Source organism: Neovison vison, chromosome 6, assembly GCF_020171115.1.
Source record: "Neovison vison isolate M4711 chromosome 6, ASM_NN_V1, whole genome shotgun sequence".
NCBI lineage: Eukaryota > Metazoa > Chordata > Mammalia > Carnivora > Mustelidae > Neogale > Neogale vison.
The window spans coordinates 10,328,620-10,472,173 of NC_058096.1; the positions used below are offsets into that span (position 1 = coordinate 10,328,620).

At 47.4% G+C, this 143,554-nt stretch overlaps 2 protein-coding genes across 3 annotated transcripts; both read left to right on the forward strand.

Moving 5' to 3' along the window:
- The first annotated feature begins 580 nt into the window (after positions 1–580).
- On the forward strand, positions 581–94,506 carry RCAN1 (regulator of calcineurin 1). 2 transcript variants are annotated; one of them, XM_044250974.1, is made up of 4 exons: positions 581–838; positions 86,639–86,812; positions 89,424–89,583; positions 92,728–94,506. In XM_044250974.1, exons 1-4 carry the CDS (start codon positions 596–598, stop codon positions 92,898–92,900), a joined length of 750 nt encoding a protein of 249 aa, XP_044106909.1. In that variant the 5' UTR covers positions 581–595; the 3' UTR covers positions 92,901–94,506. The 2 variants fall into 2 exon arrangements, with proteins under 2 accessions (XP_044106909.1, XP_044106910.1); XM_044250975.1 differs by lacking the exon at positions 581–838 and adding an exon at positions 83,720–83,965.
- Positions 94,507–136,740: 42,234 nt separating this feature from the next.
- KCNE1 (potassium voltage-gated channel subfamily E regulatory subunit 1) lies at positions 136,741–137,133 on the forward strand. The gene has a single exon (XM_044254950.1). The coding sequence runs from the start codon at positions 136,741–136,743 to the stop codon at positions 137,131–137,133; it is 393 nt and encodes a 130-aa protein (XP_044110885.1).
- The last annotated feature ends 6,421 nt before the right edge of the window (positions 137,134–143,554 follow it).

Genomic DNA, 143,554 nt, shown 5'->3' on the forward strand with positions numbered 1-143,554 from the left:
CGACTATATGATAATATACGGTAAGCACCTAACCACTTGCCAATGGCCACAGAGCCATAGCCGAAACTGGATCTCCCTTGAATCCCCCAAAGTTGGCCTATGTGCCTCAAAGCGTCACTGCAGGGGAACCAGAGCAGCTCTGCCTCTGCAGCTATCATCCGGGCGCCCAAGACACTGCCTGGTGCCATTCAGCTGACACCAGCTGTCGGAAAAGCGGAACTTGCTGAAGGGGCCTTTGCCCCTAACCAGCATGGCCACCCTCGGGCTTCGGACTGAGGGCGGCAGAATGAGAATCACGTGAGGAGAATTCCGTTCTTTTATTGGCTTTCTCTCCTGGAGGGGCGGGATACAATGGCCCAGCGGGGGCCGCCTTAAAGGGCCCGCCGCTAAGTCCTCCAGAGCTCCACCCCCGGGGTTGGGCGGGGCCGGCGTGCGAAGGCCGCGTCCGGGGGAGCCGTGGTGACCGCCGCCGGCTGTGACGGCAGCCGGAGGGGTTTAACCGCGGAGTCGGCGGGCGGGAGAGCGCGAAGAGCGCGCGCTCGAGCCCGCCTCAGCCGACGGGGGCGCACGGGGACGCGCGGGCTCCGGCGCGGGGATGGAGGACGCTGTGGCCGGGCCCCGGCTCCGGGCGGCGGCCGAAGCGGCCGAATCGCGAGCGCAGCCGGGGGTGACGCTGCGGCCCTTCGCGCCGTTCTCGGGGGCGGCCGAGGCCGACGAGGGCGGCGGCGACTGGAGCTTCATCGACTGCGAGATGGAGGAGGTGGACCTGCAGGACCTGCCCAGCGCCACCATCGCCTGCCACCTGGACCCGCGCGTGTTCGTGGACGGCCTGTGCCGGGTGAGGGCCGGGCCGGGCGGGCCGTCCGGGGGAGGGCGGACACTTGTTGCCCGGAGGAGGCGGCGCGGGTCGCGGCGCTCAGGTCCCGGCCGGCTCGGGGCAGCCTCTCCAGCCGGGCCGCTGGCGGGGCCGAGAGGCGACCCCCGGCCGCCCTGCCAGGGTCAGCTCCTGGCCGGGCGGGGGCGGGGGCGCGCTCCCCGAGGGTCCTGGGTCCCAGAGCACCTGCCGGGCCGCGCGCACACCGGGCGCAGGGTCTCTCAGCGCCTCGCCTTAGACCGGGGCTGGTCACCGCCTCGTGGGGACGCCCGTGACCCCGGGTGTGTCTACTCGGTGGGGATAGTAAGGTGGGGGACATGAAGTAAGGGACAGTCAGGGATGAACTGGCACCTGGAGTGGTCCTGAGCTCACACTGCCACCCTGGGGCAAGTACCGTCGCTCTGCACTTATTCCTTTGGGGAAGGGGCTCCCCCTCATTCATAGGGAGCAGGAAACAGACGTGGAGCGGCGACGTGATTCACTGCTCATAAATAGGACAACGTCTCTGCATTCCCAATCTGCACTATTGGAAGAAAAGCCAATGTTTGGGTGAGAATCTTCGGTTGCTCATTATCCTGTGGCTGGCCAGTTTTGGTGGAATGGTGTTGGGCGGAAGGGACCCATTCTCTAGGCCTTCAGAATAGGAATCTCGCCCCAGAATGGGTAACATGCCACCGTCAGGACACTCAGTATGTGCAGAGCTGGGTTTTTTGGGTTTTGTTGTTTTTGTTTTTGGGGTTTTTTTGTTGTTGTTTTTTGGGATTTTTTTTTTTTTTTTGCTTTTTTGTTTTTTAATTCTACCCAGTTTAGAAACTTAGGAGGCTGAGGGGGCAGGTATGAGTAATCGACGGTGGTGGCGGGGAGGAGGCATTTATTTCAAATCTGCAATTAGTGTGCAGAATAAAATTTGGAAAACGTAGGCATTGCAGAATAAAGCCTGTCGTTGAGAGATATGCCTCATGAGGAGAGCAGCTGTCAAAAAAAGTGATGCTTTCCATGCTTGGCTCTGAGTCTGCCTATACTGGCAATGAACTTGTAGCTGAAGGCTGCTGCCAAGAGGAACACCACTGTGGAACAGAGAATGGCCTGCTCGCGTCCCATTTATTGGTAATTTCTGTGCCCATCCACTTTCAGAAAGGATTTACATCGGCTGTAGGCTTAGGGGAGCTCCGTGCATGCTTTCTAAAGCAACAGTTGTCATAAATGCAGGGTCTCGCTCATCTTTTTCTAAAACCTTTTTCTCTTCTCAAGGCCAAGGTCTAGCCAGCATATCAAGTCTCTTTCCTAGGGGTCTGAGGCTGTCTTTTTAATGGAGCAGGTCAGGTCGTGTAAGGTTGTGCTTATTTACTTGGGTGTCTAGCGATTCCTAGCTTTATGGTCTTTCCAGAAAGTGCAGGGAACATTCCTGAAATTGCTTTGTATGAAATTTTGTCCACTTTGCTAACTGTTCATTTTAAGAAATGGTTGAGACTCTGCTTGGGCCAGGCACTGTTCTAGGCTCTGAGGGACAGCAGTGAATGGAATCACGACCCTCCCTCCAGGGCTGGCCTTTCTGTTGTGGGGCAACAGACTGTCAACGAGTATTAAACATGTCAGGAGATCATCGTGCTATAGGAAAAAAGTAAGATGGAGGTGATGGGGGAGGAGGACCTGGAGGTCTGGGAGGGGAGGGAGATTGTTTTACGTCAGATGATCAGGGAAGAGCTTTCTGACAAGGTTTTGGTTTGAGGAGAGACCGAGGGCTTAGCATTCAGTCTTTTATTTATTTTTTTTGCTGTGTACTGAATGCTTCTTACGTCCCAGGTACTGGTTTAGGCCCATGGGGAAGAGCGGTGAACACGGTGAACTTCCTGCTTATGTTCTAGTGGTTGAAGTGGGGGCACGTCAGATAACTGAGAAAAATAAGTGAACAAGGTAATTTCGGATTAGAGGAGACAAGTACAGTAGAGAACATAATGTAGGATAATATGCTAGAGAGTGACCAAGGAGAGGACAGGGGCTGAGTCCTACCAGTCCTAACAGGGACACCGTGGTGGTTCGAATTGGGGATGAACTGGGGCAGGACTAAGGGAGACAGCTGGGGTGGGGACGGGTGTTGGATGGAGGGGAGGAGGCCACACTGCCAAGTCCAAGACCCAGGAGAGCAGCTGGTGGCCGGGCCGGAGCTGCGGGAGTGAAGGGGTGTGGGATCAGGATGCTACAGCTGGGAGTGGCAGGGAGGAAATACCCCACTCACCCTGGCTTTCTGGTCTCATTGGTGGAAACCAGCTGGCAGCCAGGAGGCCAAGGAGCCCCAGTAGTTGCAGTCCATAGGTGGGGTCAGCCTTCCAGAGCCCAGAGAAGGGTATAGAGAGGGTCAGTTTAGGCAAAGAGGACATGCAGAGAGGGGTCAGCACGGGGCCGCTGTAGAGTGAGTGGCCCCGGAAGGTCCCTAGGCTCAGCTTGCACTTGGCTGGCAGAAAGAAGCTCCTTGCGTGGATTTGTGTGGCCGGCATCCAGGCAGAGGGCGCAGAAGGGAACAGCAAAGCCAGAAGTTCTAGGGAGATGGTGAACTGACTGTATTCAGAGGGTGTGAAGGGCGCCTCTTGGCCAAGTGAGAGATGGTAGGGGGGTGGCTGAGGTTAGACACAGCTGGGGAATGGTTCCATGGGGGGCCTTGGTGGCCCTGAGAGGGATTGGGATGTTACTCTAACAGCTAGCAGAGGTGGAGAATGTCTCTTGGGGACGGAGGGTGGGTGATCAAGAGAGGAAGCAAGGAGACCCCTTTGTTAGCTCTTGCCCTTTGTTGTCCAGGGGAGCTATGAAGGTGTTTGAATTTGGGTGGGGGCATTGTCTGGAGCTTGTGGGGGGGGCAGGGGGGCTTTGTGCAGTGTTGCTCGCACATCCCTAAGCTCCCCCTAAGGTAATCGGTGAAGACACAACATTCACTGGGCTGAAGGAGGCCCAGGCCCTGAAAGCAAAGAGCTCCGCCATCAGGGACGGGGAGAGGAGAAATCACTGTGTGGGGCTTATGGTGAGCCTTCCAGTAGAAGGAATGTCTCCTGTAGCTAAAATCACCCCTCTAGGTGGGAAAGTGTGGCTTCTAGCAGCCTTATTATTTTCGAGGCCCTTCTCCCTCAAGCGGCCCGATCCCTCCTTTGGATAGTGAAATGAACATATCCTTCTGCTTCTGGTCAGTGTCGCCTTTCCCGAGTGGGCAGACGGCTCCCTGCGTCTCCCTCCTCTGAGGTCCCTGTGCTGGGGGGCTGGCCATGCCCTCTCCTGAACCAGTCCCTCGGAGGGTCACCTGGAGGAGTGCCGATTAGCCTGGTAGGGCCGCTAGAACCACATACCATAGACTGGGGGGCGAATTAGGAATGGACGCATGTTTCTCACCGCTCTGGAAGCCAGTGTGGTCAGCGATGGTCCTCTCCCGGGCTGCGGACCTCTCACTCTGTCCTGCTTCGGTAGAAGGGATGGGGAAGCTGGGGTCGGGGGGGCCTCTCCCCCGTCATGACCTGAATACCCCCTAAAGGCCTTCCCCCCTCATACCATTACCTTCAGGGGTTAGGATGTCAACCTGTGAATTTGGGGGGAACACAAACATCCAGACCATGCAGAGGGTATGAAGGAAAAAGACTGTGCCAACTTCTTTCCCAGTGCTCCTCCTACTCTCTAACCATAGTCCTGATAGAAATTGATCTAAACCACCAATTCGTTTGGGAATTTATGTCAGAAGCCGTTTTCTAACCATAACACTTAGGTCTGATAGGTAAAGTTTGTCATTGTTAGCCCGGTCATCGTCAGGGCTGTAAAAAATTTACAATAAATGTGTTCATTAAATGCTTATCTAAAAAACACCTGAAACTGTACCATCAGCTTCAAGCAATATTACTAGAGAGTTCACACCATTATAAATGAATGAAAAGTTTTTAAAAGATTATTTTCGAGGAGCGCCTGGGTGGCTCAGTGGGTTAAGCATCTGCTTTTGGCTCAGGTCGAGATCCCAGAGTCCTGGGGTCGAGCCCCGCATCAGGCTGTCTGCTCAGCAGGGAGCCTGCCTCCCCCCTCTCTCTCTGCCTGCCTCTCTGCCTACTTGTGATCTCTCTCTGTCAAATAAATAAATAAAATATTCTTTTTAAAAAAGATTACTTTCAAGCACGGGTGGCTCAGTCAATTAAGTGTCTGACTCTTGATTTTGGCTCAGGTCATGATCTCAGGGTCCCGAGACAGAGTACTGGGTCACGTTCCATGCTGGGCGTGGAGCCTGCTTAAGATTCTTTCCCTCTTGGGGCAACTGGGTGGCTCAGTGGGTTAAGCCTCTGCCTTCAGCTCGGGTCATGATCACAGGGTCCTGGGATCGAGCCCCACATTGGGCTCTCTGCTCAGCAGGGAGCCTGCTTCTCCCTCTCTCTGTCTGCCTCTCTGCCTACTTGTGATCTCTCTCTCTCTCTCTCTCTCTGTGTCAAATAAATAAAAATATTCTCTCCCTCTCCCTCTGCCCTTCCCACCTCTCTCTCTCCCTCTCTGAAAAAAAAAAAGAAAAAAAGAAAAGATTATTTTCTCCTGTACAAATATTAACTAGCGTATCCCATTACTGTTCTCTTTTTGCAAGACTTTTTTTTTTTTTTTTTTTCCTGAGAAAGCAAAATAGGGCTTTGAACCAGTGACCACATGTGCTTGGGCTTGTTGGCCATGGTCGTTGGTTCCCTAGAAGAATGCTTATTCAGTCCTTATCAAGCTAAGCAGACATTTGGTTCTCATGTAATATGCTGTGAGTTTGCAGACAGCCAGAACGGTTGCATAGGGTAATAGACGCGAATGCTGCTTTTCTGTTTTTTTGTTGAATGCCGCTTTTCTTGTTGTCGGAAACACGAATGCATATTTAGCTGACGGAGCTTTGCCCGAAGGCTAAGTCAGAAAATATGAATCATCAGGACATTTACTCTTCTCTAGTGAATAAACTCACCTTCCTTAAGACAAATGCCCACTTCGGACCTGTGACATAGACATGCTTTTCTTTCAGTAGCAGAAATATTCTGAGAGCCATAAAAGGAGTTTGAGCAGCGGCTTTGAATTCGTTGTATCCGAGAAGACCCCAAGCCCGGTCGCACCGTAGCTGTCCGGGAGAGTCCCACGGGAGACTTAAAATCATCCGGACCCCGGGCCACCCTGACCAACTGCAGTCTTGGGCTGGGAACCGCCTGGAAAGAGTTGTCTGAAAAGCTCCCCGAGGTGACTCTAATTGAGAGTCGAGGTTGAGGACCCTTGTGCTACCTGGGAGGGGTTTTCACCTGACCAGAGCCCTGGTTGTGCCGGGAAAATATTGAATAATTGGTCCTTGGGCTCCATTTTGAGCCAGATCTGTGCCTTGGTTTCCTCGAGTCTAAAATAGTGTCAGGCTCCTGGTCCGGTGCCTCCCTCCTCTGAGTGGTGTTTGACCTTGTAGTTGGAAGGCTGGATGATTGGCTGTCAGCCTTGGAGCCCGCGCCTCTGGGAGGTGACACAGGAGATAAGGGCGTGGACTTTAACACGGGGTTGCGTCCCGGGGCCGTCGTCCACAGCCTCTTCAGCAGCTGCTCAGTCTGTATGTAGCCAAACGGCAGGTCCCGGACGGGCCCTCCCCGGGCTTGTGCGTTGGTAGCCAAGACACCATCCAGTAGTAACTGATGACTGAGATGTTTCTGAGGTCCAGGCGAGCAAGGCCGGTATGCACTGCGGGGTCTCACAAGGCTGTAGGTACTTGGCGGTGTTTCTGCCTGTTCCTGTTCCAAGTCAGTCTGTGGCCGCGGGTTGGATAATGTGACATTCCAGCAGATCGGTAACAATCGGGGTCGACATTGGTATAAAATCCGGGCGCTTTCAGGCCTTTTCTCCATTCGCTCTCGCATCCTAGGTATTTTATGCCTAAAATTGCCCCTGCAGCCCCCTGAAGAGTAGAGAGGCAGGAAACCAATATGGGATGGTTTAATGTATTTGGAAGTGTCCAGAATGTCGCATGTTCAAAAAACAAAAAACTAAACACCTGTGTGTTATATATGTGCAAAGTTTATTTGACAATTTATCTACAATTTCCCTAATTTTAGAATTTCTGACTCTTACATAAATCAAATGAGTCTTTATATCCCTGAGGTTCCTTTGATCCCTCCCCATCACTCCGCACGCGAGCGAGCATGTGGCTTCCTTTTAACTCCATCCTGCACGATCCCGGCATCGCTCACAGCGTTTTTCCTTTCCTCTGCAGCAGTCATTTGAAATGTCATTGCCCCAAGACATTACATCAGGGAACAAAAAACAAATCTGCTTTGTGATAGAACAGACAGCTAGAGAAGAGGCTGGGAGACGCCGACTCCTGGGTTCAGATTTCAGGCTGTATCTTCCACGCTTCCCTTTTAAAAAGTGTAGTCAGATGGTCAAGTCCACGGTCCACATCTGTGTCGTTTGAGGGGGCCCGTTGGCCCTGGTTTGAGACGGCAGGACTCCTGGGAAGTATCAGGCGCTGGCACTCAGCAGTGTGGGGGGGGGGGCGGGGGAAGGTGGCAGTGGCAGAGAGAGACCCCCTGGGCGAGCACGTTCTATGCACCATTGTCAGGACCCACGTCAAGGGCTGTGGGGGACTGCCAGTCCTTGGAAAGACAATTCAGTGGTGAGGGAGAATTTTTTTTTCTTTCGTAAATACTACTAATCACCACTCAAAAACGTGGGGACACGGACAGTGAATGACGGTGTTGTGTTCTCTGAGCCTGGACAGGCTCTTCCTCCGCAAGAGGAAGTAAAAATAGCTCTTCCACCCTCGTGGGGCAAAACAGATATGCTTTTTAAAGACATAACATTGGGAAAATATTAATTACCTTGACTCCGAGGTTGATGTTGGGAAAGGGTTGGCTTCGCATGTAGATGTCAGTCAGTATCGAAGCCCTTTGCTGTATTTGATTTGGTTGGCACTGAGTGTTTTATTTTTAACCTCAGAAGATTTAATTGGGGTTCATCGGCTCACGTGGCTCGTCCAAGTGTAACAGCTAAGGTGTGGATCTTCAGCACACCCGTCCCGCACACATCTACACTGTGAGGCTGAGGAAGTTTTTTGTTCCCTGTGCCTTAGTTTCCCTGCCTGTCAAGTGGGGGTGGTGATAGCACGTACATATTACGATGCGCATAAAGTGCTTCTCACTGACTAGGACAGAGTAAACACACGACATCGTTAGTGTACTAGTTATCCCCTGCTGAGCCCCAAACTAACTCAAAGTTTAGTAGTTTATTATTTTCTGTGTTATGTTAGTCACCATACAGTACATCATCAGTTTCTGATGTAGTGTTCGTGGTTCATCGTTTGTGTATGACGCCCAGCGCTCCTGCAATCCGTGCCCTCCTCCATACCCACCCCTCCCCCTCCCCTCTGAAATCACCAGTTTGTTTCCTGGAGTCCACAGTCTCTCATGGTTCATCTCCCGCTCTGATTTCCCTCCCTTCATTTTTCCCTTCCTTCTCCTAATGTCCTCCATGCTATTCCTTATGTAATAGGTAAGTGAAACCATATGATCATTGACTTTCTCTCTTTGACTTATTTCACACAGCATAATCTCCTCCAGTCCCATCCATGTTGATACAAAAGCTTAGTAGTTTAAAGCATCTGAGGATCAGGAATGCAGGGATGGCTGAGCCCAGCGCCTCTCTCCTGCCCTCCTCAGTCAAGCATGGGCTGCAGCCCCATCCGAGGGCTGGCTGGAGGAGCCTGTGCCTCCAGGCTCACTCACAGGGTTGCGGGGGAGGCAGGAGGACTGCATTTCTGCGGGGCTGTGGGGCTGAGGTCCTGCCCCGCGGGGTGGCCACTGGCTGGAGGTTTCCCAGCTGCCGGGACCTCTCTGTAGGGCAACTCTTGACCTGGCCGCTGGCTTCCCTCCGCACAAGTGAGGAAGGATGTGTGAGAGGCGTGGGATGCACAGGCTTTGGGGACCGTGATCTCGGAGGGAGATCCTAACCCCTTGGGCTCCGTTCAGGAAAAGTGAGGCATCCAGGCTGACCTCACGCAAGGGGTGGGGGGCATACATGACAACAGGACCCCGGGAGGTGGTCCCCGGGGCCATCCCAGGCTGCTGGCCACAGGAGCTATGTATTAGTCCATTTTTTTCTTTATAAACTTTTTTGACTTCCTGGGGCAGCTAACAGAAGTGTTCATTAAGGTACCTTATTTTCGAATCTGATTTTTTTTTTAGCTTAAACCCTAGAGAGGTTTTATCCCCCACAGTTTTAGACCGTACCCCTAAACGTCCACTGCCTGCCTCATTGATAGATAGGGTTAGTGAGTTTCTAAAGTACAAAAAGCTGTCAACTACTACATTTCTGAAGGAAGAGCTTGGGAAACTAGATCCATTTACTTTGGGAAGAGCCGGTATTTTTCCTTTTGATACTAATTTCAGCAGGTGTGGTATGAAACTCCCACGAGAGGGCCTGGTCAACGCCACAGAATAAGAATTTGAGGTTGACCTGAATTCCGATTTAAGAGATGAAAATGTTAACTTAATTCAGAGTGCCGAGTCTGGATTTTTTTTTTACTCAGTGTAACATAACTTGTTTTCCTTCCCCCCCCCCTTGATATTTCTTATTCAACTTTCTGCTCTATGTTAAAGACAATAAAGTAGTTCCCAGTCATTAATGTGAAGTGCCTTATATGGGATCTTTTTCTTTTCATCCTCTTACGAGGACTCTATGCAATAGGTACTCTTACGGTCCCCATTCCACAGATGTGGAAGCGGAGGCCAGCAGAGGCAAAGGAGCCTGCCCCAGGCCACAGAGCCAGGAGGCGCCGGTCCTGGGATTCAGACCACGTTTTAACCAGTTCCGGAGCCTGCGCGGTCATCGTCTTGCCGTGTGCAGTAATGCCCATGAATTTTTCATATCTTTCACATCTTACTGAAACCCCAGGGCAGCTCTGTGAAGAAAGTATTTTTATCCACAGGAAACTGAGGTTCAGATGAGCTACAGCTCTATTCTCGCAGCCATTTATTTATGCTTAGCGGATGTAGCTGAGTGCTGGCGGTACCTGGGGGACAGCCCTGGCCAGATTCTGGGGCTCGGGCAGAAGGCAGGGCCGGGGCATAGGTGCCGGCTAGCCCTGAACTGGAATCCTGACTCCATCGCTTCACTCACTCACCCATTCGTCCATTCATTCACTCACTCACTCATTCATTCATTCATCCATCCATTCATTCCTTCTGTCATTCATTCAACAAATATTTACTGCGTGCCTTTTCTGAACGCTGTGCTGGTTGAAGGACCAGTCGCGAGATACCTGGGTGAGTCTGTCACACCCTTCCTAGCACCCCCAGCCTCCTGGGTTGCAGAAGGAAGACAGATGCCCCTCCCCCATGGTTGTGGTGAAGTCAGCACAAGGGGGCTCGCGGTGAGTGACACCATCCCTCCCTTCCTGAGGCTCACGAGCTAGCAGCAAAGACACGAAATTGCATTTTTAAGTTGTGTTTGTTATGGTAAATATAACCAGGGAGCTTGGGAGATCCAGAGAATACCACGCATCCTTGGGCCAGTTACTCAGCCAGATCTCCGTTGCTTCGTCTCCAAAGCGAGCAGGTTGATTTGGATCACGGGCTCTCACAACCACAGGGCTCTGCACTGTTCCGTCAGGGAACATGGTCCATTCGCCCCTTGCTCCCGGGCATCTCCCACGCGTTAAATCAGACTTTCCCGAGTTAGAAGTTGCTCCAGAAGAGAATTTCTCTAGCGTGAATCCAGTTCTGTTCCACCCGACTTTCCAGCCTTCCACCTGTAGGGCAGACAGAACTTGACCTCTGCCCGTCCTGGGTTTTCAGCTGTGGCTCTCTAACAAAAAGATTAACACGAGAAAAACAGACAGCTATTAAAGTGCAGGGTGCACATCACAAGGGAGGAACCTCAGCGAGACCAAGGTTCAGTCTCAATAATCAGCGAGATTATAAATCCTCTTGAACAAAGAACAGCACGTTTGTAGAGGAAGGACAGGGCAGAGAAAAGCCGTCTCGGGCTTCCAAGTGCAGGAAGGTAAATATGTGGGAGGAAGATAGTGGAGTAAGATTGCAGATTCCTCTGGTGCCCGTTCTCTAGGCTGATAGGAGTTGGGAGTCCTCTGCAGCAAAAGGAGAATTTATTTCCTGCCTTTAGGCAGAAAAAGGGGAGAAGATAGCTTTCTCTGCCTTGTGCTTTTAATTGCCTTCAGCTCAAAATAACTTTTATGTCAAAGAGGGGTATTTTGGGGTGACATTCTGGTTCCTTCACACCCGTACTCCTGCCTCCTATCCTGTACCGGTCAGTGGGAGGCCTGTCTGCTAGTTTGGAGCTGGAGAGGAGGCACATGTGTAATTTCTGGAAATTTCTGTAGAGCTGATCTGAAAAGAAACCTGTGTCAGAGAGCGTTTTACTGACTACAACATCGATTCTGTCCCGTGAGTATTCGAGGGTTTGCCAAAGGTAGCCTCCCAAGGCCAGAACACTCCTATGAAATGTTTCTTAAAAAGTCTCTTATATACTGGGGACTTTTCCAAATCCCCTAATGCCTGTTACTTATTGATAAGGCAACAGTATGTCCCATTTGCATGTCTGATTTATGCCTGCCATCCTGGGAAAGTTATAGTAATACCCACTGTGACCCTGAAGTTTGGATGATAAATTATATAATCAGTAATTCATACAATTAATGATTATCCCCCTATTTATTTAGTACCACTTGTGCCAAATATTTTATTTTACCCTCATTTAATCCTTCTTACAGCCTTCTAAGAGAAATGCCATATGTGCTTATTTTATGTCCCCATGGCGTATGTCCCCATGGCAACAGGGCATCTGACTGTGGGCACAGAACCAGGGCACGAAGGGCCCTGAGGCACACACCTTGCATTTCTCCAAGGAGGAATCAAGGCCCAGAGAGGGGATGATGTGTCTCTGGATATCGGCTTACGCTAGGTCTCCCTACCCACTGCCCGCTGGTTTTTTATACTGCTCATCTAATTGTCTGCAAAATAATGTCCTCCCCACCCCTCCTAGAAGAACCCAGCGCCTGCAAATAATGAGGAGGACAACGAGAGTCAAGTCAGCCAGGACAGGCAAAACTGTCCCAGTGTCATCATTAGGGGGCTATCACAGCGAGAGGCAGAGAGAGCTTTGCTCCAGCGCTGATCCCACGCTGTTCAAAATACCAGCTGGCCACCAGGGGGCAGTAACCTCGCGTACGTTCTGTGGTGGAGCCTGTTGACTTAGGCTTTAATTCAGGCACAGAAAGTGCATTTTCAGCAGGAAGAAGTCACGCCTGTGCTGCCAAAAAAACTATTTAAAGATAAGTTCGTAGTCGAAACTTTCAGGTGGAAATACACCTCCTCCCTATCCCATAGAAGAAGGAGGTTGTGGGAGAACGATCTGAGGAGCCCCTGCCTTGCTGCTGAGCGACGCCACCACCTTCAGAACAGGAAACACACAGGGATGTGTTCACCCGCAGCAAGGGTCTTCCCGCTCCAACCACGCCTGGTCCCAGTCTGTGACTTCCTCTGCCCCATGCTCTGATTTGCAGTTTATTGGAACTATGACTCAGATTGCTGGCATAAAGAAATACAAAAGGAACTCAGTCAGATGAAAAAAACACTATTTCAGAGATAATGGGGGTTTCCTGAGCTGGTTACTACATAGACTGCTTGCTATTTATTTATTGATTTATTTATTTTTTTAAGAGAGAGAGAGAGAGAGAGAATCTTAAGCAGGCTCCAAGCATAGTGCAAAGCCTGAAGCGGGGTTTGATCTCAGGACCCTGAGATCATGACCAGAGCCAAAATCAAGAGTCCGACACTTAGCTGACTGAGCCACCCAGGTGCCCCTACATAGACCCCTTATAATAGGTAAAGCAGTTAGGTCCCCAGACCTGCATGGTGGGAAGTGTCACACGTGAGACCCTGTCCTAGAATGATTCCAGAATTATCTACTACTCAGGCCATGTGGTGACAATGTTCTGCGCTGGAGTGGGGGTTCTCCGGAATTCCCGTGGGTCTTGGCTGTACCCACAAGCTTGTGCCCTAAACTGCAGATCTTGGACGGTGATGGAGACCACCTCACTTCTGGTCAGCAGTATATAGACCCCTTTGCGACCCCTAAAGACAGACCACCCATCAGAAAAATCTGCTTGGTTACCTACAGTCGATGAACGGCCCGGAAGCCCCTTGTGGGTGTCTGACAACAGCATCAGGGTCAGTGTGTATCTGCATCTTTCTGTCTAGCAGAGCGAAATCTAAGGTGTAGCCTTCCGGCTTCTCTGCCTATTCATCCCAAAAGAATATTTCCAGAACGTTTTCATTTTTCAAGTCGATTCTGCATCTGTGTATTTCTTTGAAGTGGTCAGTAAATTTGCAGACCCAACACTTGCACCCTGATTTGCTCTGTTTTGTCGAATGTTTATTCTTGATGTACACTGGGAAATACCGTTAATCAACAGGATACCTCGGAACCTCCCCGTTTTGAATACGCCAGTTCTGTAGAGCAAGCTGGGAAAAGTGACCTGGTCCTTAGCATGGCGAGTCTGCCCTAGACTGTGGCGTGAGCGAGGTAGGGGGAGGGGGTGGCAGGTGGGGAGCCTGTCTGCTGGGGGACGACTCCCTGCCCTTGCCCACCCGAGAGGGCTGTTGCACAGGGGGCAGAATGGAACATTCTGTGCTGCGTGAACAGCCTGGAATGAAGCTGTACCAGCGCCGCCCTTCCTCCCACACCCCCACCTCCCCCTACCACCCCTCCCCCTGCTGTGGCAGAGATTCGGGGTTTCTTCCTCAATCTGTTGAAAGGAGCGCAAGGTGGTGCGTTCACTTTCCCGGATGCTATTGAGGATCAAACACAGCATGGCAGTATCTGGGATAGCATCTGATGGCAGGAGAGACTCCAAAATATGTGTGTGGTCTTTATCAAGGACCCCGTTTTAACAGCAGTGAATGTATCATTAGATGATGTTGTATATTGGGTTGCCATTTAATTTTTGTTTGTTCACTTATTTCCTTTTCATTTATTTCCTTTTCCTCCTTCCCCTTCTCCCCCGGATAGCCTGAGGGGCCTCTTGGCAGAATCATCTACGGGCAGGTTCCCCTGCTGCTTATCATTCATCTTACTTCTATGGCTCAGCCGAGAGTGGGAATGTGCCTGTCCTCCCCGGAAGTGACTGCCCTCTTCTATGGACAGATACCTCCCTTGCTTTGGCCCCGTGCATGGTAAAAGGTATTATGACATTGAAGTTAGGAGGGCGAGTCCCCAAAACCACGTCAGCCAGAATTTACAGCCCAGCTCTCTGAGCAATCACTGTGTGACCTTGGGCGAGTAGTTTTCTGTGCTTTGGTGTGTTTTTAAACTGGTAATTAAAGTACCCATCTCATAGGGTTGTAAACATAGGGGATAAGGGCAGGCCGCCCCAAAATGTGCCACTTTGTCATGCTGGTTATTTTAAATACAAGTTACATAAGAGCCAGCCTGTGCAGGAAGGACATTCCTACCCTCCTCTGTCCCCCTGAGAGCAGGAAATAAGCCTCCCTGCGGAAGGTACCCTCCCTGTACAAGGAGGTGAAGAGACAGCCTTATCGCCAGAAATAAATTCAGGCCCAAGAGAGCTATATAAATAACCTTGTTACTTTTTACTCGCTTACTGCCCTAGCCCAAATTCCGATTAGAATTCCTTACTAATTGAAGCCCCCAAAGTTAAGTCTTCTTTGTCCTGTCAGTTCCTTATGGATTTATTGTCTCTTTGTCTAAAAAGCATAAAAACTGTCTGCCTTGGTCATTTCTTTTTTTTTTTTTTTTTATTTCATTTGTTTATTTGACAGACAGAGACCACAAGTAGGCAGAGCGGCAGGCAGAGAGAGAGAGGAGGAAGCAGGCTCCCCGTGGAGCAGAGAGCCCGATGTGGGGTTGGATCCCAAGGCCCTGGCATCATGACCCGAGCCAAAGGCAGAGGCTCCAACCCACTGAGCCACCTAGGCGCCCCATGCCTTCGTCATTTCTTTGGTCACTTTCATCACTGGGCCTCTGTGCACACATAATAAAACCTCATGGTTTTTTAAATTTTTTTCTCCTGTTAATCTATCTCACATCAGCTCAATTTTTACTCCAGCTGGAAGACCTTAAAAGGTAGAGGAATAACTTTTCCTTCCCTAAATTAAGATGAGAAGAGAGCATGTAAGTTGTTAACCTTCAAAATAAAACTGTCAGTATTATATGTCACTGTACTTCAATTTAAAAAATAAACAATGGTCTCTAGGTCACTAAAAATAAATAAAGCAAAAGAAAGCTATTAGTTATTTTACCAGCAAAAATGGGTTTATACAGAAATAACAGAATTGCAATCCCAGACAAGCAAAGGATGGCAAAACTACAGGCAAGTCTGGTGAATAAAGCAGAGGAATGCTCTTTTATAGAAGAAAGGGGGAGTTGAGAGGGTTGTGTAAACAAAAAACTCCATTGGCTTGAGCTGGGAGTTCAAGTGTAGTGGCTTCTCATTGGCTAGGCTGTGACCATCTCTCATTGGCTGAGCTGTTGCTGGGAGAGGAGAAAACCCTTCTTCCTCCTGTGGGGTGATAAATTAGTATCCTGGTATCTCTCTCCCTGCAATTGACAAGAGGTAGGGTGTTAGCTCCCCCTACTTTTCGCTTCCCATCTTAGGGTTTCCTTTATTAATTTCCACAAAATAAATGGCTAACAATAATGCCAGGCTCCAATAACTGTTTGATACTTATTAGCAATCTCATTAAAATTATTAAAATGCAAATATTAAAGTGTCTGTTGCTCACTGCTATTTATCCTGTGCCTACGACAGTGCCTGTCACATAGCGGACACTTGATAAATACTAAGTGCAGCAGTGGAAGTAAAACACATGCAAATGAAAGTATTGCTCTTTTAAGTCCATTAAATATTAAGCCTTATTTTCCCAGGAGTTTCCCACACATGTGAGCACATGTATGAAATTAACAGACTGAGGTGTGGCTAAACATAGCAAGATGTGTCATACCAGAATACTAAAATGGCTTGTCATCACTTTTAAATGCTGAGATAAAGCATGTTTTCACAGGAAATGAGCTCTGCTACAAAGCTGAAAACAAACCTAAGAAACTATAAACACTTGGTAAAAATAAATCGCAAATAAGACAATGGATGTAAAAACCATTAACTCTAAAGCATAAAATTATTAATGCTAATGATAAGAAATTTTAGGCTTCCTGGCACAATTAAAAAAAAATCTGTAATTGAAAAATAAACAGCATGTTTGCTGGGGAGGCTTTACCTCTCTCTTGCCCTCGATCTCTTCTTCCTTCTTCCCCTCTTCTCCTTCCCTCTGTACCTTCTCTTTCATTGTTCCTAGAATGCCTTTGAGGAGACACAAAAACATCTTTTCAGAAATTCCTTGTCATCTGCTAGGTGTCCATTTACTGCACCAGCCAGCCTCCAGCACCCTTGGTAGAAGGTGTCTGCTCATTCCTTGCCAAATCTTGTCCCTAAGAAGGCAAAATCAGCTTGTGATCTTATCTCTGAAGGCTGCCCTGGTTTCCATTAGATCGTGCCAGGAAAGATGACCTTCTGCGATGAAATGCATGCTGTCTGCTTAGTACTCAGTGACCTGCTGTGCTTTTAATTAAATGAACCAGTCTTTAAAAACTTGATCGTTATCCCCACAGCAGCATGTCACCCACCAGTCTGCCCCCAGTTCCAGTAATTCCAGATGATTACATCATAGGGCAGCACCAGTGGGGACCCAGGGTTGGGCTTTAGCACTGTAGGATCTGGCTTCTTAGAGCCAGTTCTCTGGTCTAGGATAACTCACCCCTTATCCTTCTAGCCAGAGAGCACAGCTGTTATAAGCTAGCTTTAGCAAAGAGTTTACATACCATTGTGTTAGGTCCACAGTGTGCTGGTGGAACGGTATTTAATGGCATTAAGGAGAACTTTCTGAAGAGCACAACTCATAATAAGTACATTTGCCGAGTGCCAACCATGGGTTATTACATTTATCTAGATTGCTCTTTGCTTTGAAGAGTAATTCATTCTAAAAGTAATATTTGGGAGATGCCTGGGTGGCTCAGTCAGTTGGGCGTCTGCCTTCGGCTCAGTCATGATCTCAGGGTCCTAGAATCAAGCTGGTGTCCGGCTCCCTGCTCAGCAGGGAGTCTGCTTCTCCCCCTCCCTCCGCCTCTCCCCCAGCTCATACTTTCTCTCTCTCTCTCTCATAAATAAATAAAATCTTTTAGAATAAATAAATGTAACATTTCATTGTAAAATGAATAAAAGTGTTTACTAAAAATTCCCCATCCTATTCTCTCAACCTGTTTCTTAGAAATAGCTTCTTTGAGTTTTATGTGTACTGTTTCATGCATGTTCTATGCATGTGATAAACATGTATGTGGTGTATATAAAGAGATAAATGCAACTAAATATATGCCATACATATATATTTCTGTAGTATAATACCATACACACTCTTTAGCCACTTATCCCTTTAAAATATTTTGGACATCTTTCCAATAACTCTGTGCATTCCTTTTGATGACTACACAGAATTTCATTATAAAAATGTAATATTTAACCGGCAGTTTCTTCTAATAGACATTTAGGTTGTTTTCTAGTTTTTTTTTTTCACCATTATAAGCATTATTGCCAGCAGCTCCTTATACATATATCTTTGTTGACTTCTGTACACACGTACGGGAGTTACATTTCTAGAAGTAGGATTTCTGAATTAGATGGAATAGTGAGTGTACATATTGATAGATACTGCCTATTTGCTCTCCAAAATGTTTATACAAATATATATTACCCCCTGCATAAAACTTCCTCTTTCCCCACATTCTCACCAACAAAGGGCATTACAAATCCTTTTGGATCATTGCCAAGATCATTCAGAGACAAAAAATAGTACCTCTTTGTTTGAATTTGTTTTTCCTTGATTTGGAACAAGGCCGACCATCTTTTATGGTTATTGATCATTTGTTGATTTTTTTGGTTTGTTTTTTGTTTTGTGGCTGTTGTTCCTGTAAATTGATGGTTTATAGCTCTTGCTCCTTTTCTGGTACATTTCTGGACTGAGGAATCTAAGAATTTTTTGTGTATTAAAGGAATTGGTATTTTATTACATATATTCTCCCAGTTTGCCATTTGACTTTATGTGGTTTTATCCCATAGGAATTTTTACTCTTTTTATTTGCAGTAAAGATGTAAAATTTTACCTTTTGGTCTTCCGGGTTTGTCTCATGTCTATAGAGTCCTTTCCTTAACCAAGATGTATAGATGTATAGAATGTTTTTTTTTTTCTTCTAGGACTTTTATGTCTTATTTTTGATGTTTGCTTTTAATTCATTGGGTAAATTTTGGTATAAGTAGTAAGGTAGGTCTCTGGTTGTCTTTTTTGCATGTTACCTCTGAGTTCCAAATCCTAAAGATTCAAAATACACTCAGGTGGCCAAATATACTGGATTCAGGGCTCTGCTCTGGATCTTTCTGTCCATTTCGAAACCAGTTTTGTGCTACTGTACCGACTGTGGCCTTACGTGGTAACCTTATTTAACAGTCCACGCGTATATTCTCCTCCATTCTTCTTTTCAGTATTTATTTTCCTGGCCAATTTCATTTGCTTATTCTTCTCCGTAACCTTTAGAAGCACTCACTCTGTCACATTTAAACAGTCTCTATCCCCTGCAAATAACAACCTAAGAAATGAATCAGCCAAACCTGTTGGTGTTTTGTGGGATTGCTTTGGGTTTATAGTTACTTAGGGAATATTGGCATTTTTGAATATTATGTTTCGATAATGTTCTACTTATTTGGGCCATCTTTATGCCACCAGTATATACCACTGTCTTCATATAGATCCTATCATTTCTGGTTTGTATTCATGTTTTAGATTCTTGGGTATACATATTTTTTATGTCAACTTAAGAAATGCGTTAAGATATGAGCTCACTTTTCCTATTATACTGACTTTCACTTTCATATAAAGAAAATTCTTGTTTCTATGTATTAACTTTGCAACCACCCACCGTGCTAAAGCTTCTTAAAGTTTCTAAGAGGGGTTCAGTTGGTTCTTTTGCATTTTCCAGGTATAAAATCATCTCATCTGTAAATAGTGATGGTTTGCTGTCTTTTCTACAACACTTGTGTTTTATTCCCTTACCCACATGGTGCTTGAACAGAAATTATATGGTGCCAGATGGCATCCTTATCTTGTATCCAACTTCTAAGGGGAACATACTCTTTTTTTTTTTTACCATTTTTTACCATTTTTACCTTGGTGTGGCGGTATGGTATTTTAACTTATCTGCACGTATCTTTAAAAATACCTTCCTGTTCTAGACCTGGTTGCACACAGAAAACATACCCAGCGCTCTTGCTGAAGTAAATTCTAACCTCTCACTCAGTTCTTCTTTTCAAGAAGTGACCTGAAGGATGGTCTCTGAACCGTATGTCTCCGCCCAGTCTTGACCCTGCCCAAGGGAACTTGGCATTGATGGGAAGGTTCTTTAATCTGTGTGGCTAAGTACGGCCACCACTGAGCATTTGAAATGTGGTGGAGATGACCAAGGACGGAACGTTTCATTTGTTTTCACTTTAATTACCGTAAATGGTCACATGTTATGGAGTGCTTACAATGTGGCTGGTGCTACCGAGGAAGGGGATTTCTTATTTTAAGTTGGAGTCACTTTAATTGAAAAAGCTACATGTGGCTAATGGCCACAGAGTCAGGCAGCATCGTTCTGTGTTCATATCATGCAAGATACTCTAGAACTCTAGAAACTACCCAGTGGGCCCTCGGTGTGCTTGGAGAGGTTGAGATTGGCCCCAAATCCCAGGCAAGTTCACGACTAACCTTCAGTGAGATGCCCAGCTCCTTGTTCTCGGGCTTGTCCCCCAATCCCTCACCCTCCCCCTCGCTCCTCACTTCCTGTTTCCCTCCTTGAAGGGACAACCATGTCTAGGTATGCAGACCAAAAAGCAGTTAGTAAGTATACCTTGGCCCCCCTGATGTTGTCCCCTGGTGGGTTGACCTTGGGGCCTGTGCTGTTGGTGAGTTTCAGCTGAGCTTCCTTGCTCTGCTCCTCCAGGGGAACGGGGCGTGCAGCTGGCCTGGAGCCTGTCCCCTGACCATCCAGGGCCTGTCCCGTGGCCTCTGCAGGTAGGGCTGGGCACTCTGTTCCGGCCTCCTGGGGAAGTGCATTTTCTAGTCTTTTTCCTACAAGATGGTGGACATCCGCTCCTCCAGCAAGACGGCAGCGTTGCTCCTTCCCCCATGACTCATCTATACCTGAAGGGATCGCCTGTCCGGTGAGCTGGAGAGCTGGAGAAGAGTACAAAGAAAGAACAGCCGGGGTGCCAGGGTGGCTCAGTCAGTTAAATGTCTGACTCTTGATTTCAGCTCAGGTCATGATCTCAGGGTTGTGGGATCGAGCCCCATGTGGGGCTCTGTGCTCAGCAGGGAGTCTGCTTGAGATTTTTCTCCCTCTGCCCCGCCTCCCACTTGCTCACAGGTGTTCTCTCTCTCTCTCTTAAAAAAAAAAAAAAAAAAAAGCAGAACCTCCAGAAAGGCCCTGGACCTGGGCCTCCAGCATAGGGTTGGGTGTCCCCATAGTGAAGAAACCATGGCAGTGTTCACGAGTCACTTGGAACGTCCCGACTTCAGCCAATCCTGTCCCTCTTACCCTGGGGCTTTCCTGGGCAGTCCCTTGGGGCCACAGCTGGCCTTCTCCTTGACTTTCCCTTACTGCCAGCCAGTCATCCCCGTGAAACAGGAGTGACCTAGTCCAGAGAACGCTGTGCTCTTTCTGGGCCAGCAGAAGACCCTGCACTCCCATCTGGAGTCACTGGTCAGAGTGGCCGCTGCCTCCTCAGCCGCTCACTCGCAGCGTGACTGTGGGCAACTCGCTCACCCTCTCTGTGCTCGCCCTTTCTGGGCCTCGGCTTGCTGGCCTGGAAGATGGAAATGGCCACCTCGTGGGTAGGGCTGCAGCAAAGACAAAGACGACCTGAGTCCGTAGCTGGAAAGTGCTCTGAGGGCCTGGGTCCCCAGGAGGCCCCCCAAGTGTTAGCTCTCCACACAGGTGAGCACTCTGCCTGCTCCGAGGGCAGGTGACCCCAGGCCCCATCCAGCCCCGCCCCTCAGTGAGCGCTCTCCAGGCAGCCATACTGGGGTGCGTACTGGGGTGTGGGGCCTGGGTATGTGCATATGGCTGCACCGGGACCCCCCAGGGAGTCCTCTTGCTGGGCTGGATCACGTGTGTGTCTCGGCTTGGCAGAGTGACAGCTGACTTCTGCCAGCCAGGTCCCAGGGCCCTTGGGGAAGCTTGTCCAGCACACATGACCCCCCAGGAGCTGTCAAGACACCAGTTTACAGGCGCATCCGGTCCAGGCCACAGGTTGGTTTGGGGAGTGATGCCTTCCCAGCGGCCTGGGGTGGGGCACGCCTGCCTGAGTTGGGGAGTCAGCTCTCAGGTTGGAAGAGGACCCGCCTCTGGGGAAGGAGCAAACCCCAGCATTTCCATCTCTGTGCAGGGGTTTCCGTGGTGGCCAAGACGCCCGGGCCCACCTGCAGAGTCTAGCCTTCGGGACCCATTCCCCAGACCCTGGCATTTCTAATGAATAGACGGGCTGTGTCCACCCCTAGCAGAGTTGATAGTTTGCTAAAAGGTCAGACTCAGCTTGATCAGAGCACGGAATTACTAGGATTCTATTCTTTCTGCCCAGTCGCTGCTTTCCTTTTTTATCCCCACGGGCAAGAGCCTTGGAGTACTTCCTTAGAGCTTAGAAACTCGGTAATTCTCCTCCCCCACCCGTGACCCTCTTTTGCGACTACCCAGTGCATCCAGGGAAGGGACAGTGGCTGTGGGGACCTTCCCCGGCCTCTCACTCAGCACCTCCTATGTGCCGGTCCCCACAGCACGGGATCACCTGTGTGCACTCAAGGAAGTGCTGAGTGTTTGGGCTGTGCAGGCACATTGTACCTTCTTAGAATCATGGGTGCGTTTAGTCCTCGCGCAGGCTCTGTGAGTGAAAAGCTGCTATCCTTTCCCTTTTATGGATTGAGTCACCGAGGCACTCCAAGGTGAAGTCACCGTCACCGGCTCCATGTTGCAGAGCTGAGGTGGGGGAGGTGCGGGTGGGGGAGCCCCAGCTGTTCTATCCCAGAGCCCAAGTCCTTAACCGCTGCCCAGTGCTGCCTCTGCAGCACCTTTCAGTCTGATGCCAGCATCCTTGTGAGGTACACACTGTTGCACTGTCATTCCATGAAGCCTGGAGAGGTCCTGTCTAGGGGCCCAGAGCTGGCCTGGGCCCCTACACAGGGTCCCCCCAGGGCAGCCCCCCAGGTCTTGGCTCTGAGCACTGCTGTTCCCCGTGCACCCAGCTGCCCATCCATCCCTCTTTGCCGTCGGAGCCCCTGGACTCTGCCTTGGCCGGGAGGACACCCATCATCGTGGCAACCATTGGCAACCAACAGACTCGAAGCTCCTCCTCAGGAAACAGTCTCTGCAATGTCGTTCTCTCTTCCCACATGCTTATTTCCTGGTCCTGTTTCTTCTGGACAGTTCATATTCTTTACCTGATGCAGTGATTGGACTGTTTATTTTAGGTAGGTCTAGTTTCCTAAGGGCCAGGGCAGAAGTTCCTCTAATCTTACCAATAAATATATAACATTTTGGTACCTTTTTGGTGTTGCAGTAATTCTGAAATCATCAATCACCTATCGTGCCGAACAAGAGCATAAGAATGCAGATGTCCCCACCACCCACCCTCCAGCCCCAGAACAGAAAACAAGTGTAAACCAGTGGTTCTTTTCCTACAGGTCATAGAATTATAAGTCTGCCTGGGGCGGTGGTCACCCAGGGCATAAGCCACTCTTGTATCTGTACGTCTGCTCCTTGAAGGTGGACTGTACCTGGTTCGCCTTGTATCCCGATCTGAGACCTGGTATGCAATGACCTTCTGTCAGGGTCTGTCCAGGGAATGGCAGTGAGCAGCTCACATGTATTTGGTGGGAAGGGAAACCCAGGCACCCAGAACCTAGTCCAGAACCTTCATGAAAACAATGCCCACTGCAGTTTTCTAATGTTTTCTAGACATATTACTAAACCTGGTTGCTGTTCTGGAATCTGTGTGTATCCTTTGTCTGTGCTTACCTCGGCAGCTGGAGGGCTCCTAGCCCCACCACATAACCCATGGGGACTCAGCGCCTCGGTCCCTGGGAGGCTCAGTGTCCTCACTTAGAAAACGGGCATGGTTGTTGCATTTCAGGCTGCCTCATGCTCCCTCCCCGGCCTAAGAGAGAGACGAGTGCACTCATCATACAGGAGCCCTTCCCATTCTTAGGACGTGCAAAAGATAGCAGACATGCTCGCTTGGTTAGTATCCCTTTGGAACATCTCTAAGGGAAGCTCAGGACTCAGGATGGCACCTCAGCCCGTGTCATAAGCCAAATCTTTCTCATAACTATTCATTTATTTTAGAACTGGTGACGAGGCAGTTAGAGGGTCAGCCGAGGGATGGTGAGCTTCACATGTGTGAAACTAGGTGGGGCCGTGGCTGGCAGTTACGGGCAAGCTTGTGCTTGATGGGTTGGGAGCTCATTGGTATTGTCAGAAGACACGGAACTGCCCGTATCTGAGCATTTTCCATGTAAAGACATCGGTGCTTCACTGTTAAGCCTCTGTCCGTGACTGGGTTTCCCATTTAAGACCATCTCCGTAACGAAAGCAATATTGAGGGCATCCTATGAAGTCCTAGTGTATACAAACGGGGGTCCGGTTTTAGTGTCATCTTCATGAGGGAGGATTTGGCTCGTTTTGGAGTGAGGGCCACCAGCGTTTCTCTGAGGGCGCCCAGTGTTGGCTCATAGCCGTGCTCATGGGTCTTCCGTGTCTGGGCCCCATCCTCTGTGTCTCTGTGTTCCCATTCACACCCCATTCTCACGTTCTCCTGGAGCTCCAGGGAAGTCAAGCCATTGAGGCTTTCCTGTAACTGTGGATCGACGTCTCCGTATTAATCACTAGAGTATATACAAGTTATATAGAAAAATCTGGTCAGGGACAGATGGCCTCAGCAACAAAACAAGTTTTGTTTTGTGATGTTTTCATGAAATCAGAAAACACAAGTAAGAGATGACAGGCTTCTGTTCCCTTTTTAAGGCCGCTTATAGCAACGTAGGCCCTTGATAAATGGTTCACTTCTTAGAGACCTTGAATCCTGATGTGGAACAATGACAGGCACCTGGATGGCCCCAGAAAGGTGGCTTGAGCAGGAAAGGGGGTCAGGGATTTGTGTGGGTGCGTGAGGAGCCAAATTGTCCCATTTTCTTGACTTGCTTCCTAATCCTCATGCTGGGAAAACCAGATGTCCCCTTTCCTTGAACTTAATCACCTCCTCACCAGTGTTTGATTCTGTCAAGGATTTAGCAGATCTTTTCTGAGCCAATCAGAGGACAGTGTCGGCAGGTGTGTGTGTGGGTTCGGGGGTCCTCCTGAAATCCGAAAGCAGGGCTGACCGACTGCAGGAGTGGACCCAGCAGGAGAGCCCCGCCACCCAGGAGTGCGGGGAGGTTGGGCTCCGCTAAGCAGAACTTCTCCCCAGAAGGCAAGTTTAGATGCTCATGGTGAATTGGGGTAGTGTCTTAGGTTTTCTGGCTCCCCATCATTTTTCTTCTGTCCATCTAAACCCAAACAGGGGAAGATTTGGTGGAGAGGGTGGGATCTGAAACCCTAGCGGGGTGTAGTGGTGGGGAGCACTTCTTCATTACCCCTGATGGCACTTGCACTTGGCAGCTGGAACCCGGGTCCTGCTGTGGTTTGCTGTGTGACTGTTTGCTGTAATGCAGGGATCGGGGAGCGTGGGGGTGGGGGATCTGGTGTGATGGCTCATTCTGTGCACAAGTGTAAAGTAATAGCCATTTTGATATCAACCTGATAATCATGAGCTCTGGCTTATGGGAATCTTGAATCTTTTAGATACATCAATTAATCAAATTGGAATTCAGTGGCAGTTTAAAACACTGCAGCTCTGTTTAGTCTTGCAACAGCGGTGTTTGATGCCCAGCATTGAGTACCATCCCCTATTCACACCCTCCTCCAGGGTTTCATGCGGCTCTGGAGTTTGCAGGGTCCCTGCAGTAGCTGGCCAGCCCACCTCCCCTGCCTGCGTGTTCCATGAGGTCCCAGCCCAGGCCTTTCTGCTTGCTCTTCCCTCCTCCTGGCATAGCTTCTGCCCAGAAGGTCACAGGTGACTTCCTCACCTCCTTTGGGCTGACATCACCTTCCCAGGGAGATGGTCCATGGCCTTCTTGGTCCAGTTGTACCCCCTCCTCTGTACTTTCTGTCCCACGCGCTACCCTGTTGTCCCCCTGGGCACTTCTCACCACAGGACCCACTGCTTTTATTCATTAATTCTCCTCCATCTCCTCCTCCCAGACTGTGACTGCACACAGGCTGTGGTTGGTGTCCTTTTTGTTCCCAGAGCTGTGCCTGGTACCCAGGGGTGCCCCCCCAAAACATTTATCACATGAAGGAATGAATCCTTCCCAAAAAAGACTCGTGCTGGCGGTGGCTGGGGAGGGTTCTGGAGGTGAGGGCTGAACCCAGGTTCTCACTTGATTCCATGCTTTTCACGAGGAAATAGCTTTTATGGGTCCTGGCAGGTTTCTTTTCTGAACACTGTACAGGCATCACCTGGACGCAGATCCTAAAGGTACCGCTTGATAGGTTGTGACTAAAAAATCCTTACCATTGCCCCCCAGGTCAAGACGGAGAATGTTATTGTGCCCAGAATTTTCTAGGCCATCTGCCTCCAGTCGTTCGATGCTTTGATTGGCTGGATACACTTTATCTTTCAACAAGGGCAGAGTTTCACTTCTCCGTGAGGTTCCTGGCTTCTCAAGGGTATGAAGCATGTCTTCTCGTCTTGTGACCTTCCTTTGGTGGCCTTGCCCTCAGGGACCATCACGCATGTGAGATTAGCCCTTAGCCAGAATGGGATGTTGGCTAAAATACAGAGTCCTGGACCAGCGGAACCCCATGGGTTCTGGGCTGCTGACCAGGGCTGGGATGGAGGAGCCTCATGAAGGTGGGGTGATGGGCCAGAAGAAGGTGGACAAGTACCGGTTGAAGCGACGTGATTTAGGAAGGGGATTGAGAGCATTTTTTCTTTGGTTTCTGGTTCTTCTTCCCTTTCCGGTCAGAGTGCTGACATTCATACCCTCTGAGGTGTGCACATTAGACATTCTTTTCCTTGTTTACTTGTTTCTCCATCAAATATTTATTGAACTCTCCTGGCAATGTACATAGACCCAGGAGAAAACACAGCAGTGTCTCTGCCCTCCTGGAATGTACCTTTTCCTGGGAGAGACAGATATTTGTTAAGTATATTAGTTACAGTTTGTGATTCCTATCACAAATAAAGCAAACGGGAGCGTGATAGACACTAACAGGAGGCACCCAGTGGGACCTTGGTTGAAAGCCTTGTGTTGGCAAAATTTACTCCTGCTTGGAGGAAGTCAGTCTGTTGTTCTACTCAGGCCTTCAGCTAATTGGATAAAGCTCACCACATTAGCAAGAGCAACTTAAATGTTCATCTCATCCAAAAACAACCTCACAGAGGCAATAACGTTTGACCACATGTCTGGGCACCATGACCCAGTCAAGTGGACACATAAAATTAACCATCCCACACCGCTAATAATAGTTATCTCCGTTGTTGTTTCTGTCCTATGGTATGAATATAGCACAGTTTATTTACTTTTCTATCGTTGATACCATTTGGATACTTTCCTGGTGGGGATATTGTAATAATGCCCCTATAACATTCTCCTACTTGTCTTTCAACATACACACGCTCACATCTCCCTGATTGTGGTACAGTGTTCTCTTTTGTAACTCTAGCTTGCTTTACATTATTTTTGTCTTAGAATTTTATATCTACGTTTGTGAGAGACATAGGTCGATAAGTTTTCTTTCTTATAAAATCCTTGTCAGGCTGTAGGATCAAAGTTATGCTAAAATCATAAAACACATGGGAAGAGTTCCCCTTTTGTGTCTATGGATGAGTTTATATAAAATTGATGTCATTTCTTACTTAAATGTTTGGAAGATTCCACTGATCTGTGAGGGCCTGGAGTCTTATTCTGAGAAGGTTTTTAAGTTAGAGATTCAGTTTCTTTTATAGACATAGACTCACTTGATTTCCTCTTGTCAGTTTTGTGAAGTAGCAGTTTTCTAGGAATGTTTCATATTATTTGAAATGTCAAATATATTGTTGTAAAAATTTTTATTGCATTTGATAGGCTTTTAAATATCTGCAGGACCTATGGTGATGTCTCCTTTTTCAACTCTAACAATGACAACTGGTGCTTTCTTTCCCTTATCTTCATCTGTCTTGTCAGAGGTTTATTGAATCTATTAGGGTTTTTAAAGAGTCAACACTTGACTTAATTTTTTTTCTATTGTAGATTAATTTTCTCTTTCAATATTTTCTACTCTTTTTCCCCTCTTCTGCTTTCTTTGACTTATATTTTGTTCTGTTTTCTTGCTTTTTGAGATTAATATGAAATCATTGATTTTTAGTCTTCTCCAATGTATGCCTTCCTATAAGGCTATAAATTTCCCTCTAGTGGGGTGCCTGGGTGGCTCAGTGGGTTAAAGCTTCTGCCTTTGGCTCAGGTCATGATCCTAGGGTCCTGGGATCGAGCCCCACATCGAGCCCCACGTTGGGCTCTTGCTCAGCGGGGAGCCTGCTTCCTCCTCTCTCTCTCTGCCTGCCTCTCTGCCTGCTTGTGATCTCTGTCTGTCAAATAAATTAAAAAAATCTTTTAAAAAAAAATTTCCCTCTACCTATGGCTTTTGGCTTTTGTTGCATCTTACAAGTTTGGCATGTCATATCTTTATTACTTTTTACTTCCAGATATATTCTGATGCCCATTGTAATTTCTTCTTTGGCCTATGGATTATTTGTAAGTGCATTGCTTTGTTTACAAATATTTGGGGATATTCTAATATTTGTTATGTCATTGATTCCCAGCATAGTTCCACTATGTAATCAGAAAGCACTCTGTGTCAGTTCCTTGACATTTTTTTCAGAGTTGCTTCATGACTCCACAATGGGCCAGTTTCATGTATATTGGAAAGGAATGTTTGGGGTTTTTGTTTGTTTGTTTTTGTTTTTTTACAATTTTATTTTTAAGTAACCTCAACACCCAATGTGGGGCTTCAACTCATAACTCCGAGACCAAGAGGCACACACTCTACCAATGGAGCTACCCAGGAGCCTGGAGAAGAATGTATATTTTGTAGCTTGTTAGATGCACTAAACAACAACTTATAGTCAGTTTGGGTTAACTTTGTCATTTGCGTTGTTCATATCATCTCTTGCCTTATTGTGTTTTGGATTCATCATGTTAAGAGAAGTATACTAAAATATCCAACTATGATTGGGATGTTTTTCTCCTTTCTTTCTACTTTTGCATACTTACTCTCTCCTCACCCCCCCATACATTTGTGAGTGTATGTATGTATGTATGTATATATGTATATACGCACGCGCGCACACACACACACACAGCCACATATGTGCCTTCTTTTGATTTTTTTTTAAAGATTGTATTTATTTATTTGACAGAGAGAGATCACAGTAGGCAGAGAGGCAGGCAGAGAGAGGGGAAGGGAAGCAGGCCCCCTGCTGAGCAGAGAGCCCGATGCGGGACTCGATACCAGGACCCCGAGATCATGACCCGAGCCGAAGGCAGCAGCTTAACCCACTGAGCCACCCAGGCGCCCCCTTTTGATTTATTTTTAAAATTATTTCATTGTTTCATTATTTCTTTCCCTCCCCTAATTTGTCTATTATACATTCCTTTACAGTTCTTTTAGTGTTCTCTTTGTGTTTGTTCTAGAGATTACAATATGCATCCTGGACTTATTAAGGTCTGATATGAATTAGAAAGTGGAAATAATATCTTAACATGGGATGCTTCTGTAGCTAATATATTTTTCTGGAGAGGCATGTAAATTTGCTTCTTTTTTGTGCATTTCAGTAAGGTTCTTAAAGACCTCTTAGAGCTCTTAATGTTATAATAATCACCAAAATGAATGAAAAGAGTGAAGCTGAAATCTTACATAATCTTTAGAAATTATTCACTATTGAAGTTCCACTTTTTCTAGAAGAACATAAAATTCATTTTAAACAAGAATTTTATAATTTTTATATTTTTATATAATTTTTATAAACTTTTATATAATTTTTAGTAATTTTTATAGTAACCCAAGCACACAGTTTATGTAAGGCTTTAGCACATTGCCCTTTGAGCGTACAGAACTGGTGTCTGTTAAACTCATATTGCAGCATGACCCTCGGGTAACAGATCATTCTTGTTTTGAATTCCTAATACCACACATTTGCATGAAGCTAGTGTACATTTAATTTTGTCGTTTGAATTCAAGATGCTCTTTCAAATCCTCTGTTGAAAATCAGAAAAGGCACAGGCTTATTTTCAAGAAGACTCTGGCACCGGGCGAGCAGGTACACACTTCTCTGCAGGGTTGGAAGAAGCCTAGCCAGTGAGCCCTTTCTAATTTGTGAGTGCCTGACCCACAATTAAAAGCAACTGAGGATCTTTTCATTATCTATCTCCCTGGGACTGGTGTCCTCTGCATCCTTTGTAATTTTCCCTTGACCTGTCCCTAATTATACCATCTCACCTAGCAATTGGATGCAAACTTCAGTAGGTGTTAATATCAACAAGATTCCATTTCATGGGGCAGTGTAATTTTCCACTGCAGTCAGCGGTGGGAGATACGTAGACTGGTAAAAGAAACCCTTTCGCGAGGAGGATATATTTGAGGGGTTGTTCACGAGAACAAACTATAATTATGAAGCTTTATTTTTACAAAGGACATTTTTTTTAACCTTGGTAATGTCTATTTTCTTAGATTTGGTAGAAGCATTTGGAAAGAGAGATACTCTGGTGTTGGAAGGGCTATTTCTCATTATTATTTTTGCTTTGAACTTGTTTGCTGAATTCACTCTGAATGAGACATCTTCCATATTTCTAGCTCACTGAGTTTGGATTCTTACTATCTCCTGAAGGTGAGGGAGGGATATTAACAGCCATTACTGGCAATGAGGTGTGAGATTTTCCTGACTCTAGAATACAGGTAAAAGGTGAAGTCGACAAATTGTTGCATGATGACAACCAGCAGGCGGGGGCACCCCAGGGGCTCTTGTAAGCAGCCCTCAGCCGCTGGTCTGTCCTCAGGCCGGAGCAGGAGGATTCGTGCTCTTCAGCAGAAGGTTCAAAGAAAAGTTGTGCTAAGGTATTGGGGAGTAAACAGGTAGCTCTTGGTTGGACTTCAGGATCCATACGAACCCTGCTCTGTGTGTGTGCGTGCTCACGCGCGTGTGTGTGCGTGTGCGTGTATGTGCACACGCGTGTGTGTGTGGTTTGTTCTTTTGATGATCAGCCTTCAGGTCTCTGCAGTACCTAATGTGGTCATGGGATCTCTGTACATTGTGGTCATGTTTATTAACCTATAGAGATTCCAAGCAAAATAGAGGCTCTTTGTATTAGTCTGCTAAAGCAACTGTATCAGAGGACCACAGACTTGGTGTTTTCAGTGACATACATTTATGTTCCAACAGTTGTGGAGGCTGAAGTCCAAGGTCAAGGTGCTGGCAGGTTTGGCTTCTCCTGAGTTCTCTCTGCTTGGCTTACAGATGGCACCTTCTTGCCGTGTCTGGTGTGGTCTTTCCTCCGTGTGCACGTGTCTGGTGTCCCTTTGTGTAGCCTCATCTTTTTTTTTTTTTTTTTTTTTAAGTAAGTTCTGTGCCCAACGTGGGGCCTGAACATCAGGACCCTGACATCAAGAGTCACACACTCTACCATCTGAGCCAGCCACACACCCCTCCTACCCTCTTCCTAAGAGGACACCAATCGGACCGTTAGGACTCACCCTAAGAGCCTTATTTTAACTTAATTACCTTTATAAAGGCCCTGTCTCCAAATATAGTCACGTTCTTAGATACTGAGGGTTAGAACTTCAACCTGTGTATTTAGGGAGGCAAGGCACAATTTAACCCATAACACTGTTAGAGTGATCTGTTGGTTACCAGAGGCTATGGGGTGTGGGCGAAATGGGGGGAGATGTTGGTCAAGGGTACATGCTTTTGGTTATAAAAGGAGTAAGTTCTGGGGACCTAATACATAGCATGATGACTGTAGTTAATACTACTGTATTATATACTTGAAGTTTACTAAGAGAGTACATCTTAAGTGTCCTCACCACACACACACAAAGGGGTAATGATAGTTATGTTAATAATCTTGATTATTTCACCATATATATTATATATCCATCATATCGTACACCCTAAATATATAAGATTTTTATCAATCAATAAAACTTAGGGGGGGGAGTATCTGTAGGAACCTATTAGCCCTCTTGTTTCTAAAACAAGTGTCAGATTGTTCTCTGTTTGAAACGAATGACTCTGGACCCAGTTCCCACATGTGTGTGTGGAGGATTTCTTCACACCACCAATTGTCAGATACCAGCTGGGTGTCAGACAGCCCAAGGTCACTTCACATCGCACAGGTGAAGGGCTTGGACCTACCAGACAGCCCTGTCCACACACCCATACACTTCAGAGGCCAGTCCCGAGTCCAAGTTGTCCCCTGTGCTTCTGACCAGTCTGAGGTTCCTACAGCCCCTTCTCTAGGTTTCATTAGTTCACTAGAGCAGCTCCTAAAACCCAGATGAACAGTTTATGTAGACTACTGGTTTATTAGGAGAGGCTATCACTCCGGAGCAGCCCAATGGAAGGGGGAACTGGCACGGAGCTTCCATACCCCGTTTCCAAATCTGTCCATCAACCAAGAAGCTCTCCAAAGGCTTTTGGGTTTTTATGGAGGCTTTATTACATAGACATGGTTGATTAAATCAATGGCCTCCAGGCCCCCTCCCCTCCCTAGAGATCCAACCCTCTAGTCACAATATTGGTTCCCCAGCAACTAGCCCCCCTTCTGTGGGGTAGTCCAAAATTCCTTCATTGGCATAACAAAGACACCTTTATGCCCTCATCACTTCGGAATTTCCAGGGGTTTTAGGAGTTCTGTGCCAGAAACAGGGACAGGAATGAATATATAAATATATAAGTAAGTATATTAAAAATATATTTAAAATAAATATATAAATATTAAGTTATATGATTATAATATGTAATATAATATTTAAAATATATATTAAATAAACACATAAATATATGTTTTGCATATAATATATAAATATATAAATACATATATACATATAAATAGATAAATACATAAATATATATTTAAGTTTGTATTATATATAAAATATATAATTGCATTATATATTATATTTTATGTGATATATCATATATCTTAAATATGTATATAAAATCTATATATTTTATATATTATATTTTTTTTTCTTATGAATAACAATCTCAGAGATACTCTTTAAAATGGCACCGACCTCCATCTGGCAGTCACATCCAGCCCAGGTGCTAGAGTAAATGCCTCCTCTGGCTTGAAAGAGAGCCGCCCTGTTGGCCTTTTGATAACAAATTCAGAGCCAGGAGGTCACTGAGGAGGCCAGGCTAATTCTGTTCCCTAAATAGAAGGACACCTGCTTTGCAGGAATGAGGCAGATCCCCTGGGAGGCGCCCTTGCTGTGCACTTCCCCTAGGCATCAGGGCACTTCCTGATCTTCCCAACTTTTTATTTTTAGGTTTTTTTCTTCTCATTAATACTCTGTTGAAACTATCACGCTAGGTGTCCTGATAGTGTTTAATTCTTTTCAGGGCTGTAAACAGTAGAGGCTTTTCATTCTCTGTGACTTCTCTTTCGCTCGTTAATAGCCCGGACGCCTGGGCACGAGGGCTCTTTCTCTTTGGGCTTCTTCATCTCTGGGATCAGAATTTAGCAAATGGAGAGTGGACGGGCTGGGGTTGGGAAGGGTGGGAACTTCCTCTTCCTCTTCCTCTTCCTCCTCCTCCTCTCACATTTGAGGAAACTTTTCAAATCAGAGGAAAGAGAGGATGTGAGTAATACTTTTTCAGATTGAAAGGATCATTAAGGGGCACTGTCAGCTCATTTTCTGACTCTCGGGGATGGTCATCTTTGTTTTGTTCTGGTTTGGGGTTTTTTTATTTTTTTTTAGTTTAGCTTGTTTGTTTTTAGTTTGGGGGGGTCCTTTTGTTTATTTTAGCGATCTCTGCACCCAGCATGGGGCTCGAACTCACAACCCTGACATCAAGGGTCACATGCTCTGCTGAATGAAACAGGCACCGCTGTTTTGTTCTGTGTTTTAATAAGGACGTTCCTTCCAGCCTTTCTTCCTGTGCCCAGTTCTGCAGCTTTCAGAGAAGAGCAGGTAAGATCCTAGACCAGATCTTCATTTGGTTGTTAGAATTGGCATTTTTGAACTGTGAGATAGTCTCTGAAAAAATAATAATAATAATAATAATTGCGAGGAACACCATTGGTTATTTAAACTTTCCAGCTGGAAGGCATTTCCAATGGCTCTTTCCCTCCAGAGCCTAAGACTTCTCTGAGACAACTGGGCCCATCTCTAGAAGGACCTAGAACTCCGACTCACTGTTCAGTGTTTTTTGAAGGGCAGGGGGAGTGGTTTCTAGTGCTTCTCAAAAGATATTTTTGAAGTCTTTTGGCCTAAAACTCTCCTTCCCCTCCTCCACACCAGTCCCCTTCACAAACACCCTCCGCTGGGCTTGCCTTCCCGTGCTTTTTCTTGACTCGGAGCCAGCTTTTATGCGTCTGTCAAGGGACACAAGCCCAGGAAGGCAAGCGGGTCTCTGGCCTTAGATTCACAGCACCTGGGGTTTGGATCCCCGCTCTGTGCAACCTCAGGCAAGTCGGGCAAACCCTCTGGAGTTGGCCTCTTCCATAATAAAGTGGGACAATTACAGAGAGCCTCTTAGGACCACAAGGTCACCCAGAGGTGAGAGGCCTAAGAAAAGCATCCAGGGCCTTGCAGGGCAATGACCCCACCCGTCTCAACTACCCTCCCCATCCGCCACCCCGCTCTGTTCACTGGAGTCCCTCGCATGCTGGCTTTTGCTAGGCCAGGCTTTCAGCTGCTCGGTCTCGCAACGCGCAATCCGTGCAGCCCAGGGGACGAGAGTGCAGAGTGGCCCGTCAAGTGAGCCACAGTGATATTTGAACACGAGCCCGATCTGATTATTCTTCCGTCATTCAACCCCAGGCAAGAATGGATTCATACTTTCCACGGCTGCCTGCGCCAGCCGGTTTCCATATCAGCCGGAGCCTCAGGAAGACAGAAGGACACACTGTCATTCTTTCCGTTCGCGCTGCCCCTGCTCGCTGTCAGGCCTGAGCGCCGGCACGTTTGGCTCAAGGAAGCTGCGAGTGCGGCGTGGGCCGTGCACCCCGGCTTCCGGCTTCCGGCTTCCGGTGCCGGCGCGCGGGAGGATAGATAAGGTAGCTCTTGGCATCCCAAAGCTGGACTCCCCTTACCTGCGAAAGCAAGATAAACGGGGCTTCCTCCTCCGTCCTCGGGAATCTGTGGCCAGGTTCGCTTCGATTTCGAGCCCACCCGTTGGGTCTGAGAGTCCTGGGGTGTGGCATTCAACCCCCTGTTTTGTGACACCTGCTCTTAGCCATAAAGAGTCAGCTTGATAGCAAAACCCCTATGAATTCATCCGTGGGAGACGGATTGGTGGTGGTTATCTGCATGTGATAGAAGAGAAAACAAAACCAAATTCTTCTGCTCCGGTCATTACTGAGCACCATTGGCCCAGATGGAGTTGGAGCTCATGACCCTGAACCTGCCAACCCCCTACCTCCCTCCCCTGAGCCCAGGGACGTTGCTGACACTCTGTTTCAGTTTTAGAAAATTCATTCCAGGGAAATGAGAGATGGGTCTATTTTAGGACCCCTGACTAATTCATTTTATTCTGTTTTCTGTAAAACTAAGAGCGTTATTCATCAGCAAGGTAGGTAAGGTCTAAGTAATGCAACTCCGCCGTTGGGTTTGGGGTCATGGTGCTTGAATCAGTCCTGAGCATTTATCAAGTGCCTGCATTGACTCATATATTATTAAAACCGGCAGGGGCTTTGGGAATCATTTTCCCCAGTGGCTCCCAAGTCTGGCTGTTTATCAGAAGCACCTAGAGGGCTTATTAAAAATTCAGATGCCCTGTCCTTACCCCGGGCCCAGGGTCAATGATCTGGACTCTGTCCTCAGCACTACGATTTTAGCAAGCTCCCTAGGCCACCCCTGAACTGCCAGCCCAAACATCTCTAAAGGACCCACGTTTGGAAGTCACTAAGAACAAAGCCTCCTTTCTTCATCCTCTCGGTTTCTTGTTCATCTGCTTGTTTTTGTTGTTGTTCAAGTGAATGACCCAAATGGTGGCTGACCTTGGCATGGGTCCAGGACCCAAGGTGTTGAGTTGGGACTGGTCACCCAGCCCTGCTCTTCCCAGGGCGTCCGTGCGAATGCAGCCCAACGGGGTGGTCAGTAGAGGGAGGGGGTCAAGGCACCCGTGCAGAGCCGCACAGACCCCTCGTGGTAATGTTCTGTCGTGTGCCTGAGGCTCTGCAAAGCCGCCCCAGCCAAGATGAACCTCTCAGAGGACCACCACGTTCAGGAGGTCCTTCTCCAGCTCTTCAGAGCCTTACTCGTAGGTCTGTCCACAAAGTTTGCTCTCTTGGTCTGGGCAGGCCCATCCCCCTGGCGCCCAGAGAGGGGTCCCCCAGGACTGGAGCAGATGCCAGACTTGGCCCTGGAATAGAGTCAGCCTGTCCAGTCACCTGCTGCCCCATGACATCAGCTTGCATTTGAATCCTTTCTAACTTCAACAACCATTCATCCGAGACAACGAATGTCCACCATCAGGGGCTTTAGCCAAATGGCCCATTTAAAAATGAATGTCCAGTAGGGCTTTGGGTGCACACAGGTTATCTCACTACTTACTTGGTTCAGAAAGATGATAAGAATATCTAGTGTGGGCTGTCTCCCGATTTCTAGGGGTTCTGGCTACTTCGTACTCACAGCAGGAGTCCTACGAAGCTTTGATGTTTTTCTTAATTTCCTCCTGCAAGATGATTCTGATGTCTTTTTTCCAAACCACCCCTTCCTCGAGTTTTCAGTGTCATAGTCTAATTTCTTTCCAGATCAAACAAGTAGAAATTTACTTTCCAGACTGGGCCCGACCTTGGTATTCATATAGCATGGAGTCCAACAGCATGGCCTCATCGGCTTACCCAAATTATATATTCTGGGGGTAAAAATCATGATGGAAGTTGTCAGAGAAATTCAAAGGTCTAGGACAATACAGAATCTCGGGTTTCCATGACACACATGACACACACATGACCCTGTCACGTTTCTGAATTATCGCCTCCAGGTTGGTGGCCCCCTGGGCTCTGACCTTAGGTGCCTCAGCCTCCCTGTCCTCTTCAACCCCTTCACTAGTCTGCAGATGGACCTCCAGACCTCTATGCAGGCTCCAGACCTGGCTAGCTGCCTTCCCAGCGGGCCTCCCGCTCCAGCGCTCGAGGGCCTCCCCACCTATGTGTGTCCAAACCTGGGCCATTGGCTCTGCCCCTGAACTTGCCACCCCTCTCTGATTTCTCTCCCATCCACTGAGTTGTTCAGGGACAGAAACAGGGGAGGTGGTGCTGACACTTTCTGTCTCACCCTCACTGATTCAGCCAGATTTCACAGATTTGCAGATTTCACATCTAACCATGCTTTCCCTCTATTTCCACTTTCCTGTCCGTTAGACCTGCCACAGTGCAGTCTCTGAGACCATCTCTTGCCTAGGTGATTGTGATGACCTCCTACTTAGCTTTGCTGTCCACCCAGGCAACCTCTGACCCACCTTTGGCCTGCTCCCTGAGGGGTCTTTCCGAAGATCTGTTCAGTCATCTCCCTGCCCTGCTTTGAACAGACAGCTTATCCGCTGTCTGTAAGACAAAGTTCAGAATCCTTACTTGGCAAATAAGGGGTTTTATTTGGCTCCTGCTCCCATCTCTGCTCCTCCCCTGCCTTTCTTTAGCATGGCTCATTAATGCAGGGGTGGAGACCCGCCGGGGTCCTCAGGATGCAGGCTGCTGGGTGATCAAGCCAGTGGGGGCTCTGCTTGGGACACCTCACCCCGTTCCTGCATCTGGTTGGACCCTAGTGGTTGTTTTGGTAGCCTCTTAAAATTGTTTTTTGGGCTTGGGTTTTGTTTTGTTTTAAAGATTTTGTTTATTTGAGAAAGGGAGAGAGAGAACAAGTGGGGGGAAGGGCAGAGGGAGAGGGAGAAGCTGACTTCCCACTGGGCAGCGAGTCCAACATGGGGCTCCATCCCAGGACCCTGAGATCATCCCCTGAGCCAAAGGAAGACGCTTAACTGACTGAGCCACCCAGGTGCCCCTACACTTAAAATTGTTGTTGTTGCTTTTGTTGTTTGTTTTGTTTTATTTTTTTTAAAGAGACTTGATGTTTTAGAGTAGTTTAATGTTCACAGCAAAATTGTAGGATGATGCAGAGATCTCCCATATGGGCCTGCCGCGCCCTCCTCCCCCACATGCACAGTCCCCCCATCTTTATGCACAGCCCACACCAGAGGGTACATTTGCTACCCTGATGGTCCTGCCTGGAGGCATCGTCATCACCTGGAGTCCGCAGTGGACATGAGGGCTCGCTCCTGGTGCCATGTTGTGTGTCCTGGGGATCTGGACAAATGTAGCCGCCATTATAGTATCAGATGGCGTATAGTCACTCCCTTCAGAATCCTCTGTGCACGCCTGTGGGTCCCAGAGCATCTTTTCTCCGTAGACTAATTCTTCCCAACTCACCTCTGCTCTTCTCCAGTGAAGAAACTGTCTTGGTCTTGCTCTGCTCGTTCCTAGCACATGCTACATGCTTGCCACGTAATATGCTGTTAATAATGCGATGAATGAGAGAATGGATGGATGGATGGATGGATGGGTGGGCAGAAGGGTTGGCCATACCTTTAAAAACCAAGTCTTGATCGAACCAAAGGAGAAAGCATGATTCCTTAGGTATCTTTGGGTCTTCTCCCAACTGTTCATTTGTAATATACATTTGATTGCAAAAGATTTTCCTGCCATTAGACGCCCCCGCCCCAGGAAATCTGGCCAGTGTCAAGTTTAAAACATCGTATCTGTTTACCAAAATGTGTGGACTTCTGCGGTACCTTATTCTCAACCTGCTATAACTTCTTTCTTCTAAAGACTAAACTTCCTGGCTGGTTTTGGTTTTATTTTTCATCAAATTCATCATCCTTCCTTAAAAAGAAAGGTCGAGTCTGAAAGCATGCAAGGCACTCATAGCTTGCTTTATTCAAGTAAGAGGAGAACTCTGCCAAGCCTGGAGCTCCTAACAGCCGCCCACCCCACATCTCGCTGTGTCTGAGTTGGATGGTGTCCCAGGGGCTCTCTTCTCCTTGTCACCAGCTCCTCTGGAAGCTGTCCAGAGCCCGGTCCAGGGAGAGGCCTTAATTCTCCCTGTGGGAAAGAATGGGTCAGGGAGAGGGCACAGCCCCCGGGCTGGGGTGGTGCAGGTGTGTGCGCCTGTCCAGCTCATGGCCTTGGTTATTTGTGCAGATCTGGCAAAGTGCAAACCCCATCCTTGTGTTGGGAAACAGAAGGAAGAACTAGGAGGCCAGTTATGGAATTGTGGATTTTTACTACTGGGCGGGAGCCAGGGACCATTTCTGGTAAGCGACCTTGTTGAGCTCTTGGACTCAAATCAGAATCTTCCTCAAACTCCCTTCCTGCTGTACTTCCTTTCCTCCAGCCATCACATTGGGGGTGCAGCATTCTAGAGAATTCGTCAGACCTTGGCTCACTCCCTCACTCAGAGTGACCAAGAGTTAACCATCCTGGACGGTGCAATGGAAGGAACCCGAGCTCCGGCTCCACACGGGCCTGGGTTGAGTTTGTCTCCTTCTCAGCAAAATGACAGCTGCCTCAAAGAGCTGTGCTACGGATGAAATGAAATGATGTGTTTGAGGGTCACACATGGCTCCCGTGGTGATCTGCTGCCTCGTCTGCTCTCCTTTGCTTCCATGAGCAGACTTCTTGCACGCGTCCTTACAGTTCATGGAATCCTCTTTAGGAAGTCCCAACCACTGATCTTTCTGTGTGAAATGCCCTTTAGGAAACACTTTTACTCTACACCTTCTGCTTTGTCACTCCCAGGCATAAGATTCCCCAGGCTGTAGGCTTCACTTCCTTTAAGACAGGCTCAGCACCTCAGCCATCATGCTGGGCATACGCAAGAAGCCCCATGATCATGAGAGGAGTGAGGGGTTGGGGAGGAAAGGCCGGAAGAAGGAAGTGATATTAATAAGTTGAGTGTGGTAGTTCCAGGCAGGGGCAGGGTGAAGAACTGTGTGTTTTCCTGTGGCGTGTTGCTGCCCCTGCTGAGGGTGGGCCTAGACTCTGTGAGACCTCCCAGGCGTGGAGGGCAGTGAGGGGCAGGGAGCCACTGCAGGGAGAGGCTCATCCTAACCATATCTGTGCAAAGCCCCAGGACCAGTTTTGGTAAAGAGAGATCCATGATGCTGCTTAAGAACTCACTTGATGGAAAGGGACTGGTTTTAGCAGATGTCTTCAAATTATGCAGTTGGTTGTACTCACCTTTCTTTTTTGCTTTTTTTTTTTTTAATTTATTTGACAGAGAGAGTGAGCACAAGCAGGGGGAGCAGCAGAGGGAGAGGGAGAAGCAGGCTCTCCTCTGAGCAGGGAGCCTAATGCAGGACTCTAGCCCAGAACCCTGGGATCAGGACCTGAACTAAAGGCAGACACTTAACTCACTGAGCCACCTGGGAGCCCGAGTCCCCACCTTTCTTTGCCACTCATTTCTTCTTGATTCCCTTCCATCTGTCCGGTTTCACCTTCTAGCTGGCCACACTGTGGCATTCAGGTGGTTAATATTTACATACTGTGCTATGACCATTATCCATGTTTTATTTATAAGTTGATTCTAAAATCTGAACATCAGGAAGAAGGGTTTACGCTGTTCGAGCTGTAAAAATATTCCTCAGCACTGGGCCAACCAGTTGGTTAAGATTTCATTTCCTTCTAAGTAGGTCCAACTTCAAGACCCAGAAGGCAGTCAGAGAGAATGTATTAAAATCAAAAGCAAATGGAGACTCCTTTTATACCCTCCAAAATCTCTCAGTTTAAAAATAAGGTCATGATATGCATTACTTCACATTTGAACCTGACTTAATTGAACAGCATTTTTGTTTTGCTTAAGTTTCAATTCGTGTGTGTGTGTGTGTGTGTGTGTGTGATGTGCTTTATCATAGTCTGAAGTTTTTGCACCTTCTCAATGATGGGAAACTTCCTGTTATTGACATTTTTGCATCCTGGGCTGGCTCTTCTCAAGATCTGAGGCTTCCCAGGCACCTGGGTGCATCTTTTCTCTCCTCCCCTGAGCTGAATCCAGTGTTTCCAAGATCCCATGTCTTCATCTCTTGGGGTTTGTGCCTTCATCTTCCTGGACTACATTCACTTTAACTCCATCCTCTTCTCCAAGAGAGAATGAAAAGGTCAGTTAATAAATTATCTGATAATCAGATAATAATCAGATAATAAATTATCTGATTTCTTGAAATATCTTAAAACATATGCATTCATCTCCCCACTTTATTGCTGGTTTTTGTCTGCATGTAGAACTCTCTAGAGAATACTGTTTTTTCTCAGAACTTTTAGGGAAGCTTCATTGTCCTCTAGGGTCCAGTTTGGTTGATACAAAGGCTGATAGCATTCTGACTCACACGCTTTTGTAGGTAACTTTTGGGGGTTTTTTCTCTTAAAACATTCTTATTCCTATTCTAAATTCTGAAATGCCTTGCAGATATGTTAACTTGTATATTATATTCAGTATAGTTTTTGCATTCAGTATAGTTTTTGTTTGATGAGTTATTTCTATCTTAAGACTCATCTCCTTTCAACCTGGGTTTGTTGTTTTTTTGTTTTTTGTTTTGTTTTGTTTTGTATTCCTAATCTCTTCCCCATTTATTTCTCTTCTTTCTGGAACCCTAGTATCTGATTGAATGTTGGGCCTCCTAAACCAGTACTATCTCCTGTATTTTCTGTCTTTATGTGTTTTCTTGATACAGGGCATTCTGGCAATGTTCTGCTAAATCGAGAGGCAACGTCTGTTGTAACAGCAGTAACAGACATTATAAGTAGGCGTGATTATGAGATACAGGAGGGTCTTGGAGGAGGCGAGAGGGACGGTTCTTATTTTTTTTTTTAAAGATTTTATTTATTTATTTGACAGGCAGAGATCACAAGCAGGCAGAGAGGCAGGCAGAGAGAGAGGAAGAAGCAGGCTCCCTGCTGAGCAGAGAGCCCGATGTGTGGCTCGATCCCAGGACCCTGGGATCATGACCTAAGCCGAAGGCAGCGGTTCTTATTGACAAGATAGAAAAGGAGCCAAGAATGAATCAAAATACAGAAAAATGTTTTAGTATGAAAGGAGACGTTAATTCAAGTTTCTTGGCATTGGTAGTCTTAAAAAGTAGCAGTTGAGGTCCTTGACTTAGGCTGAAAACTCAGGAGTGTAAGAAGGTATAAAACCCCTGCAGACAAAGCAAGTGGTGAATGGAAGTTTGACCTGGAAGCTATGAAGGTGCATCTAAAGTTATGTAGGATGTATTTGTAGGGGGACCAGTTGGCCTGGCTTTATGTCCAGTCATTGAAACCTGTGAGCAGGGGTGGGTTGGAAATCGAGCAAGGCAAGTACGGTGATAGGACATTGATGAGGGAACTGAACCAAGGCAAAATATTTTCATCCCGATGTTCATATGAGAGAGTAGCTACGTAATCTTGACTCTATCCAAGTCCGTGACTTGATGCCCTCTCTATATCCCTCCCTGCTCCCTCAGTCACCATCATGTGCCATTTGTCCCAGGAAGAACTATGACAAAAAGGAAGGTGGACGCTTTTGGTCCCCTAGATTCAAGGGTCTTTGCTAAAGTCTTCCATATACGTCAAGTCAGTTTTCAGACGTTTTCCTTGGATTGCTGTCATAAAAGCAAAGTCGAACCTAGGCGAGTAGTTTCATCTTGTCCCAGAAGTTTCAGCTGACATTGGCTTGGATCTAGGAGCAGAGACGAGATAAGCCAGATTTACTCACTTTCATTGTCTTCAGAATGTTGCAACTGGAAGGAACCTCAGAGATCAAGCCAAGTGGTTTTGAAACAGTCTCATTTTGGGGTTTTGTTGTTGTTTTTAATGAAATAAATGTTGTGCTAAAAGGGACTCTTCCACTGAACCCAACACATACGTAAGTGGAGCAGAGAGGAACTCCCCCACCATGGAGTAGCGGTCTGCCCTGCGGCCCGACACCGAATTCCCCTTCACGGCCATGGACTCCTAGGATTTCCCCTTCCTTCAGAATCAATGACAAGACATCCAGATGAGGTCAGGCGGGGTCAGAACTGTACTCCGGCTCCTGTGTTCTGTTCTCTGCGGTCTTCTCGCTGCCACTACGAGACAGCGGGTCCTGCACCAGAAAGGGCTTTTCATGAAGCCAGATTTTGACATTCTAGCATGGCGATGAAAGGAGCTGTCTCGGGACAGTTTTAATCTGAGGCTTTTTTTTATTTTTTAACCTTAGCTCTTATGAAATCCCTCAGGATCACATAAGGGAGCAAACTGCTTGTGTTCTCGCCCCACAGACGGACATGAGCAACTGTGGGGCTAGACAGTGTGCAGGGACATTCTGCAGATTTCCCAGCCTACATCCTTGCACTCACTGGGCACTGCGTCTCCTAAACAGTGAACAGGCAGGGCTCTTCTTGTCCCGGGATGACCATTCTCCACCTTTTCTTGGCCACCTATTATGTTAGTGATAATTAAATATGTCTTTGCTAGGCAAGCAGCTAAAAGCAGTTTGTTGTAATTTGCCAAATTAGTCTTCATGATTAATTGTGAAGTCTTTTAAATTCTTTATCTGTACTGTCTGTGTCATTTTAATTTTAAATGTATTAACTGGCATTATTAGGAAAATCTAATTTCATTACTTAAATGTTCATTCATGTTTTGATAGAATAAGTCTTTTTGAGAAGTAAAGATTTATTTATTTGTTTGTTTGTTTTGAGAGCAAGAGAGCATCTATGTGACCCGGGGGAGGGGCAGAGGCAGAGGGAGAGAGAGAATCTCAAGCAGGCTCCGTGCCCAATGGAAAGCCCTACCCTGGGGCTCGTTCTCACAACCCTGAGATTGTGCTCTGGGTGGAAATCAAGACTTGGTCGCTAAACCACTAAGCCACCCAGATGCCCCTATCTTTTTCTTCTTAAAATTATTATTTCCTTACTTGATTTGTTACCTTTCATTTTCTCCAGAGCATTTTGTTTTGTTTTAAGACTTTATTTATTATTTGACAGAGAGAGACATAGTGAGAGAGGGAACACAAGCAGGGGGAGTGGGAGAGGGAGAAGCAGGCTTCCTGCTTAGCAAGGAGCCCGATCTGGGGCTCAGTCCCAGAACCCCGGACCATGACCTGAGCCAGAGGCAGACGCTTAATGACTGAGCCACCAGGCGCCCCTCTCCAGAGCACATTTTAACAGAACAATTCTTTCTTAACTCTGAAGTTTGAGAAGGAACCTTTACCATTGTTTGGGATCTTCTGGATTTGCTGGTTTTCTTTAAATTTCTACAATCACCAAAGTATTGAAAACTCAACTCGGGGGCCTGGGGTCCTCATCCAAAGTCCTAGCACCCATGGGTTTTGGTCCTTCCCTTCCCCGTCCTCTGTCCTTCAACCTCAGTCTGTAGTTGGACAATGCTGCAGGCTTCCAGGAGAAGCAATGGGAATGCCTCCAGGTTCACCCCGGCTGCTACCTGCCCCCTCCAGCCCTGCGGGCCTTTAAACCTTGCCCTGAGCCTAGTGGTCTTTGGCTCCAGAAGGAAATTAACATGTAACCTTGGGCAAGGTCTTTAAGCTCTTTGAGACGCTTTCCTCCTCTGTAAATAGAAATAATATATACCTTCTCACCAAGAGTGGAGCTTTTTTAAAATACTATTTTTAATTCAAGTATCATTAACATACAGTGTTCTATTAGTTTCAGTCATGCATTATAATAATTCAGCACTTTTATACATTTCTCAAAGAGGACAGATTTTAAAGGTTAATACACAGAAACACCTACACACAGTAGCTGGTACGCAGGATGTGCTGAAATTGTTCGTTGTTTTCGCTTTCCTTCCTTTCCCTTTTCTGTCCAGTAATCCCTCCGTTCCCACCCCTCACATGCCCCATTCTGGAACCTCTCCCCCAGCTTCCCCACCTGCAGCCATGCATGTGCCATGTTGCTTTCCAGGAGGGAGAGGCTCCTGCCTTCTCTCTGCAGCTCTGGATAGTCTTTCCCCTCTGATAACAGTCAAAAATGGGTCTCTATTCTAAGACATGCTAATGTGTAAAGAATCACTGCAGAATAAAGGTGACATTCATTTGTTAGTATTTGTATTAAATCATTTTAAATAGCTGAAAGGAAATGGCTCAGTCTTTTGGGATTTATGGTAATTCCTACACAGCAATTCCCCCAACTTCAAAAATAAGTTTTATTCCCAAAAGTCTCCCTGTGAGCCTGCCATTGAGTACTCTAAAGGCACTTTGACACCTGCCCGTGAAAAGGCAGGTCTGAATGCATCCTGTTGGGCTGGTTCTGCCCCACTCGTCCCTGAGCACAGAAACTTAGAGAAACAAAGCTCTCTTCCACTTAGAGCCCCTGGCCCTTAACACAGGATCCACAGGGGATGCCCACATTGATGTAAGAGACCCTTCTCAGGAGCCAGTCTACTGTAAATATCAAGGAACCAAGGCGACCCCAACGCACCTTTGCCTCTGGGGCACTGCTGCCAACACACTTTTTAGGTTTGGTTAACAGCTTCACATTATTGCAAAGCTGGAAACCTGAATTCTCGAAGTTAACTGGAAAGTTAAAACACATTCAAGGGGCGCCTGGCTGGCTCAGTCAGTCAGGCATCCGCCTTCCACTCAGGCCATGATCCCCCAGCGTCCCGGGATCGAGTCCCATGTCGGGCTCCCTGCTCAGTGGGGAGTCTGCTTCTCCCTCTGCCCCTCCCCCTTTTCAATCTCTTTCTCTCTGCCCCCCTCAAATAAATAAAAATCTTAAAAACACACACACACACAATTGAGGTCATGCTCTTAACAGCCAATCTAATTATATTAGCAAGGTCTTTTGATGGGTTTGGTGGGGGCAGAATTGCATCAATTAAAGAGTGTCTTCAGTTTGCCCTTTCTCCTGCCCACATGAGTACAAAAAAGTGTTAGACTTGCAGATGGACTTCTGACTTGAAGGAACTGATGAGGCATTAGCCACACTCTCAGTAGCCAGCTGCCCTGCTGAAGCAGGAGGTCAGCTCTCCGTGGGTGTGTTGAACTTCTTCTTACTTGGACCATGGTGGGCTTTCGAAGCTGGAGCTCAGGTTATGAGTGCGAGGCTCACATCCCCCTCTGGAAGCTGCTGTAAGTGCATTGCCACAGGGATCTGCTAACACCTCCCTGTTCTCAGAGCTAAGCCCTTCTGTGCAGTTACCCATCAAGTGGAATTTTGTCCTGACAGTAAGAACAGCCAACCAAATGCATGAGAGAGACATGGGACAATATCTCTTTCGCTTTGATTATCTTTGGTCCATGGGGCATAGGGAAGTCTGGAGTATAAATGGAAAAAGAGAAGCACATGCTCCCTCCCCCTGTTTTCCTCTAAGGCTGCTACTTCATTGCACCAGTAGCCACAAGTAGGAAATTCTAATGAAGCCCCAACTTGCTAGAAACTTACTTGGTTGTAGGTTAAACCTTTCAAAGACTTCCCCAAGCATTTTCCCTGTCAGTAACTAGGCTGAAGTCTTCTGTTTCGAAGTTGATTTGAGATTCTGAATGGCTGGGTTACCTCTTGCTAACAGAGGGATGCCTCTTAGAGCTTATGTTCCCAGTCTTAAGTACTCCAACTTTCTTTTTCGTGGAAATGATCTGTACCTTTCTTACTTGAAAGCATTTGGGTTGTACCCACACAGCCTCGAACTACAGAAATATGCAGAACCCTAATAGGGTTTGGGGGTGTGGGGGTGGCTGGAAGGCAAAGCAATACCATTTATCAGAGGGTCAAGGTCGAACAACCGAAGGAAGAAGGGTGGAAGCATGATTCTGACCTCCCTTTGGCCCCCTCTGCAGGGGAGGTTTGAGTCTTACAGGTCCTGTGTGTCTTGGGGTCTGCCACTCTCTGTCTGACCTGGGGAGCAAGTGATTGGGCTGCACGGACCTTCTGTACCCACCTGCGTGTGTGTGCACGTGTGTTCCTGTGCGTGCGCGCCCAGATGTGCACCTGGGCAGGTGTTTGCCTGTGTGTGTGTACATGTGCTGAGAAGGGAGAAAGAAAAAGGGACGGGAAACAAAAAGCAAGAAAACTTTAGCTGTTGCCACTGAGAAGGTAGAGGACAAAGGAACCATTTTTTTTTTTTAATGAAGATTTTTATTTATTTATTTGACAGACAGAGATCACAAGTAGACAGAGAGGCAGGCAGAGAGAGAGGAAGGGAAGCAGGTTCCCCGCTGAGCAGAGAGCCCGATGCAGAGCTCGATCACAGGACCCTGGGATCATAACCTGAGCTGAAGGCAGAGGCTTTAACCCACTGAGCTACGCGGGAGCCCTGGAGCCATGTTTTTTTTAAGGGTGGAGTAGGGAGCATGGTGGTTCTTGTCTTATCAGGCAATGGTTTTCCCTACTGTAGCCCTCCTCTGGCCACACTCCCAGTTCCCAGAGGGACCTCTACATTTATGCCTCCATTTATGCCACATTCTGGGTACCGAGGACCCTGCAGCTCCCTCCCTGGATGATCCAAATCCTCTTCCCTCTTCTGTATGGGTCTCTTCCCCAGATCCATGGACTGGCCCCTTCTGGCCACAGGGTAGCTAAGGAGCAGCTGTCTCCTGGGATTATGAACAGAGATTAATTTAAAAAAAAAGATTTATGTATGAGAGAGAGAGAGAGCTGGGGGCAGGGGAGGATGGCAGAGGGAGAGGGAGACAGAGTACCAACCAGACTCCCTGCTGAGCATGGAGCCCAATGTGGGGCTCCATCTCATGACTCTGGGGCCATGAGGTGAGCTGAAACCAGGAGTCTGTCAGTTAACCAACTGAGCTACTCAGGTGCCCTGTGGGCAGAACTTTAATGTGTCAACTTGGTGCCCACCTGGAGTGGGTAAGGTCCCGTGGAGTGTGACCACAGGGTATGGGGTGCAGATAGTGATAGGAAGAAAAGGGGTTAGTTCTCTGTTGTCACATTCCAGCAAGGGACCCAGGGAGTCTGAGAACCCTAATTTGTGCCTGGCCTTGCAGGTCACTATGACCATCTGTCAGCTTGAGCGGCTTTAACAAAGTGCCACAGACTGGGTAGCTTCTAAACCACAGAAGTGCATTTCTCCCAGTTCTGGAGGCTGGAAATCTGAGGTCTGGGCACCAGCGTGCGTGGGGTTTGCAGGAAGCCCTCCGCGGGCCTGCGCATCGCCCAGCTCTCCGTGTCTCCTCAATGGCAGACGGAGGAGTTAGCTCTAGGCCCTCTTCTTGGAAAAACACCAACCCACTCATGAAGACTCCAACCTCATGACCTAGTTACCCCCTAAAGGCTCCACCTTTGGGTAGCATCACATTGGTATTAGCGCTTCCACATAGGAATGGGGTGGTGGGGGGCACATTCAGTCTGTTACAGTAATTATCTGGGTTTTTTTTTTTTTAAGGTAGGAAGATAGAAAATATTTTATTTAAAACTTATTATTGACGTGTACTTTGAACCACTGAGGTGCATGGGACGCAGGCCTACATTTGTTCACGAAAGGCAGCCTGCTATGAACCCCGGTGCTGGGACACAGAGCAGGTGTGGACTTCTCCACATCGGACTTGGGGACTCCAGGCTGGGGAAAGACTTTTCTCCACCGGAAGGTCTTCTGTCTACCGGAAGCCAGGCTTCCTGTCTACCGGAAGGGAGATGCGCGGGGGCTGCCTCCCAGTGCGCATGCGTGTTCTTGCCCAGGCCCCACAGTTGCGGGAAAGGCGGCAGATAAGGCAAGAAGTTGAGTGTTCCAGAGGGAGCACGACAGCCCACCTCCGGGGCAGGAGACAGGGTGGGGCTCCCCCAGACAGTAGGCGGGAAATGGCTTCAACAGTCACACCCGCCGGGGTGGCGCTCATTCTGTGTCCCAGCTTGGTGCTCAGCACGCATGTGCCCCCCCCCCATGTAAAATGGAGCCGCAGCCCGGATTTGGGGGTGGGGGGTGAGCTGAGCGACCCCGCTGCTCAGCCTCCAGGAGCAGGTGGCTCTGCGGGGACCGCGCCAGCCAGAGCCCGGCAGCTATGCGGGGCTTTCAGTCACTGCCTCCCAGTCCGTCTGTGAGGATGACCTGCTTTGTCTCAATTTCCAGCCTCTTGCCAACGAATAAATACAACATAATAAAAATAAATTACAACAAGAATGAAGTGGAACAGAAAGACCTACAACACACAAGCCTTATCTCCTTATTATTAGATGCAACAGACATGCAATTTTTCTGATAAATTGCTTTAAAAGTTTCTAAACGCCTTCCTCCCTGTTTCTCTTCTGACCTCGTTGCAGACTGGCCCCTGTCACAGACCATACTTGGGCATCACTTTCCTAAACGACAAGTAAAGGTCAAAGCCTGGATTTAAAATGATAAATGTGTATATTTATGATGATGCAGTTTTGATAAAATTTTCAGGAAAAAAAATCAATCCACATCCTATTCAGTTTGAGTTACTTTTCATCTATTTTAAAATCTTTTTTGGTTAACAGGCACACATTTTACATGGCTAGAGTCCTTAACTGAGTTTCTATTCTGTTTTTACTCACTGGCCCTTTTCTCACAGGTACATCCCTAGAGCCCCTTCCTGGGTCTGAGCCTCCTCACCTGCCTCCCGGTCACCTGGTAGCTGCCCCAGCTTGCACACTGTTTTCTCCTCTCATCTCTGTTCCCATTTCAAGGCAAGCCCTTGGAAGTGCCCAGGTGTCTTCCAGAGTCCTTCTTTCCAGCATCCCACCCCTTACAGGACAAGTAAGGGGTCCTCCTTACTTGTTCCTCCACGGTCTGCTATGGCCCCCACTTGCTTCTCCAGTTTCATTTCTTATTTTTTTCCCCTGCCGTGACCCTCCCCACCCCACCCATGTGCATCAGCCACTGAGTCCCATGCCATTCTGGAAGGTTCCTGTCCTTCCATGCCTCCCTGCCTGGGATATCAATAAACCACCCTCTCCACCCACACTCAGTGAATGGAAGCTATCCGTTCTTATGGAGAACTCCACATTTTGCTGCATTTCTCCAGATAGTTTTCTATCGCAAACAAGCACCCACTTAAAACAGTTTTATACAACCTTTTCTTTAACACAGGAATTGATTCCCCCAAATGCAATTAGAGAGTCCAAGAAATATGGAGCCTCTATAAACATTGTCCCATGCTGCCCCCTTGTCTTCTAGAAAGATTGAACCACTTTTCAGTGTCAACATTAGGAAATCCTGAATTTTAACTCAGAAATACTGTGCCAGCATTGGCCCCAAGATAAGGTTTAAGCTAGAGTGTACAGTGTGTTCTTATGTTTATAATAGCTAATGTTGAACGGCTTGGCTTCCCACCGTATGTTAGTTTTGCAAACGCAAGGTCCTGTCTTCCAACATTCTTTTGCCCAGAAAACAATGAACATAGAATCAATACATGATGACAGCAATGTTGATTTTGCCAAGTCTGATGCCGAGGTGAGCAGAAAGGAAGACAAAAGGTTTGTCTTTGGAAGCATCCCTCCTTGTGTGTCTGGCAGAGGGAGAGCATAGGTACATCTAGGCATGCTGATGGTAGGGGGCTAACACCGATACGTCATCAGCAGGGTCCCTGACCATATGTGGTGAGAACAGCCTAGTGAACATGGATGCTTATTATAATAGTGCCGACACCCTGAGGACTGCACACTTACTTTTTTGAATCCTCACAACTGTATGAGACAGGAGTGGGGTGCCATCACCCCTCTTTACCAGTGAAGAACTACCGCACATAGGCATCTTTGCCCAAGGTGCCAGGTGCACAGCACAGAGAGGAGGCTGGGATGCCATCCTGGGCAGCCGAGAGCCTCACCACCCTGTGACGATGCCAGGTTTTGCCTCTGCACTTTGCCCAGCTCAATGGAATACTTCTGACCGTTGTGACTGCGATGGTTGTTATTACTATAAAGAAGTTGCAAGTTCAATATAGGTAACTTTCTCTTCCCCCACCGAACCATTTAAAAGTAATTACCAACCTGATGCCCGAATACAGGAGACTGTCTCTTCACAACAAGGACATGCTTCTAGATGACCACAAGAAAACTATGAGGATCTGATGTTAACACAGACGCATGGCTGTCATGAAAGCGTGAGGCTCCATTTACAGTCCCCAGTTTGTCTCAGGGATGTCCTTTGTAAGGAAAGGATCCAGTTGAGGTCTGCCAGGGGCAGTGGGTGTCTTATCTCCTGAGTGTCCTTGAGCCGTGCTCGCTTCGGCAGCACATATACTGAGTGTCCTTGAGCCTAGAACAACAACGGTCTTTCCAGGCTTCTCCTGATCTGGACACTTGTGGGGGCTACAGACCTATCATTTGGTAGAATGTCCTCCCGTCTTGGTTTGTCTGATGTTTCGCCATGATGAGATTGAGATTATGCATCTTATTTTTCTTAATTATGGCAAAATACATATGACATAAAATTTACCATCTTAACCATTTTCAAATGGACAGATCAGTAGTGTTAAGTTGTTGTACAAGAGTGTTCTTTGGGGAGTGTCCAGACTCTTCAGGTAGGCAAGAACATCGAGGGAGGCTCTGCTGGTGCCACCACCCCTCCCCCCACGCCCTCACCCCTGCCCTCCGCCTGCTGTAACCCTGCAGGTCCTTTCCAGGTGCCTCCCCAGGCCTTTGTCAGGTGACTTCATGTGCCACTGTGGGCCCAGCCCCCCCAGAAAGACACTTTCTTAGGAACATCTCGCACATGGTAGGTATGCAATCCATGATGACCTAGGGAAGGAGGATACTTGGGGGGAGTCAGGAAATAGAGAGGAATTTGATTTTCCAGGAGCATAAGAATGTACCCCTACCGATGTCACTGCCAAGTAAATCAGTGCCCCATGAAATTCTTACTGATTTTTCGCCAAAGTGGGACCATAAGAGATTACCCCTGAGGGGCATGGAGCACGATGATTGTTTTATGTGCTTTCAGAATGGAATTTGCCAAGCGCTCGGTCATATTTCCTTGAAGTGCTTGTTCTGCATGATCTCACAGAAAATATGAGGCTGAGCTGGGAGTGTCCCGCCTCAGTAACGCACTCGCATTAAAGAAAATAACCGAGTGCGGCAAGAATGCAGTGGAGTCATAAATAACCTGGAATTTTCTGGGAGGATTCCTGAATTGGAAGAGATAGGATCTGGGGCCTTGTAAGGAGCCAAATCCCTGAATTCTCTGTGCCCCTGGAAAATCCAGTCAAGCAGGAGCTGACTGTCTATGCTTCAGCTTCTGAACAGTAGGACTGTTGTGTCCCCCTGACATGGGGCCAATATTGATGATATTTCTGTGTTAGGGTTCAGATTTTTTTGGCCTTGACACTGCGTATTAGCTTCTCATCCTCTCATAAGCAGATTACTCAGGTAACGAACTTCTATGTAAAATAATCCAGAAGGAGGTGAACATTTTCCAGAAAGTGCTAATTCTTGCAATTCTGCTTTCAAGTATTCAAACCAGCCAAGTAAAACTAACAACAATATTTTTAACTCTTGGAGGAAGATAAAACTATTCCAATGTATTTTTGTTCACATAGAAAGCATTAGGACAGTATTTAAAATAAACAGGGTAGGCAGGCAGATCACTATTTCTGATATTGCGAAGAGTCCAGCCAGGCTTACAAATATACTCTGGGGATTATTTTTCTTTGTACTAAAAATAAAACTTTTAAAATAGACACTTGCCAAAAAGAGTTCCTTGGTGCTGGAGAAAAGGGCATAGATTGGGAATTTTTATCCTGTATTTACATGAATCATGATTTTCACAAAGACTTAGCTTGTGAAGACAGGTTCCCCCCACTATCTGAAAGCAGAGTTTTCACAGGAAAACTTTCATCACCCAAAATGGTATAAAGTAAAGAAGCAATTATCATTAATTTACATGGAGAAGTTTTTTGAGTGTTTCCAGACCCTAGAAATCACCCCTATTTGGCTTTTCTTTTCTTAGGCTGCATCTTGCTAAAGGATGTACGCAAACAATCGAGATGGAGCCCAGGTGCTGGTAGACACAGTTCGAAGGGGCTGCTTGCCAATATCCTGGGGAAGGCGCTGGGGGCGCCACCCTCACTGCTAGCTAAGCACTCCCTCGCTAGGACTCACTGTAAAACTGTTTTCGGATTTTGTCCTTTTTTCGTAGAAGCAGAAGTCCTCTTCAGATTTCTTTCAGTTAAGAGAAAGCGGCTATTAATACAGGCCTCTGGTAAAAGCCAAGGCCCATGACAAGAACTTTCGAAAGGTGGGGTTACACCTGTATGGTCAGAACCGCTTTGCCTGACATTACTCTGCTTCATTTCTTTATTTCACCACTAATTCTCCATTTAGCTTCCCCCAGGCTCTCAACTGCAATTCCCAAACAGATGGATCATTCTTCTGATGTCTTTGTGAAATCATGTCAATATTTCCGATTTTTAACACATTATTTTCCTTTTGTTGCCATTTCAACCCAATGTTCTTCTGGTACATTTCAAATTATTATATTAAGTATTAAAATTATTAAAGAATTGCAAAATAGTTTCCATTATAAAACCCTATTTTCATCATTTAAAACTTGACAACAATCCTCTCGTAACGATGTTTTCCAGTAACTGGATGTCCCACAGAAATCAACAGCCTTGAGATGAATGTCAGTCCGGATATTCTTCATTTGCTTCTGTTCTTTTTCCTCAATTCTCATTCTTATTCTCTATTACCTGTTTGCTTTAAGTGTAGGATATGGAGAAATGATACAGGAAGATCTTGCTTTTAAATTCCTACGAAAGCCGAGGTTGGTGTCCCTAGGGGGAGCAGTTCACAGGAGGAGGGTTAAAATGTGCCCTCTCACAGAACCTTGCAGCCCCTTCCAGTGTGGGTTCTCCCTCACTAGCACCTTCACGGAGTGCCTGCATCTGTGTGAACATACACTAGAGCAAGCTTGTTAGAATCATAAATCATGCAACCTCTGTTACTCCCTCAGACAGATTCTAGGTTTGTGTCAGAGTGCTCAGCAACGCAGGAAAGAAAATCCAGTGGAAAAAAGACAGTCTGGTGTTGGGAAAACTGGACAGCCACATGCAAAAGAATGAAACTGGACCACTCTCTTACACCGTACACAAAAATCAACTCAAATGGATGAAAGGTCTAAATGTGAGACAGGAATCCATCCAAATCCTAGAGGAGAACACAGGCAGCAACCTCTGTAACCTCGGCTGCAGCAACTTCTTGCTAGACATGTCTCCAAAGGCAAGGGACACAAAAGCAAAAACAAACTATTGGGACTTCATCAGGATAAAAAGATTTTGCATAGCAAAGGAAACAGTCAACAAAACTAAAAGGGAACCTACAGAATGGGAGAAGATATTTGCAAATGACATACCCAATAAAGGGCTTGTCTTCCAAATCTATAAAGAACTTGTCAAAGTCAACACCCAAAAAACAAACAATCCAGTCAAGAATGGACAGAAGATGTGAACAGACATTTCTCCTAAGAACACATCCAAATGGCCAACAGACATATGAAAAAATGCTCCACATCAGTCGACATCAGGGAAATACAAATCAAAACCACAGTGAGATACCACCTCACACAAGTCGCAATGGCTAAAATTAACAACTCAGGAAAGACAAATGTTGGTGAGGATGCAGAGAAAGGGGAACCCTCCTACGCTGTTGGTGGGAATGCAAACTGGTGCAACCAGTCTGGAAAACAGTACAGAGGGTCCTCAAAAAGTTAAAAATAGACCTACCATACAACCCAGCAATTGCACTACTGGGTATTTATGCAAAAGATACACACAGTGATTTAAAGGGACACCTGAACCCGAATGTTTATAGCAGCAATGTCCACAATAGCCAGACTATGGAAAGAGCCAGGATGTCCATCAACAGAAGAATGGATAAAGAAGAGGTGATGCACACACACACACACACACACGCGCGCGCACTGGAATATTACTCAGCCATCAAAAAGAAGGAAATCTTGCCATTTGCAACGAAATGGAACTAGAGGGTATTTTGCTAAGTGAAATAAGTCAAAGAAAGACAAATACCACATGATTTCACTCATGTGGAATTTAAGAAACAAAACAGATGAACATAGGGGAAGGGAAGGAAAAATAAAGTAAAAACAGAGAGGGAGGTAAACTATATGAGACACTGAACTCTAGGAAACAACCGAGGGTTGCTGGAGGGGGACGGGGGAATGGGGTAACTGGGTGATGGGCATTTAGGAAGACACTTGATACAATGAGCATTGGGCATTATATGCAACTGATGAATCACTAAATTCCACCATTGAAACTAATAATACACTATATATTAGCTAAATTGAATTCAAATTAAAAAAAATTTACAAAATACCTAGAATCTGACTTCTTATATTAAAAGATAAATCTGGGGGCAAAGTTTTTTTCAGTGATCTTAACCCCATCTCAGTTCAGAGCCCAAGACCTGAATGAGCTCATCAGTGTTCCCTTTAGGTTGTGTTTACTGACTCACCACCATAATCTTGAGGGCATGTCCATGTACCCAAACTGTCTCTTTTTCGGTACTATCTTGGGGGTTTACAGGAAGGCATATTTGGGTGCAGCCGTCCTGGGTCACAGTGAGAAGGCACCCACGTGCTTGGAGATGCTGCCAATTATGAGCTACACGACCTTGGGCAAGTAATCCGAGCTTGCTGAGCCTCACTTCTGCTAAGGGAAAGACAAGAATGCTTTCCCTTTGTCCTTTCAAGGGTTTCAGAAAACTCAAAGGAGTGAATACATTTGCAAAGACCTTGTAAATTGCAAGGCGTAGGTTGAGTGTAACTTAGAATCATCAGTCAGAGCCTGCACAATAAACTGGAAAACGTGAGCAACATTCTCAGAAGAACATCAGGACCTTCTGTGGGACCCAGTTCCGTTTATTTCAAAGGACTTAATCCACTGGAACAAGGAGCTATTTGAGAGTGTGGCATTTAAAGCATTCGGCTGATTAGACCGTTACCAGCAGGACATTTGTGCACCTTACAAACGAGTCCTTTATCTTGCTTGCCTGTGAAACTTACAGAAACACCTACATAATAGGATTCATCATGGAGCTTGTGCTCGTCTGAACTCATTTATGAGCATGTCAGTCTTTATCCAGAACAAACAGGGTTTAATGAAAGTTCTTACAGAAAGAATCCTGTGCCATGAATCAAACGCAGTCAGTATTAAACTTCCTGACACTACTTAATTTGTCAGACAAGTTTCTTTTATTTTTTTTTTTTAGTCCTGGCCTTGTTCTGAATTTTCCAACGATTCCTGGAATAAGTAGGCAGCATTTATCCATCTTAGCCTTCTCACAATTTCCAGTGACTCGGATGGGAGTTTCACTCAGCTGGGTTGACAGCGATTTATGATTTTTATTTTATTGTTATGAATACTTGGAAGCCTGTTTTTAGTGTTCAGGTGAAATGCTTTTATGGGGTTCCATTAGCATAAACAGTAAGACACTTGAGTGTTACTCTCCCTGCCTGCTTTCCCGAACTTTGTTCTGTTATATAAACTGAGTCAATCATATTATTCGGGATTATGATCTTTCCTGTCTTTGGTGTCCTTTCGGAGGTGCTGGATTCAGAGTGTTGGAAGCTGAAGGATCCTTTACTATCGACCCTGCGACAGATGAGATGGCATGATCCAGGGACATGGAATGTTCTGCCCAGCCCAGCTGGGCTTGTTTCTGCTAAAAAGCCAGGGCTAGAAACCAACGCTGACTCTTGGACTAGCGTTCTTTCCAGAATGCCCTGCATCCTTGGAAAGCCAGAGTAGAACCTCTGCTACTCAAAAATCCTGAAATTGCCAGGTTTTCTTTAAAGAAGAGTGTATAATAGTTTGACTGTTAGAAGTTTAATATCTGACCATTTTTAAATCAGTGTCTAAAATGGACAGTTCAAATCTGCCTTCTTAGATGGGGGTGAGAGGTTTTTTTCCTTGATAATTTTTTTCTTGATAATTTTCTTGATAATTTTTGAGAGAGCCTTTTCTCTCATCACTCCAGGTCCTCAATCATCCTGAGCCCTCGGTCACTGTTTTGCTAGAGGCGGTGGTGGTGTGGTGTGTACGGTGAAAAGTCAGCTGTCCGTGCAAACCTTTTCATTCTTTGCCTTTCTCCACTGTGTTTCTTTGTTAGTTTGGTGACATCTTCTTTAGAGTGGCCAAAGGTCTCGCAAATTTTCCATCCACCGTACACGGGACCAGAGGCACCTTCTTGACAGCTTGAACTTGTCAACATAGTTTGCCACTGGGAGTGATGGATCATTCTTCACTATTTTAAGAATTTGTGTTAGGCTAGGTACGATTTCACTGTCGCCTTGCTTGCTTCAGATTCTGATTCTGAGTCAAACGTCAGAGAGAATTCAGGGTGACCCGGAGCCTTAGTTCCCCGTCTGCAGAAGAGAAATGGTGGCCATCTCCCCGAGGGGGTTGAGGAGGAAGAGAGGGAGTGTAGGCAGAGTGCCAGCCCTAGAACCTGGGAGCTGGGCTGTTACGTGATAGCTGCCGGGGGGGGGGGGGGGGGGGGCGGGGAGCCATCATCTCCATCATTGTCATTGTCGTGATTTGCTGCTCGGTCTTTGTCCCTTTCTGTGAAGAATGGGCACCACCTCTCTCACCCTTTAAGGACGGTTAAATGTGAAAGTTATTTGAGTGTTGTTAGTTTTTCAAATTATCTGGAAATTTTCAAATGCACCACGTGCCCTTGTTAGCATGCATCTGAATATGACATTGAGGCTCCTGTCTCCCCAGGGCCTGGGAAGAGTAGGCCGCGGTTGGGGAGAGAGCACAACGGGATTTTGCTGGGTTGGGTTGAGTTTTACGTCTGGCCTTCCTTCCTCTAGCCACTCCCTCCCTTGAACTTTCAGGTGACCCCCTCCAGGCTTTTCTCAGCTGCAGTGAAAACACCCAGGACGCCCCTGACACCCCCTGGGTAGACTGTCGTGGGTCAGGAGCTGCAACAGGTGGGGAGCACGAGCCCCGCACGGAGCGCCTGGCCCAGTGGGCATTGCCTTTCAACAGCCGCTGCTTTACATTCGAGTCCCATAAAGTATTGGGTGTTTCAGCAGCAGCAGTAAGAGCATCCTTGTGAGCCAGGCCCTGAGACCGCTCAGGTGGCGCGATGGACCTGCCGCAGCTCCATCACAGCAAGAAACAAACACTTCCACGCTACTTGGTTCTCCGCAGAAAGATGCGCCGAGATGGTTCCCTGCTCGTGTTTTCCAGCATTTTGGAGAGCATTCTCTGTATCCCCCCTGCCCACCGTATTGCCGATAATGGCGAAAAGAAAGCACGTCCAAGAGAATTCTGTTGTATACTTTTAGTGTCAGTATGAAACTTTTTATCATAGATCTCACTCTCTTGAAAAATGGTTAAAAATTAAATTATGTATTTTCACCTTGCGTGAAGTACACATTTTATTATGAAAATCATCTTATACATGTCTATTTAGAATTCATACAGAGTAGTGACTTTATTATAAATCCCTTTCCAGTTCTTTACCACCTTTTTGGGGGGAGGGGGGTTCTAACTCTTTAAAAATAACTTTTTATTTATGGAGTTTTCCAAAGAGATACAAAAGCAAGAAAAGATATCTAATGAACCCTGTATTCAACTCATCACCCAGTTTCAGCAATGATCCACACATGGAATCCTCCCACATTCTCACAGCATGGGGTAATTTTAAACGTGTTTGCAGGTATCATATCATTTCAATTGAATGCATCTCAAAAAGATAAGGACTCTTTTCTTAAAAAAAAAAAAAGTACTTTCTTAATATCAAATATTCGTTCTGTGTTCAAATTCCCTAATTACCCCATAAATCTGTTTTTATAATTAGCGTGTTTGAACCAGAATCCAAGTATGAAGCATCTGTCACATTTGGTTGATCTATCCTTACGTCTCTTAATATCCGGTTTCCCAACCGTAGTCTTCCGTATTTGAAGATCCAGGGTGATTTGTCTGGTAGAATGTCTCACAGTCCAGGAGCAGCGACTGCCTCCCCTTAGCCTTGTTAGCACATCTCTTATATCCATCCCTGTGTTTCCTGGGAACTCACAGGTTTTGGAACTTGGTCAGAATCAGAGTGTTTTGTTTATTTTGTTTTTACTTACGCAAGATGTCCTGTTATTGATACTGCTGTACATCAAGGAAGCATCATGAAGGGCTATCTATCTCTCCTTCATGTGTCAGGTTGATCCTTCCCTAGATTAGAGGCTGTAAGCCCGTTTATAAAATTCCCCATCAGCTTTTCATCTGACAGATTCGGCATCCAGTGTATAACTCATTTTGAAAAATTTTCCCAAAATTCCTGGGGGAGTCTCAGAAATACTCAGTGATTTCTAATAAAAGAATGAATTTCAGGTAAATATTCAGGTGATTCACTCATTCAGCCGATAGCATGAGGCAAAATGTCTTCACATTTTTATATAGAAATGTGTAATTTCTGGGATTCTCACTAGAAAAGTAAAAATAATTCTAACCCTCAAAGAAAGAAGATAAGTATGAGAAATAGTCAAGGGTTGGCTTGTTTACTCACTTCTCATGAATCCCAACTGAAGATTAGAAGTGCGCATTGTTTCCAAGAATTTTCTTTTTAAGAGAACTCAGTGATTTTAAAGCGTTTATCTGCCATAAAACACAAGCAACTCAAGGCAATTTAAAGTGCTCCACATTCCTTTTGGTGATAATGTTAAAAAGAGAGAGAGAGAGAGAGATTAAATATTGAAATGCCTCTTTAAGTAAAGCATCATGGTTACCATCTCCCAGAGCAGGTACATCCATACTACTGCTAATCCCCTTTGTATCCTCATCAGACTTCCTGATTTCAGACTTCCCTTTGGTCTGAAAAGACTCTTGCTTTATAGCTGATACGTTGCGGTACGCGTAGATCTGATTCTGGAGCTGAACTAAGTTTTGATCACTGCCCTCCGAGCTCATCTACTGGAATATATGGTGTCCTTTAGAATCCAGAAATGTGGGTCCATCTTCCTCATTTATCTCCAAAAGTTTATTTGAGACCTACAGTCAAGACTTTAAAATTATACCTAGGTCTCTGGATTTTATATATCATCCCACTTTTTATGTGGAATAACCTTCATCAGAACCATTTCAGGAAATGAGAAAAGTAGGATACGGTCATGAGTCAGACCTGGAAAGCTACAGCATGGAATGAATTAGTCAGAAGAAGGGTTTCGGTGGCCAGCATGAGCTGTGTGCTATCAGGAAGTGGCGTGACTTTCCATGATTTTAGGTACTGTAAATCATGTGGCATAATGCTTCAGACACCTGGAGTCCTTTTTTTTTTTAATCATAATTTTTTAAATAAAATGGGAAATTATTAGGGAGCACTACATTCCTTTCAGTAATTGGCTGTCCCTGCTATCAGCTCGAATGGATTTCCACCCTTTCCCACTCCAGTGGGGACAAGGACATTCACCCCACGGGCCTTTGGGGTTGCGGAGTCAAGTCCGAAAGGCAGTTGGCCTTGGCAGAGTCCCATTACAAAGGGAGGGATCTATCTCTTTTGTTTCTGATATTTTCTCGAAAACCAGAGGTCTTGTGCCTTATCCAACCATGCCCTTTATGGCGGGAAGCAGAGTTCCTTCACCCTGTGGTGCGCGTGCCTTCAGAAAAGGCACCCTCAAATTCAGAGTGATGCACTGTGTTCCGGTGTCCCATCGTCCTTTTAAACAGAAACCCCTATGGAAATGCACTGGATTAAAAGTCTGAGTCACATAAGATCTGTACTACATCTTTAGAGAAAAATGCTGAAAATATATAATTCCCCATTAAAACTGCACACGGAGGGAAGTGTGTTGTTTTATTGCCCACAGAAGTCAAGTAATCAAGTCATCCCTCCCATCTGTTGTGCTTGATTGCTTGATCGGTACATAGAGCACTCGATCATGATAGCTCGGGAGATATATATGATATCTTATATATATATAATTTTTTTAACCAACATATCTTATAGGATAACTCAATTAAGAGCGGAGCCCCTCTGTGAGCATTCACACTCCCCATTCAGCATCGACGACATTCTAGGTGACTCTGATGTCCTTGGCAACCTGGTAAATATTTTCTCTGGAAGAATCCTGTAAACCAGGTTTGCCTTGTTTGCCGTTTGTGGCACTCTGGCAAGATTCCTCTGGACGATTACTGGTCTGCAGGTTGCCCAAGGATGGTTTGCTGTTCTTGTCCCGTGGCATCACTTAGCAAGCAGATGGTGATCATCACAGTTCTCTCCCCTACCTAGTTTAGGGTAGAAGGGTGTGCCCTGGATGGAAGTGCGTGTCCCCCTGAAATCCCCTTGTTGACATCCCAGCCCCTAGTGTGCATTAAGTTACAAAGTGTTTAAGTTCTGAGGGCAGAGACCTCGTGAATGAAATTAGGGACCTATGTAAGAGACCCCAGGAAGGGCACCCAGCAGACACCAGATCCGCCCGCACCTTGATCCTGGGCTTCCCAGCCTCCAGAACTGTGCAAAATAAACGTCTGTTGCTTCTGAGCTGCCAGAGAGTATGCACGGGTGACCTGGAATCTTGTTAAACCGCTGACTGGACTTCGGTAGATCTCAGGTGGGGCCAACTCTCAGCCTTTCTCACAGGCTCGCGGTGCTGCTGGCTCAGGTCCCCCCTGTGAAAACGCAGGCTCTCCCAGCCAGGATTGTAGAATCGAGCTGTGCCTGCAGAGTCAGCAAGAAGCCAAACCGTAAAGGGTGTCACTCGCTGCCTGACGCTAATACATACAGAACCCTTGCGTGTCCGCGACCCCAAGTCTCTTTACGTCACATTCACAGCACCCCCGGCCGCAATCTCTCCAGGGTGGAGCAGCCCTCATGGGCCCATGGCAAGAGTCCCTTGCTGGCCTTCCCACCCAGCATCTCAAACCTCATTTCCTCTTCTGAGCACATGGCCACGTGCCCTAAACTCTGCCAAAGCTTGGAAAGTACTAGTAATTCCTTCCCTTTCTCCACTGGCTAGATTGACTTAGTATGAGAACAATTTCTACGACTCTTGTTCATTCAACTCTCCCCATGGGACCCACGCAACCGACACTTAAGGATTCATTCTAAAATGTTTTCCATGCCCCTCTTGCCTTTATCCTCTGACATTGAGGGAGAAGGCTCAGGAAGTTCAGAGAGACAATAAAGGACTTTGCCTTCACTGACCAACAGGGTAATGCTAGACGTCCAGTGAAGGTCTCAGAGATTTACGACTTCCTTTAAGGCTGATTTAAAGAAAGAGTCAAGAAAGAATGTTCACGAGGGGAGTCTCCCAGCCCAGAAATTTGGGCCGATGCTAGATTTCAGAGCCACCCATGGTCAGAACGTGGGTTTGGACTTGCTGAAGAATTGGGAAGCCAAAATGACGGAACTTCTTTCCTTCACCTTTTTCCCCCAACTGCCCCAATGGAAATAGGTTAAATCTTTAAGTGGTTATTTTATTACCATGGAATTTTCAAATAAACCAGCAAATCGGCATCATTATTTTAAGAACCTAGGAAATATGATTCAGGATTCGTCATTCGTTTTTCCAAGGAAGAAAACTGGTACAGATATTTTCAGCGAGGATAAATTTCTGTGACTTTTCCAGTCAAGGCAGCCGCCGACCAAGCGTAAACTCTAGCTGAAAAGAAACAGTGTTCAGAATGTGGGAATAAAAATAGTTACCGCCAGCATGCATACATCCTTGACGGCTTCCTGGAGTGTCCTGGGTGCCCCCTGAAAAGCCCTTCCACTGTTTTGTTTAGGGGGAGAGAAAAAAGAAAAAAAGGTCCAATTCCGAATGATTGCCAAGAATGTGGCATCTGAAAAAGTGAGTTTAATCATTGTCATGGAGTGGCTTGTGTTGATCAACATCCAAGTTGTGGTTTTGTGTATGTGAAGGGGTGACTGACTGCTGGGTGTCCGATGGCAGGATTGGGGCGCAAATCCCAGCAGATGCGGGATAACGTTCTGCGCGGGCCTCCCAGCCCGTCTGGAACCAGCCGCCTGTGTGCGTTCCCTCGGCGGCCTGGAGCCCTCCTTACATTCCTAGCTAATCACAGTCTTTCAGAGAGTTTTCCTTGAAAACAGGAAGGCAAACGGCAGGCAGGAACTTATTCTCTGCAGAGTCCTTAAATAAATAAGGATGCTGACGGAAGAGTAGTAGTTTTGAGACGGGCTCATTTTATATTGTTACATACTCTTAAAATACTGCTTGTAATGGTTTCCTGTGGCAGTCGGGGAGGGGGGGTGTGCTTAAACAGCAGACATTTATGCTATCTCAGTTCAGGAGGTTGGAAGTCCCAGATCAAGGTGTGGGGCAGTGTTGGTGTCTTCTGTGGCCCTCTCTCCCTGGCTTGGAGACGGCTGCTCCCTCCGCTCTCTGGCCGCGACCTTGTGTGGTTTATCCTCTGCATGTGCAGGTCTGGAATTAGACCACAGAAGTAAGAATTGTGGGGCACCCTGGTGGCTCAGTCGGTTAAGGGTCTGACTCTTGAGCTCAGCTCAGGTCTTGATCTCAGGGTCTTGAGTTCAAGCCTCACACTGGGCTTGGAGCCTAATTTTAAAAAGAAGTTAAGAATTGCAGCAAGTCACATAAGTCTCTAAATGATAGTTTGGGCCACCGGAGATGGTTTTACTCGGGGAGAAGACTTCTGGAGAAGCACAGTGGGGGTTGTGTGGGGGAGACATTCTGCAGAGAACAGGGGGGACCTTGGCCACTTAGGAGTCTCGGTTGTGCTTCCGCTATTCTGACTTGTTCCTCCTTACTCTCCAAGTGCCCCTGGGGGAGAGGCCTCGGAATTACACCTGGATTCTGGGTTCAGGAGCTTTTTGGGGTTCAGTTTGGGTGGCCAGGGGTCTGCTGTGGGCTCATCAGCTCTACAGGGAACTCTTGTGGAGTCTTTTCTGGGCCCTGGCACATGGGCCTGTTGTATATATTCAGCGAGTGGATGAATGAGTAAATGAATGAATTGATATCAACAGCAAACCAGCTTACCCCTACCTGCGCGTGGCTCAGCCGTGGAAGCCGTGGGCCTCCTGCCAGGTCCCCCATCATCGTTCTCCCTGTGCAGTCCTTTAGGGAGGGACTGCTGGGTAGGTGCTGCCCGTGGAGTTAAAGCCCATTTTGTTTTGTGTGCGGTGGAAATAAGGCAGGTTGGTGCAGCCCCATTTTTGCCTCGACTCCAGGGGCGGCAGCACCCTCTGTCTGGGAGAGAGTGCTAATTCCCCATGTTGACCTCCAGAAATGGTCATTCTGGTGTCTCAGGCACCCAGCCACTAATACGGATTGGGCATGACCACAGCGAATCATCTAGAAGATGCATTTCCAAACTCAAAAGCAGATGAGAACATCACCTAAACCACAACTGGGTTAGAAAATGAACACTGCTGTAAAGAAGTAAAAATAATAATTCTAGAAAGTCAGACGCTGTCCTAGAAAGTGCCTTCCTGGCAGAATTTCACCTGTTTGCACACAGGCTGCCACACATGTGGCTACTGGCCGTCTGACTCTCTTCTTGGGCCCAGGGCCTCCGAGGACAGCCACCAGCATGGGTCAGGGCATGCTGGGACCCAGACAGCATGAGTCCGGGACAGGCCTCAATCACGGCCGGGGACAGGCAGCTGCCCGTCCTCATGGGGGATGAGACAGCAGAGAGTAGGAGTAACAAAAAGCAAATGAAGGAGGACTTCAGACATGACTGGTCAGATCTCAGCATCCAGCAAACCTCACCATTCCTCCTGGGTGCCTGACAGCCGCTGTGTTGGCAGAACAATCCAACAGAATCATCCAAACTACACAGAATAAGTGCAAACAGGAACAGCGTGCATGTCTTTGTAATTGCTTTATACTCTGGTATCGTCCTTCACTTGGATTTACAATATAACCTAGAAGAAATAACATTTCATTTGCATGGTGTGAAGACAGAATTCAATATTCTTCCACTGGCACATTTGGTACCAGACATTACTGGGTCTACTGGTAGATACAGAACTTAATAATAGGTTCTGAAATTATCATGAACAATGTTTTTCAGTCATCATGGTATTTCTTTTTTTTTTTTTTTTTAAAGATTTTATTTATTTATTTGACAGAGAGAAATCACAACTAGATGGAGAGGCAGGCAGAGAGAGAGAGGGAAGCAGGCTCCCCGCTGAGCAAGAGCCCGATGCGGGACCCGATCCCAGGACCCCGAGACCACGACCCGAGCCGAAGGCAGCGGCCCAACCCACCGAGCCACCATTTCTTATGATGTTAAGCAAAATACCAGTTTATCACATACACAGATTTTCAAAGTATTATAATGATACTTAAATTATATCTCAGATAAGGCTGTATAAAAAGTACTGTACTCCTATTTGAAAAATTTTGATATTGCAGAGAATTTAAATCCTGAGCATGGACTGACTTGACACTTTTGATCATTTTTATCCCTTTGAGAACTCTGCTTTCCCTGTTTTTTGTTTTAATTTTAATCTTTTTTTTTTTTGAGAGAGAGAGAGAGAGCAAGAGGCAGGGTTGGGGGGGCAGAGGCAGAGGGAGAGAGAGAGAACCTTAAGCAGGCTCCATGCCCAGCACGGAGCCTGACACAGGGCTTCCTGCCCATGACCCTGAGACCATGACCTGAGCGAAAAACAAAAGTCAGACACTTGACCGACTGAGCCACCCAGGTACCCCCTGCTTTCCCTGTTTAAATCCGAAAACCCAGCTTTTCCAGCTTAAGAGGCCATCAGAGAGCTTTTGCAGATATCAAAGACATGTCATTTTATTAAGAGAACTAATTTGATTATTTAAGATCTTGTTTCATTGAAGTCAAGTTGACATACAATCGTCACGGGTTTCGGGTGCTCCACGTAGTGAACCCCGCGTTTCTGTACATCACAAATGCTCACGGTAAGTGTAGTTACCATCCAGCACCAACCGGACTCAGCTCATCTCTGACGACACTCCCTGTGCTGTACTTTTCATACCTGTGACTTACTCCTTTTCTAACCGGAAGCTTGTACCTCTTAACCCCTTAACAGTGATAGGCTAATTTCCAAAGTCTTACTCATTCAGTATACACCTAACCATATAAGCCAAATTCCATATGTAGCTTTGAAAGCAAAAAGTACACCAAATGTCTTAATTTGGGGGTTCTCCAAAAGTGGTAACACACAGTTGTTAAGAACAGGGGCTTAGAACCCACAGCCTTTGCTTAAAATCCTGTTTCTAAAGCTGAGCGGTAGGGGGTATGTTAGCTCAGGCTGCTGTAACAAAATACTGTGTGGACTTGGAGGCTTCTCACGATCTAGATTCTGGAAAGTCTGAGACCAGGGCGCTGGTCTGGTTGGCTCTGTTGAGAGCCCTCTGTGCCTCTCTGGGGAAGCTTAAGGATGCCCGTGGAAGCTCTCCTCTTGGCTCCACTGGAAGTGCCCCTATTTCTTGACTGTGCTTGGGACAGAGGGGGTCCCCTGTGCCTGGGCTCGAGCTCCTGATGCTTGTGGGTGCTGGGGACCCCAGCCATTCCCTCACCCCACTGCCCCTTGATTCTGGGGGCAACATGGCTACAGCCTGGTGAGACTCTTTCTGTGACCCTTTGGGTTCCAAAGAAACCACCCTCCCCCCAAATCCACTATCTTATTACCAGTGTAGAACTTTCAAAAACATGGACGCCAGAATAGAGCTTTTGGGAAGTGTTCATTCATGCAGGTTATGTCCCTGTTATCAGAAAGCCATTTTTAATAAGTCATGCACGTATGAGTAATCATTTTCTCAACCTTTTCCATTTTCCAAATACGACATCATAACGCGTCAAGCTACTTAAACCTTTCCTGTTTCCTCTTTTCATGGGAAAAAAATACTGTCTTTCCATATCTCGAATGGAATTGAACATTTCTTATAACATGTACAAACTTCGGGGAAAACCCTTCGCTATTCTCAGCTTGCTTCCTCCTATTCTCCAGTTCCTGGTAGGGGGATGTGCAGGCCTTGTGACTTCTTCTTTCCGAGCTGGAGAGCTACCGTGACTTACTTGCTTGATGAGTATTTGAGAATTCCCTGTTTATCTGCAAACTACAAAGACAGCTTTCCTCTTCAGCCATGATGATTTTGCCTCCATGTGCACATTTATGGCACCTTCGCCTCAGCTTCCAGAATAACTAGTAGTTAACACACCTGCTGACAACAACATATTAGCGGCATTATTAGGGTTTTTCAAATCATTTAGTGCTCAGTTATACCAGTCAGTGCCTTTATGTTAAAAGCTCTTTAGTTTGAAACAGAGAAAATGGTTTCTACATTTAAAAAAAAATGAATGACGAAGAAACAGCGAACAAGTACATAGAGTCAGTAATTTTATGTCATTTCTTAGAGCCAACATTTAGTAAATGGTAAAAGTTCTTAGAGCCAAAGTTGAGTAAGTCTGCTGGTAAATGTTTGGAGCAGGGGATTGCGAATAGGCGGAATTTTTATTTTTGCGTGTTTTTTTAATGGAAAAAAAAAAGAACTTTCGCCTCATGTGATTGCTAACCATTTTCTGAGTCACTGAGACATTTGCTGTTAGGCATGATGTTTCTGCAAAATCACTTTCTTTTGCCGTCCTTCAGATGGTCAGAGAGCATGCTGTATCTGTGAGGAATTTCATTTCATTCAGGATCGACTGAAATCGTTCAGCCTTTCTGCATGGGTTTTTCAACCAAGCAGTTGAGATTCAGATGATTATCTTCTCTGGACCCCTTTGAAATGGCATGTTTTAAAGGAGCCCTCATGAAAAGAGGGCCCTCCTTTGCCTTTGACAAAGAGAGTAAATGAGCGCTCGAATGTGTTGGCGTGCTGGGGCTATTCTTAGCATGTTAGAACAAGCCTGCTTCATCTTAGATCCTAGAGTTGTCCCCCCGGGGGCGCTTGAAAAGCGAGGGGACACATTGGGGTCACAGCGATGGCGGGAGAGCTGCTGGCACTTGGGGGGAGTTAAGAGGAGGGGGGGTGATAAACAGGGTAGTATGGGACACAGGCTCCTCTCTCTTATTCTCCCCGAGAGCAAACGGAGCGCCCACATCTGCTCTTCTCAGGGTTTCCTTTTACCCTTGCCCCACATTGCTGCAGTTTGCATCAGAAACCACAACGAGCCCAGATGTACTTCCTTATTTCCAAAACGAATCTCTTGGTCACAGCTCACATCAGTTTTCTGTGGGTACCCAGCGCCCAGGGACTCCACCAACACAGGCTTCTGTGAGGAAGTGCCAGGCGGGGTTGAGCTTGAACTCCGGCTGGGTTCTGGAAGCGTGGGTAACACGCGCTGCCTGGCAGGTGCAATGCTCTTAGCTCCCTCGTGAGCAAGGGGCAAACTTGAAGTGATGACCTTGAAACAAGGCTGGGGATAGTGGCGGGGGGCGGGGAGGGGCTTGGTGCTTTTGTGACTTTGCTTTAGCTTTCTGATTGGGTCTCGCTGAGGGATCATGTCCCACTGAGAAGTATATGGGGCTGCTGAACCCAGAAAGCCAGTCCAGCCCTGCCCCCCCCCCGAGGGGGGGGGACTGCAGGCACAGGGCTTAAGAGGGGCTGTCCCAGCGGCTGTCACACCAGTGATGGTGGGCCGGAGAATTCTCTTCAGCTGTGTCAGCATAAAGTCACATATAAATTACCTCCATCTATCTGCCTGCTTCCTGACCCTGGAGGACTCCCTGTCCTTTGATGCCCATGGTTCATACCATTGCTCGCAAAGACTTGAAGGCTAGGTCTGTGCCTGGTCCTTCCCGAGGTGGGCGGTGGGGGGGGGGGGGTTGCTTCCCGAGAGCAGGGCCAGGTCTCACTCCCCAGATCTCATGGGGGCCAGCATGGCCCTCCAGACACCGAAGATGCTCAGATAATGCTTGTGGGGTGAATAGGGAAAGGAGTGTCAGATGACCGAAATATCACCCACCCCCCACCCCGTCATTTACAAGTCATTTAAAGATTTCATTTATTTAAAAGGCGAGAGAGCACTCAAGAGCTTGAGTGTAGTGGGTGGGGACAGTGAGGGGTAGAGAGAGAGAGAGGAAGAGAGAGAATCTCAAGCCGACTCCACAGTGATTGTGGAGCCCGACATGGGGCTCTCTCTCAATACCCCAAGATCGTGACCTGAACTGAAATCAAAAGTCGGGTGTTTAACTGACTGAGCCACCCAGATGCCTCTCATTTACAAGTTTTAAAAGATGCCAATTACCTTTTTTTCCCCCTAAATTTCTCTGTCTGGATCAATATTTTGGAGTTTACAGGGTGCATGATCATTAATTCAGTCACTTATCTAACACACAGTGACTGAGCCCCCACCTGGGTGCCCAGAACTGGACCGGCTGTGGAAATACAGTGGGGTTTTATTATAAGAAATAATGCCATCATGTAAAAATGCCCCCAAACTGTGCAATTATGGCAAAACATCAAAATATCCACACACTGAGGCTCCCAGAGGCTCCGACTCTTTATTTTGGCTCAGGTCCCGATCTCAGGGTTGTGAGATCGAGTCCTGCATCGGGCTCCATGCCAAGCGTGGAGCCTGCTTAAGATTCTCCCTCTGCCCCTCCCCACCTCAAAAAAAAAAAAAAAAATCCACACATTTGTCCCCGAAGGGTTACAGGGCTCACTGCTTACCTGAGCACTGAATGCCACCTGAAAATGCTTCACAGAGGGACTCATTCCTCGAAGACCACATCTGCTTTTTCCAGTGTGTCAGTGAAATCAGCTTGATGCCCAAGCACAACTCTGGAGGATAACAGAAAATGAAAATGGACAGTAAAGAAGACAATCGCTACTTTCCTATAACATAGTTACAAGTCAAGGTTTCAGTGCTCAGAGCCTACATAGGGAAATGCCACAAATATTCTCCAACTACCAAAACAAAGCTAAAGTGTAACTGGCATATGTTAGACCTACTTTTTTTTTATTGAAACATAATTGACATCCAGTATCCTATTAGTTTCAGGTGGAAGTCATAGTGATTCAGTATTTATATACATTATTAAATGATCCCATGGTAAGTCTAGTTACCACCTGTCCTCATACAAAGTTACTACAATACTGTTGACTGTATTTGCTCCACTATATATGACCTCTGCATGACTCAATTTATTTTATAACTGCAAGTCTGTACCTCCTTATCCCTTCGCTATTTAGTTTGAAACAGAGAAAATGGTCCCCTGCTCCCCAACCCCTCTCTGCTCTGGAACCAACAGTTTGTTTCCTGGATCTATGAGTCTGGGTTTGATTTTGCTTTATTTGGTTTTGTTTCTTTGTTTTGTTTTTTAGGTTCCATGCTTAAGTGAAATCATAGAGCATTTGTCTTTCTCTCTGATTTATTTCATTTAGCATTATTCCCTCTGGATACATCCATGTTGTCCCAAATGGGAAGATTTCATTCTTTTTTTTACAGATGAGTAATATTCTACTGTAGACACATGGATGTAGATGTCCACACCACATGTTTTCCTTCCCCATCGATGGGCACTTAGGTTGCTTCCGTATCTTGGCTATCGTAAATAAGGCTGCAATGAATGTAGGAGTGCATATATATCTCTGAATTGGTGTTTTCTATTTTCTTTGGATAAATACCCAGAAGTGAAATTATTGGATTTTATAGTAGTTCTATTTTTAATTTTTTGAGGAACCTCCTTACTGGTTTTCCCCTGTGGCTGCACCAATTACATCCCCACCAACAGGGGACAAAGCTTTTCTTTTTTCCATATTCTTACCAACACTTGTTACTTTTTGTGTTTTTGATGCTAGCCAATCTCCCTGATGTAAAGTGATACCTCGTTGTGGGTTTTTTTGTTTGTTTAAAGATTTTATTTATTTATTTAACAGAAATCACAAGTGGGCAGAGAGGCAGGCAGAGAGAGAGAGGGAAGCAGTCTCCCTGCTGAGCAGAAAGCCCAGTGCAGGACTCGATCCAAGGACCCTGAGATCATGACCTGAGCCGAAGGCAGCAGCTTAACCCACTGAGCCACCCAGGCGCCCCTCGTTGTGGTTTTGATTTGGTATTTTCCTCTGATGATGAGTTATACTGAGCATTGTTTCATGTGCCTGTTGGCCATCTGTATTTATCCTTTGGAAAAATGTCTATTCAACTCTTCTGTCCCATTTTTAATCAGGTTTTTAAAAGTATCATATTGTACAAGCTTTTTATATATTTTGGGTACTAACCGCTATTGGATATATGGTTTGAAAATATCTTCTCCCATTCAGGAGGCTTTCCATTTTCTTGTTGGTTTCCTTTGCTGGGCAGAAGCTTTTTTCATTTGATGTAGTTCCGTTTGTTTATTTTAGCTTTTTTCGCCCCTGCCTGAGGAGACTGGTTCCAAAGAAATATTGCTAAGCTTGACGTCCAGGAGCTTACTGCCTGGGTTTCCTTCTACAAGTTGTATGTTTTCAGGTCTTACATGGAAGTCTTCCGTCCATTTTGAATTATTTTTTTACATAAGAAAGTGATCCAGGGGCGCCTGTGTGGCTCAGTGGGTTAAAGCCTCTGCCTTCGGCTCAGGTCATGGTCCCAGGGTCCTGGGATCGAGCCCCACATTGGGCTCTCTGCTCAGCGGAGAGCCTGCTTCCCCCTCTCTCTCTCTCTGCCTATTTGTGATCTCTCTCTGTCAAATAAATAAATAAAATCTTCTTTAAAAAAAGGAAGAAAAAGAAATGATCCAGTTTCATTCTTTTAAAAAAAAATATTTATTTGCTTATTTCAGAGGAGGGAGCATGAGTGGGGAGAGGGGCAGGGGATGGATAATCTCAAGCAGACTCCCCTCGGAGCAGGGAGCCCAACGTGGAGCTCAATCCCAGGACCCCAGGATCCTGACCTGAGCCGAAGGTAGACGCTGAACTAAGCCCGTGCCCCCGGTTTCATTCTTTTGCATGTAGCTGTCCAGTTTTCCCAGCACCATTTATTGAAGAGACTGTCTTTTTCCCATTGGCGATTCTTGCCTCCTTTGTCATAGATTAATTGACTGTATAGCGTGGCTTCGTTTCTAGGGTTCCTCTATTCTGTTCCATAGATCTGTGTGCCTGTTTTTGTGCCAGCACTTCCTGTCTTGAATACGGTGTTTTGTAATAGAGCTTGAACTCAGAGCGCAGGTACCTCCGGCTCTGCTCAAGGTCCTGTTCTTTCTTAAGATTGCTTTGGCTAGTCATCTGCCCTGTATTTTAATCCTATAGCAACCACCGTGCCTTTTATTTATATTCTCATCACACTAGGCAAACATACCTTAAACATCTAAACATATACCCACCTATATTCTTGATGTTTGTTGGTTTTTTAGGACCTCTTCTGAATTCGTTTTATAAAAGTGGCAAGATAGCCTAGCTGTGTAATTTAAACAAATAGCTCTTCATACAAAATTCAGCACGTACTCTACTCCCGTAGCAAATTCTAAACCTTGGCTTTGACACACTATACTTAGGTCACACCCTCCGTATGAGTTGTTACAGCAAGAGGAACTTGGTGCAGATCATCAGAATAAATCTACCACACAATTAAGCCCAGTGTGTCGTCTTCTGACGTCATATGTAAATTGCTAACTCGATGCTCTATGTCATGTTTTCAGGTCATTGAAAACATGGTTAAACCGTCATTTTCCAACTTCTGAAGAGGGCACAGCAGGGAAAAATGAATGTTAAAGAGATCAGCCTAGAAGCAATTGCAAGCATCATAGGTGCCAGGAAGGAATAGGAGCGCTTAACAGGAAAGTTAATCACATCCATGGGCCCTGGGGCAACTTCTGTGCCCCTAGAAATGACATTCGAATTAGTATTCAATTAGAAATAATCCTGCCTTGGATTAACCTCATTGGCTACGACCTGCAAGTAGAACTTGGCCAGGAGAAGACACAGGAGTTGTTCTAGGCCCAGGAAGCAGCTTGGATGAAAGCCCCTGAGTCCTAAAAGTCTGGGGGGCACTGATGAGCCAGGAAGGGGTGGTGGGACCCGCACAGAGAGGTCCCACAGGAGCCACTCAGAGTCTAGATGCTGGATTTTTCTCCTGAGAGCCAGTGGAGGCCAAATCAGGGCTGAAAGGAAGAGAGGGACAGGGACAAGCTGTTTCCTAATGCACAAATGAGGCCTCAACAAAGAGGCTGTGGTGGTGCATTTTCCAAGACTCACCTTCTAGAAGGTTCCCAAGACCCATATTCCTCCCTGTGTGCCAGGTCCTGTTGCTGTCAGGTAGCATGCAGAGAACTGGGCAAAGGCTTCCAGACATCCATTCCTATAAATAGTCCTGCCCTAAACCTACATAAAGGCACCCAAGACCACCCACAAAATGGTATCCTCCATGGAAGCCCCCAGCGAAAGAGGGAAAGGACAGTGGAAGAATGAATCCAAGAGATGGAAAGAAGCACAGGGAGAAGAAACAGGCAGGAAGTTTAAAAAGAGTCAGAAACTGGGCGCCTGGGTGGCTCAGTTAGTTAAACAACTGCCTTCGGCTCAGGTCATGATCCTGGAGTCCTGGGATCGAGCCCCGCATCGGGCTCCCAGCTCCACGGGGAGTCTGCGTCTCCCTCTGACCTTCTCCCTCTCATGATCTTCTCCCGTCTCGTGCTCTCTCTCACTGTCTCTCTCTCTCTCTCTCTAATTATTAAAAAAAAAAAGAGTCAGAAACCGTAACCAGTAGGGTAGCCATGAGGGGCACCTGAGTGACTCAGTTGGTTGAGCAACTGCCTTCAGCTCAGGTCATGATCTCGGAGTCCCGAGATCAAATCCTGCATCAGGTTCCCAGCTCAGCAGGTGAGCCTGCTTTTCCCTCTGCTGCTTCCCCTGCTTGTGTGCTCTTTCTATGTGTGTGTCAAATACAAATCTTTAAATAAAATAAACCCAGAGCGGGCGCCTGGGTGGCTCAGTGGGTTAAGCCGCTGCCTTCGGCTCAGGTCATGATCTCAGGGTCCTGGGATCGAGTCCCACATCGGGCTCTCTGCTCAGCAGGGAGCCTGCTCCTCCTCTCTCTCTCTGCCTGCCTCTCTGCCTACTTGTGATCTCTCTCTGTCAAATAAATAAATAAAATCTTTTAAAAAAAAATAAAATAAAATAAACCCAGAGCCTCTGATTCAGGAAATATTTTCTGTAACTGCATGATCAGTTACCACAAATTTAGTGGCTTAACACCACACCCAGCTGTTAGCTGACAGGTCTGTCGTCAGAAGCTGGGGCATGGTGTGCCTGGGTTCTCTGCTCAAGGTCCTGTGAAGGCTGGGAATTCAAAGATGGTAGTTGAGTGAAATGCACAAATGGATGTTTTTTCTTTACACTTGAAAGGCTGTTCTTGACCTCAAACAGCCCACGTAAGAATCAGCTCAATGTAAGTGCTCAAAACATACACTTTTCATCTCCAGGTAGGTAGAACCCAACCCCAGAAAAGTCCACCTGTCTATGGGAGTTTTCCCCCTGTAACCAATTTGCTGCCTGGAATTTTCCTCTTAGCCATGCATTCATTCCTTCGGGGATGAGACTTTGATCTTCATAATTTGCTGATTAAATACATCTTCTCTGGGAGGCTTTATACTTGAACAGCTGTCATCATTAATGCGATAATAGGAAAACAAGTTCATTAGGTAACATTCCAGTCTTGTTAGAAGGGAGAAGCAGAGGGCAGGGCCATCTGAAGGAGAAAGGAAGAGATCTGGAGTGTGACTCTGGGATGGCAAGAGAGTAGGGAAAGCACAGGTGAGGAAGGAGGAGGGATGAAGACACGGCAGTGACAAAAAAGGATTTGGGAGTTCTGCTCAGAGATGGCAACATGCTGGGGGTCATCTGCAAGGCCTGGATAGGAGATTTTCCAGAATCTGTTGGGTTCTGCCGGCCACACCCTGGAGCCTGAAGGGTGCACCGTGTGAGACTTGCTCACGCTCCTGCGGAGCTCAGCACTATGGAGCAGGGAAGCCTCATGACGGTCTTTGGGCAGGGCCAGTGGCCTTGACTCTAGAGAGAATGGCCCAGTCAACACCGCTGATATTTGGTCCTTCACCAGATAAAAATGGTTGGCGAGAGTGGTTATCAAAGAAAAACGAAATATTTTCTGGTGAAATCCCTGTTTTTAAAAGTATCTAGGTAAGAGACAGGGTTCTTTCCCCCAAAATAGTCATGGGTTAAAAACATCAGTTTTGGGAATTGTGTGTATCAAACATTGCAGTGCAAAGAAAGTTAAACCACATACCACACCATTATGTAAAAAAAGAGGAGGTGGATTTCCTCTCCTTAACCTTGAATAGCTTATCTGTTAACCGAGGTTTCTGTGACCCTTGATATACAGGAGATCATGGGGGAAGGAGAAAGAGAGGAGCTTTTTGGTTATTACAAACGTCATAAATGTTCACCGCGGAAGTACTAGTAAGTCCAAAAAGGCAAAAAAGGAAAACATTGCAATCTCATACTAACGTATTTTTTTCTTTCCACCAAAATGCATCACAGCAATACACATGACTTTGTAACCAGCTTTCTCCTCTTAACAGCAAGTTGTGAATATCTTGACTGTGTCCTGAGTTAGTTATCACCTGCGTACTGTGAGAGGCTCTGTGGTCAGTGGAGTGGATTCCACAGGTCAATAGGTTGCTTTGGGTACATAATTTGCATAAGCAGCCATGTAGGCTTCTGTTTGTAGGACTATGTTGTAGCCTTGTAGGAATATGTTTGCTTCTAAGTCTTTGCCCACAGTTCTCTGGATTTCCTTAGCATAAATTCCTAGGAGTAAAACTGTTGGGTTTTCAGTTGACATGGTTAACGCTGAGAGTCTAAGACTGTTGAGTTTATTTTTCGTTTTACCCATTTATTTTTTAAGTTCCTTAACATGAAACGATAAGCTAATGATCGGGAGTGGAATCCTGAGTATTCTCATCATGTCCAGTTTAAAGTTGGTCCTATCTGTCAGCTATTTCAGACGATTTTCTTGGTGTCCAAATCTTTGATCTCGGAACTTACTTGTTCCTTGATCTTGGGAGTGATGGATGGTTGGCTGGTTGGTTGATTGGTTGGCTGGTTGGTTGGATGGTTGGCTGGTTGGTTGGATGGTTGGTTGGCTGGCTGGTAGGTTGGTTGGTTGGTTGGCTGGCTGGTAGGTTGGTTGGTTGGTTGGCTAGCTGGCTGATTGCTTGGTTTGGTTGGCTCATTGGTTGGTTGGTTGGTGGTCACAGTAACACACTGCAGGATCCTTCAGTAGTAAAGAATGTGCCCCCAGCTGCCCTTGGTGATTGCCCCCTTTGGGGATTACTTCAGCTGAGAGCCACCTCCCTCAGTTCCCTGCCCTTTCTCCAGATAACTACAGTTCCAGAGCTACCTGGGAGCTACCAATATGGGGCTATCAGCACCCAGCCCTTCTGTCCCAGTGAGGGTTGGGCCATCTTCAGAACTCCCCAAGGACTAGCAAAGCTTCCATTGGAACACTGTATTTTAGTCTTCCTCTGCCCAGTCTCCTTTTCTCCCCTTACCATCCCCCCACCCTCCTTTCCTTGGGTATTGAGCCCGGGAGCACCCCCCAAATAAACCTCCTGCACAAGAACATCTGTCTCAGTGTCCTGTCTGTGCCTACTGAACTTATTCCTCCTCAGGGAGGGTTACAGGGGGAGAGGGGCTCAGCAGACCCCAGTGGTTGATTACTATAGATGCCACGTAATTCACCTCTACAGAGGTTAGTGATACCCCCATGATCTCCTTCAGGATGGAATAGCCAGACCAGCTTAGACTCTTGGAGAGGGTTTCTTTAAAGGATGAAGTCAGGCACAATCTTCCTAAGAGTTATTTCAACATAAGATTGATCAAACTGTATCCTGGATTTTTACAAAGGCAGCTTAAATGGGTTTTTTTTTGGTTTGTTTGTTTTTTTTTTTTTTTAAAGATTTTTCATTTATTTGAGAGCATAAGCAGGGGGAGGGGCAGAGGGAGAGAGAGAAGCCGACTCGAAGCTGTGTGGGGAGCTAGAGGCAGGGCTCTATCCCAGGACCCTAAGGTCATGACCTGAGCCAAATGTAGAGGCTTAGCCCACTGAGTAACCCAGGTGCCCCTTAAATGGCCTTTTAAAGAACTGTCTTAAAAGCCTTACTCTGAAAATACCAGCATCTCTGCCCTCTTTACAATCATCTCTAACCCCGTCTGCTGAGGCCACTCGTGACCAAACCTTTGGGCCTCCATCAGTCACAAGTTCGTTCTGCAGAAGTCTGTACGCGCGTTAAGGTTATGATTCTCAGCCGTGCTGTCTGCCTCCCTGATATGATCCAATCATGTCCTATGACATGAGCAGTTTCTAAAGAAACCAACTGTGGTTTGTAAACGTTTGAGCAGAATCTGTGTCATCCCTATCTTAAGGTCTCCACCGTGTTCGTTGGCGTTACCATATAATTTCAGGGGTGGGAGAGAACATTTGGCAAATATCCAGGGAGTCACTTACGAAAATGTGTTGTGCCAGCGAAGGGGCCAGAAAAAAATAAAGAATTGCCATGTGAGGAGTGACAGATATGCTGAGTGTATTATTTGGAGTGGATTATGAGACAGAGAACATTGTGAGCCCCGGGGCTGGGTGGGGAAGCAGCCTCACACCACTGCCCCTCCAGGTCTGGCTCGCAGCAAGGGACTCATCTATTTTTGCTGATTACTAAATTAAGCCTGAGGCCAAGAGCTCGAATGCCTTGGGCGTTAGGAGCGATGGGGACAATTATATCTGGGAGTGCAGCATGTAGCCTCCCAGGTGAGCCATAGCCCTGTGGGCTTCTGGTCCCCAAAGGGCCACTGGTCCCTTCTTTACCCCCTCCAAAGCAGCCAGATTTTCTATTTCTGCGTGAAAACTCCCATTTTTTCAATACCGACAGCAACTTTCTTAAACGTTGGGGAGCTGCCAATTGACAACCAGTAAACTGAGCTGACAGTTCCAGACCCAAGAGGACAGCCCTTCTATCCCAGACGCCGAGGCACAGAGGTGTGTGGCCAAGTTCTCGTTGACAGGAACCCCCAGATCTCCCCAACGAACGAAGTGGGCTCGGTTGTTCTCTTTTCTGAAGACAAGCGTTAATATCCAAGGTTGTTTGTTTTGTGCGGATAGTTTATTTTTTTAAGTATATTTGAAGTCATGTGTCATCCTCATGAAGACAGAATATACTTCCTCATGCAACTTATTATCAGACTTGCAAATCATCAGCGAAGAAGACAGAATAAGTATAAAAGGGCAACACATGCTCTGGCCCCACTGGCCATCTCTCAGCTACAGACTGTGAACCAGGCTTGGGGGCGGGTGGGGATGCAAAGTGCAGGAAAACACACAGGGACCCACTTTTCTCTCCTCCCGCATTTGGCAGAAAACAGTTTCCAAGCTGACTCCGAGTTTTTAAAGGGGTTTTTACAAACTGCATAGGAAAGTTCTCGAAAACTGTGTTTTCTATTTGGTTTTACAGACTCAGAGATTGTGACTTTGCTCCCTGGTCCCCTCCTTACACAGCCAGACACTCCCCCCTCCCACGGCAGCTCTGACCCCCAGATCCATGGGCTGCCGAAGGGCCCCAGCCCTGGGCCAGGTTCCCCAGGAGAACCTACTAGAAAGACACCTGGCCTCTGCCTTTGGGCAGCACACATCCTGGCTGGGGCTCAGCTGCCTCAGCTCTTCCCAGATGAGCCTGGAATAGGGCACCAAAAGGATCAGGGCTCTGCCATCCGTGTTCCCATTCCCACGAGAAAGGAGAGCTCCTGCTTTGGAGGGAAAGGGATTTACTCAGTGGGAATGAGCGAGTGCAGGTTGCTGGCTGGAATGAGAGAGAAGCAGGTCCCAGCGAGTGAGGAGCCCAGGGTCTGACTGTGGCTAAGCAGCTCCCAGGACATTTCCCGCCAGGGTATTTGTCAAGGCAGGATCGTACCCCTGTGGAGGAAGGCACCGAGGCTGAAGTTAAACTCAGTCATTAAACCAAGGTGGGTCTAGAAAGGAACAGACTAAAGAGAGCAAACAAGGTAAACATTACCCCCCTTAATCCCTATCTGCCGGTCCACAGGTCATTCATGAAGAATAGTTCTGATTTGCCTATGGCTGTTTCTCCATCTTAAGCCCTAGAAGCAATGTGTTTCCAAGAAGTTACAGAGGAGTGGTTAACCTGTATGTACTAAGGAAAGAGTGAGGTAATAAGGAAACAGAAGTTAATAGGATTTTGAGCGCCCTTGGAATTTAACAACCAAGATGAAATCTTGTATGAACTCTGACCTTTTTTTTTTTAGGGAGAAATTTAATCATGCTCTTCCTCCCTAGTTTTCCCTAATCAACGGATTCTTTCATTTTATTTCTTCTTTCTTTTTCTTTTTTTGATGATTGCAATTTTTTTTTTTCAATCGTTACCATATTTAACAGAGCATGGGTGCCCTTCTGCTAACATACATGGTTAGCAGCTTCACCACTGTTTTTTGTTTTTCTTTAAGATTTTATTTAGGAGAGAGAGAGAGAGAGAGAGAGCATGTGCGCGCGCGCGCGCACACACACACACACACACACACACACACTCACGTGGGGGGAGGGGCAGAGGGAGAAGCAGGCTCCCCACTGAGCAGGGAGCCAGACACCAGGACCCTGAGATCAGGACCTGAGCCAAAGACATCCACTTACCTGACCGAGCCACCCAGGGGTCCCTAGCAGCTTCACCATTGTATTGACCCTTTTTGGCACTAACATCAAAAAGCCACCATATTATTTATTTAAGTCCTTGCAAGTTCTGTATTATCCCAGAAATACAAATTGTTTGTACGCTGTCTTGTATGAATCCGTGCAAAGTACCAGATCCTTCAGGCTCTTCTGCTTTTCAGATCATCTGAAATGTACCAGGCTTAAGTTTACAATCAGTGACATTTCTTCGTTGTAATCCTACAGATCCAGAAGATTAATGATTATTAAACATAAAGGTGGTCTTCATTTAAGATGGTTTTCTTACTTCAGATTTGGAATTTGGAATTCTTATTTTAGGCATCAGCCCCCTTCTTGGGAGAATCACCACTTGCCTGTTTGTTCTGGTTAGAGCCTTGAAGCCCATCCGGTTAGGGGGTTCCGGTTAGAGCCTTGAAGCCAATCAGCAGAGAACTTACCTGCTTTGTTTTACATTTTCTCAGAAACAGAGGCCCCTGGGACCCAGCAGATTTTTACCAGTAATAAAGCAATGCTTAAAGCACCCAATTCTGGCCTCTCAGAGCCCAGTTTCCTGATTACTCCTAAAAGAGAACAAGAATGGAAATTCCTTTGGAGATCAAAAATAAGAACATTTTTCCTGCTCTCTTTCTTAACTTGATTGTTAGGACAAAACTCAAAGAAAATTGGGAATTCAATCACACTTTCTGCCTTGACAAATGGTCTCCATGGGTTTTGGGTTTTGGTCCTGAATCTCAGTGGTAAGAGTTTTGAGTACATCTGCCAGTACATCTGTAAATTCTACACAACTTCATCTCTACGTTGGGCACTTTCTAAAACATACCCTAAAAGTAAACATTTAAAAAGGACATTAAAAAGCATTGAAAGAGGTGAAAATATATTAAGCTGAATATGTTCTTCCCACAGGCAGAGGGTTGTCAAGATGGCCGCCGTGGCCATCGGAATCACAGGCTTCTGATGGTGTCCCGTGGGTGGCGCCTCATTCTGGAGTGAATGGCTCAGCACCATTCTGAACCTCAGCACCATTAGAGGTGAAATAGGAAATAGAAACGTGGCAAACACGCAACCACAGCTGTATTTTCAGGCAATGTGCTAGGCATTCTGCTGACTTCACGTTGTTTGATCCCACCGCAACTCTGAGTTTAATACTAACCCGGTTTACATGCTGCGGACAAGGACGCTCTCCTGCGCTAATAACCTCTTTTAGACTGGGAAATGGTAAGAAGGAGTCAGAATGAGCCCCTGTGTTTTTCTGTTGCCCAGTAACATAGGTTGGAAGGATAAAGCTCCATATTATAGAAAGAAGGGCTGCAAATATAAAGTAACAATAAAACAATTCCATTATCTCAGGAGCTAAAAACTGAACTAAACCACAAGTTCCATTAGCATTCAAGATAAATGCTCTTTAAAGTGACATCTTTGGGGGCACCTGGGGGGTTCAGTGGGTTAAAGCCTCCGCCTTCAGCTCAGGTCATGATCCCGGGGTCCTAGGATCGAGCCCCACATTCAGCTCTCCTCGCAGTAGGGAGCCTGCTTCCCTACCCCCCACCCCCGCCTGCCTCTCTGCCTACTTGTGATCTCTGTCTGTCAAATAAATAAACAAATAAAATCTTTTAAAAAAAAAATCAGGTGAGTCATTCCCGCCCACCCCTCCCCCTTCCCTCAGTCTTTCGCACATCACTACATTCTTCGCCCTCCTTTGGTTTGCTCATCAAAGCCCAAACTCCGTTTCCCTTTCTGAACATCTTGTAGCAGGTTTCCCCTGTGGCACATTCTTGGCATAGTTGTAAAACTCCTTGGGGTTTATAGGGACGGGCTGAAGTCATCCTAACTTTGCCTGAGGAATGCTGTAATGGGAATGGTGGAATTCAACATAAACCTGGATTTTTCCTCACTGAAAATAGAAAACTTCTTGGTGAAAATATGTTCTAAACTGCATGGACCCAGAGGAAGCAAATGCAAGTTACAGAGATTCATTTAGGATTTTTATGATATAAATGGAAGAAATGCAAAACATCTAAAGCTTTTAGTTGACTAAAGCATTTCATTTCTTCTTTAACTTCTGGTGTCAGTGTTACTATTTTAAGTACAAGTTTTACTGTGCTTTTCAAGAGCTCTAATAAGACATTAGGCACTGCTGTCTTCGAATCAGTTATGCCTGACTAGCAAACAAGAATCAAGAATGTACTTGTCCCCCAAATGACAAGGGATATACATGTAGGAAAGCTGACTCTCTAAATACTTGTTTTGGAACAATTTTTATCCTCCATGGGGAAAATCACTATGTACAACGTAATTCTTTTGCACAGGATGTTCAGAAATCCAAGTTCACATATAATAGACATGCGTGTTAGGTCTATAAAGGAGAGCTGTCAGATTAGCAGAGGAAGGGAAACTGAGATGAGTTTGCCGCAGTATTACCTCTGGGTACAGAGGTGGGTGTCTGTCCCCTTGGCCAGCCAAGGCTGAAGCACCACTCATGCAGTAGCCAAGGAAGCCTGGGCTGGGGTTCCCTGGGTGCCGCTCCCGGTCCAAGGCCCCGGTCACTCTGTGACCCAGTGAGTTTTGCCGGAGAACATTCTTTTCAGCCTCCTTACAGCTGGCCACCATTTTGAGCTCCTCTTCTCCATGTAAAAATGGGAGAACTGTTCAAAATTGGATTCAAATGAGCTTGAAATCAGTTGAAAGGCAGGTACAGAATTATACATTTTTATTAGATGCTATGGGCCACCTGGTGAGAGAGTGATCTTTTGTCCTCTATTTCTACGAGCAAAGACAGATGAACAATCTGCGGAGATCTCACTATTTCTTCATTGTTGTTTTCATCTGTATAATGAAACAAAAACTACAAATTTGGGTGAGCAGCAGTACTCTTGTCTCAGATGAACAAAAATATTTCAGATCTGTCCAACAACTGATCTGGAACTTCACGTCATGATTTTAAAAAAAAAAAAAAAAAAAAAAAGTGACGCCTGAGTGGCTCAGTCGTTTAAGCATTGGCCTTTTGTTCAGGTCATGATCCCAGGGTCCTAGGATAGAGTCCCACGTTAGGCTCCCTGCTTAGTGGGGAGCCTGCGTCTCCCTCTCCCTCTGCAGCTCCCCCTGCTTATGCTCGCTCTCTCTCTCTCTCTCTGTCAAATACTTAAGTAAAATCTTTAAAAAAATAAAGAAGAAGACTGTAAAATTAGCCTCTTCTTCCTCCTCCACTATTTGCTAAGGTGGACTCCAGGAGGAAAAGAAAAGGGGTTGGAGTTGGCAGGAGTGGGTCACCTCAGAGGTGTCCCCAGCCTCTCTGGAGAAGGGGGGACAGTCCTGTCTCTCCCCCTCCCGCTCCCCTTCTTTCTTCCACCAACACCTCCCCTCTCCACACTGCGGCCACCAGAGCTTGTACGTGTGTCATGGACCCAAACACACGCTCCCATCACCAAGCACCGGCTCACGTGATCATTTCCCCTTCGTGTTAAACCCGTACTATTCAGTGTTCCAAGCTTTTTTTAGAATACATGCATTTAGATCTTTTTTGGCTTGGGGGTGATGGGTAATTTGGCAAAGCAAACACCATACCTGGGTTCTTACAAAACCCGACAATGGGCAGGAGGGCAGCATGCATTCAAATGAAGCAACACTCGTTCATCCTAGAAGGCTTTGCTTTTCCTTTCTGGGGAGGGATAAATGCTGTGGTTTGTTTTGTCCTCCACGGCATGGCATATATTCATTTTATTATTGGCTGGCATGAACGATTCTTTGAAGTTAATTTTTACATGTGAATGGCAGGCTTCTGTTTCACTTTTGGAAGCTTCTGGAGGAGGTGTCTCCATATGCCTCTAGATTAGAGAATACTTTTTTATAAGTTCCTGGAGTGCTTTTAGGGGATAATGAAATTGGAGAGATTGAGAAGGACCTGGGACCCAGGCTGCCATAGGGATCGACACTGGTAAAGTGCTTAGAACTCAAGAGCCGCAGCCTTTGGAAAGAACTAGCATCCTTCCATCCTAGTAGCTTCTCCACACCAGACGTCGTACCTGGAAAAGGGGCCAGCCGGATAGACTTTTCAGTGTAGCATAGGTTCTTTCCCTTTCACCCTCGTTTCCTATTAAAACAACAACAACAAAACTTTGTCAACATGTTTCAAAGCAAGGCAACCGCATCAGTGTTTCTTTTCTCAACTTCAGAGCCTAGATTCTCCAAAATGTTTTTGTATCTTTTTCTGAGTCCAATAGCTGTTAGGAAATGATCAAAGGGTTGCATATTCCTAGCTCCCAAATTACAAATAATAAAGTTTTCCAATGAAAAATCCCGGGATTGCTTGAGGATCTCTTCCCACGTTCCCACGGTGGAATACAAGCGGGAATTGGGACATTCATCCAGTAAAGTTCAATTAGTGGGGGGAAAAAAAGCCATATTACAAAATGAATCCCACTTTTTTCTTTAAAAAGAGTTCATTGACCAAGAAAGATTTCAAAATGTTTTCTCTAATACCCCAACACGAAACTTTGAGGTTTTCAGGGAATTACAGGGATCAAACGACCAGTCCAGGCTTGGGTTTCCAGGTTTCCCAAAGACTCGAAACTCCCCTAGAGGCTAATTACTGTTTACTGCTGAGACCTTCCTCATTTTTCTTCGGTCACATTTTCCATCTTGAGAAGGGTCGTCCCATTCAGCCGAGGAGCATGGTGTCTGAGTGGCTGAATGGAATTACTACCAGTGGAAAGTATGCTGCAAGAGGGGTTGATAAAACAGCTGCAAGGCAAACCTTGGCTGTTTTTTCCATCCTCCCCAAGCAAAGTTAATTAGCATAGGGAAAATGACTAAGGTGTTGACGTCACCTCTTTCCAGTAGAAACTTACACTCTGTCTCCGTCTGCCTGAAAGCATGCGGGACTTGACTCAGGAATTTGCTGTCCAAACAGGATGCCCGGGAAGCTGTGCTTTTTTTTCCCCAGGGGGCTGGACTTCGGTGTTTTATAAGGGCTGGCCCGAGACAGGACCTACAGCCTCTTGCAAAGGAACCTCGCTGGGGGCTTGCCTCTCTGAGCTGCCAGTCCTCTCACTGTAAGAGAGCAAGATGCACTTTAGAAACTTTAACTACAGTTTTAGCTCCCTGATTGCCTGTGTGGCAAACAGTGATATCTTCAGCGAAAGTGAAACCAGGGTAAGGCTTCTAATATGATGTGATTTTTGAGAGTTTTCAAAGCATTGTGTTAATTGGGACTAGTGAATGAGATATCTGCAGGAGTGTTCCATGGCTGTCTTGTGGGTTTGCGGGTTTGGGAAGAAATCCAAAATACTTGGAGCTTTATCAATCAAAAGCTGTTGCCTGAGGAAATACCCGCAAAGAGTATTCTAAGGCTCTCAACATTTGCAAACATCTAGGTCCCTCGACTAACTGGTAATGCAACTGGTTTTAACAGGGTGTTTTTCATTCTGTGTAGGTCGTAAGTAAATTTTTAGAGGGAAGCTTTTTCTGACAGTGAATGGAGCGTTTCGCTTTGACATCTAGCAATCAGAACAATTTAATTTTATCTTGGGAAATAAATATTGTAAAGATGTGTATATGTTTGTGGTAATTACTAGGTCCTGTCCCCAAGTTTTCGGATTTCTTTAGTTAGGGAAAATGAGGCCATAGCAAGTAATAAAACTGGGTAAATAACTTAAGTGGGGGTAAGTGTACCTCCCGGGAAGCAGCTCCCATTGATGGTAATTAGTGTAATTAGTAATTTTAATTCCTATGCTTTTCTTCTTCATTTGATTAGGATGTCAGATTTCCATCAGTAGTTCCCCAGCTGTCTAATTGATCTTGAACAGTACTGTATATAAATGAATTCTGTGTGTTCTGTTTGGGGATGATGTTTGTGTGATATGCTTTATGCCCAATGCCTTATCGGAGCCTGTGAAGGTTTTGTGTTGTTGTCCTTGTTGTTGTTATTTAATCAAATTTAACTCCCCAATTACGTGCGATGCGTGTGAGCCAGGACTGGGCTTTTTGAATTAGATCAGAGCACATTCTACCTATGAAAAGTACTACAGAAATCTCTGTATTTCGTATTAGCCTTATGTGAGTCGAAATCCGTATTTTAATTAATTAGAGAGAGATGCCATCCAACAACTGTAAAAACCAGGTACCAGTTATTAGAACAAATTATTTTGTAGGGAAATGGTATCACAGAAATGTGGATTTAACAGATATTGTGCCTTGTCTTGTGTTCTGGTCCTAAGCTCTGCCTCGTATTCTAAAAATAGTCCTCAAAGCCCTCTCCCCCTCAATTCTGAATCAGAACCTCAGAACTAAGCACTAAGTCATTGGTTACAATGCCTATTGATGAGGTCATGCAAAATTCCAAATTGATGCCCACGCGCCGTGCCAGCAACTTGCCGGTTCTCCTGCTCCAGAGAGGTGGAGAAAAAGTCCCCTGCAGCCAGATGAAATCCCCACGAAGCATCTGCTATGCGTTGTTCTCATCTTTTGCCCCTGCAACCCCCTCAGAACTGTTCCTAAACTAAAGAAAAGTCATGGAATTCCAAGAGGGGAAGTGTGGGAGCTGTTCCCACCCCCCCACAACCTGCCCATGGAGCAGCCTGCCCCTGGACACCCGTTGCCTCACCTCTCTCTTGCACCCAATCGTCTTGAAAGTGCTCCCCCCCTTACACGCCATCCTCTCGCCGCCCCTCTGCAGAAACTGCTTTCCATAGGTTCCCAAGGTCCTCAGTGGGCCCCACCCACCTCCTCTTCTGCATGGCTCCCCTTTATAGAAAGCACACTGCGCCCCACTGGACCCTCAGCCAGCCCCTTCTGCCTTTCACAGAGTTCCCACAACCCATCCCCAGTGCTCAGTCGCATGACCACTCAAAGCCCACACAATCTTTCTGGAAGTGTGTTTCGACTGTCTGTCAACTCCCTCTCTGGTTGGAGCCTGAGGACCTCCTGAGGAGCTTGAGGACCGGCCGTGGCCTCCCGTCTCCCCCACAGGCTCCGGCTGACAACCCCCAGCCCAGCAGGGGTCTCTCCAAAAAGCTTTTCCCGGAAGGTGGATGAGCTCCCTCCGGAATGGAAGCCTGATACGCCCTTGAACTTGGACACTTCCATTCTCAGAGCTCCTGCTGTTTCATAATTTTCACTGGCCTTTATGACACTAGAGCTAGAACTGTACCCATATTCAAGTCAGCGGGCAGACATGGGACCATTGGCAGGCATTAACTTTTAAACCAGTATTCTTTTAGAGAGTTAAAAGGTAACAGACCAAGTGGGAAAACAATAGGGGGATTTCTTCTTAAACCTCTTCCTTACACTAAGAAATGCAAGGTTTCTTATTAACAGCATTGTTTTCCTGTGCAATAAAAACAATTTTTTTTTTTTCAAATGAGCTCCAGTGCTCTTAAGCCCTAAGAAATACCCAACACCCAAAACCGAGCAGTGGGATCGGGGTTCACGGGACTGAGGAAGGTTGCTGGACATTAGGGACCTTCAGGCCAAGAGGGAGGTGATAAATCGCCAAGCTGGCCCTCCAAGTGATGTCCTCCTGTTCTACTTATAAAGACTATTTCTGTGACTATAGGAGGTGTTCGAGTGTTGGTACTTGTTCCGCAATTCAGCGAATTCAATAGATCCTACATTCTTACTTTGTCCTAAAATCGCCTGTCTCAGAATTAGAAGGGCGGAGAGAACACATCTTCTTAAGAGGGGAGAGGCTCCTGTCTCGTCTAAGAAAGAGGCTGGGTGTTCTCACCATGATTCCAGTCCGCTCCCTCAAGAAGAAATGGAACGGAGTCGGCAAGACTCCTACGCAGGTGTGTTCTGACCCCTTTTATCTTTGTTGTTACTTTTCAGGCCAAATTCGAATCCCTCTTTAGGACGTATGACAAGGATATCACCTTCCAGTATTTTAAGAGCTTCAAACGAGTCCGAATAAACTTCAGCAACCCCTTATCGGCGGCAGACGCCAGGCTCCAGCTGCATAAGACTGAATTTCTCGGAAAGGAAATGAAATTATATTTTGCCCAGGTGAGTTAAATCCGTGGATGTGCGTGCTTCCCTCTCTCCCCCTTTTTAAAAGCAGCTCACACCCTGAGCGTGCTCTACCTTGCTGTTTTAATGTCTATACGTCGGCACTACAGGATGGAAATTACACAGTATATCCTCTTTCATACATTCCTGCATACATTATTCATGATCATTTTACTGCCCCATGAAAATGTGTTTAAAAAGATCATTATATGGAATATCACTCAGCCATCAGGGTGAATATTACTCATTCTTCGGGAAGGATGAATTCTTACCACTTACATCGATGAGAATGGAACTGGAGGGTCTTATGCTGAGCGAAATCAGTGAATCGGAAAAAGACAATTACATGGTTTCACTCCTTTGTGAAATATAAGAAATAACGCAGAGGATCTTAGGGGAAGGGAGGGAAAACAGATGGGAAGTCATCAGAGAGGGAGACAAACCCTGTGAGTCTCTGAACTCTAGGAAACAGACTGAGGGTTGCTGAAGGGGAGGTGCGGGGGATGGGGGATGGGGTAACTGGGGGATGGGCATTAAGGAGGGCACATGATGGAATGAGCACTGGGTGTTCTATGCAACTGATGAATTACTAAACTCTACCTCTGAAACTAATGATAAACTAATGATTGGCTAATTGGACTTAAATTGAAAAGAAAGACCATTATAACCGGCACATAATATTGTGCCCTATAGATATTTCAAACATGTTTAACCAGCCTTTACTCTCAGACGTTTATCTTGTTTTCTGGTTTTTCACTATCGTAGATGATGATGCCATGAACATTCTTGCATGTTTATTTTGTCATTTGAATGATAAAAGCAGTACAAGTTAACTGAAACAATCCAAGTTACAACACGCAAGTCCCTAAAGTTAAATAGATACATTTCTCCACTCTCCTTCCAGAGCCGTCCCCCAGGGCAGCCACCTTTGAAAATCTAGCGTGAATCCTTACACACTCTCTCCTTCAGGTATACAAAGACACAAACACAGAGCAATTCATTTTCTTGCACAAAACGATGGAGTTACTGTCATCGGCTTCTCTTTTACTCAGCAAGATATGATGGACGCCCTTCCCAGTCAATTATATACTGTATGTCCGATTTAAAACTCTATGAATTCATTTGGAGAAAGGCAAAGTTCATACTCTAAATTTTCAGTATCTTGCCTATCTTAAGAAAACATCAGCGTGTTTTGGAAAGCATGTGATCTCAGAAGTGGCCCCTGACATTGGTTTGAGGGACACTTGGAGTACGGCTCCTGCTCCAGGGTTAGGGCTAATGACGTGCTCCAGATGGAGAACAGACCTGAGTGGGTCCCCACTCCGTGCATTTTCTCAGCAGCACCGAGCTCCACGCGATGGAGAGCCAGCAGTCTGCAAATGCAGGACTGGCTTGAAAGAAGGAAAAAATGATTTAACCAGATTTGCTTAGTTAGCAAACACTAAGCAATCCTCCTGGTAGCAGGAGTCCCGGTTCCAGGACACTCACGAAGGGCTGTGCATGGGTTTGCTTTTTCCCTGGCTCACCATCCTTCCAGCTTCCCCCTGCCCCTAACCTTCAGTGACCGGGGACCCATTTTCAAGGCAGCTCATAAAGCGCTACATGATGATGTAACAGGGATCCAACAGATTAGCAGTGGAAGGAAAGGAGCTTTGTCGATGCTGTTTTCTAGTTAAAGCTGGCCCCTGCTGAGGCTCTGAGCTCCCCAGGCCCATAAAGGGGAAGCAGACCTCCTAGAGAGGCTTCCTGACCTGGAGAGAAAGAGGGGTTGCTGGCCCCTCAAGGGTAAATTAGAGCTGGGATGCCCTGCCCCCTGGTGGCCACCTTTTGACCTTGAGTCCTTAGTTGGGAGCACACTCCTTTCCGCATTTGATCCAGGTTCTGGATCATGACTTAATCCTTCCACAGCTTTCTTTTCATTACGAAAGTAAATGCATGCTCATTGTGAAAATTAAAACACAAAGAAAATCCAGACCGATCAGACTTCAATGTAACACCTTTCTGGACGGCCCTCTAACCACTGATAGGACTTCTGTGCCCAAACTAGTGTCATGGGTTATTGGTTCACAGTATTATTTTTTTAAAACCCCCTGGATTGTGGATCTTTTTTCCCTTCCTCGTGCATCTGATTTGGAAGCCCAGAGGAAGGGAATTGTGGGGTGCCGCTGGGTGGGCGGGAGTCCTGGGTCCCTGTCCCTGCTTTGGCCCCTGAGAAACTCTATGACGGTAGAGCTGTTGTTTCGCCTTTTTGAGCTTCTGTTAGATGTCTGTGATATGAGGAGCTGGAAGACATGGATTCTGAGATCCCTCCAGCCTCAGTGACAGAGCTTTATTTTCTCCATTTCTACTAAAACAGTATCAATTTTCCATCGGTCTGGGTCAGTGGTCCTGAGCCTGTGGGTTTCGGTCCTGGGAGGGGTCAGCATAACCCGATCACGTTCTCCATATAGACCGTATCATGAGCCGACCTTGAACGGCAGGCATTCTGCTGCCCAGGCATGGACTCGTCCTTGGTCCCCTGTCCCCAACCAGCTGTCACCGAGTGCTGCAGCACCACGGGGCTGCTCTCCTCCAGAAACACCCACCTGTGTGCTCTCTCTCTCCTCAGACTTTGCACATAGGAAGTTCCCACCTGGCCCCCCCAAATCCGGACAAGCAGTTCCTGATCTCTCCTCCTGCCTCACCACCGGTTGGTTGGAAACAAGTAGAAGATGCTACTCCCGTCATAAATTACGATCTGTTATATGCTATCTCCAAGCTGGGGCCAGGTAAGCAGTGCTCAGGGGTAGGGGCAGGGAAAGAGATGGGGAGAAGCTGTCCTTGAGGGCCAAGACCAGGACACGCATCTGCTGTCAGGGAACAGCCAGAGCCTTGTGGCCCCTTTCAACTGTCCGATGGATGTGAGCAGGTTTGGGAACTGCTCCTATTTGCATTCATGTGTGCCCATAACTCAAGTTGTTGGGAACATGCGTGCCTGCCTCGGGCCTTAGACAGCCATGGAGACCAAGGACCGTGATCCCTCATAGCCGGCATCATGCCAATCTTTCCTGTCATTTTCCTGTCACTTTCCTGTCACCCACTGAGTACAGCCTGTGTGGGCAGCCTCAGACCCGAGCCTCAGGCCTGTCCCTCCAGGATGACCGACTAGACTTGGAAAGGGAAAACGGACCACCCCACACTTCAGAAACTTTTATTTTTAGTCAAGGTGGTTTCGTCCATTGATCTGATGCTCACCTGCCCTTTTGAATGTTCTGGAGAACCATAGAGTGTAGTGAAGAAAGAGCCCCCACTTGGCCCCACGGGGGGGCTCACACCTATTCGAATGCAGACAAAAAGAGGTTCCAGTCCTCAGAGGCAACAAACATGTGAGTAGTCAGGCAGATAACAGATACCCTGGCCATGCAATGGGTATTACCCAGTGGAGTTAGGAGCAGTAGATGAGATCGGTGTGGAAAGCACCGCAGAGGTGCCTGGGCCACAGGCAGTGCCCAGTTCATGATTTCTGGAAACAACAGAATGTTGGTGGTTCCTATCCTACCCGCTAGGGTTTGGGTGAGGGGCATGAAGTGGTTTGAGCCCACCCTCCTGCCCTGTCCGTAGAGCAAACGTAATAAATGCTGAGACCATTGGCTCCTTACTTCTCCTTGACCAGAAGTCTGATGACGTTCCTTTGGATGGAGGGCTTTATTTCTTGGACCATCAGCAGTTTCGTGTTGAAAAGATTACATTTCTGAACACACCGCTCCAGCGGAAACTCCCTCTGAGGGAGAGAGCAAGAAGCACGTTACCTACTGGTAATGGTGGTGTGAAGGTCAAGCTGGCGGCTCTGAGGAAGCAGGCGCTCCTCCCGCAGCTCCCGGCTGTCTGAGGGAGCTCCCGGAGTCTGAGGGAATGCTAGGGAAGAAATGGGGCCTCCATCTGGAGGAGGTGATGAATGGCTCCAGAGGCAAGAAGTGCAGCTGACGACAATTCTTCCCACTCCAGAGCCTACCACGCCTTTATGGAAGGCTGATCGGAAAAGCCTTTTCAGAAACTAGACAGAATAAAACCCGTTCATCCTTCGTTTACTTAACAGTGAGCTGGAACAACATTTCATGTTCGGTTGTGCTTTGCAGCCAACAAGACTGCGAAGATTTTGCAAATACGGTCCTACCCCACAGCTTGCTGGATGGTGGCCAATTAGGGGGTAGATAAGGATCCTGACCTACGAGGTCTTGTGACCTCCACCTTCATTCCTTCCCTGGAAGAGCTGAGACTCGCTCACTTTTCCAATGCAATTGTGCTGATGCTCCAGATAGAGAAACAACAACTCCTTTTTTTTTTTTTTAAGATTTTATTTATTTATTTGACAGACAGAGATCCCAAGTAGGCAGAGAGGCAAGCAGAGAGAGAAAGAGAGAGAGGGAAGCAGTTTCCCTGCTGAGCAGAGAGCCCGATGCGGGGACTGGATCCCAGGACCCTGAGATCATGACCTGAGCCGAAGGCAGAGGCTTTAACCCACTAAGCCACCCAGGCGCCCAACATTTTATGAGGAAAAGTGTCTTCCGGGTTCGGAGGAGTCTGCAAAGTAGTGTGAGGCAGGAAGGTGTGGAATCCGGGTGGAGGAAAACCTACCCCTGTATCCCTTGGGGGTGGGGGGAGTGAAGGGAGCTGAAGCAAACCTACCCCCAACCTGTTGAAATCCTAGCATTCTACTGCACCCAGCTTTCCACCAGTAGTGATCCGTCCTCTGTTTGTAAACATTAGGAAAACCAGGTGACACTTACTGGGCCTGTGACCTGGACATCAGGACCCCTAAGAACTTGGCTTGCACTTAGATAATCGGCTCAGTGAGGTCAGGGCTGTTATTATCCCATTTTACAGAGGAGGAGCTAGAGGTTCACAGGGACGCGAAGGAATGCAACCATGGGCTCAGGGGACTCAGTGGCAGGGCTCCGAGCCCACATCTGACCACCACCTCCCTCAGCCCTGAAGAGGCAACCAGGGCAGCCCCATAGATTTTTTTCTCAGTTACTTCTAGAAGATTCTTGCATCCCACCCTTGCTGCACCAGAGGGGCCTGAACTGGACTGAACCTGGTCAGACACAGGCTGACCTGGAAATGCAGGACGCTCCTTGGCTCCCGGGGATGCAAGTGGTTCTGTGAAAAGGGATACTGTGGTCAGACATGTTTTGGGAGCACCTGGTTCAAACCAGCCATAATTACGTCCTCGCACAGGGCCCCCCCCCCTTGTGTCTCCTGTCCCCGGGGTGTGCTGCCTCCGTGGGAGCCCTGAGAGGAAGGCTCACGATGTCCCTTCCTAACGTGTTTTCTTCATGCACTGTCTTCTCCTAAATGCACACTCCTCACACACACTGGAAAATTTAGGAGGCCTGGTGAACATGTTAAGTGAAATTAAAAATGCATTCCTTGGGACACCTGGGTGGCTTGATCGGTTAGGCATCTGACTTTTGACTTTGGCCCAGGTCACGATCTCAGAGATTGAGCCCTGGGTTGATCTCCAGGCTGGGCATAAAGCCTGATTGGGATTTTTTCTCTGCCTCTCCCTTTGCCCCTCCCCCTCCATTTAAATAAATAAAATAAAATAAAATAAACCCTTTCCATACACCTTGATTCAGTGTTTGAAAGCAGCATAATATATAAAGATGATTATATATATATATAAACTTGATATTTATATACAAAATTTTATATTACATTATTTTATATTATATATCTAGATAGAATTTTTTTTCTGCTAGAGCCAGGAGGGAATGCCAGTCCAGAGCATGGCTGCCCAGGCCCCTCCACCCCCACCGAACGTCCGGAGAAGCTTGGCGCCGCAGACCCCTCCATGCTTTTCCACGAGCTCTTGCTCGTTGGCCCTCCCGGTCCTTGCCCGAGTGACCCTGCATTTTCTCTTCCCTCCCTAGGGGAGAAGTATGAACTGCACGCGGCGACCGACACCACCCCGAGCGTGGTGGTCCACGTCTGCGAGAGCGATCAGGACAACGACGAGGACGACGAGATGGAACGAATGAAGAGACCCAAACCAAAAATCATCCAGACGCGAAGGCCGGAGTACGCGCCTCTGCATTTGAGCTGAACTGGCGACCCAGGGGGCAGAAGTATTCCGAGTCACACTGGCGGGGAGGAACCTTGTACTGTGCAGGTGGCGTCTCACGACCTGGGAGGAGGCGGCGCGGGTCGGCGGGGCAGGAACTCCAGTTCCCGTTGCTCGGAGGAGCATCCGGGCTCCGCCCCCTGGTTCTGATGCTGCTCCCGGGCCGGCGTCCCGGCTTCCAGGAACACCCCGGGCCCATCACTGAGCTCAAGGTCATCGCACAAGGACATTGGGGCCCGTCGGGATGAAAACTGATAACGATAGTGTGTCGTACTCGTTCTCTCTGGTAGGTTCTGTGTTTGTCGAGGGCAGCCTCATCCCCGGGTGCGGCGGGGAGAGCCTTGTCTTTCTGGCCAGCCTGCGGGGAGGCTCTCTCTACTGCTGGGAGGAGGCACCCCGAAGCCTCCAAGGGTCTGGTGCAGAAACGTCGTGAAAACGAGAACAAGGCAATGTGGGATTTGTAGTGTTTCATTTTTCTCCCCCCTCATGTTCTAATGTTTGTGCATGTATATTACTGATTTTCAAAACTAACCCTTGTTCGTGTATAGAGTTATGCCATTGTTGTTTTGCATCTTCTGGAGGACGGGAGAGCGTTTGGAAAATCGGTCACCTTTCCAGATTCCTGACTCTCTTTGCAACAGCACCCACACGGGTGTCCCATCTGGATACATCAGCCCCGGTCCTTTCCCACGCCACATCTACCTGTGCTTTGGCAAAAAAAGTCAATCTGAAATTCCTATGTCAGGTTTCACTCTATAAAAAATTCAGAGAATATCAGTTTCACTGCCAACTTTTAGTGGGTGAGAAATTTTAGTTTTGGTCTTTTGGGTCAGACATTGGTTCCATTTCTTTCTTTTACATGGCGATTTACACACATGAATCATAGCCCCCCCCCAAAAAAAAAAAAACCTTTTGGGGGAGTTCTTGGTTGAGATAGTTGACTTTTTTTTTACCCCACTAAAACATCAAGATAAACTTGTAAATAAAGCGGATAACATATATTCATACCTATTGTACACGTGGGTGAAAAATACGGCTGTGGAAGAATAGTGTCAGATATTACCCTACTTGTGACTTGTATGTTATAGAAAATGCTGTTAAATGTTGGAAAGGACTTGAATTCAAAGCATGCAAAGTGGCTCATACATGTGTGGTTGAATGGAAGAGATGCAGTGCCTTTCCCCATTAATTCCTGATGGAATCGTTATACTGGTTAGTCTGTAATTTTTTTTTTTTTCTAGTTGTAATGTGTACGTCTGGTAAAGAGGTATTCTATTTTGGCCTTACAATACCATAGCAAAATTGGTCGTTTTGAAATACCTAATGCCAAGTAACAGTGCATGCTTTGGAAATTCGGAAGGTGGTTTCCTTTACGAAGCAAATACATTTGATTGTTCCTATCCAGAAATTGACTGAATGTTCTCAAACCCCTGTTTACAGTACTTGCTGAAGGGGGAGGCAGGCGAGGGAGAGACCATCGCATAGCTGTTCAGATGTTCCTGGTTAAGTGCTTTTAAACTGGAGAGGCTAACCTCAAAATATTTTTTTTAACTGCAGTCTATAATAAATCAACACAATATACTCTTTATGGAGAGGTTCATCTTTGTGCCTTTTTATTTCTAATGATCAGTCTGTGATCTCTTTGAATCCTGCGGCCTCCAACGGACACGTTGTTTCCTCAGTTTCTGTTTAGAAACTCCTAATTCTTTGCTGCAGTTCACGGAGGGGTAACCACACCATCCAGACATCACTTAGCAAAGGGGAGAACAGATAAAACTGAAATCGGTGTCCTAGGGTTTGCTTTGTGTAGGGAGATGATACTCTGGGGAAAACCGTACTCACCAGCAAAACCAGCAGCTCCATGAAACAAGGACGTTTTTGACTTGTTAATTTGAAGAGTTGTCTTTCCTGTTAGAAGAGATGTCCATGCAAGATACTGAATTACAAAGGCCAGTTATGTTCGGAAAGTCTGTCTCTGAGCCTTCTGTTTGACTCTCAAGCAGCCTTTTCCCTGGAGCCCTTATGACACGTGGTGGTGAGTTTCCTGCCTCGGCCAGCCCGCAGAAGCCGAAACAAACCAGGGTTTCTTGGCTGAACTCAGGCAAATGACATTAATCTCGATCAAGATTAACACGAGGCATTTTTCTGTGAAAATTCACATGCTCTTCTTTTTTTTCCTCTTATGAAGAGCCTCATTCTGTCACGCCCAGAAGAATTTCCATATCTTAAGCCCATATACGTTTGAGGTTTAAAGATGTTGGGGGGAAAAAAATGTTGGAAAATCCACTTTTCAAGCCGGTGGGCAAATTTGATCATTGAGCAGATTCACTAATAGAGCACCTCGTGAGGGGCATCTGTTCACTAATAGATCACCTAGCGATGACAAGTGTCATTTATCATCACATAAGTAGCAAGGGGCCCATCGGTGAGCACAGTTTGGTTACACAACATGCCAGCCCAGGATCCTTTCTCAGCAATAACCCTGGGAAAAAAAATCAAAATGTGGGGTCAGCTCACTCAGATTTCCAGCTGGTCCCCTTGCACACCTGGGAAAACAGAAGCAGATTCAGGAGGTCCCAAGGCCTGGGAAGATGACAAAGCCCAGAGTAGAAATCACAAGTCGCTGAACATCTTCACTCGAGCACGGTGGCTGCTGAGTGGTCCCGTGGCAGCCTCCGCCGGAATCCTGAAATCAGTCGTGCAAGCACTTGCTGCTTCCGAGGCTGGTGGATACCAAGGGCCCCATCTCACGAGCGCGCTCAGAACTCACGTATCTATTGGTCCAGTCCCACTCATCCAAGGGCTCTCTAAAATGCAAAGCAACAGACACGGAATAGGCGGCACCAGGCAGAACACATCTCTTGGCCATTGATTGAATACGCTCCTTAAATAGACTTTGATAGAATACATTTCTGATCCGGTGGCGACCAGCATAGAGCCAGCCAAACAATGAAACCAGGCCCCCTTGATATGGATACAAAACCCAAGTGAAGGGTCGTAATCAATGGAGAAGTATTACCATTTCATGCAGCTATTAATATTTGGGTTAAAGAGATTGATTTGCAGTCAGCAAGCATTTAGGATTTTATACTTCCAGAATGCAGTGTGAATTAGTGCACACGGGAGACGTGGGTTTTCAGAGAGCCTCAGCGTTCGGTGAAAGGTACAGAATTCACTACAAAGTAAACAGGCAGATTTTCTCAAATATTAAATTGCAACGGGTTCAATACACTGTACAGACATGTTATGGCCCAAAATGCATGCGCAGCTGGGGTACGTCATACTTTAATCGTATGTCATAGGGTGTGGAGCATTTGCCTTTGTCTATTAAGTGCCTATCACGTGACAGTCACCTAAAGGTCAATAAGTCAGGGAGCCTACACATAACCTAAAAATTATTAAGAAAGAAGTTAGAACACACAGAAGAAATGTATTCTTTCTTTCCTAAATTCTCTAGTGTTCTGATTCTAAAGGCACATAGGGCTTTTTTTTTTTTTTTTCGAGGACACCACCACACTTGGCCATCTCTAGTTCGCATCTGAAACGCCCACTCTTGTGACTCGGCAGGGTTACATGGCAATCACGTAGATGGATTGTATCCTCCCCCCTCCCCCGCTCCCTGCCCATACCTTATTTTCTTCAGCACTGCCTCTCTGCTGCCCATGAAAGGTCATTTTAATCATGGCTATGGTTCTGGAAGGCAGGAGGAAATGATTTGAAAGTGATTGAACTGTGGTATCTACATTCAACGTTTCTTTTTCAAGATTCCGATTCGGGATTCCATGACCGTTCTACAAGGCCAATGAGAGCCAACACACTGCTCTAACCATGACAGCTCTGACCCTGAGTACCGTCAGGGTGGCGGGGGGCCCTCCTGGCTGACATCCAAGCTCTGGTCACATGGAATTTTCAGGGTTTCTCACTCACTGTATTGTCTCTTTCCTGTGCACCATTATACATGTCCCCTGTGCCTAAACCATTATCCAGTGCCCCAGCCCGGCCTGGGCTATCTCCATTAATGCTAGGCACCCCGTGAGAGCAGGCCCACATCTGCCATCTGAAACTCTGGCAGCTACCACTGAGCCCTGCCCGCAGCAACCGATAAATACTGCTGACATAATTCACGGACTCACTGATACTTGTCCTACAGTTCTGCATCACGGATGCCTCTTCCCCCTGAGAATCATTTCCAGCCACTCCTGCTGAGTCTCCCATTGTGTGCCATACTTTCCCTTTAGAATACACACTGACTTTTCTAGCATAATTGTTAAATTGTTTGTCTTCCTGGTTAGAACCCAAGTCAAGGGGAGACAGGATGTTGGGGGGCCCGTGCTTCATAGCAGACGTTCAACACAACTTAGACAGATGGATGGATAGATGGATGGACGGATGAGTTGGGTGGATGAGGATTTCAGACACAGAGGAGTGAGAGGTCATTGAGAAACAATAGGAAAATAATGAGGCATACTCTCTCCTAGTCAATAGAGCCAACAAACAGCTCAGTGCTTTAATCCAACAAATTGCCAGTCTTCTGGAAAAATAACAAAACAGGGAGAAAAGGAGACATAATCGTGTGGGTAGGGTAATAAATGAGAAAAGAAGAAAAAAATTGCTTTTACGTTTCTTTTCTCCAACAGAGTGGTCAGCTAAAAGGTGAGTGACCGGGAAGGGCAGGAAAGAACTTTCCAGGTTATGGAAATGCTCTCTGCCTTGTGTGAACAACACAGTAGCAGCGACAAGGGTGCATTTGCCCAGAACTGATCCAACCACACATTTACACTGGGTGCATTTTGTTGTATGTCAAGTGTGCCTCAATAAAGTTGGATTAATTTTTAAAAATCAGGATAAAGGAGAAAAAATGTTCAAATCTTGTTCAATGGACAACAGTTGGCAGAAGCCCTCCATTCTCCACATCCCTAGTAAAAATATTTTCCGAGTGTATAATGACTTAAAAATCTTCCTAAAACAATATTATACAGCAAGGCAAAGCAGCATCCTAAATTAGAGCGTGAAAATTCTAATAAACTTAATAAAACTCAGTGTGTCCATTGCAATTTGTCCGTTTGAGAAATCTGCATGGGTCCTATTTACTTCCTTAAAGTTTGATGCATAGGACTAATGTTTTCATATGTTCAGAACGAACACATTGCTGACTTAAGAATAATCTACACCCACATATAATCAGCGGTCAATGGCATTGATTTTAGTGTTCTTTAACGTCAACCCCCACTCTCCATGAGACCTCGGGTAACAGCGACATATCCAACTAGGAAAGGCATTTGCAGTAATGCGTTTGGAATGAATGTACTATTGGGAAAAAAAAAAGAAAAAGAAAAACCCCACTTTTCTGCTAGGTCAGTTTTATTTTTGAAGCTTCCAAAACACTTTTCTTGCAAATTATGCAAAATGTGCATCATTCTTTTTCTCTTGGAAATAAAAAAATTTTAAGCACCACAAATGTTAGTGAAATCATTTTTTTTTAAATAGGAAACATTCACAGAGGAATATTTTTTTTTTTAAGATTTTATTTATTTGACAGAGGGAGCACAAGAAGGGAGCAGCAGAAAAAGAGGGAGAAGCAGGCTTTTCACCGAGCAGGGATCCCAATGTGGGGCTCAATCCCAGGACCCTGAGATCATGACCTGAGCCAAAGGCAGATGTGTAACGACTGAGCCAGCCAGGCACCCCTGGAGAAATCATTTTTAAAAACCACACTGGATCATCGATAACCATCACAAATAATGGGTTATACCATATAAGCATCTTTATGCCGTCCAAATTCTAGTATTTTTCATGTGGTAATTGTAGGCTCAGTTGCCAAATATCCTCTTTTAATTGAGTTAAATTCAATATTTTTATACAGTAAAAACATTTCCAGTTTTTGGTCTTTGTAACAAGTCTTTTGAGAAAAAAACAAAAAATCCACTATATAGAGGTACTAATGGGTGAGCAAGGAGAATTTTCTTAAAAGCCACTCATAATATAGCGCACCTGGGTGACTCCGTGGGTTAAGCATCCGCCTCTTGATTTTGACTCAGGTCACGATCTCGGGGTCGTGAGGTCGAGTCCCGCCTCAGCCTCCATGCTCAGTGGGGAGTCTGCTTGAGATTCTCTCTCTCTGCCCCTCTGCCCCACCCCTCTCGCACCTGCTCTTTCTCTCAAATAAATAAATGAATTTAAAAATGAACAAAAATCACACTCCCATCAAATAATCACAAATGGGGGACATTACATAGATTAAATCGCATATGGCATGATCTACCTTGTTTTTATAAACATGCCTTACATCCTCAAACGCATCAAAGAGAAATGCTACCAAGGAAGCAGACGTGATCGGGGGAAACGTGCTCACAGCCTTCACCCCTACCTGGATTTGCTGCAGGCTGCTTCGCTGGCCCTGGGAACAAAGGAACCTGATTTCCTAGGAAGCTCAAGGAACCATTTAACCTTCAGGAAGATAGGAGATCACCTGGGAAGAGAAAGTCAAAGTGGACAGAGCTGCCTGCCCATCTCCGAATCTGCTCCTAAGCCAGACTTCATTTTATCCTGGGCTTGTTGGATCTGTTATGATCTTTCACTCATTCAGGCAAAAGGCCCCAAATCCAAACTCCTTTTTTGTTTGCTTTAATATCTTTATTTCTACACAAAACCTTTAAGCCTGGGTCCCTCCTCCAGTGTTTCTTGTCCCCAGAACTGGTGACAGCATTCACCCAGCTCAACCCAGAAACCCCGAGGTCACCCCGACTGTCTGCTTTCTCACTCCCCACGTTCAATGAGATTCTCCTGGGGTACCTGGCCAGGCCCTACATGCAGTCACAAGGGTCCTTATAAGAAGGAAGCTAGAGGGGCGCCTGGGTGGCTCAGTGGGTTAAGCCTCTGCCTTTGGCTCAGGTCATGATCCCAGGGTCCTGGGATTGAGCCCTGCATCAGGCTCTCTGCTCAGCAGGGAGCCTGCTTCCTCCCTCTCTCTCTGCCTGCCTCTCTGCCTACTTGTGATCTCTGTCTGTGAAATAAATAAATAAAATCTTAAAAAAAAAAAAAAGAAGGAAGCTAGAGAGATTTGACAACAGAAAAGACAGAGATGCTATACTCCTGGCTTTGAAGACGGAGGGAGGGGCCCAGAGCTCAGGGAGGCAAGGAACACTGCTCGTGAAGCTGGAACAGGCAAGGACAAGGAGTCTCCCCCCGAGCCTCTGGAGGGAGGGCAGCTTTGCGGGTGCCTTGACTTCAGCCCTGTGAAATTCATCCCTCTCTGGAACTGAATGAGAATAAATATGTATTAAACTCCCAAGCGTGCCATGATTTGTTACAGCAGCAGCAGGAAGCTAATACTCCCTTCAATCTGGAGTGGAATTTAAAATCCTTACTGAGTGTTGCGGCTCCCTCTGTCCTGCTCATTGTCCTTCAATATCACCGACCTCCTCAGGTACATATGCTTTCCCTGGCTCGGCCCTGTCCAGCAATACCAGTGTGCCAAACACACTCTCCAGGACTCAAGTTTGCCAAAGGAAATGATTTCTGTGCCATTCCCAGGAAAATACTGACAGAGGCATGGGTGATAATTCCAGGCTTTTGCCTGGGACCCCGAATCCTGGAAACAATGGAATTTCTTCTCGGGGAAGAAATTACACCATGGATGGATGATACCAGCCACCCAGGACATGAGATGACCCCCTATTGTCCCAGACTGGTTATGCCACATGGGCTAGGCAGCATGCGGGCCACTGAGCCAGCTTTGGAAATCATGAATTACAAAAAAAAAAAAAAAAAAAAATCAGAGTAACTTCTGGAAATCAACTTTCCTCCCCAGAGAGTAAGGTATTTGAATCTTGCCTGGGATACACTCCTGGGATGCTCTGACGACAGTTGTTCTCAGGGAAGCAGAAGCCTGTGACCAACGGGCGGCCAGCCCTAAATGATGTGGGAAACAGAAGCAGAGGAAAATTAAGAAATTTCCTTATTACCTACAGCCCACTGACAAGTGCCTGAAACAGGCAGAGTATCATTCCTCTAGGGACTCAACTGCCTTGGTGTTGATACTTTGCGAAGGGCAAAAGGCAATCCTAGCCCTACCTCTATGCGCCCCCCCCCAGGATCCTGTAAGTTGATTTTATCATATAAAAATTCCTTTAGAAATTCCCTGTATCTCTAAACGCCCAAGACACATGTTGGCAATCATCCCCCAAGCACATGGCCCACCGATATACATCTGAAGGATCTCATGACTCAGGTTTTATTAGGCGGTAATAAATGACCTTTTCCCAACAAGAGCCCCCTCAAGGTCCTGGAAACCTTGCTTCCAAAATTCCTAGAGACTTGTGCTATCCCTAAGTCCCTTCCAACTTGAAATTATATAATGGGCCACTCTTCATGACTCCCTTGCGGCTCTTTCTGCCCATGGGTCCTGTCTCCCCATGCTTTAATAAAACCACCTTTTTGCACCAAGACTTCTTTCTTGGCTGTCGGCTTCGAACCCTAACGCCCCTTCTGACAATCCCACTCCCAATGCGCTGTCTTGGGGATTGCAGCAAAGAACCCAAGTCTCTGGGAGCAAGGGTTTGGGTGGGTGGGGTGGAGAGGTATACAAGGCCATAGGGACAGATTCCTGGCAGAGGCGCAGACTGGCAGAGAGGAGGCCTCAGGCATAAGCATGGCCAGTTCCCTCCCAGTGCCAGGGTTCTGACCGCGGTAAAAACCTCTGGGGATCTAGGAAGCTCAGCTCCCTTGGGGACAGGATAAGCGCCTGAGCGTCCTTCTGTGCCTACAGACCAGTCAGGCCAGCAGCGCCCCCTGCTGCCCGAACTGAGCGGCACGCACTTTGTACCCGGCAGGGAAATAAGCTGGACAGGGAGGAGGAGAGAGGTGACCTCGGCAGGTCCCGCAGGGCTGAGTGGAGAACGTAAAGGCGCTCAGCATCTGGGTGTCCCTGGCCAGAAGAAATAGTTCCCACATCCTCAGTCACCAGCGAGACCCCAAAACTGTGTCCCAGGGTTGGAGAGAATGGATTAGCGAGAATTTCTGAAGGTGTGTTTGGAATGAGGGGTGGTGGTAGGCAGGATGGTCAAGATGGCCCCAAGATTCCCAGCCCTGCTTTTGGTGAACAGGACCTGTGGCTATGATGGGATCTCATATCCATGGTTATATTATTTTAGGTGGCAAAGGGGATTTTGCTGATAGAACTCAGTGCCCTACTCCCGGACTTAGAGTTAATCAAAAGGAAATTAATCCTGGGTGGGCCTGACCTAATCAGGGGAGCCCTTAAAGTGGACAAGAAGCTGCAGCAAGGCTCTCCTGCTGGCAGGAAAGGGTGAGCTGCCAGGTGATGAAGAGGGGGTGGCATGTGACAAGGACCTGTGGCAGCTTCTCAAAGTTTGAAGCTGTCCCTGACCAGCAGCCAGTAAGAAAAAGTGGAGAGTTGTCCCAAAACTACAAGGAAATGAATTCTGCTAATGACTGAATGGGTTTGGAAGAGGACTCTGAGCTCAGGTAAGACCCCAGGTCTGCCTACCATCTTGATTTCAAGGTGATCTCACCTAGGGAGAGACCCTGAGCAGAGGACCCAGCTAACCCATACCAGGACTTGTGACCTACAGAAACTGTGAGGTGATAAATGTGTATGTTTTAAACTTCTATGTTATTAGTAATTAGTTCTGCAGCAACAGAGGTGCAAGGTGACGCCTCAGAGAGATCATGTGACCTCTTCATCAGGTGGTCGCTCATGACCATAAAGCCAGCCCCAGGCCAGCCCGTCAAGGGCTGAGTGTGTGTCCTGGGAGACATCAACCCCAAATGAGCCCAAGCCATCCCCAAGCCATCCCTGTACTACATGCCACAGGCCATGTCCACCTAGGTACTGACCTCTTGCCCCCTTTTTAAGTGAATACACTTAAAGTATCATAGAAATCTCTTTCTTACACAGTTTTGCAAAAAGGTATAGCCATGAATTTGGCTTTTGTTATTGTTTTTATTTTTTTGTTGTTGTTGTTGTTTTGTTTTTATTATTTTTTGTTTTGTTTTTATTTTTATTGAAAGGGTACGATCCTCTTGGTATAAAGCATTTTTGTAAAATACACAAAATTTAAGTTACTATGATTTAAGAGGTCAGGCTTCCCACGATTATCTGAGCTACTACACCGACGACTCCACACACCGGCCGTTGGGATCCTGCGACGCTGCGATCACTGCTCACGCGGAAGTTACTGACGGACCAGCCGGACGCGCGGGCGCTGAGAGGGGATGAGAAGGACAAAATGGCGCCAGCCTCACCGAGCTTAGTCAGAGGAGCTAGATGGCAAAATTTAAACGAATAATTTCAGGAGAGCAATGCTGTGAGAAAGATCAACAAGACCCACTCGTTTTCTGTTGCCACCGGTTAACCAACTACCACAAACTTAGTGCCTCGAAACAACACAGACTGATGCCCACAGCGGTGGACGTCAGAAGTCTTTAAGATCAAGGTGTCCATTTTCCTTCCAGAGACTCCGCGGAGAACCCGACTCCTTGCACGCTTCTGCTTCCAGAGGCTGCCTCGTTCCTCGGCTCCCCTTGCCAGAAGCACCCCAGCCCTGGCTTCTGTCATGTCCGTTTATCACCTGCTCCTCACCCCAGGGGTGAGGGAGGGATTCCTGGCCCAGGGCTACGGGGACGGTGAACACGCCACACCCGACACGGGCCAGTGAGGCCAACAGCCTGTCTTTAGCTTCACGTACCGACAGCCAGAAGGAGGGGGGACCTGCGAGCCCCGCAGGGCCACCCGGGGTCAGGCTCGGGAGCACTGTGACCAGGCAGGGCTGCGAGAGGGGCAGGCTTGGTAGTACCGAGAGGGTGAGGTGCCCCGGCTCCCAGGGGAGGGTGTGAGGGGCTTGTCTGAGTCGTTCCAGGAGCTGGGAGGGAACCGGGGCCCACTACCGAGGGGGTCAGCAGGCGCTGCTTGTCCTGTGTGACAAGAAGGGGTGTTGGGCTGCGGGACCTTCTCCACAGGAGCAGAGCGGGGGAGGGGAAGCTGCCGCTCACAGCCCTCCGCTTCCTCCAGACATCAAGGCAGCATGTAATATTGAGTCTTCCTTCACGTCCTGTGCCATATGATCATGTTTTCTACGACGCAGGAAGTGGACGAAACCATATCAGCCCCTATCGGTCTGACTTAGAGCTGTTGCTCTAACCGCCACACCACACGGACTCTTCCACGCCATGGGCTGTGACGGCCAGTGGGCGAAGACGGCCCCCGGGAGCCACATCTGCCCCCGTGTATGTCCTGGAGACGTGTCCTCCCCCGGTGAGCCCGGGTCGACTCAATTTAACCAATAAAACATGATCAAAGGGACACCGTACTTGTTCTGGAGCCTAAGAAGGCCTGGCAGCTTCTGCTTCTGTCACCTTGGCACCCAGCTGCCATGGAAGGAGTCTAAGTACTTCCGGCTGAGAGAGGCCACAGGGAGAGGCGCTCGTGTGTGAGACGCCTCCACGGAGGGAAAGGCCGCAGGAAGGAGCACCAAGGTATTGGCCATGTAAGCAAAGGAACCACCATGGAATGTTCTAGCAAAACAGAGCCCCCAGGTCCTGCAGCCCCAGCCCACCTCACAGAGCAGAGAAACTGGCAGCTGAAGCCGGTCGATCCACAGCCAGACTGTGAGAGAGTACAACTGTGGTTGTTGAAAGCCACCGCCTTGGGGTGATTTGTTACTCCAACAGATAATTAAAACTCTGATTTAAATCTTTCCTTCCCGGGGCACTTGGGTGGCTCAGTCAGTTGAGCATCTGCCTTCAGCTCAGGTTGTGGTCCCGGGGTCCAGGGATCGAGCCCCACGTTGGGCTCCCTGCTCAGCGGGGAGTCTGCTTCTCCCTCTCCCGCTCCCCCTGCGTGTGCTCTGTCTCTCTCTCTCAGATGAATGAATAAAGTCTTTAAGAAAGAAAATGACCCAACTCTCTCTGTGTGTGAGAAGAACACTTGGGTGAATATACTTACAGATTAATAAAGAGGGATAAAGAAAGACCTCTAGTTGTATTGCATTTTTTATCATTTCTAGTTCCTTCCATGGAATTTTTTATAAAGTTGTCTAATGGCTGCCTCCTCACTCTTTGCCAATTTATATGCTTTAAAAAACATATTCTGGGGGCACCTGGGAGGCTCAGTGGGTTAAGCCTCTGCCTTCAGCTCAGGTCATGATCTCAGGGTCCTGGGATCGAGTCCCGCATCGGGCTCTCTGCACAGCGGGGAGCCAGATTCCCCCTCCCTCTGCCTGCCTCTCTGCCTACTTGTGATCTCTGTCTGTCAAATAAATAAAAACAATCTTAAAAAAAAAAAAACAAAACATATTCTGTCACAACACTTGGTCATTCTGAAGGCTTTCCAAAGAGTTCCTTCACAGACGTTCTTCCAGAAGCACTGAGAGCACGAGTTACACAGACCAGCTACCTGTGACGTAAGGTCATGGCTTGGGCTGTTTGTATGACTCCAGAGAAAGATGGTGTGTACCTCCAGGTAGTGGTGTCATTAGCACAGCCCCTGTTCTCACCGATACTCTAAAAGCCGGAGTGGGTGTCTTGACAATGTTGCAGATACATGCCCAGGCAGCTGAGTCACTGGCGGCCCTCCCGCCTCTCACGGGGCTCATGATGTGGTAGAGTTTTGAGGAAGGTGCTGCGTTAGGGGGTATGGACTGCTCAAAGTTTCCTCATCGCTGTTCACTTAGATCTTCTCTGGGCCAAGGCAGGTCCCGGGATACTCCACCCCTAGACCCGCCCTTAATCCCCAAGAAAGTTGTTCAAGCCCCACACGCTGACGTGTGTTTGTTTCCGTCGCCGTTAGAGACGAGCTTCTCTGCCATCAGAGGGACGTCTTGAAACACTCCTGGGGGCCCAGACCCTTGTTCTCCACAACACTGCCGCCCAGCCCACTCCCAGGGGCTTCACAACCGGGCTTCTTCCATATTTCCGCATCTCAGTGATGGGGAGCCCTGCTCCTGGTGACTGAAGGGGGAGCTGGTGGGAGGTGTCCTGCCCTTGTCCCCCCTTCACTCACTCAGGCCTTCCTCAGGTCTCCCTTCATTATGGGCAAAGCCTCCCCACCCACTCTCACCCTAACGCCAGACCACGCTTTCTAACACATTTGTCCGATCTTCATACTTCCACTCACTTTCGTACTCCGTCCCAAGTCAGTCTGCTGACGCACGCCCGTCCACCCTCTTTCTTTCTCACTCTGCAGAGACGGAAGACCCAGTGGGACATCTGCTCTACTCAGACCACGCCGCCCTTCCCTCTGGGTCTTCACCCACAATGCCTTACTCTGACTTTCCAGGTTATCCTCATTCTCCCGGATCCTTGCCAAGCATCACAGCCTTTGGAAAGATGTGTCTGAGGCCGCAAGTCCCCCTAAACAGAGCTGTGCAGCCCTGCTCTGGGTTCCTGCAAAGACGTTGTGTCCCCAGTGCAGGTCCGACCGCTGCTGTGGCCTGGAGAAACTCGAGTGAAGCCCGAACGTCACCGGGTTCTGCCCAGGTGTGCCCGCCCTGGGGAAGACCCGTCGCTCCAGGGCGCCCCAGCCTCCCCTCGCCATCCCTGCTTCCACGTCCCCACCTTACCGCCACGCCGTCCAGGCCACAAAGTGTGCCTCCGTCAGTGATCTCCGCAAGAAGTCAAAATGACCGAGAGAAGCCCTGTGGTTTCATTCTGCTTGCTTCTTCTTAAATGGCTTTGTCGACCCACAATCACGTAGAATTCACCCATTTGACGTGCGCAACTCAGCGGTTTGGGTGTATTCCACAGAAATGTGCAACCGGTACAACCGTCCGTTTTCGGACATTTTTACCACCTCACCAAGAAACCCCAAGCCCGTTTGCTGTTATGTCCTGTGTTCGCCGTCCTTCCCCCAACCCTACGCCCACTCCCAGCCCATCCCTCAGCAACCAGGAATCGACTTTGTTTCTCTCAATTTCTCCAGCCTATAAGAGTTTGTAAGGGTTTTCCTCTTGGGGCCTCTGGGTGGCTCAGTCACTTAAGTGTCTGCCTTCAGCTCAGGTCATGATCCTGCAGTCCCGGGATCAAGCCCTGCATTGGGCTCTTTGCTCAGGGGGGTGTCTGCTTCTCCCTCTGTGCCCCCCCTCCTGTTCTCTCTCTCTCTCTCAAATAAATAGATACAGTCTTTTTTTTTTTAAGGGGTGGTTTCCTCTTGGCGGCCTTGTCCCTGCCTGCCTTTCTTCCAACTATCCTTCATTAATTCCACGCACCATAGAATTACATGGCTCATCCACGCCGTATCACGTATCAGTACTTCATTCCTTTTTATGATAGAGTAACAGTCCGTTGTGTATTTTTAGCCCAGTTTGTTTATCCGTTGATTAGTTGATGGATGTTCCATCGCTCCCGCTTTGGGGCTGTTACTAACAATGCTGCTCTGAGTTTTTACATGAAAGTTTCTGTGGGAACATTTTGTTTGTCTTGGGTCTCTGTGTAGGAGCAGAATCCCTGGGTCGTATGGTAACTCTGTGTTCAGTCACTGGAGGGACTGCCCGACGGTTCTGCGAGGCAGCTGAACCACTTTATGCGGCCAGCAGGAGTGACGAGGGCTTCGATTTCTCCACATCCTTACTGAGGCTCATTGTTCTCGGACTGTTTCATCCTGGTCACCTAGCAGGTATGAAGTGGTACGTCCCTGTGGTGTGCATTCACAGTTCCCGGTGACAAGTGATGTGAAGCATCTTTTCCTGTGCCTAACTGGCCACTGGCGGTGGGTTAAGAGGAGGGGGTTCATCTCGCAGAACATTCTACCATCTCATTCTCCCTTCCGCACTCCTCCTCCTCCGCCCTCCCCAATTCCACCCAACCCAAATGTATAGCAAAGTCTAGACTTTTCATTCCCCTTCCTCTGACGGCCTGGTGGCAGTCCACACAGGGGTGCAGGGTCTACCCCCAAGGGCTTGCCTAACAAAGGCAAGACTTTCCACCCCAGGTGCTTAGATGAAAAGTTCTCCGTCTTCTTCCATTTGTGTAGCTGGCACAGGAGAGGGGCCTACTGGAGGACGGCTGTTGATATGGACCTGTGTTTGGATGTACGTGTTCCCGCTTTTGGAGTGCTACAAATTCACAGGGGTGAGGAGCTCCTCCAAAAATTCAGAGGGAAGCAAAGGATTTGGTTGAAATTCTGGACCCCCAAACATCCCACTTTTCATAAAGATCTACTTCCTTTAAAGTAAAATAGATGGTTTTTGGAAGAAGAAGGTGCCTTTGAAAGATGAGAAATTCACCCATGCCTCATGGTAGCCATGATGAGATTTTGTATGGGAGCGTGGAAATTCTAGAGCCATGCTTCTTAAGGGAAACGGCTGTGGCCAGCTAGGAGTATTGTGGTTTCTGATCGTTCTGTGAATACCGGCCTTGGCTGAATTCCAGTCCCGGACGTGAGCTGACCATCTGTTTGCACTTCCCCTGTGTCGGCAGAGAACAATCCACAGGCGGCCCTCCACGCAGTCTTGTTGACAGATGGAGGGACCCGCAGGCCAAGTCTTCAGGTGGAGTCAGGTGAGGGAATGCAAGAGGGCGGAGTCTGGGGGAGGATGGGCCTCTCCAGCCAGAGAACAAGGTGAACTCCATATGGGTAAGCGCCAGAGGACATTAGGAGTGACTAACAATAAGAACTCCAAGGTACATCTTCCCCATAAAAAGGGACAGGACCTGCCTTGGCATAAAAAAATCCCATCTGCCTTTGGTCTTTATTCCTGGTTGGTGCAAAGAGACAAAAAGTAACAAGCTAAGTGACTTTGTCTGGTAAGCAAATCACCCTCAGGCCAGTTTCTTCACCTATGGAATTCATTCATTCACCTCTGAACAGTTATTGGGGACCAGTGAGGGGCCCCAAACAGGGCTAAATGTTGGCCTTAGAGAGGAATCGAAATCTTCAGCATCCAGCTGGGATTAAATGTGAGAGGAAAGGTGAGGCCTTTCTATCTGAGGGGGCCCAAGAGAGGTTCATTGGGCAAGATGATGCTGATGCTGATTCTCGACAGATGGGAAGGACTCTGGCACAAGGATTAAGAAAGGAAAGGCATTGGAGATGGTTGGCATACCAGCAAATACTGGAGAAACAGAGTTCATGTCTTATGTCCCCAGTTCCCAGGGCATCAGCATTTCCACTCTTCCTGAGGCGTGAAACTTCCAGGTCCACACCCACTGGCTGGTGACGACACCAAGTCAAAGGCCACCTTGAGATCCAGTGATTCCCCCAGGGCTTACAGAGGTCTGGGGTTATGATGCGGATCATTGTTTCTGGAGCCCAGCAGGTCACAGAGGTGTGCCTGGACCAGAGGTTAACAGATGCTGTCTCTACCCTTCAGAAGCTATGGCCGCTCCAGTTGTAGAATGGGAGGCCTCCTGGAAATGAGATCATGGCTTGGGGTAGATTATGGCGTCTTGTTTTTTTTTCCTGGGACACTGATGCTGGCCTAAGTTCTTAAAGCTTTCCTCTGTCTACCAACCCTTACTCCCCAGGCTCTGCTGGTTCTGTCCCATTCCCATCAGCTCGTGCCTCTTAGACCCAGAAACTGTCAACCTTGGCATCCACCCCCGGGAGCCAGAGATGCTGTTTGTAGGCCCTGAAACCACAGCATGAGGTCATTTTCCTTCTCAGACAATTGGGCATCTCCCTCCAGGACATGCTCTAGCTGGGGAGGTGTCCTCCTCTTCTGCCTGGGGCCGACTGCTTCAGTGGTGTAGAATGTGTGGGCCCCTTTTCCAGTTCTTCTCTGGACAGTAACTTATCATAGCGGATGGCCTTGACTTGCCCGGTCCGACTCCCTGCTGTGACTTGTATATCACCTCCCCCTTCCGTGAGACGGATTCCAGAGCCTTCCTCCCATCCGCCACATGGGTTTCTTGGCAGCCCAACTTCCATAGCAGTGTCCTCTGCCCCTGGCATTTACACAGGCTTGATCCCACCTTTGTGAAAGCAGGGAACAGCAGTGGCGTGGGCCAGAAATCCAGAGTCTCCGGGCCAGCATAGCTGGCTCTGGAGGGATGTCCCCCCAGACCTTGCCTCCCTCATTGAGAGCCCAGAGCAGAAGTTAGCAGGTAGTCGAAGCACCTAATTTTAAGGAACACGAATCTTCTCCTGCCTTTTCGAGAAGGAGGAAGTTACAGCCGGAAGCAAGTACCTAGGCTAGCCTCCCAGAGAAACAGGCAGACAGGTTCCCTTCCTTCTCCACATTCACGGTACAAAGAGGGGGCTCCGAGGCCCCCGAGAAAGACACCCTTGAGAAGCAAAACTGGTAACTGGGCTGAATTCTTTTTTTTTTTTTTTTTTGAAAGCCTTTAGGAGTCTCAAAGAGACTGAAAGAATGCTAAAGGAAACACTGTAAGGGTGGGAGGAGTTTCTCTTTCCCTTTGAGCCCAGGGAAAATCCTCTTTCTCCTCTTTCTTTTGACTTGTATTTATCCTGACATTGGGGATAAATTGGGTTGGGACGGTGGGGGGTGGGGGAGGAGAAGGGAGATGGTCGTAGGCCCACTGCTAGGGCACCAGCCCTCCATTCCCTGTCGGCTGGCCGCCCCCCTTCCTACCACTGGCCTCCTGAGCGCTCACAAGCCCTCTGGGGTGCAGACTCCCACATTTCCTTCCCTCATTCCCATCCCCTACCTCTGTCTTTCCATCTGAAATCTACTGCGTGCTGTAGTGGGGTGATCTTAGAGCCACAAAAGGCCTGCTTCTATCGAAGCCACTGGAATCAGAATATGCAACCGGTTCAAGGAGGTGTCAGCAAGTCCTGAGGAACTGAATGAAAAATATGGGTGCCTGGGACTCCCTCCACACCATCCCCCCATCACCTGATTAGACCAGAACCACCAGATCATCCTTAAAATGGTCCCCTGGATTGTGAAGTGTAGCTGAGAATGAAAAGTGCCAGCAGGGGACAGAATGCAGAGGGCTATTTTGCGTATTACCCAGGAGCCCAGATCAGAGCCTTAGAGCAAGGAGAGGCCTTGTCGGGGAAAGGGATAGTGAGATTTGGGGTTTTGAAAGATCCTCTGGCAGCCACGTGGAGGGTGGAGAGGAGAGGGGCAAGGCCCGCAGACCAGGGAACTCACCCAGCGATGCAGGTGTGGGCCATGTGGGCCCGGCCAGGGCTACAGGACAGGACAACAGAAGAGAGTCCTGGAAGGATTAAAGCTTTGACTTCACTCACCATCCCTCAAGGTCATCCTTTCCCACTTTTCCCTGACCTCAGGTTCCTACAGTCTTAAAGTCAGTTTCCAGAAGAATGCATGTTAGTGTTCGCACCCAGAAGGGAAGCAAATATCTTCTCCTGAAGGGGCAGAAGCACCTCCTTCTATCACTCAGCAAAGATGAATTCAAGTGTAAGGTCACTCTAGACAGGCTGTGGTAGGGAAGAAAGGCTCTGGATAAGTTTTATCTACTGTCGATTTTACAGATTGTCATAACACGGTTTTACTGCTTAACTAAAGAAAAGCCAAATTCATGATAATAAAAAGTATCACCAAACAATTTCTGCTCATGGTTAACATTCTTGTGGCTGATTCAAAGTTCGTGGGATGGCTTGCTATCTTCAGTTTTCTGTCCCCTGCTCTCAGCAGTCTGGGAAGGAGAATGACCGTGTTCCCAATCATCTTGATAACAGAATTCCCTAAAATGGAACATCTGGGCCTTTAGTGTGTGGTCCAAGGCCTGGGTTTGGGTTTCAGGCTAATCACAGTCTGGGATGTGGTCATCCTCCAGTCGTGGAACCCAGTGCTGGGCTGGAAACTGGGAACCCTGTTTGCTGTGCAGACCTCACCTGGGATGCAAGGTGTCCCCTTTGCTTGCTAGCTCACCATGTTGCTTCCTGTTGCCACTGGAAAATGTTTCTCATGCTTGGGAACTTTTGCTTTTTGTGTCCTCAGTGTGGGAGGCCACGTTAAGGACCAAACCAGGCCCTGACTTGTGCCTCCTTTAAAAGGCTGAATAGCCCAAAAAAAGGCTAAGGTCGATAAAGTCGAGCAGCACTGGGAAAGGGTCTGTGCTCTGTGTTGCGCGCTTGCCTACGTGACTGCCCACACGTTTGCTAGTCAGCGAGAGACGATTTGGCCGGGGTCAGAAATTCTTGGCTGGTCCTTGCTGGCCTTGCACTGGCTATAGACCACACCACTGTAAGGCTGAGCTGCGCTTACACAAACTATGTCTTGAGTGGCCTTGAAGTCAGTATATCTGGCGCTAGAAGGTCTGCTATGGGTGTTTGGGAAATAGATAATGGGAAAGCTTGAAGGGTTTTCTGTGCATGTTGCAAACTCTTTAGTAATCAGCTAAAAATAGATACTTTTCTTATGATTGTTTTTGTTAGCTATATAATGCCTCACAGCCTTGAATAAATCGGCACAATTGGACATCCTCCTTGGTGCTCCTCCTGCCTCCATCTCTTTGTCTCTTAATTTCTTTTCACCATCCTCTTACCCTCTCAACCCTGGTCGGTTTGTCGTGTCAGCTCATCAGCTGTGACAGCGACATTGGCCAGAGTTAACCAGCCCCTCCTGTTTGAGACACCTCATTTTCCTGACTTCTGGGACGAGACTCTCTCTTAGTTTTCCTGCCACCTCTCCAGCTGCTCCTTCTTAGTCTCTGTTCCTGGTTTATTCTCCGAGAGATTGAATATGCAAATGGACAATGGCCAGATCATCTCTAGAGAGAGAGCTCTGACCCACAGCGGGCAGCAGACTTCCCAGGAAGCCAGCCGGCGGGAAGCCAGACGGGATCTCTAGTCACAGTACAGAAAGATAGTAACTTCCACAACACTTGGTCTCACGTGGCCAGGACTTGACCAATAACTGATAGCTTCCAATCTAGGAACCATCAAGAGAAAGCCAAATATCCACCCCTAACCAATCACGTGAGACACCCCACTTCTAGCCAGCCCACCTACCGTTTGCCTGCGCCAACAATCTCCAATCAGGGCATACCTGAGGTCTCCTCTTCGGTCTGTCAGGAAGTTTTCCCATTCCTCCGCCTGCCTTTGAGCCTCCGCCAAACTGCAAGTGATGGTGGCCCACTCCCTTGCTACCACAAGTTCCCAATCGAAAGCTTTTGCTGCAGGCACCTGAGTGGTTCAGTTGGTCCAGTGTCAGCCTTTGGTCCAGGGTCCTGGGTTCAAGTCCCATGTCAGGCTCCCTGCTCACTGGGGAGCCTGCTTCTTCTCCCTCTGCAGCTCTCTGTGATTATTCTCTCTCTTGTTGTCAAATAAATAGATAATTTTTTTAAAGGACAGTAATTCAAAGGCAGAGAGGCAGGCAGAGAGAGAGAAGGAAGCAGGCTCCCCACTGAGCAGAGAGCCTGATGTAGGGCTCGATCCCAGCACCCTGGGATCATGACCTGAGCCGAAGGCAGACGTTTAAAGACTGAGCCACCCAGGTGCCCCTAAATAAAATTTTTTTTTAAAGGCTTTCTTATCTCATTGGGTTCCTCTATGAAACCAATCACCGAAGCAACTCAGTTTGTGATCCTCAGACCTCTCTTCTCCAACAAGGGACTCAGCAAGTCCCATGGCATGCAGTCACCAATACACTGACGACGCCCAAGTGTGTGTCTCTAGCCTGACTCCTCCCCATGCTTCAGCTCCAATGTGCAGTTGCCCCCATCTAGACTTGGACTTTGAAAGGCATCCCCAACTTCATACTTTCGAAAGACACACATCTTAAAAATCTCCCCCAGGGTTCCCATCTCAGTGAATGACCCAGCCTCCGCGTGGACACTCGGGTCAACTCCTCCTGTCCTCTTCAATTCCTCTTCTCGCCGCTTGGGCTCAGCCACATTATTTAGAGCCATTCAGGGACCGGGAGCCACTCTGCCTCCAGATGTTTCCCAGAGCTCTTTGCTTCCATCTCTTCTCCACAGCCAGCCTCGTTCAAGCTCTGCCATGTCGCCGTGGACCACGTGCGTGGCCGCTCAGTTCTGGAGTGAATGAATGAGCCACTGGGTTGCTCTGTCCTTGCTCACTCTGACCTCCAGCATCGGACTGTTCCCAGTGGTTCTAAAGAGACTTATCAGCAGTTGGAATTTGTCTCCCCAGAAATTTTGAAATTACCTTTCATGAAAGATACGATGTTGACAAGGGGCTGGTGAAATGCAAAGGTCACCAGTCTTTGAGTTAGAACTCGCCTTATGAAAAAAGAAGCTAAAGGTTTCTGTGTTGCCAAGAATCTGTGGACCCCTTCATCCTCAGCAACACGGAGGCCAAGTGTGGATCATAAAATGCTAGAAAAAATAGAGGTCAAGTGCTATTTTTGATCTCCTAGAGCTGTTACCTGTTCTTACAGACATAGACACACATGCATATATGTATATATTACAAAACTAGAAAAAAGAATAGAGATCATATCACGATTACCCATGGAACTGAACCCAGCTGTATCATAACTTAATATTTTCCAATTTGTGCTTCAGATTTTTTAATATATATTAAATATTATAGGTAGAAGCCGGACCCTCTGTCCCCTCGTCTTTCATTTTATTTCCCTTCCTCCCTCTGCAGAGGTAACTGCTATCAGGAATTTGGTATTTATAATCTCATGTGTGTTTCTATATAGTTTGACTAAATCTTCTAAGTCCGCAAGCAAGCTCCTCTGTGCCACATTCTTTCCTTTTGTTTAGCCACGCCTTTAAGTACACCTTCAGGGCAAAACATCCTTGATCTGGCCTGGGGACAGGACAGTGACACACCTATTTCCCAACATTCCCATCCCAGGTGGTCCCTCTGCTGTACTCCCAGCCCCTAGGGTTATGAAAGCTATTCTTAAGGGAGATAGGGGCTGGGAAGCTCAACTTGGCTGGTGGCCCCGAGGAAGACACACTTCTGTCTATAAATCCTCTTAAGAAACCGTTTCTTGTCAAACTGGATTTGGTGGCCTTTTTCTTTGGTCTTTAGTCTCCTTTGGCCTTTGGAAGTCTTTTAATATAAACCTCCCTTTCCCGGAACAGAAACATAGTTTGTTCCTCCAATAGTAAATTTTAGAAACTGGTATATTTTAGGCATGATTTGTCAGATTACTATTTTCTTTGGCAGATTACTTTTTAAAAATTTAATATTTTTGGTATTCATTCATGGGGATACACATTCTGATTCATTCCTCATGCCTTTTTGCTTTATTTCCACAGTTCGGGTTTGTCCAATCGCACAGCGGAGGGCACAGGTAATGAGCATCACCTCGATTAACAGCGTTAAAGTGAACATATCCATGGAACCATGGACTGGAGAGAGCAAGAAAACATGAATGATACTACAGAAGCCGCAGGCGTGACGTCACGGGCTCCCTGCTGCTGCACGTTCCCCAGAGAAACACTTCAGTAACTCCTCATGCCACAGTCGCCAGCCTGGGAATCCCACATGCAAGAAATCATACAATATAAGCTTGTCTGGCTTCTTTTGCTCAACTTCCCATCAGAAAGAGTCATCTGTCTTTCTGTGTGTGCCCGGAGTTGGTTCATTTAATTTTTTTTTTTTCTTTTTGGCACGCCTGGGTGGCTCAGTTGGTTAAGCGTCCGACTTCAGCTCAGGTCATGATCCTGGGGTCCTGGGATTGAGCCCCACATTGGGATCCCTGCTTGGCCAGGTGTCGGCTTCTCCCTCTCCCTTTGCCCCTTCCCCTGCTTGTGCGCTCTCTCTCTCTCTTAAATAAATAATAATTGTTTTTAAAAGATTTTATTTGTTTATTTGACGGAGAGAGAGAGACAGTGAGAGAGGGAACACAAGCAGGGGGAATAGGAGAGGGAGAAGCAGGCTTCCTGCTAAGCAGGGAGCCCGAGGCGGAGCTCAATCCCAGGACCCTAGGATCCTGACCTGAGTTGAAGGCAGATGCTTAAGGACTGAGCCACCTAGGTGCCCCAGTAAATAAAATCTTATTTAAAAAAAAAAAGACTGGAGTATAAGTTACTGGGAGGAAAGTCACAGAGGTCAAGTGCTATTTTTTGCACATCGTGGCAAGGGTATACCGTCAGCATGATTGATGACTATTGGTGGCCTTGGTCAGCGGCCAGAGGTAGTGTTGGTCAGGCTTCTTCCAGAAGTCAGTCTTTTCCCCTCCCTTTCTATACTGTGCAGTTTAGGAGGAAGTCAACTCAGAGTGGGGAGTTCGACTCTCCTTCAAGGCAGCATAGCTGCTTCCACCCTTCGGAATATTTCTGCATGGGAGATTTTGTCTCTTCCTCCTCATTGATAGATTTATCCAATCATTTATTTATATCCAAATGGACTTGTGGGTATTTACTTGATACTTTGGGTTATAATCTAATACTACCTTATTTCGTAACTCAGAAGTTCCCGTGTTGACCCCTGGGAACCCTCTGTAGGCTCCTGTGGTCCTTTTGATGTGGGAAACAAAGACAAAAGATTTAAATAAAAATCTCCTTAAAGCTTGCAGCCCAAGCATGACCTTCCTCGAGGAATTCACGCCTTGATGTTTAAAAGTATCCTTATCCTGGCAGCAGCTGGCCCCTCAAGGTCCTGAAAGCCTCCCTTCCAGATTCCTTGGACGCTTGCACTATTCCTAACCTCCACTAATTAGAAAGTACACAGTCAGTCACTCCTCACAATCCCAGTGTAGCTCTCTCTGCCACAGGTCCCATCCCCAAAGTAGGGAAGGGGTGAAGGTGTAGGGAGGAGAGAAAGGACGTCCTACAACCACAACGTGCTGCATAGGTCGTGCCCTGTCTCTTTGGTCCTCAAAGCTACAGAGAGATTCATTACGTAATTGCATTTGGGCCATAGTACCCAGTCCACATAAAACTGACATTTAAAAAATGTGTTGGGGGGTGCCTGGGTGGCTCAGTGGGTTAAAGCCTCTGCCTTCAGCTCAGGTCATGATCTCAGGGTCCTGGGATCGAGCCCCATATTGGGCTCTCTGCTCAGCAGAGAGCCTGTTTCCCCTCTCTCTCTGCCTGTGTCTCTAGCTGCTTAGGATCTCTCTCTCTGTCAAATAAATAGTCTTTAAAAAATAAGAAAATAAAAATGTGTTGGGACTTTTTTGTGACCAAGTAAGTGGCCCATGTTTGAAACTATTCCACAGATACTTGGTGAAGAATGAATATTCTCAGAATGCCTGGGTGGCTCAGTCAGTTAAGCGCCTGCCTTCAGCTTAGGTCATGATCCAGGGTCCTGGGATCGAGTCCCGCATAGGACTCCCTACTACAATATTCATATATATATATATATATATATATATATATATATATATGATATATATGATATATATCATATACACACACACACACACACATACATACCACATCTTCTTTATTCATTTATCTATCGATGGACACTTGGGCTGATTCCATAGTTTGGCTATTGTAGATAATGCTGCTATAAACATAGGGGTGCATATTTCCCTTTGAATTCATATTCTTTGGGTAAATACCCAGTAAAGTGATTATTAAACCATAGGGTAGTTCTATTTTTAACTTTTCCAGGAAACTCCTTACAGCTTTCCACATTGGTTGCTCCAGATCATATTCCCAACAATAGTGGGCGAGGGTTCCTTTTACTCCACATCCTCACCTACACCTGCTGTTTTTTGTATTATTGATTTTAGCCACTTGGATAAGTGTGAGGTAGTATCTCATTGTAGTTTTGATTTGTATTTCCCTGATGATCAATGATGTTGGGCATCTTTTCATGTGTCTGTTGGCCATCTGTACGTCTCCTTTGGAGAAATGTCTGTTCATGTTTTCTGCCCATTTTTAAATCAGATTTTTGGTTTTTTTGGTGTTGAGTTGTATCAGTTCTTTATATATTTTGGACACTAACCCCTTTATCAGATATCTTTTGCAAGTATCTTCTCCCATTCAGTAGGTTGCCTTTGAGTTTTATTGATTATTTTCTTCATTGTGGAAAAGCTTTTTATTTTGATAGAGTCCCGATAGTTTATGTTTGTTTTTGCTTCCCTTGCTTCAGAAGTGATGTCTAGAAAAATATTGTTACAGCTGATGTCAGAGAAATTACTGCCTATGCTTTCTTCTAGGAGTTTTTGTGGTTTCAGGTCTCACATTTACTTACATCTTTAATCCATTTTGAGTTTATTTTTGTGTATGCTATAAGAAAGTAGTCCAGTTCTTTAATAAATTTTGACTTTATTTTTGTGTATGGTGTAAGAAAGTAGTCCAGTTTCATTCTTTTGCATGCAGCTGTCCAGTTTTCCCAACACTACTGGTTAAAGAGATTGTCTTTTTCCCATTGTATATTCTTGCCTTCATCAAAGATTAGTTGACCATATAATTGTGTATTTACTTCTGTTTTTTTTAATTGTATTCCATTGATCTATGTGTCTATTCTTATGTCAGTACCATGCTGTTTTAATTATTACTGTTTTGTAATATAACTTCAAATCTGGAATTGTGATACCTCCAGCTTTGTTTTTCTTTTAACAGCTTTTTTTCTTTTTTTTTTTTTTTTAAGATTTTATTTATTTATTTGAAAGACAGAGATCACAAGTAGGCAGAGAGACAGGCAGAGAGAGAGGAGGAATCAGGCTCCCTGCCAAGCAGAGAGCCTGACGAGGGCTGGATCCCAGGACCCTGGGATCATGACTGGAGCCGAAGGCAGAGGCTTCAACCCACTGAGCCACCCAGGCGCCCCAAAAGCTTTTTTTTTTCTTAAAGAATTTTCCCCTTCTGTTTCCTACCAGATGATAAAATATTCTATATTCACTTTTATTTTTATTTTTTTAAGATTTTATTTATTTGTGACAGAGAGAGCAAGTGAGAGAGGAATGGCATGAGCAGGGGGTAGGGAAATGGAGAAGCAGACTCCCCCCTGAGCAGGGAGACTGATCCGGCTCTCCATCCCAGGATCCCAGGAGCATGGCCTGAACTGAAGGCAGACACTAAACTGACCGAGCCACCTAGGCACCCCTCTTAGAAATTTAAACATACAACTACAACTAGTCCTAAGTATTCACCTGATAAAAATGAAAACATAGGTCAATCCAAAGGTGTGTAATTAGATGTTTTTATCAATTTTACTTATAAGAATCCTAAGTTAAACCTTAAAGTAACCTAAAGTGAAGTAAAGACCCAAAGTAAATGTGAATGTTTATCAACTAGTGAAGATAAATATCATGGCACATCCATTATGAAATACTAGCCAGCAATATTAGTAACAAGCTACTGATACCTTAAACAGCACATATGAATCTCCAAATCCTTATGCCGAGTGCAGGAAACTAAATGTAAAAGTTTACATACTATATGATTCCATTTGTACCGCATTCTGGAAAAGGCAAAACTGTATGGACAGAAATCAGATTAGTGGTTGCTGGGGGCTGATGTTAGGAGAACAGATAGATACAAAGGAGCATATTGGAAATTTTGAAGTGAAGGAAAGATTCCATATCTTTATTATGATTATGACTACACTTGATTATGACTGTACACTTGTCAAAATTTCTCAAGTTATACCTCAAAGAGATAAGTTTCATCAAATGTAAATTATACTTTAATAAACATGACTTTAAATACACATGAATATAATCCAGACTCTGACCACTTCACACCATTTCCTATAATACCCTCTTGGTCTGAGTCAACACCATCTCTATTTGGCCTCCTGACCAGTCTCCCTTCTTCAGTATCTTCAACTGATTCTCAACATGGTATCCACTTACCATGAATTTAAGTCATTCCTGCTTAACACCTTCCCATTTTTCCCATCTTACAAAGGCTTATGAAAGTACCTACAAGATCTTCTCCCCATCTCTTAAACACTTCCCTTGTCTTCCCTCTACTTCTTGTCCCTTCTTCCCAGGCACAGTAACTAAATTTTTTCTCCTACCACCACACCTTTCCCAACCTAGGGTCCAGGCATTCATAGGCCCCTCTGACTCCCCGCCAGGTGCCTGAATTGCTTGCTCCTCGCTTCCTTAAGACCCTCACTGAAATCTCACTTTTTCAGTGAGTGTTCCCCCTGCCACCCTAATTAAAATTACAATCTTCCCCAGCCCTGGCCAATACTTCCTGTCCCCCTCTCTCTTTGATTTTTTTCCATGGTACTTCTACATTTTCAACATATTAGGAATGTTATTTATTTTATTGATCCCTGGGGTCCTTCTCCCCCTCCCCCCACCAAATTGAACACATGTTCCATCAGAAAAGAGATTTTTGTCTGCTTTTTGGATCCCTCTCTCACTGTGTATAAAACTGTGTCCACACAGAATAGGGTTCAATACGTAAGTGTTGATTAAAGAAATCAATGCTCATATCTTTTTTCTCCTTTGAAATGAATCACTTAAATAAATTTGATAATAATACCATCTGCATTTCTCTCCAGAGAAGCAGGATCAATAGGAGATTATCAAAAGATTTATTTTAAGAAATTGGATCAGTTGATTATGGAGACTGACAAATAGAAAATCTACAGAGCTGATGTTCTGATACTGGTCTAAGGGCCGGCAGGCTGCTATAGAACCAGAAAGAGCCTATGTCCCATTTCAAAGGCTCTCAGGCAGGAAAATTCTCTCTTACTTGAGAGAGAGTCAGACTTATGTTCTATTCTGCTCTTCAACTGACAGGGTAAGGCCCACCTACTTTAAGGCATGCAATCTGCTTTATTCAGTCTGTTGATGTCAATGTGAATCTCATCCAAAAACACCTTCACAGAAACACCCAGAATAATGTGTGACCAAATATCTGGGCACCTTGTAGCCTTGTCAAGTTGTAATATAAAATTAATCATTACATCAAAATATTAATATTACTACTACTACTATGTTACTTATAGACATTTAATTTTTTATATTACACCATGTGAAACCTGGCATTCCTGGAATAAACTTCTTATTTTACTTGTTCTGATACAGTGTTGATTTAAGAGCTGTTGAATTTGGTTTGCTAATATTATTACCTAGTGTCTCTGCAATAGTTTTCAGGGTTGATGCTGATGCGTTATTTTCCTTTTTTGTCCTATTGTCGTGCAGTTTGGTATCAGAGTGTTCTAACTTCATAAAATGAGGACTTTTGACTGTCCTTAATAGTAGGTTTCTTCACATGTTTTAGAATTTAATTTTAGGCTCATTTCAAGTGGGTTTTGTTTCTTGACTTCTTTCCATATTTCATTTTCATTTCCACTTGGATCCACTTGGATCCACCTCACCTAGCCCACACTTCCCTGACCAACATCTTGTGCCAGCTTCCATCTGGACCCTGGAATGTCATCCTGGACCAGATAATGGCAGTTTGGAGGCATCCTGACCTTGGTAACAATAGTTGGGGGTCTCTGTCTTGTAGTGATCCTGAGGACATCCATGCAGTCTTAAGGCCAGTATGTGACTAAGCTCAGTTTTTGGTGGGGAGCTGGGTCTCCACTCCACATTCCTAGACCCTCATTGTTCTAGGACTGTGGTCTCCAGGCAATGGTTTCTTTCCAGGATATCTTTCTTTCAGGATTCCCACTCAGCTTCTGACTTCAAGTAACTTGGCTCCTGTCTGTCACCTTGGTTGTTCACCTGCTGTGCATGCCCAGAGGAGCTAAGCTCCCTGCTGACTTCAGGTCAGAGGCTTCCAGGAAGCTTTCACTGCTTCTCTTGAGCCAGACATCTCTTTTTAGCTTTCTATTTTTATACCTTATCTGTCATGGCTGTGTTCAGAGCTGAAGGCTGGATCAAAGCATGAACTCATTGAGCCGTCTTGTCCAGAACACTCTTCCCTATCTTCCTTGTTTTCAGTTCACTGCCTTGCTGCACAGGGATTTAAAGGAGCTCTTTCATATGTGCTATGGTGAGTGCTGTGAAGTGTGTAAACCTGGCGATTCACAGACCTGTACCCCTGGGGTTAAAAATATATGTTTATAAAAAATAAAAAACAAATTAAAAAAAAAAAAAAGAAGCTCTTTCACTCAACACAATGTCTTCTTATCACCTGAGTCATAAATGAGCAAAACAAGAAAGGGAGGGTTCAAGTGTCTCAGCTCAGGGTTAGTGACCAGATTGTTTACCTGCACAGCCAGGCCTTTCCCATTTTAGTCCCAGGTCACACTCGCTGCCAAGGGACATGGAACACTGAACAATCATGACATTTGTTATATACAATTCCCTTGTCCAATAGCTGATGCTTATGATACCTTGGGCATTTTGTGATTTCCAAATGAGTAGCATCAGAAGAGATAAAAGTTTGATCTACTGTCACAACATGGATTTTTCATTTAGATACTGTCACTCACTTATTCCAACTACGTAATTTTCTAGTCCACACTCTGACAGTCTATTAAGTTCAACCTGACTCAGCAAATGTTCGCTGAGCTTCTGTCATACACAGGTGTCACCCGGGGATCCAGTCTGGTCTACGACTGGCCCAGAACGGGGTGCCCCCCAAACCATGGACAAGTAACCAGTTATCCACTCAAGAAATGTCTGTGAATCCCTGTCTATTTGCTATAATCCTCACTTGCCCCAACAGAGGACTAAAGGCAAATGAGTTGGTAGAACTTGTCCTCCAGGAGCTTAGAGCTGACAGCAGACAAGGAAGGTCGATGTGACTCTCAATTGCTGGCAGGTGAGGTAGAAAAGGAAGCACAGTATAATAGATCTCTCAAGGAGAGAGGAAGATGGCCAGACTGGGGTAAGAGATCAGCCTGGAAACTCTTGTTAGATTCCTGGCAAAAGTTGATACGTGCTGGCCTTTGGTGGGGCCTTTAGAAATAAAAAAAGAAGACTAGTTTTCAGAGCTCTGGAGGACAGAGTGCCATGGTCAAAGGGAACACCTTGTGCTGTTGGAACCGGTTGGGTTTAAAAACAATAACAACAATAACAAATGTAAGGGTAATGTTTGCACAGCATCTCTCCAGCAGGAAGGGACCACTTCTGCCAGAGATACTTCATGTGTGTTGAGGGTGGGTGAAGGCTGGCAAGAGAAGGGGGTAGCATCTCAGCTCTACTGGGCCAGGTGGGTAAATATGGACATACATCTGATTGGGTGCTCTCCACCCTTCCCATCTAGGAACTTGGTAAATACTAAATTAGACTGACCAGTCATCAAGAGATTTATCTATTGAGAAAAATTTTAATGGGAAGGGTTTGAGTTAGACTCGATATTAATTAGAATAAGGATTCAAAGATTAAGGGTGTCATCAAAATCTTTTCACTATGTACACATTTCAAGCTTAAAAAGCATTTTGGAATTTGCTCTTCTGAAGACTTCCTCTGAATATAGTTCCTCCAGTCCTCCTCTGAGTCATGCCACCTCTGATTTCTTCCTTCAGTCCCTGTGGAGGATTAATCCTCATTAATCCAGACTGCCTGGCAGAAGGGCCTGGTTGAAATAGCACTGAAATCATGACAATGGCTGTGGACAGTCCCATTTCTACTAAAAAGTGACCTTCCCACACATTCCCAGAAAGGCTGCCTGCACTGGTTTCCAATTCAGGCTTGCCAATGTCCTTCCATTTCAGGGACATGGGCCACAACAGTGTTTCTGTGTTATAAGGAATTGGAGGAACACCAAAATAATATCAGAAATGCAACGAACTGAAGAGATCCTAATCTTATTCCTTCGTTACCTTGTTCTTTGGCTGACTATAACACCCAACACATTGTTACTTTCATGATTTTAAATCCGCAGGCTTTAAAAGGATTATACATATAATCCTGCGTAAACTGTTCCCGTTGGGTTAAAAAAAAAAAAAAAAAGCAAAAACATAAGGGCAATATTTGTATTCAAATGTCAAACACTGTATTTGTCGATTTAGTGTTATTTCCTAGTAATAAATAGCATTCCAGAGTGTAATTAATTTATCATGTTTCTATCAGCATAGCATTAATTCCGGGACAAAAAGGGGGTTGGTGGGGCACAATGATGTTATTTCTTATGGAAAGGCTTTCTTAATTGGATTTGTGCTCTTTTCATAACAAGGTGAAGGTTATGGTTATTTGTCAAATGCAAGGGCAGCTGTGATGCCTGACTTGGTGGGTCTGGAGCTGGTATCCCATCTCCCTTGGGTGACTCAAGGGTGCTGAAAACTTGTGCTGTGCTCCCGGGACCTAGGTAGAGGCAGCTTGGATGACTATGTTCATGAACAGTCTTGCTGCCCACCAGTTGGGCAGCGCTCAGCATTTGTTGAGCATAGTACACAGTGAAGACCCAAGACTCAGTCCTACAGAGTTGAATTGGCTTCACGGAAAAGATAGTCCTTGCCCTGCAGTTCGTAACGTGGCATCCACAAATCGCCCAGCACACCAGCACACATCTCCTGAATTGTAGGAAAAATGTCGCACGTCTGTGCCTTTGGAGAGAAGGGAGGAAAGCCATAGCTTTTCTCAAATTCCCAGGAAGATTCCTGAAAAATTAAGAACACTTGCCCTAACAGGATCAACAAAGCATTCACCCCTGACACAGCTGAAGAGTACATGCAACACTGCGAACCGGCCGGGACAAAACACGTGCAGAAATGAGTTCCCAGGCACGCAAAGAGAAGGACCAGCCAGACAAGGGGCTTTGTCCTGGGAGGGAAAGTCCTGGGACAGAAGTGACCCACTCGATATCTACAGACAGGCAGGATATTGAGTAAGTGGGTCCTGCTCATTGTCCTTGTCAGGGAGGATATGGTGTGGGAGGGTGTGTGGTAAACTCTCTAGCGTGTCTTTGCAGAAAATGCAGCCCCGGCTATTGGTCGCTGTGCGAAAAGTGAGCATAAAGTTTCTAGATATGTTGAGTTTTATAAGAGAAGCCAGACATCTTGATGTTTAGTATGCGAGATCTCAATTTTTCATCTTGAAAAATGAATTCAGAGCTAAAGCAAACAGACAGACCCTATGCCAAGAGGTTCAGAGCTGGTCACTGACCCCACATTTTAACCCTTTGCTGAAGATCTGGGATTTGAAAATATCCTGGAGCCAGTTAGGGGACGATCATTAACCTGTCTGGATGGGGGAAGGCCAGGTTGTGCACAAAAAACAGAGGCGTGTCTTTTGCTGGTCTGGAAGCTTGGAGGAGCAGAGCAGTGGGAAATAAGGTCATGGAACTGGAATGGCCTGTACCCAGGTTGTGGATGGTTTCTTTTTGGAACAAGAGCAATCCTCTAGGGGGTGTTAGGAGAATGCCAGGAGACTGTGGCGTTTGAGAGGGATGCCCCTGGTGTGCAGGGTCCCTACACAAAGAGGAGCCCTGGGAGGAAACTGAGGCTAGGCTTCCTACAACTGAGTGAATCAGATGGGGAGATGCTGGCCAAGGGAAGGAGGACAGAAGAGATGAGAGCACCATGTGGCCATCAGAGAAGACGCAGACATGCCGAGACACCTGCATGGGGTGTGATGGAGCCATGGACAGCCGTGGGGGGACAGCACCCCAGGTGACAGGCAGGGTACAGGGTGGGGCTCTCTACCATCACTCTGCACCTCATCTGTCACCAGTGGGGCGAGGATGAGGACCTCAGTGCCCTTCCTCTCTTTGTCCTTCTGGGGGAAATATCGTTAAGGGAGCACGTGACCGCACTCTGGATATGCTCCACTGCTACTAAAGAACGGTTGTTTGCCTTACAGGTGTTTCTCACTGACAAATGGGGGTTTCCAGGGGACAGTAGAAGCCATGGCATAGAGGGGTGAAAAAGCAGGAAGAAAGAGGGGTCAGGGGCCAGGGGCCAGGGAATGTCCTGAAGCTAATGCAGGGGCACCTGGACACCAACAGAATCGCAGCCAGGGGGAACAGCCAAGAAGTGTCTACATATCTTGGTCCAGAGTCCATAAGAGCATCCTGGGTGGGTGGATTACACTGCAGACCAGTCCTGTCTGATGGCAGAGCCGTTCTCCCTCCTAGAGCATGTAAGCAAGGTCAGGAACATAAGCAGGACAGCCAAGTGTCAAAATGAGATATGGGATTTTCCTAAGAAAGAAGGAAGAGTGGCTGCAGCTCTGGCTTCAGGTGCCCCCTGCAGAGAGCTGGGAACTCACGGAAGAGGAATGTAAACCCACTGAGAAGAGCAGGGGTCAACGCTTGCCACCCCTTCCCCAAGACCCAGCTCCCACAGAAGGAACCAAGAAGCATGGAGAAGGTGGAGGAACCAGAGAGAGCAGAGAAATGACCCACCCAAGGGCTATGCAGGCTGTGGCTCTATTGTTATGACTATTTTAAGCTTGGTCACACCTGTTAGGTGGGAGAAAGGTGTGTCTAGAAAGGTAGAAGCAGGAAGAGAAAGAGAAGGAGAAACCATTTCAAGAAACAAAACACAGTCAGGGCACCTGGGTGGTTCAGTTGGTTAAGCAACTGTGTTTGGCTCAGGTCATGACCCCCGGAGTTCCCAGGATCCGAGTCCTGCATCAGGCTCCCTGCTCTATTTCTCCCTCTGACCCTGCTCCCTCTAGTGCGCTCGCGCACGCTCTCTCTCTCTCAAATAAGTAAAATCTTTAAAAAAAAAAAAAAAGAGAGAGAGAAAATATAGTCTTTCTTGGCTATAATCATGTCTTATCATTACAAATAAGAAATGACAAAAACGGTATCATCATAATGAAATAACCCGTCATCTGTGGATGGAGAGAACCAGGAAGAGAATTAAGAGTGACACCACTCACATATGTCACACCGTCTGCAAACACTGCCATACATACTGGGTGACAGGTGACAGGTGGGCAAGGCCCCGTTCCCCCACCAGGGGACACAGTAATCTCACCGCTGGTGTGGGGTGCGCCCCACACGGTCACCTGGCCTGCAGGCTTGCCCTGAAAGGGCTGCGCACAAATTTGACAGGACAAACATCTTTGCTTCAATCCACTATCCATTTCCCTCCAGGGTGGAGTCTTTTGTGGAAAGATTGGCAAAAAGAGATCACCTCCACACAGCATGCCCAAGGGAATTTCCAGATAAAGTGTATGTATTTTTTCCCCTAAATATTAAAGAACATAGAGCTATTGCAACAAACAAAACAAACAAAAATAAGAGCAAAAACAAACAGGAAAAGGAAAATACAGAATAGTGTAAATAAGAAAATAGATTCCCACATAAGCCACCACATAAGCCCAGCAGACAATATCCACAGGGTGGTGTGCTTTTTTAGTCTATCCGAGGTACCCTCATGAACCACTTTTTGCTTGGAGACGTTGAGATTCTAGCTATTGCAAGAAAATCTACAAAGAACGGTTTATGCATAAAGCTTCTCTAAGTTTCAGACCCTGCCGGGGGAATAGACTTCGCAGAGTACAACTAACCCATCCAGGCCAAGGACACTTTAGGCTTTCCCAGGTGTCTGGGGTGCGTTTGTACCGGTACCCACGAACCAGGGAGGCGCCAACTCGGCCTTTGCCGGCTGAGCTGAGCCCTGGAATGTCCCATGCGGCGGCGGACCCCTCTGAGGTCTTGCTCCCCAGGACAGCACCCAGCCCGAGACCCAAGAAGGAGAGTGAAGGAGGAAGACCAAGCCGAGGGAGCATCTTCAGGCTCTAGGTCAGGAACCTTCTTCCTCTGCTTTCCGCCTGCAGAGCGTGAGCCTGGACCTCATTCCCCAGAGCTTCCACGGCCCTGTCATTTGGAAATGGCCCGGGGCCCAGCCTCGCCCCCCACCCTCCCCCCACGCTTGTGGGCAGCGGCTGTGAAATTGGCTGGCAGGTCACTCGGGCCCTTGTGCAGTTTGCCTCTCGTGGCCGGTCCCTCTGCCCCCAAGGACTCTGGAGTGCCCCGACCAAGGCGTGGGTAGGCCCAGCGACTGACCCCCGCGGGCGGGGACCACACCTGTCCCATGCCCAGCTGCACTTCCAGCTCAGAGCCGGACGCCCCCCACCCCCACACTGCATAATTCTGGCGCTTGGTTGCGTGGACACAGCTCAGGGGCGGGATGCGGCTAACGGGAGTCCGCTGGGGTTGTGAGCGGCTCTGAGTTCCTGTCGGGAGCTGTTGGAAGGGACGTTTGTCCTGGCTTTTGGCCGTGGGTGGGGGTCTCCCGGAATGCCTTTCTCTTGCTTCTAGCCTGCCCACTGCTAACTCCCACAGGAGGGTCTGGCTGGCTGGCTGGCTGGCTGGCGATTGTAGTAACAGGGATTTTCTGCAGACCCTGAGCCTCCCTGGCGCGATCCGAGGCGCTCGGCAGGGCAGCGGAGGGCCGGGTGGGCGGGGGCTGGTCTGGGGTGGGTCGGGGGACCCGGGCTCCGCCGGGTCGCGCGGGGACGGGGCGGGGCGCCCGCGGGCTCCGGGAGGCCCCGCCCGCCCGCCTGCCTGAGCTGCCACCCGCCGGGGAGCGCGCCGCCTCGGGCTCGGCCGTCGGTGTCCTGCGCGCGGCCCGGCGGACCCCCTGCGCACCCGGCCGCCTCGGCGCCCCGGACCCGGTAAGTGCACGCTCGCGCCTCCCGGCTCCGCGCCCCGCGCGCCGGCGCCCCAGTCGGGCCACTCTGATGGTGGCTCCAGGGACCGGGTCACAGCCCCTGGGGCCGGAGGCGCCGCGACCACCCCGCCCCGGGAGACCAGACGGGACGGAGGATTCGGCCCGCGCCTCCCTTCTCGAGGCGGGGCTTCACTTAGAGGCGCACGCGTCGGGAATGGTCTCACCACCAAAGAACCACCACATTTCCCCGTTTTAATGAAACCTCAGACATTCTTGTAGGAAATTTGGGAACTACCTCCAAGCGCCCAAAGAAAACTAAAACCGCCCGCGATCCCAGTCCCCTCTCGGTTTCAAAGACCACCATCCAGCTCAGGCGGTCCTGCAGACACATCTGGCCTCAAAGGGAACTTTTGAATTTCTTGACTAGAAAGGTTCTTGGGCCTTGGCATCTCCCTGGGGAAAAGGCATGGGACGTGGAGTACATTGATGGTATCTGCTCTTGACTGTAGTAATTGGGGAGCTTCTGGAAGAAACTTGACAGAATAGCAGCCACGTGTACGTTCAGGATCTGTGTCACCTGTTACATTGTTTCCCGCACCCCCAACCCCAGCCACCCCGGATTTTTCAAACTGCTCTATGTGAACTGTTTGAGTCCCCATTTAGGTTTAAGAAGGAGCTTCTAGTTCCACTAACGAAAGTCCTGATCAGTAACCACTGCTGTCATTTACCATCCCGGTGGTGGGGAGCTTTGGTGTGATGGCACAGCTGTTTAAACTCATATGCGGTGACTTGCCAGAAAGCATCTTGACTCTGATCTATGGATGACTAAGGAGGGGCCAAAACCCGCTTTCTGTGATGTTTCATAAACCCGTCAGAGGCCAGCAAAGGATGGTTGTGAGGAAGGCGTTCTCCCTTTTAAGAATATCCCTGGAGGTCTGGCTTTGGACTGGCTCTTAGAAATTGGATTGTTTTGAAAATAAAGTACACTGTAAAGACATCAGAGGACTCAGTCTTGTCATCTTAAGTCTCTGACGGTAGAGCTGGTGGTTGGGGCTTTCTGGTAGTCGAATGGGACATTTACTCATTCATGCATTCCTGTATGCACGCCTGCACACCATGAATATTTATCGTGTCCCCTACCGTATGCCAGATGCTGTTCTAGACCTTGAGATGCATGCAGAAGAACACAGGCACACAAAAGCTTGAGTTTCCGTGGAGAAGTTTCGGTGAGCTTACCACCGGGATGGTAAGACAAACAATAAGCAATGGACATAATAAATAAGAAAAACGTATTAGCATAGTTTAAGTAACATGGAAAAAAGATAGAAAAAACAGGATAAGGGTTATCAGAAGTGGAGAAGGGATAAAAATTCAGCCATACTGTCAACGAGTACTGACCGCCTCCAACCTTTTTAGGAAGAAAGTAGGTTGTGAATACGTATGTAACTATGTTAATAATACCAATTTTAGAAACACCTAGGTGGCTCAGTCATTAAGCGTCTGCCTTCGGCTCAGGTCATGATCCCAGGGTCCTGGAATCGAGCCCCGCACGGGGCTCCCTGCTCAGCAGGAAGCCTGCTTCTCCCTCTCCCACTCCCCCTGCTTGTGTTCCCTCTTTCGCTGTGTCTGTCTCTGTCAAATAAATAAATAAAATCTTAATAACAATAACAATAATATCAATTTTCATATACAAAATAAATAATACTAATGAAATACATAAATATAAATAAAAATTGTTTACCTTTTATTATATAAAACCAGACTATATTGAAAGAGGTTTTCTTTTGGCTACTCACCAATGTCTTTCAAGAGTGTATTATACTTCATTGGTTATTTGCACTCAACAATCACATTGCATTTGTGTTGAATCTAATACTTTGCCTCCCCATTTAATTCAGCCATCTCTTATAGAACGGTTCTGCGTGCTGGAGTGGGGACAAGGTGAGCAAGACAGTCTCTGACCTTCCTGAGCTTCTGGAAGGAAATGCCCAGACAAATCCATAAATCACTATGATACAAATTAGAATATGGGAAGTACAGTCAAGGCACCAGGTGATTAAAGGGGAGAGGGGCATTTGCACCCAGGTTGGCATAGGACTAGACGTTTAGAGGACCAGTAGAATTTTGACAAGCAAATATGGCGCTCACGCCCCTCTTGCAGAGAGAGCAACAAAATTTAGAGGTAGCAAAATTATGGGTTTGTTCCGCGCCTCACAGAACCCTGAGATTCCGTTATGCTCAGTTTTTGGATAAGAAAAGTGAGGGTCCTCAAATTTATTTAAGTTGCTGAAGGGGATTGTCCACTTGCCTTCTTTCTGTGTGACTTCAGCTGCCCTCCGGAGTATGGGAATCCTCCCGTCCATTCTCCACGCCAAAATGCGTATCCTTTTTCCCATAACTGAGTTTGGCTGGGTCCCCCTCACCAGCTCGCTGGGTCACATTGCCATCCTTCACACCCTGGAAGGTTCTGGGGGCCCCTGTTGGCTTTTTATCTGCTTGGAGGTAAATATGTCTCCCGAATTTGTCGAGATAAAGATGAAAATAATTGACAGTGGCTTCCAGGGAAAATATGCTTGCAGAATTCCTGACACAGTAAGATCATAGTTACCCAAATTAGGCTAATCCATAATTGGTTTTGCCCTAATTCTGCTTCCTCAAGCAAGTAAAGCCTAATGATGATGTCAGGACTGGCTGCTCTTTGAGGAAATGCTTGAAGAATGCCGTTAAGATGATAGGAACGTGGGGCGCCTGGGTGGCTCAGTCAGTTAGGCATCTGCCTTCAGCTGACGTCATGATTCCAGGGTCCTGGGATCGAGCCCCACCTCGGGCTCCCTGCATAGCAGGAAGCCTGCTTCTTCCTCTCCCTTCCTTTCCCTCTTCCCTTGCTTGTGTTTCCTCTCACTGTCTCTCTGTCAAATAAACAAACAAAATGTCGGGGGGGAAAAAAAAAAGATGGGGGGAAAAAAAAAAGATAATAGGAACGTTACGCCTGTTTACTAAGATAAGTAAACTGAGGCCCAGCGGAGGCCTGAACTCAGATCTCTTGTCTCTGAATTGGACACCCCCCGACCCCCGCCCCAACATCTAACACACTCAGCAGAAGTATGGACGGAGTCAGCCCACAGAAACCTTCGCTGCTCAGTAAATGCTTGAGAAAGAAGGCAAGGTGGCAGGGCTGGGAAATCTGTTCTAAAAGCTTCCAGGCTGCTATCAGTGCTGACAACGCACGGAGCTGGAACATGTGAGAGAAATGCAAACGGGGGAGATGTGTGCCAGCACCACGTGACACCGCTCACTGCCCTCTTTTCCTCTGGGTGCAGCTGGGGACCTTCCAGAATCCCAGGGTGCTGGAGACCCAGTTGGTATGTGTGAGCTTTGGAGGAAAAAAAAAATGGTACTAACCTTGGTTAGGGGCAGTATCTGTTCCGCACGTGGAGACTCAAACCCATGCCAAAGGAGACGCTTCTAGAAGCCCCCTTTTTCTAGACCCACAAGGCCAGTTTGAGAATGTTCAGCATGGGCAGGGCATAAAACAGGTTGTGTTTAGAGTTGGACCTCCCCGGTTCCTGCTGCTTGCGCCCCACCCCCCCACAGCCCCCTTGTCACTGTGCAAGCTACAAAAAGTAGGGAAGGGGGTCTTCTGATGGCATCTTCGGGTCCCAAGCCAGTCCTCATCTGGGGAGACCTGGTTTTACCTGATATAAATGGCCAGGTCCTCAAGTTCCCTTGACCTTAATTCTAGAATCCATCACCTTTCGGCAAAGTCCTGAGAACTCCTTATTCCGTACTAATAAAATGTGAGTTCATGGCTACAAGATTACATTTGAGATGTATTTCTGATAAGAGGTATGACCTTGGGCAGGTCAGCTGAACTCTGTGGAGCGCAGTTTCTTGTAAGTTAAAATTGCTGGCTTTGTTGCTTTTCAAATCCCTCGGGACATACACCCCCAGCTGACATGCGTTGGCATTATAATGGAAGTGAACTTGGAGAATGGGACATACACCCCCAGCTGACATACAGATTGAGTTCGTTTACACCATGCTGATTATTAAGAGGGCATTGCCAAAGACATTTTGAGACTCATTACCCAGAACACCAACGTGACCCAGCAGGCAGGCCTTGGGGGCACAGAGGGCATTTCGCAAAAGCAATACAATGAATTAAATGTAAAGTAAGAAGGAGATTTTTTTTCTTTAAAAATTCAGTCATTACTTGAAAGGCAGTTAATGAACCTGACTTTTCGGGTCTGGCGGAAGCTGTATCATTTAAGGTGCCCGTGTGAGTTAGGTGGGAAGCAGCTGGGCTTATGGTGAAGACTTGAGAATTTCTCCCTGTGTCTCCTCTTCAGATTATATCAGGGACGTAGAAGACCAAAAAAGAAAATCTAAAAAACAAATGAGGTTTCAAAAAGTACTGTATGAAATCATTTCTCTTATCAAATTCTTCCTGGCACCTTGCAGCATGAAAGATTGGTCAGTTTCTTAAGGTTCCATAGCCCGGTAGGTCTCAGCCTTAGCTACAAATCAGGATCACCTAGGAAGATTTATGCCAGAAAGGAACCCAGAGCAAGGACCTCACCACAGTCTTTGGCAGGGGTATCTGACCATCAGTACCTCTCTTAAAGCTCTCCAGATGATTCCGATAGGTCACCAGGTGGGGGTCCCCAGGCCAGCAGCTTCAGCAGCACCTGTGAATTTGTTGGAATGCACGTTCTCAGACCCCACACCAGCCATTCTAGATCAGAAACTCTGGGAGTGGAGCAGTGCATTTTTAGAAGGTGATTCTAAAGTGTGCCAGGGGCGCCTGGGTGGCAGTCGGTAAGCAACCGACTCTTGGTTTCAGCTCAGGTCCTGATCTCAGAGTCGTGAGATCAAGCTACATGTTGCTGGGCTCTGCACTCAGGGCAAAGTCTACTTAAGACACTCTCTCCCTCTGCTCCTTCCCCCACCTAAAATAAATAAATAAATCTTGGAAGGAAGGAAAGAAGAAAGGAAGGCAGGCATTTAAAGCGTGCCAAAACTTGAGCACCACTACCTTAAAGCAAGACTGAGGATAGCTGGCCTGCCAGGTTTTTCAACGCAGATGTCTCTGGTTGTTTCCTCTGGCCATAGGAAAGTCCATCTCATTTTAAGTAACAGGTCTTCTCCGTGATCCCACACATATGAATTAGGTGCAGAAGTTACTGTTAAATTCACTTGCTGTGTGGCGCTATTGGTTCTAAACCAATTAACCTCTGGAGGTTGTCTACCATCATTCTATTTTTTTTTTTTTTAGATTTTATTTGTTTATTTGAGAGAGAGATAGAGAGCACACAAGCAGGCAGAGCAGCAGGCAAAGGCAGAGGGAGAGGGAGAAGCGACTCAATCCCAGGACCCTGCAATCATATCCTGAGCTGAAGGCAGTTGCTTAATGACTGAGCCCCCCTCCTTTTTCCCCAAAGATTTTATTTATTCATTGAGAGAGAGAGAGAAAGCATACACAGAGGCAGAAGGAGGGGTGGGGAGAGAACACAGGGCTTGATCCCATGACCCTGAGATCATGACCTGAGTCAAAGCCAAGAGTCAGGTAATTAATCCACTGAGCCACCCAGGTGTCCTGGCTGATTTTTCTTAAAAAAGCTGGAAAAACCAATGCACTCACCCTCGGGACCCTAAGTGGGCACCGCCATGTGTCCTGTGTTACATCGCCGTCTCTGCAGGCTGGGTCAGTGATGCAACAGCTCCAGATGTCAGTGATGTTTCTCCCCATTTGCAAAGGGAAAAAGACTGAACAGGCCGAGGGAACATGACCAGAGTCATGTAGCCGGAAAGCAGGAAGGCCAGGATCCAAACCTTGAGTGGAGGTGTAATTCCAGCAATGGGTCTCTTTCTCCACCTCCACTTCTGCTCCCTGAGTCTGGGCTCTCAGAGGGAGACAGTGGGAGCATCTGTTCATTAGATACTGGGTTATGAAGAATCAGGTGTTACACCGTCAGGAGGTATTAAGGAGCTCACGGACAGCTCCTCAGCTGCTGCGGGCCAAGCGCCGGGCTAGGGAAGCTGCGGGGCACAGGGTGCGGGACAGGGATGACGGCGGTTGTGAAGTCAGCGGGGAGCCCAGCGGCCTTTGTGGGCATGCTTGCTGGTGCTGAGCCAGCCCCACGCATCAGAGAAGGCTGAGCTGGCCTCAAAAGCATGAGTAGGTTCCGTGGGCCAGGAAGGAGGGGCTGCCTCTGCTGGAGATGTGGAAAGTGGGGGTGATGTGTACAGGGCTGGGCAAGCAGCCAGCCAGGCTGGAACATAGCATCTGAGCGAGTAAGTAGTCAATAGTCAAGTAAGAGGAGGAGGCCGGGGTCCTCGCATTTGGCCCCATATCCATGCCGAAAATGGGGTGTTTCACCCCAAAGGTAAGGCCTTTGAGCCGAGGACCGACCTATTGGTCGACAGGTTTTGGGGTGGGGGGCTGGGTACACGGCCCCTCTGCTCACTGTGGCGCATGGCAGGAGGGGTGTGGCTGAGGTGGATGGGCCTGGGGTTTGGCTGAAAGTACCTGAATCCTTGGCAGGTCATGGGGCACCCAGCTCTGGCACTCAGAAGGGCCCCTGGGGTCATGGCCATGTGGGGGAACCTAAACGACAGGTGCAACCACCCAGGGAGAGGGCAGAGTGAGAAGAAAGGGCCAACGGGAATTCTGGGGTGCACCGACATCCCAGGGACAGGTAGAGGGAGAGGGGCCTAGGGCAGGTACCAAGCATCTCCCCCCAGGGCTGGGTTCAGAGGTTGCAAAATTTAAGCCAATCCTAAGAAATAGCTCTAGATTGACATCTGTCCTAGTGAGACAATGTGTGATGTCACAGCCCCCACCCTGGCTGGGAGAGGCTGAGCCTGCACCAACCCCCACCCTGTCCAGCCATGTACATCGGAATGTCTCTTTCCATGGGGCTTCTGACCAGAAACTATGATCCCAAATCATCACCCTTAGTTTCAACAGCCACTCCAAGGTACCTCGAGTGAATCTTACACACAACGGCTTTGAGAGCCCTGAGAAATGGGTGAGGCCTGGGAATCTGGTCAGCCCTCTGTAGCCCCTTGTGGGTCCAGTTTCAAGGGAGGCCTCATTAAGTGGGCTCTGGGTATTTTGTCTCCCAGCAGGGCCCAGGGGGCAGGGTGGGGGGTGGCGGGATGGAGGCCAGCGTGTTCTCAAAGATATGAATAAAACCTGTTGAGCTTATCAGTGACTCATGAACCCCCTGACAGAATTCCAGAGCTTCTTGGAAATGTATGTTCTCACAGTTCCCAGGCCTGTTCTCTGGGTTTTCAGTGATGCTGACATCCAGACTGAAGTGATGGGGATACTGTCTCTTTCCCCATGGCCTGTGAGAGCCACTCAGCAGAGGACAGGGGGGCAGGGAGGAGACCAACACAGCACAAGCTAGAACACTCTGGCTCCTTCGAGGCCAAAGGCCAAAAAGCCACAATGGAAGGAGGAAAAGGAAGGAGAGGCAGATATGTAACCCTGTACCACTTACCTGTCCTAGCTCAGGCCACTATGACCAAATCCCACAGCCTGGGGGCTTACACAACAGACATCTGTTTTCTCACAGTTTGGGAGCTGTAAGTCTAAGATCAAGGTTCCGGAAGGTTTGGTTCCTGGTGAGAGCTCGCCTCCTGGCTGGCAGGTGGTCGCCTTCTCATAGGGTCCTCTAGACCATGGTCCTAGCAGGTTAGGGCCCCACCAGGACGGCCTCCTGTAACCTGACTTAGCTCCTGAAGACCTCATCTCCAGGTGCAGTCCACTGGGGCTTAGGGTTTCCAGATGTGAACTGGGGGACTAAATTCGGTCCATAGCACATAAACTAAAACACACACACATAATCCAGGGTGTATATTAGAGGAGCTCATTCTGGGGCTCGCCTGTGGAGGTAGATGGTGGGAGTGGAAATAAGAGGGAATCGTGGCACCTGGGTGGCTCAGTGGGTTAAGCATCTGCCTTCAGCTCAGGTCATGATCTCGGGGTCCTGGGATCCAGCCCCGAGTTGGGCTTCCTGCTCCATTTGGAGCCTGCTTCTCCCTCTGTTTCTGCTGCTCCCCCTGCTTGTGCTGTCTGTCAAATAAAAAAATAAAACAAAACAAAAAAAGAAAAAGGAAGAAAGAAAAGGAAATCAATTGATTGGTCAGTCAAGAGAGGCTGTGTGCATGGGGCGCCTGGGTGGCTCAGTGGGTTAAGCCTCTGCCTTCAGCTCAGGTTGTGATCCCAGTATCCTAGGATGGAGCCCCCACATCGGGCTCTCTGCTCAGCGGGGAGCCTGCTTCCCCCACACACACCCCCCCACCCCCCAGACTCTCTTCCTGCTTGTGCTCTCTCTCTGTCAAATAAATAAATAAAATCTTAAAAAAAAAAAAAAAGAAAAGAAAAAGAAAAGCAGCTCTGTGCAGGTTCAACTGGGCACCTGCCGGGAACTCGGGTGTATGTCGGGGCCCCCCTCTCCCCGGAGAGGTCACAAAAGTTTCGGATTTCAGATCGCTCTTCTCTTTCAGAACGTTCTCTCGGCAAGCTCGAGCCCCCGCAGCGGAAACTAGAGGCCCGGGATGGTTCCACCCAACACGACCGCGCTGACGCCCGTCCTGACGGCGCTGTGGCAGCTGGGGACGGTGGCGCCGGGCGGCAACGCGTCGGGCGTGTCGCGCAGGTCGCCGCGCGGCGAGGACGGCCAGCTGGCCGCGCTCTACATCCTCATGGTGCTGGGCTTCTTCGGCTTCTTCACCCTGGGCATCATGCTGAGCTACATCCGCTCCAAGAAGCTGGAGCACTCCCACGACCCGTTCAACGTGTACATCGAGTCGGACTCCTGGCAGGAGCAGGACAAGGCGTACTTCCAGGCGCGCGTCCTGGAGAGCTGCAAGGCGTGTTACGTCATCGAAAACCAGCTGGCGGTGGAGAGGCCCCGCACGCACCTCCCCGAGATAAAACCGCGCTCCTGATCCCACGGTTGCTTGAAGCCAGCCCGATTCTGCCTGGCGATCTGGTTTTTCTCATCCCGTGCCTGTGGTGCTCTTTCTGGTAGCGATGTCCTTAGGGTGTTTTGCAGATCCTAAGGGGTGAGGGGTTAGTTAGCATCACAGCACTGTTCCTCTGCAATCCCGTTCCTTCCCTGGGGACTGCCAGCTGCTCCCCAGTGTCTGTCCCTGCCTTGTTGATTTTAGCAGCAGTCCTGAGATCACGGCCTCTGAAAAGAGCTCTATTTCCCAGACTCCCTTGCAGGGTCCTAGCAAGGCCACGTAGTGACGTTTGGGCCCAGAGAAGGGGGATTCTTGAGAAGGAAAGGCTGCGTCCTCCACTTCCCTTTGTCCTCCCTTCCCAGTGGCTGGGACAGGGATGTGGCAGTGAGCCAGCTGTGACTCTGGAAAAGGACAGCATCCTCAGGGACGGCAGAGCACCAAGAGTCTGGGCCATGTCGAGGAGCAGGGTCGTCCTACCTTCCTGCTCACCCATCAGCTCAGGCATTACGGGAAAGAAACTAACTCTGACCTTCCTTAGACCCCTGTTATTTTGGTTCCTGTCAAAATAACAGTCAGTATCCTAACTAGTATCCTATTTTATAGGACTGAGACCAGACGCATAATACTCCCACATTTATCCCAAGCTCTGCCCTGGTCACAGGACAATACCACTCTGCCCTTGTCACTAATGCCCTTGCTACAGTGACTCTGGCCTCCTCTTCCTCCCTCCCTCCCGCCCCTCCCCTACATCAACCCCTCCCACATACCCCCTCCAAACACACACACTTTCACACCCACACGCACATGCATACCCACCGAGGCACACACGCACACACAGAAATACACAAAGAGACACTTCCTACTCACACGTGTTAATCTCAAAATAATTCACCTCCTACAGGACTGAGATGCCGGAGAAAAAATTTCCACTTCAGAATGGGTGCCAAGGGGAGAGAGGGGTGCACCTGCCTCCCCAGAATCCCAGAGAAAGAGTGGGTCTGGGTAAGTGGTAACACATGGCATCAAGGGGACGGGGCCTTTTGAGACGAAGTGCCCATCGTGGTTGAATTGTGTCCCCCTGAGAAGACATGTTCAAGTCCTAACCTTGGTCCCTGTGAATGTGACCGTACTTGGAAAGAGGGCTTTTGCAGATGTCATCAGGTGAAAATGAGGTCCCTGGGGTAGGCCCACATTCATTATGACTGATGCTCCTATAAGATGTGGGAAATCAGGTCATGGACACGTGGGGAGAACCCTCGTGAAGACAGGTGGAGACTGGAGTGACCCCCTCTGTGAGCCAAGGATGGCCAAGGACTGCCGGCCACCGCCAGACTGGGAGAGGCAAGGAGAGGCTCCCCCTACAGGCTTCACAGGGACATGGCCCTGCCACAGCATGGTTTCGGACTCGGGGCCTCCAGAACTGTGAGGTCAGGAGTGTGTCATGTTTGATTTGTGTTCTGTTGGGACGACCACAGGCGACTCAGGCAGTGTCCCCCCCCTCCCCCCCGCGCTGCCTCCTCCCCCAGAGATAGCAGTTTTCTTGCCACTCTCCTCCTCAGACAGAAGATTCTCTGGGAATCATCCCTCGAAGATGAGAGAGGAGGAAAAGAATTAGCGGGGAGGCATGTGGTGCTGGGGCCATTGCTCAGGGCAGTGGAAGAAAACCCACTTAGCGTTCCCTGACCTTCGAGAATCGCAGTCAACACGCACCGTGGTTTCAGCCTGCTTACCCACAAGCATCACTGGCCATTCTCAGTGGACGAATCGGGAGCAGCCGACGGCAGTCCTTGCTTCACGGGCCGGACCATGGTGCCTGCAGGAGAGCTTGGAGGCAGGGGTTAGGACATCTCTGGGGCAGAGCTCTGGCCTGGACGACTATAGTCCCCATGATGAGTGCTTCTTGGGGTCCGAGTCCTTTGAAAATCTAATAAAAGCTGCAATCCCTGGGACCCAAAAAATGCACATGGACACATTTTGCCCAGCATTTCGGGGGATCAGGGGCTGCTGGAAACCATCTCACACTTGCTTGTCCCTCATGGACCGTGCATGAGCTATCTGCTTCCGACAGACACACACTGCCCACGGGGAAGGCAGGTGGACCTGGAGCTCAGGTTTGGAGGGGAACCCCGAGAGCATGTGACCCATGATGTGAGTCAGAGCAGGCACGGTGGCTGGGACCCCAGGCCCAGCAGGTGGCACTTCCCTCCCTGGGACTCTTGGGACTTCTAAGGCAGAAGGGGGTCCTATGAGCTGCAGTCTTCCCTGTCCTCAAGGGACCAGATATTCAGAACCCTCCCCTCAGCACCCCTCAATCCTTTTATAAGCCACACATTTTCAGATGCCTGTGACCATACGTTAAAATTTGGTTGAATATACCCAGATCACTTGGCATGTCCGGCTATTGTCCTAAGCTCTTTAGACACGGAATCTCTGGGCGCCTGGGTGGGCAGTTGGTTAAGCATCAGCCTTCAGCCCAGGTCATGATCCTGGAGTCCTGGAATCAAGTCCTGCATCGGGCTCCCTGCTCGGCAGGGAGTCTGCTTCTCCCTCTGACCCTCCTCCTTCTCAGGCTCTCTCTCTCTCAAATAAATAAATAAAATCTTTAAAAAATGTTAAACGGGATCTTAATACTTTGTATGGAATGTTCTATGTGTTCCCTGGATAGGGCAACATGCTTTGGAGGAGTTAAATTCTTTCTAAAAATTAAAGTCTTTCATTATAATCTGTGGTGTGTGTTCTCTTCAGATCATTAGGACACGTTTAGAAGTGGAGGTGGGCGCTTGAAGGCTCTGGTGAGGCAGCCCCAGGGGCTCAGGAATTAGGAAATAAGATTGCCCGTGGGTAGTTAAACTCTGCAGTCAGCCTCGGTGTCTACAGATAGAGAGCGTAGGGAGCAAAGCCAGCCATTTGGGAATTCAGGCACAGCCTTAATGGACCCTGGGAGTTTTAAGAGAAGCTGGAAATGTAGATATTTCTTTGAAATCTCTCAAATGTTGCCACCTAATTCTGTTTTTTAGAAAAATATGCAAGCCAGGGTGCCTGGGTGGCTCGGTGGTTAAGCATCTGCCTTTGGCTCAGGTCATGATCTCAGCCCCCGCCCCCCCCCCAAGCATCAGGCTCCCTGCTCAGTGGGAAGCCAGCTTCTCTCTCTCCCACTCCCCCTGCTTTGTTTCCTCTCTCTCTGCGTCTCTCTGTCAGATAAATAAAACCTTTTAAAAAGAAAAGAAAAATATGCAGGCCAAACAAAACATGACTTTGAGTTGAATTGTACCCAGAGACCACTGATGTACAGCCTCAGCTTTGAAGGGACAGAAGAGCTGCCCCAGCCCCAGGTCACATTTGCTATGGAGCAGCATGGGGGAGGGGTACGCACATCTCGCAAGCCGGCTGCCTCTCCAGGCCACCAGGCCAATTCACTGGCAGCAGTCCCCAGAGTGTGGTCCCCTGACCACCGAACCCTGCGTCCCAGCCACACACCTTATGCCGATTCTGCTTCTCAGACTCTCGGGACGCGTTGTGAGGGTCCACCCTGGAGAGGCGGAACCACTGTACGTGCAGACAAATCAGACTTCGGAGCCTCTTAGGAGACTGAGGGCTGAGCGGGGACAGCCATAAATGAGCCAGATGAGGAAATGCCATTTCCATCTCCGTGTCTCCTGGATCCACCTGGCCTGGCTGGGCAAATGAGCTTCAGAATTTCTCTGGTGTGGACGGGCCGTGTGCCAGTCAGTGGACAGTGGCCCTCGAAGAATTAGCTCCAAGAAGGTTAATTAGACCTCCGGGAGGTTCGAGGACACACTCAAGGTCATTGGTTGCTTAAAGGAGGGAGCCCGCAGCAGCCCTGCTTCCCTGTCTTTGGACCCGCCGCCCTCTGCCCGCCCCTAGCTGCTCTACCAGGTCAAGGGCTCCTAGAAGCCTTGAGGTGGGATGGGTCATCGCCCTTAGCCACCACAGGAGCCAAGACTTAGTGGACACTGCAGGGGAGGGTGGGACTGTGAATTTCCTGATTTTATTCTTTTGCATACGCTAAGTAAAACCTGAGCATTTTTTACAGGATATCATGTAGTAACATCAGACAATTTACACTCAGAAAGGATCCAAATACCACCTCCTCTGTATACCTAGAGATCTGCTTAGAAAGATATAAGGTAGCCCAGTATATTGTCCAAGCCGTTAAGAAAAGGGATGGCGCGCCTGGGTGGCTCAGTCCGTTAAATGCCTGCCTTCAGCTCAGGTCATGATCTGGGGTTTGGGGATAGAGCCCTGCGTGGGGCTCTGTGCTCAACATGGAGTCTGCTTGTCCCTCTCCCTTTGTTCCTCTCCCTCTGGCTTATGCTCTCTCTCAAATAAATGAATAAAATATATCTATATGTATGTGTGTGTATATATATGTATGTGTGTATATACATACATACATACACTTGTATGTATGTATGTATATATATATAGAGAGAGAGAGAAAGAGAGCAAAGCAAGCCAAAAGGAAGGCAAACTGCAAAATATGAGAATAAGGTTTGAACAGTTGCCTTTGCACTGGCTCTGGACTTCAACCTCCCCTCGGGACGCTGCCATAATCCAACAGCAGTCACAGCAAGAGCTAGAAATGAGCCGACAGGCAGAGAACATTCCTGTGGGTTCCATAACCTTTAAACTCCCAGGCAAGGCTGCGTGGAGTTTGACGGCTGGTGCGTGTGGCTCGCCGGAGACTACACGCTATCTTAAAGCCACATCAGCGGATGACGTCTCTGCGGGCACAAATGACATGTAAACACGAAATCAGACAAAGAGAGATATCGGAGGCTACGAGGGCTTGCAGACAGAAGACGTGTACTGGAAGCTGGGAATGGATGGATAAGGGGTGGCAAACTCTTTAAGTGAGCCGACTGGCTGGATACAGAGAAATCTAAATATGAAAAAACGGAGTCTGGAGATTGAGAGGGGGCACTGGTGTGTCTACTTGGCCTCCGCAGAGCGGGAGCCCCGTATCGAGATTTCTAAAAATACTGGGTGTTGTCTGCGGGCCTCCGCGCGGGAAGGCGCTGTGGGCGCGGCTGCCCCCTGGCGGTCCCGTGGAGGATATTTCTCAAGGCGCGGGGAGCCCAGAACGCCCCAAGATGCTGGCTTGGGGCTGGTCCAGGCGCTCAGAGTGGGCTTTAGACACTCTTGGGAGGCCAAACTTCTTTTCACTTGCTCCCCGAGACAGGGATCCCCGTGGGCACCATCATGAAACGGACAAGTGCAAGCCTGGAAAGAGAGCAGCAGTCCCCAGGAAGTAGCTTCTCTGGGCAGGGGCTCTGTCCTGGCTCAGAATTCTGCGGAAGTCACTAGGAACCCCTACTTTGGGCTGGACTCTGCTCACGCCCTTTCCATTTCCAGAAATGATACTCTTTTTTAAAAAAAAGATATTATTTATTTATTTGACGGAGAGGTTGCAAGTAGGCAGAGAGGCAGGCAGAGAGAGAAGAAGGGACGCAGGCTCCTAGCTGAGCAGGGAGCCCAATGTAGGGCTGGATCCCAGGACCCTGAGATCATGACCTGAGCCGAAAGCAGAGACTTAACCCACTAAGCCACCCACTAAGTGGCCCCAGAAATGATACACTTTATCGTCCTTTCCAGTTTTGGAAAATGGTCTCTCACTTAGCCCTAAGCCCCTTTCAGTTTCAGGCCTGTGACCACCTATGCTCTGTGTGGAGAAAAGTCTCCACAAGGTCAACCTCAGAGCGCCTCTGATGTTCTCCTCCTTATCCCAGCAGCGAGGGAGGGATTCCTGCCCCAGGGTTTTGGGGACCGCGAACATGCCACAGCCAACCCTGGACAGATGCGAGCAACAACAGGCTATTGGTCTCCCATACTGACAGCCAGAGGGAGAAGGGATACCACACACCATGGAGGGGCCACACGAGAGTCACAATCAGGAACACAGTGGGTTTGTAGGGCTGTTGACTCTCATTTCCTTTGTACCTTCCACACCTGCCACTGAGTGTGGACTCAGTTTCAGAGCTACGATGTGGTGGGAGGGCGTGCAGGAGGGGGGCTGGGTGGGTTCACTGCCCCACTCCCCACCAGTGGGTCTGGAAGGCTGCCCCCCAAGAGGAGGGAGGTGTTTGCTGCTGCAGTAAATCAGCAGCAAAAGGCCTTAAAATAGCATGAAGAATGGACGACGTGCCCGCTTTCAGGAAAACCCAGGAGATCCATAGGAAAGAACCTAGTGTTGTTCCAGGCTCCTTTTGAAACATAGCTTTTCTGTGAGAATTCAGTGACTATATTAATTTTCTAAGGCTACTGTAACAAATTACCACAAAACTGGTGACTTGGAATGATAGAAATTTATTCTCTCACGGCTCTGGAAACTAAAAATCTAAAATCTAGGAGCCAGCAAGGGCCGAACGTACTTCCTTGGAAG

Bases quoted from the DNA above. Each gene is read 5' to 3' on its own strand.
- KCNE1 (XM_044254950.1), top strand. From the start codon at position 136,741: ATGGTTCCACCCAACACGACCGCGCTGACGCCCGTCCTGACGGCGCTG.
- RCAN1 (XM_044250974.1), top strand. From the start codon at position 596: ATGGAGGACGCTGTGGCCGGGCCCCGGCTCCGGGCGGCGGCCGAAGCG. The intron at 839-86,638 runs GTGAGGGCCGGG...GTTACTTTTCAG, and splicing joins TCGTGGACGGCCTGTGCCGG to GCCAAATTCGAATCCCTCTT. The intron at 86,813-89,423 runs GTGAGTTAAATC...CTCTCTCCTCAG, and splicing joins TGAAATTATATTTTGCCCAG to ACTTTGCACATAGGAAGTTC.